The sequence below is a fragment of the Mus caroli genome, unplaced genomic scaffold (assembly GCF_978045245.1).
Source record: "Mus caroli unplaced genomic scaffold, Mus_caroli_1 scaffold_7, whole genome shotgun sequence".
In the NCBI taxonomy this organism is placed as follows: Eukaryota; Metazoa; Chordata; class Mammalia; order Rodentia; family Muridae; genus Mus; species Mus caroli.
The window spans coordinates 32,718,837-32,826,017 of record NW_028227262.1 but is presented as its reverse complement, the minus strand read 5'-3'; the positions used below and the strand labels follow the sequence as shown (position 1 = coordinate 32,826,017).

The window sequence follows — 107,181 nt, the reverse complement described above, 5'->3', positions numbered from 1 at the left end:
CTACATAGAAAGATCCTGTCTCCAAAAAAAAAAAAAAAAAAAAAAAAAATAAAAAGTTTTGTACTGCTGGGCACTGAGCTCTTGGCCTTGTGCATGCCAGGCAAACTCAACTGCTGAACTACACACCTGATTCTAAAACTTTAAACTGTAGGTCACAAAATGAAGATCAACCTTTCAACAAGTTCTCAGTGCTGGAGGCCATCTTCACTAGATTTAGCATCTTCCTGACTCCCTACAACCTGAAGCACTCGCTTCTCCTGGCCCTTCTGAGCCACAGCCTCTGAACACTTACAAAACCATGACAAGGCACCATGGTTTCACTGAGATGCGAGGGAAGGCACGGAGGTCAGGCAAACTTACCTCCTGAAAAGAAAGAGTTGCCCTGGAACCCCAGCAATTGGCCAGACAGAGCTCCCCTTCAAGGCGACCAGGGAGAGGGGGATTAAGTGGCCCTGACCTGCAGCCTTATCTCATCTCATAGCTGACATCTGGGAAATTTGCTCTGCCACCTAACCTTGGCTGTGGCCCAGGCATCCAAAGATTTCTCTGGACTCTGACCTGCTTGTGTCTGGATCTCCATCCTCACTTTGTCTCCTCTGCCATACTGTTAGCACTGTTCTCTTCCTGGGAGGTCTCTACAGAGCCTTCTCATCCTTTTCCCTCCCCAGCACAGAGCTCTGCACTTATGTGAGTTCCTGTGAAAATATTATGGGTTATTGTGAAGTGGGAGGTATGGCCAGCTTTCCTGCCACATCACATCTCTTTACACTTATGTGTCCTTATTATTTCACATGCATGTATACACACTACCTGTGTGCCCAGAGGAGGGCAACAGATCCCCTCCATAGAGATGCTAGGAACTGAACCTGACTACTCTGTCACCAATGATCTCTCCACCTCCAGCATCCCTCTCACAGCTGCCACTTATTCACCAGGGGGAAAATCAATTAGCCTGCAGCATAGCACATCTGCCTATACCCACTCGCTATCCTACGACAAACAGCTTCCTGACAGCTGGTTTACTTTGCCTTCATTCGATTTAATTTTCAAAGCAAACCTTAGAATGACAATTGATCATCGGAACTAGAACCATGATGGTATACCACCTGTCATGGAAATGGCACCAAACATTGGGAGAGATGAGGTTTCACAAAGGATCTGGGTTAAAGGGTGAGTTGCAATGGAGCCATAAGCCACACTCGCACAGGGATATTAAGGGCAAATCTAAAATTCCTCAGAGCCAATGCAAGTGGTCAAGAACACGATGCCAAAGGGACCTTCCTTTTTAATAAAAATATTTTATTAACTACCTAATACAAAGTGAAAGGTTTCATAGTATATTAGGATCTTAAGAATTCCATTATACTCGAGCGGGGCCAGAGCAGGGCCAGAAGCAAGCAGAGGTCCTGAGTTCAATTCCCAACAATCACATTATGGCTCATAACCATCTGTACAGTTACAGTGTACTCATATACATAAAACAAATAAATAAATCTTTAAAAAAAAAAAGAATTCCATTAAACAAGACAGACACTTCTGCAGACATAGCTTATTTAGTCCAACAAACTTGGTTTGTATTTTTTGTACAGGGTTTTGCTGTGTAACCAAAGCTGCCTTCACACTCTCATAAGCCAGGCTGCCTTGAATTCAGAGGTCCTCTTGCATCAGCATCCCAGGTACTGTGTATGTATTTTCATCACATATACATTATAAGGCCCATCTGCTCATTGTCTGTGTATGTGCCACTAGTGGAGCTTTTGGTTTATTTTTTTGCTCTTTTTTTTTTTTTTTTTTGATATAGGGTCTTACCATATAGCCCAGGCTGGCCTTGATCATGATTCTCTCCAGACTCCCAAGTGTTAGGATTATAGTAGTATACCATGATGACTGGCATGGGTGAATATATTTTATTAATGAAAAATATATTTTATTAATGAAAAATGGGGTGGAATATTATGCATTTTGGAGTAATGTTGACTTGAGGAAGAGATATAATTTAATTTTCAAACTACATTTTAAAATAGTGTTAAGTAGCCGGGCAGTGGTGGCGCATGCCTTTAATCCCAGCACTTGGGAGGCAGAGGCAGGCGAATTTCTGAGATCGAGGCCAGCCTGGTCTACAGAGTGAGTGCCAGGACAGCCAGGACTACACAGAGAAACCCTGTCTCAGAAAACCAAAAAGAAAAAAAAAAGTGTTAAGTAATTAGGACTTAATTTTTTTTTTATGTATATCTATATCTATATATGCCACATGTGCTAAGGTACCCAATGAAGCCAAAAGAAGGTGTCAGATCCCCAGGAACTGTTATAAGCAGTTGTGAGCTGCCTGATGTCGGTGCTAAAAAGTGACTTCTATAAAAGCAGCAAGCATATTAAACCACTGAACCATCTCTCTGCAGACCATTTCTGAAAATTTTATGTATTCTGTAACATGTATGTATGAGCTCAAGTGAAGGTAAGAGGCCAACCTTCAGGAGTGGGTTCCAGGGATGGAATTCAGATCACCATGCCTGGCAGCAAGTGACTTCATTTACTGGGCCACTTCACTGGCCCTGCCCTGTTTGTGCTTGAGGCCGAGTCTCTCTCTACACAGTAGAGGCAGGCCCTCAACTTTCCATCCTTCTCCCTCAGTCTCCTGAGTGCTGGGATTACAGGTGTGTGCCACCATGTGTAGGTCAATTCGGTTTTTAGTTAGTGATATCTTTCTAAAGTAAACGCCTCGCTATTTAAGCGATAACACTGGAACACCCATTAAGAACGGCAGGCTTTCCACACATGACAATATCACTTTATACAGAAGGAGAATACAGGTTTAGGCTTTCTTTAGCAGGAGTGCTGGTAACTGGATTTGAGCATTGGCGTGTTGAATTTCAGCATTGGAAAACCTAAACTGAACACTTTTAGGATCATTATCTAACAATTATTTTTTTGGCAGAGGCTTAAGACATACACTGGCTTCTAACAAACTGAAAAAAAAAAAATCCACATGCCGGGAAGGGAGCTCACTGCACACCACAGGGCCCTTAGAAACGGAAGCACAAAGCAACGCATGGGAAACTTCAAACAGGCGGCTTCAAGATAGACTTAATTTTTCATGATTCTCCCAAAGCCAGTCATGGTATTTATTTAACTTGTGGTCTTCAGGGTGCACCTGGAAGAAATGCAACATTCAGCCATAGACATGTTTAAAGGTTTGGTGAGGGGGTTCATCATGATAACATACCTGAGATAAACGGGACATGGAACCCCACAGCATCCAAAACTGTATATAATTATACCTTATACAACAGATATCCTACATGGATTACAAAGTGCTCTCCAGTTCAGAACTAACCCAGACCTGGAGCAGAAGGCAGCGATGATTAGAGACCCTGTGAAGCTAACCAATGGCTCTGGTGGTGAAGGGGTAGGACTGTGGCCCTTCAGTCTGGGTTTCTCTAGACGTCACTGACTTAACGCAGGGCCATACTGTGAGGAGGCAGTGTGCCAAGATACCCTCCAGCTGTCACACTGCCATCAAAATGCACCAGTGCTGGGCAGGAACAAAGGAATGGGTAGTTGTAATAGGACCCAAATGCCACATTCCAGTCTGAGATATGAGGAGAAATCTGACAACTAGACACTCTAAGTCAAATATTTCTTCTTTTATGAGGGATCCTGTTTTGTGGATGTGTGTGTATGTACAGGTACTTGTATATGCTTGGTGCATGTGTATAGCCAGAGGATTCCGGCACCTTCTACTTTCAGAAAATTAAATTTTATTCGTTGTGTATGTGTATATACTGAGGCATGTCTATGAAGTACAATTTTTTGAGTCAGTTCTTTTCTTCCACCTTTTTGTGGGTTCCAGGAATGGAACTTGGGTTACCAGGCTTGCGCAGCAAGCCCCTTTACACCCTGAGCCATCTCTCTGGCTCACAATTCACTTTTTGTTTGAAAAAGCGTTTCTCGGGCTAGAGAGATGGCTCAGTGGTTAAGAGCACTGACTGCTCTTCCAGAGGTCCTTAGGTCAAATCCCAGCAACCACATGGTGGCTCATAACCATCTGTAATGAGATCTGCCCCTCTTCTGGTGTGTCTGAAGACAGCTACAGTGTACTCATATACAATAATAAATAAATCTTAAAAAAAAAAAAAAGAAAGAAAAAGCGTTTCTCACTGGTCTGGAGCTTTACCCACATAGGCTAGGATATCTGGTATACAATCTCAGAGAGGCTATCCAGAAACTTCCAGGCGTCCTGCTGTTCCTGCCCCCACAGTGCTTCTATCTATTCATCAGATAGAAGGTGAATGCTGCCATGTCTGGCTCTTCCGTGAGTTCCAGGGATCTGAATTCAAGTCCTCATGGCAAGCATTTTACAAACTAAGCCATCTCCTCTCAGCACTAGGGGTTCCTTTTTTAACAGGAAGGAACCCTGTCAGTGTTAAACAGAACACAGACAGGTAGGAAGGTCAGGAGCTCAAGTCAGTAGGAGGCCACAGCGCAGGGCCTGGGGCAGTACCTCAAGAGTCCATAACTACAACTCAGCCTCACGCCCCTGCTGCTCTTTGAACAGAGGGCAAATCTGGTTGGGACTACAACAGGACTTCTTTCTCATAGATCCAGGCACACTGGTGGACTTATACGCCAAATATGTTGGCTTATGTTGGATATGGCCAGTGGTGGGCTTACCTGCTTCCATTCATTGACACAAAAGATCCGGTAGGAGTCGTTGCCATATTTACCAATCCCATGAAGCTCAATCGGATACCTCCACTGCTTTGTCAGATATTCATCTGAGGGATACACATCCAACACGTGGTCAGCCTTGAGAAAGTCACCTTCCTTATACCTGTAATGGGGCAAGATGACCCCTCCCTCTGAAGCAGCACTGATTATAGCCTCAATTCCTTATCACCTGCTTCTTCCTCACCACTCCTGTGTGCTTTGTGAAATATAAATAGACAGAGGAAATGCTTCTCTTCTATGTACAGGGCTATTCAGTGTTGGGCAAAGATTTATGGTTTGGGTCAGTAGGAGTCTGTGGTGTGGGGCAAGCGGCCTGTTTTAAATGTCTTTGGTGCTTGAGCTAAATGACCTCAATTAATATAGCATCCCAGGGCATTAAAGTTTAAGGTGTGGCTGCCTTCAATAGGCACAATTTGCTCCTTCCACTGGGCTTGGGGAACATACCTGAGAACTTGATAATGGTTTTTGCACGGAGATCATAGAGACCAAGAGGCTTGAGAAGCTCCGACACGTCCCTCCAGTCAGCAGTTCGGGCCACTTCAGCTGAAGGGTATTTCTCTAGAAACTCCCACAGCACAGGGATGGCCATCTTGCCTGGGGAGCATAAACAATGGCAGACACATGTCTTGGGAAAGGCCAACTTCTTATTTAGGTAGTTTTACATCTATAAACTTCAGGCAGTGGCATTTCTGTTACTGTGTTTGTGGTGCTGGGAATGAAATTAAGGTATTTTGCATGATGGCAAGGACTCCACCACTGAGCTATATCCCTAGCCTTGCTTATTTAACTATTGTCAAGTCACTACCCAAACCAGCAGCCACTTACAGAACCAAATACCAACACTGTTAATCTACTTTTTTTTTTTTTTTTTTTTTTGGTTTTTCGAGACAGGGTTTCTCAGTATAGCCCTGGCTGTCCTGGAACTCACTTTGTAGACCAGGCTGGCCTCGAACTCAGAAATCCGCCTGCCTCTGCCTCCCAAGTGCTGGGATTAAAGGCGTGCGCCACCATGCCCGGCCTGTTAATCTACTTGGTTATTAGTACAAATTATACAGAAACTGGCTAGTTTTCAAATCATCAGCTCACTAGATAACCACTATAAGCATCCAATGAACACAGGGAAGTTCCAAGCAGGATAGAGGGAGAAATATTAACTGCCCCTTCACTGATAACCAAAGCTAACCTGTTAGCAGGAAATCAATGACCACCTGGCCCTCAGTATTAAAAAGAATGGTCGGGCGTGGTGGCGCACGCCTTTAATCCCAGCACTCGGGAGGCAGAGGCAGGCGGATTTCTGAGTTCGAGGCCAGCCTGGTCTACAAAGTGAGTGCCAGGACAGCCAGAGCTACACAGAGAAACCCTGTCTCAAAAAACCAAAAAAAAAAAAAAAAAAAGAATGTTGGCCGTTATCCAGTCTAATGTTTGCGTAAGTAAAGAGTTCTGAGGGCTAAAAGGGAAAGGCCTTGTCTGACATCACAAACTCAAAACGTACCTTGAACTTAGGCTTCTTACCCAGCTTAGGTATCTCCCTTCTAACCAGGACAAGATGACAATGACCCACAAACCTGAGGTCCGATTGAGAAATATAGTCGCGATGAGGAGCTTCCATGGGTCATGGAAAAGTATTTCTTGAACAAGATTAAAAGGTGACCGAGGAGGGGTCCATTTCTTGAAGGATTTGCGCCTTGGGGGGCTAAGAGCTACAAAAATATAGGGTTGTCAAAGTTGTTCTCATAAAAGACTTGGAATGTCCCCCGTGCCCCTGCCCCCGCCCCATTCTGCTTAGGGAAAGGTGGTACCTTCTTTGTTGTACTTGCTGGAAAAATACAGGCTTGTTTTCCTTTTTTCTACTTGTGTCCGTGGGATGCTGTCTTCTGAGAAGCAAACATAGTTTATAGTCTACACCTTAGGGAATGCTGAGGATAGCCTAGGCTACATAAATCACCCTAAGTCCACTAATGTATCCGTTAGGCTTTATTTTATCTCCACTTTATTCATAAGGAAACTGAGGCACAGAGAAGCTAAATGAGTCCCAGGTCATACAGCTAGTGTGAGAGCTGCAGAGGGAATGCAGGCAGGCCAGCTCAGGATCAGGGGTCACTGGTGTCCTATGATTTACATGGCCAGCTCACAGTGTAGAAAACTGCAACAGTCTGAATATTCTAGTATATTTGTACAATGTGGTCATTAAAATGTCGAGACTCTATCATGAATATTTTCTACTGTTATTTACTTCAAATAGGAAAAAAAGAGGCAAGATTCTACATATGATCTCAATTTTATAAACATGAATTTATATGTGTACGTATGCACACACATAGACACTAAGAACAGAATCACGATGGTACAGTGTTTTGTTTTTGTTTTTTTTTTTGGTTTTTCGAGACAGGGTTTCTCTGTGTAGCCCTGGCTGTCCTGGCACTCACTTTGTAGACCAGGCTGGCCTCGAACTCAGAAATCCGCCTGCCTCTGCCTCCCGAGTGCTGGGATTAAAGGCGTGCGCCACCACGCCCGGCAGTACAGTGGTTTTTAGAAGTGGTAATTTTTCTTTTCTTCTGTAATTTCCCCCCCACACTTGAAAGGTTCTCCAGTTGTATTTACCAAAAAGGAGGCACACAGGAGAAGCTGAGGAGGAGCTGTGAGCTCGATGCCAGCCTGGGCTACCCAATAAGCTTCTGGGGAGACTGCTCGGCACCCAGAGTACTGGCTGCTCTTCCAGAGGGCCTGTGTTCAGTTCTCAACACCAATGCTGAGTGCCTCACAACTGCCTGTAACTCCAGCTCTAGGGAATCTAATACCCTTTTCTGCCTTCTGTGGACACCCACACCCACCCAGTCACCCACATATACAAAATCAAAATCTTAACCAATATTATCAAACCTCTCAAGTCAACCTCTCTAGGTGAAATGGTCACAATACTCCCTTTAGCTACACCCTCTGAGTATCAGTTAATATCTTACTTACATTTGTATTTTATAAAACCATCTTTTAGCAGGGCAGTGGTGGCGCACGCCTTTAATCCCTGGAAGGCAGAGGCAGGTGGATCTCTGAGTTTGAGGCCAGCCTGGTCTACAGAGTGAGATCCAGGACAGTCAGGGCTACACAGAGAAACCCTGTCTTGAAAACAAAAAACAGGGGGCTGGTGAGATGGCTCAGTGGGTAAGAGCACCCGACTGCTCTTCCAAAGGTCCAGAGTTCAAATCCCAGCAACCACATGGTGGCTCACAACCATCCGTAACGAGATCTGACTCCCTCTTCTGGAGTGTCTGAAGATAGCTACAGTGTACTTACATATAATACATAAATCTTAAAAAAAAAAAAAAAGAAAACAAAACAAACAAAAAAACCCTCAAACCATCTTTTTTCACTTCTTATTTTTACCTCACAATTATTTTGTTATTGTTCTGAGACAAGGCCTCGGGTAGTCCAGGCTCTCCTCAAAATTACCATGTAGCTGAGGATGGCCTTCAACTCATGATCTTTCTATACCTAACTCCCAAATGTTGGGACTATAGACATGTAACACCATACTCGGCTACCTTATAATAAAATTATTTAATTTTAATTTATGCATTGTTACATGTGATACCTGTGGGGGCCAGCAGAGGGCATTAGATCCCTTGGAGCTGGAGTTACAGGCAGTTATGAGCCACCTGACATGGGTGTGGGGAACTGAATTTCGGTTTTCTGGAAGAGCAGGAAGTGCTCTGAGCTGCTGAGCCATCTCTCTAGCTGCCTTTTGTCTTGATGTGAAAAACAGAACTAATTTGGGGTAAAGCGTTGCCAGAAAATGATACCAGAGTTGACTAAACACTGCAAGAAGTATCCAGGTCTCCACATAATGATGTCGTCAGTGGCTTTTGCTATTCTAGTCTGGGAAGGGAAAGTTCAGAAGAAAGCATGAGACAGAACAAAGGAAAATGATTTTATGGGTACTTGATGTTTTTCATGGCTTCCCACACTAACCAGCCTCCTTTATTACCTGTTGGTTTGATACTTTTTGGCCAAGCAATGGTCATTCTAGTGGGCACCTAGTACCCAACAGCACCTCCCCTCCACTGAGAACTAGATTTCAGACTAGGACGAGCTGGATACTTCCAAAGTGGCCAGAGAAGATGCTTTTAATATTTAACCTACCCATTATAATTGCAGTATATCTATACCATCCAATGCTTTAAGGAGCTCAAAGGACATACATTGAGGAATTCTTATCCATTTCCTAGGTATATGTGGCCATCTGTTAAAGACACTTCAATCCCAGGCACAGAGAAGACGCACAATTATGGATGGGACTGGAGACAGAACTCAAGCGTTACCCTTGTTCCACCAATCTGTGCAGGCTGTGTTCCCAAAGGAATCTAAGTAAAATTAAAATTACCATTCTTCTTTAAGAGTTATTCATTATGCTGTAACAGTATAATGAATAACCCAGGGCTGCTCAGATCTTTTTATCTATTATTTACTGAGGCATTGTATAGACAAATCTGCCAAGCCCAGGACTCTTGTGTGAAGAGCACAGTACAAATAATACATGAACTAAGCGATTATACTTTTGAATTATTGAAAGCTCCAAGGCCTTTTAGAGAAGCATCGGGCTGCAACAGAAGAAAAAAAAAAAGAATGTAATACAGATGAAATTAAATTGGGAGTCACACAGCAGCAGCACAGGAGGGGCAGGAAGATGCGGACTATTCTTGGTCAGTTTATAAAAGGAGTCTTATCTACATTCTTCACAGAAAAATCTTCCTTACAGTCTTAGAACTGCTGCCAAAAGAGAAGATAGCAAGTGTGGAAAGCCCTACCTCTTAGCTGCTGTCCAGGGAGAGGTGGTAGCAGCCGTGACACACCAGTCTTCCAATGCTGAGCATCCTGGCTGTAGCCAGCTGATTACCTCTCTGCCATAATTAAGGGCCTCATGACCAAGCTTAAAGATCAGTTACAGGACGGAGATGTAACTCAGTTGATTAGAGTGCTTAGCTGCCATGCATTAAGCCCTGGGTTCTGCGCCCAGCACCACATAAACTTGCATATTGGCACAGGCCTTTCATTTCAGCACCCAGGAAGCAGAGTCAGAAGGATACAATTTCAAAAGTCTCTTCAGCTATACAGTGAGACCCAGGCTAGCTGGGATACATGAAACCCTGTTCTCAAAAATCACTTAGGGCAGATATTGGGATCAACTGGGAGAATATATCTGACGCTTGACTCTTCTTCCCTATACTTTCTATCTCAACCCCACCCAGGCATGAAATACAAGCTCCGCGAGGGTAGACAGTCCACCACACAGCTAACAGAATTTTCATGCACTGAGTACCTTGAAATGCCTCAGAAGTAAAGTGTTTCTTGGCTTGTGAGCAGCTGGGCATTTCAGAGCCATCCTGTAAAACGCCGGTATGCAAATGTGCCTCCCCCTTTTTGTCTCCCTTCGATCTGATTTCCTCTGATTCTAAAAAAGTCTGCTCACGATTCGCTTCACCTGCTGCTTCAGTTGAATGGAATTTGTTTGTGGTGCCAGAAGTTACTTGTATGAAACCAAGATCAGGTCCTGGGCTTGGTGATTGTTCTTGTCCCAGGCCCTTTTCTTCCCCAGCCAGGCTGGCGATCTCCCTTGCGCAGGCATCTGCAGGGCAGAGGGTTCTGTTGAGCTGACTTTCCTGTGGCACCAGCTCAGTGTCAGCACCCACCTTCTGAACCACAGATGCTCTTTTTCTGTTTCTTCGAGTAGAATCTAAGAGACTCTTCCCGCACTTTTGTTTGGTTTTCTGACTTGCAGTTCCTTTCAAAACAGTCACCTTGCTTTTGGACTGTCTCCTCTTCTCAGAGTCAACATCCTGAATGTCCCTATGTTCTCTCAATAGCAAGCAAGCTGAGTTAGAGTTAGACAGTCCGCTGCTTTCTGGCGACTCTGAAGTACCACTGGGCAGAGGCAACACATCTGTTTTCCACTTGCTTCGTGTCTTGAGGTTCCGCTTTGAAACGTCAGTTTCATTTGGCTGCAGGGAAGTCAGAGCTGCCAAACTTTGGTGTTTATAACCTGGATTGATGCCCCCTTTAGGCAGTACAGTAAAATCAAAATCTTCAGGCTTAAGAAAAGTCTCCCCATTTTTGAGAAGATAATTAGCAAGTGAACGTTTTGATCTGAACTTCAATCCTTGTGGGCTTAAAAGAAAAAAAAAAAGAAAGAGTGACTTTTTAAAAAGAACTGGACCACATTTCAGAATTCCAATTAATAGTTTTTAAATGTCACCAAAGATGTTTGGCATTTTAAAGCAACAAAAAGTAATAAATGGCTTTTCAATAGATTCTTCTATGATAGTATAAAATCAGCATACAAATGTAGCTTAAATCCAAATGTCTCATTACCACTGAGAACAGGATCAGCACTGTGTATATGTGACTGTCCCCAAATCACTTGATACAACCAGTGGCACTGAAGGAACAGTAATGATCTTATAATACAGTTTTTATTTTTTATTTTATTTTTTTGTTTTTTTTCAAGACAGGGTTTCTCTGTGTAGCCCTGGCTGTCCTGGAACTCACTCTGTAGACCAGGCTGGCCTCAAACTCAGAAATCTGCCTGCCTCTGCCTCCCAAGTGCTGGGATTAAAGGCACGTGCCACCACTGCCCAGCTACATTTTTTAAATGTATGTGTGTGGTATATGCATGTATGTGTATATGAGTGTTCTCATGTGTACCTGTGCATGTGGAAGCTTCAAGTTAAAAATCAGGTGTCCTGGGCTGGTGAGATGGCTCAGTGGGTAAGAGCACCCGACTGCTCTTCCAAAGGTCCGGAGTTCAAATCCCAGCAACCACATGGTGGCTCACAACCATCCGTAACGAGATCTGACGCCCTCTTCTGGTGTGTCTTAAGACAGCTACTGTGTACTCACATATAATAAATAAATAAATCTTTAAAAAAAAAAAATCAGGTGTCCTTGTTCACTTAGCTTGAGACAATGTTTTCCACTGAGCCCAGAAGTCACTAAATCCAGCTAGTCTAGCTGCCAGCTTCCCCTGGGGATCCCATCTCAGGCTCCTGAGAGCCAGGGTCACAGGTAGCTGCTGTGCCCACTCAGCTCTGCAGATATTCTGGGGGCCTGAACAATGACAAATGTTTTATTCCCTGAGTCATTTCCTTAGCCTGTCAACCTCAGGTTCTTGCTATCCTTTCCCATTACGGACAAAAATCACTTGGTGGTATTGTTATTTTCCTTCCTAAATGCTTACCTGATAAAGTATACATCAAATTTTCCTGCAGTTTTCCCAGATAACCTTTGCTTCACAACTCTTTCCCATCCACACGGGACAGGCTTGTGGCCTTCTGTCGCTGTAGTACTAGACAGAGTAGAAGCAGTGGGCTCCTGGAGAAGGGAGCTGCACTCACTGCTTATCACCAGGTCCTTTCCATCTTCTCCCACTCCTCCCAGTCCAACAGCAATATCTTCCTTGCTGGAAAAACAAAACCCAAGTGATGAACTTAAAATTGCTTTTACCCTGCTTCCTCAATTTCTGCCCACAGCAGTATGAGACTGCATAAAATACAAATTAAAGTCAGTGAGCTAGTCTTGCGCCATGAGGATTGTCCCAGCTCTAACAACTTCTCGTCCTTCAACATGAGTGTCCTCCTCCACCTTGGTTTTCAAACGGGGTTTCTCTGTGTAGCCCTGGCTGTCCTGGAACTCGCTCCATAGATTAGGTTGGCCTCGAACTCACAGAAATTTGCTTGCCTCTGCCTCCCAGATGTTGGGAAGAAAGGCATATACCATCGCTGCCTGGCTCAACATGGGTTTTTAAATGTTAGGACTCTCCACACAGTATACCTGCTAAACTTTTTCTTAATTCACACTATAGGGATTCAATAAAGGATTCTGATGACAGTTGTTGGAAGTTTGAGATATGAGCCAGTAACTGAACTTTTCATCTGAGATCAGACAAACTGCTCAAGTGAATCACCCCTCTTTCCTGCAGACATGTAAGGGGAACACTTCACACATGTGTGCATTTTTGAGAAACAACAACCACCACTTTCGTAAAATGGTGTGGCCCTCCAAAAGCTACATAATTTCTGGTAAGAACTTCCAGATCTCTTTCAGTCTTGATTCTCATCACTTCGTGAGGTTAAAATGCACTCTCATTGGGTGGTGAAGAGATGGCTTAGCTGTTAAGAACACGAGCTACTCTTGCAGAGGTCCTGAGTTCTAGTCCCAGCAACCACACGATGGCTCACAATCTTCTAACTGTAATCACATGGGACCTGATGCTCTCTTCTGGTATGCAAGACAAAGCACCCACACCCATACCCTATGTATATAAAACATATATATAACATAAATAAATAAATCTCTAAAATTTTTTTTACTCTTATTGACAAATTGTGTGATAACAAAATCAAATCACCTGCAGAGTGGACCCCGACACCTAGGCCCACCTAATACTTCTCCCATACTGTTATGGGGGGAATAGTTCCCATAAAACCTCCAGTGCAGTGGATCTCTTCCCCCTTTAAAGGAATTTATTTATTCTTATTTATGTGCACCATGCAGGTGCTGAGGCCTAAATGGACTTAGATCCCCCCTGGAGTTAAGTTATAGATGGATGTGAGCCTCTGCTGTGGGTGCTGGGAACCAAACCCAGAAGTGCTTTAAACAACTGAACTATCTCTCCAGCGTTTAGCACAGCGTATTTTAATCACTAAACTATACATTTTAAAAGTGAGGGGCTGGAGAGATAGCTCAGTGGTTAGGAGCACATATTCCAGGAGACTCCAGTACCCACATCAGGCAGCTTATAACAGCCTGCCTGCAACTCCAGCCGCCAGTGAACCTGACACCTCCTCTGGTCTCCACCAACACCCACATATATAGACAAACACATACAGAAATAAAAGTGGGTCTCTAAGAGAGACCTTCTAACCCAACCTACTTTCTACAAATAGGGAAATAGGGACACTAAGCAAGACCTAGAGACTAACCACAGTTAGAACCATGGCATTCTTAGATGGAATTTGGCGTTAGGTATCAGCTAGAAGGATCTTATAGGGAGACAAGGTAACTGAAACCAAAGGGAATCCCTACAAACTGTTAGGTTAACAAAATGGGTCAAAACCCCAGCTCGCTATTTATTATTAGCTGAGCTTCCAAAGAGAAAGTCATTTTGAGCTCAAAATCTCCGATCTCTATCTGTAAAAAGGAAGTAGCATTAAAAAAAAAAAAAACTTTGTTGTTTGCTTTTGAGACGGGAGCTTATGCACCACAGGCTAGCTTTGAACCCACGACGTACCAGAGACTCATCTTCAACTTCTGGTCCTCCTGCCTCCACAGGCAGACGCTGCCAAGCCCGGATATTCGGTGCTGCCGCTCGAACCCTCGGCTTTGTGTTTACTACGTAAACACTACCAACTTAGTTAAATGCCCAGCCCTTAAAAGTGTTTGAGCGGCCAAGTTTTGGGACATGCAAATACGTGGATCATTTTAGCCCGGACACAACAGTAGCTTCCTCTGTGACTTGTCATATGTGACTTGTCATCCGGCCCAGGCTAACCTGCTTGCATCACAAAACCTCCCTTGTCCTCCAAGCTCCCCAGTCAGTTCGGCCAAGGAATCGGGTACACCCTCGTCTGTTCCCACAGGGCGACAGCTCTAGGTGCCACCTTGTGTTAAAGGTTAGGAAGACCCACACAAGAGCGACTCCTCCGAGGCCCGAGAGAGGTTTAATAACTTGCCAGCGATCCCAAGGCGGGTCTGGAACTAGGCTCTCTCCAGCGATGTGGGAGGGGACTCTGTTGTCCCCAAGGTTTGGGCTCTCCATCCCTGCTTCTTTGGTCCACTGGGCGCAGCTGCAGCTCCAGGCCGAGAGGTGGAGTAAAACACAACTCAAAACACTGAGCCGAATCTAAACACCGACGTGAAAGTCAATCAACCCACACAGCAGCCTTCCCGCCACCGCTTCAGCTACAGACGCCACAGCCAGGGTCCCGCCAATCAAACCCTCTGTCGTCAAGACTCCCCGCCCCACCGACCTTTGCGGACCAATCGCTCGTGTCATACTTACGCTTCCGTCTCCTGCGTCCCTACGCGCCCGGCACTTCGGCGGAGGAGCCGGGCTCCCTTCTGTACATGCGCACTTGGAGCTTTGGGAAACTCACGCGCGGTTCATTGCGCATGTGCGTTGCTAAGGGTAGCGCAGGTAGCTGAAGTGGTTTGTGGAGAGAAGCCTGTTGCTGCCGAGGCTGGGAGGAGGGGCCCGAAGCGTGAGGGAAACGGCGATGAGGGCCGTGTTGACGTGGAGAGACAAAGCGGAGCAGTGGTGAGGAGCGGGAACCTCGGGGATGGCGGGGAGGCGGCAGGAACCGGCGCGTTGCCATGGCAACGGGCCTGCGGCCTGGGCCGAGGACTCTGATTCCGTGCCTTCAACTTCCCAATGGAAGAGAAGCTGAGATTCCTGGAGGGGTTTAGGGATCATCTGAGGGAGGCTGGAGCAGTTTATACGTCATCATCATCCAGTTTCACTTCTCCTCAAAATTCCTCATCCATCCTGAAAGTGCCCACACTTTTGTTTATCTGACATTCTTTAAATTTCACCTGTTTTTGTTTGTTTGTTTTTGAGATAGAGCCTCACTTTAAAGCTCTGGTTGGCCTGGAATTCACTATGTTGGCCAAGCTGGTGTTGAACTCACAAAGATACATATGCTTCTACCTCCCCAGTGCCTGGATTAAAAACTTTCGAGCAGGAACAAACAAAACGGTGTGAGTAACTTGCATCTAGGTACTGAGCATTTCCACCTGAGCTGAGATCTACTGTGTCTGAAACAGGACATTTCCATGTACGGTCAGAGAAACATGTAAGATGCGACCAAATCAAGACATCTCCTGATTGGGAAGTTTGAGGAGTATTTTCAAAATTAGTACTTAAGAGTGAGCTTAATTTAATGCTTAATTTAAATACTAAGGATTAAGGCTTAGTATTTAAGAGCACTTTGGGTAAGTTCCAGGACAGTCAAGTCTACACAAAGAAACCCTGTCTTAAAAAACAAAAACAAACAAACAAACAAAAAAGAAAAAGAAAAAAATATATAGTAAAAAAAATATTGGGCTGGAGAGATGGCTCAGAGGTTGAGAGAACTGTCTGTTCTTCCAGTGGTTCTGAGTTCAAGTCCCAGCAACCACATTGATGTGGTTGCTAGATGTACTCACAACCATCTAGAATGACATCTGGTGCCCTCTTCTGGCCAGCAGGTGTACATGCAGGAAGAATGCTGTATACATAATAAATCTTTTAAAAAATCAAAAAATGTTTTAAAGAGAGAATGACAATAGAATGACTCTGTCATCTTAATTAATTCGGTATGATTTGATATCCTATTCTATTTTGTCATTAAAATCCACCAGCCAGGAACACATTTCGGGAAATTCTGGCTTGACTAATTCTCAGCTTGACTCAGAGTCTTCTTGGACCGTCTGGTCTGTTCCCCACCACGGTCTGTCCTGAGACTTTTCCTCGTGAAACCTTTCCTGAGATCCTGAAGGTCTCTCAAGGCTGGCTTTGGAGGAACTTGCACAAAGAACAGCTAGTGCTGGCATGATTCCAACACTAGCTAAGACCTTGTGCCCTTTATCTCAGTGTCTCTTCACAGCAGCTCTAGGTAGGTACTGTAATTATCTCCACTTTACAGATGAGAAAACTGACTTATAGAGAGGGCAGATAGGTACACATATCTGGGTGTGATGGAGCCAGCTTGCAAGCTCAGGCCACCCTGTTCCAAAGCCAGTTCTCCCAGGCTCTGATTTCAGTTAGGTGAGTCACGTGAATAGGTGGCCCTTACTTGTATTAAATAGAAGGGGTTTCTGTTACTTGCGGGACATTTTTGTGCACCCTTTTGCTTGGAACATGTCACCTTGCCAGCGCCTTTCATTTTCATAAACACCTTTGTGGAGGTTAGCAGTAGGATGCTCAGCAGTTGAAGGAAACTGCTGCCAAGGATAATGATCTGAGTTCGATCCCTAGGGCTCACATGGTGAAAGGAGAGGACCAAGTTGCCCTCTGACCTCCAAAAGTGCTCCATGGTACACATGCCTCAATAAATGGCTCAGCACTTAAAAAAGGCTTTGATATTACTTTTTTGAGACAGGGTCCCATGTAGCCCAGCTGGCCTTAGGCTTCTGGTTCTCCTGCCTCATCTTCAGCAGTGCTGAGGTAATAACAGAGTTTATTACTTTTCTCTTCACTCTAGTATAAGATTACCCACAGCCAGGGGTGGTAGTCCATGCATGTCTTCAATCCCAGCACCCAGGAGGCAGAGGAAGTTGGAGCTCTTAAGTTTGAGGCCAGCCTGGTCTACATAGTGAGTTTCAGCATAGCCAGGGCTACACAGTGAGACAATCAAACAAACAAAAAGGAGCACCGGTGCACAAGGTGGCAGTAACTGGCAACCAAGCCTTGGCTTCCACGTCAGAGCAATAGGGAGCAACAAGGGACGTGGCAAACTGGAAGGCTCCTACTCTGTACGAAAGGGGCAGCTGCCGCTCTGCTCCTGCCAGTTATCATGGGTAGAAATTTGGCCTGGTGTGTGCAGATCTTCCTATTTTTACCAGAAGCTAGGAATCTGCGTTTGAAGTGTGAAATGTCCTAATTTTTAAATGTTGGCACCTAATTAGAAAAAAAAACATAACAAAACAAAGTAAAACACCATGTGAGCCAAGCAAAACATTTGCTGGTCAAATGCAGCCTGCTCTGCTCTGTTCTCAACCCCTGGCACAGAATTTTGTTCTTTCTGCTCTTGTGCTTAAGAGTCTGTTGGGTGTAAGAGTTATTTTTTAATCTGTTTATCCCAGAAGTCTAGAAACCTTGTAAAAGCAATGGCTGTATTTTGTTTCCAAATGTTTCTGGAGCCTTTTAGTATTTAGTGAGTAGCTGTGTGTGTGTGTGTGTGTGTGTGTTCATGGAGGAATAAGTGAATGAAAGACCAGTAAGGACTGGCTACCTGCTTTTAGGGCTGTTACAGATTTGAAGCAGTCTATTAGAGCAGGAGGTGCACAAATTCTGTAGGCCAGCAGCCTGATGATGGCTACATATGCCAGCTGACGTAATGGAAGGAAACAGAACAAAACTCACACCTAGATAGAATCCAGTCATCCCAGATGCCCTGACTAGCCCTGCCCCGACTCAGTCACAGGCTCCTGCTCTGTGCTTGTGCTTCTGGTCTGTTCTTCACCCAGCAGAAGAACTCACTCGGGTCCTGATACTGTGTTTCTGTTGCTCTGCTCCTCATAAACCCAGAGTGACCCCTTCCGTGTCTTTTGCTGGGTGGTCCCCTGGCATTCTTGCCTCTAGGTTTGCTAACATTTAGATTATGCCTTGGAGCTTAGCCAAAAACTCCATTTTCCTACCCAAAGATCCTTCTTAACTTATTCTTTCCATCTCCTCTCTCCCTCTTACTTCCCCTCCCCCTCTTTTGTTCTTTATTTGTGTGTGTGGAATGTGGATGCATGTATGTATGCAGATGAACTTGACTGTGCATGGGCATGGGTAGGTCAGAGGTTGACATTGGTATCTTCCTCTATTTCTGTCCACCTTATTTTATTACTTATTTTTTATGTTATGTAGGTGGGTGTTCTGCCTGCATGTATGCTGGGCACCACCTGAGTGCCTGGTACCAGCAGATGCCAAAAGAGGCAATCAGATCCCCTGAAACTGGAGTTACAGACAGTTGTGAGCCACCGTGTAGGAGCTGGGAGCCCATGCCCTCTACGAGAGCAAAGAGTACTCTTAAATGCTGTGCTATCTTTCCAGACCCCAACCTTATTTTTTTGAGATAAGGGTTCAACAGTGAAGTTGAATTCACCATTTAAGCTAGACTGGTTAGCCATCAAGCCCCTGGGACCTGCCTGTTTGCACATCTCAGTCGCCGGGGTTAGAGGTTTGACTTGTTGACTCAGGCTTTACTTGGAGTACTGGGGATCTAAACTCAGGTCTCCATGCAGAACAAGCACTTTACCCAGTGAGCCATCTCCTGACCTCTAAATGCTTTCTCTCTTAATCTTTTCTTTCTGAACTTTTATCTTTCTTCCTTCCTTCAATATGCTGCTCTAGGTTCATCTCAACCACAGTGCCTTAGTAGGCTAGCCCACCTTATTCCAGGCAGGCTAGGCCACCTTATTCCAGGCAGGCTAGCTAGAGTTGAGAGATATTGTGATTGATTGAGGAAGCTAGGGGTGTGGCTCAGTGCTAGAGAGCTTGCCCAGCATGTGTGAGGCCCAGAATTCTTAGCACCACATTAAAAATTTAATGAAGTGATATAATTTGTCTGAGATTGCAAATCCCTGTTACTCAGGAGGCTAAGACTAGGAGATCTTCAGCCTAGGAGAGAGCTCGTCTCAGAAAAAGTAGAGAGAAGTCTTGGGCCTCAATATGGGGTTGTCGGGGGAGGACAAAGAGTAAGCAGGGTAGCATGTGTGGCTTGAAGTGGCTTTCAAGGGCACCTTGGGATTTCAGTGTGCAGAGGACAGTTGGCAGGGCTCACCTCTCATCTCTCAGCAGTGAAATCTGAGCATGCAGTTTCTTTTTTTCATATTAGAGGACAAGTTGGGAAAGAGCCTGCCATGGTAGCACAGACTGCCAGAGGGCAGTAAGTCTCCAGCCCTAGAGTATGCTGGCTGAGGCTAGATGGTCATGTGGGGAGAGCATTTGCCCTAGGTGGGGTGTGAGATTCCATGATAAAGTCTGCATCCTTACCAGTTTGGGGGGTCTGTGATGTTGTAATATTATTAAAACCCAGGAGTGGGGTCTAAACGTAAAATCCTGGCAGGTTGCCAGTTATGATCAGTGTGTCAGGCCCCTGGTCTAACAGATAACATAAAACTTGGTTATTGCCCTCAGGTTGAAGACAAGTGTATTAAGGAGGCGTGTTATGAAACAGTCAAATACAGAAGGCTAGGTGCTTGAGAGTGAAACTGAGTTGTTTAGATCCTAAGTACAGCAAGAGTTGACTTGGGCAGCAGACTGCTTGCTGCTTTTCCTTTCAGGGGCTCCAGGTTTGGTTCCCAGCACCCATGTTGGACATTGTATAATCAATCACAAGTTAGATATGTATGTTGTAAGTACTTCAGGACATCCAGAATGTGAACTTTCACATCTGGGAATATTGTTCAGGCTTAGCCCAAATAAAGCAACAAACATGGAGATGGCTTAGTAGGTAAACGTCCTTCCTACCAAGACAGACGACCTGAGTTTGATCCCTGGGACCAACACAATACTCCGGAAAGAACCAACCCCTGCTAGTTGTTCTCTATCACACATGCACCCAGCATGCCTTTGCCCCCTAAAGTAACTCCTAGATAACTGTAAAAGAAGAATGAGCCGAAGCCAAGAGTGGTGGCACATGCCTATCATCCCAGCACTTGAGTAGTGGAGGCAGGGGGCTCAAGGTCATCCTCAGCTACATCAACTACACGGAGAGGCTGGGACCAGACCAGACCATTACACATGAGACTGTGTAAAAAGCAACAACAAAATGCCAGGTGAAGTGGTTTATATCCATAATTTCAGCATTTGGGAGGAATACCATAAGTTCAAGGCCAACCTAGTCTCCAAAAGAGTCCTAGATTAGCCTGGGCCAGAGTAAGAGCCGGCCTCAACAGATATAAGTAGAACTAACTCAGTAACTGTCAACTCTTGGAGAAGAGGTCCGAGAATCATTATGACTGATCCAGATGTGTACAGGCAAGAAGCCACCATACCAAGGACTAGATGAAGATGCAAACCCATTCCGAGCTAATGCCTCAGCATGAAGATTCACAGATGCCAGGCACTTTACACAAGGCTGGCCCATGACCCCTGGCTTTAGGAGGCAGCTCTCTACCTTGTTTTATAGTAAGGGTGAAATTCAGATAGGTCAACTTTCCTGGCCCCAGCTCCCTTCTACCTTTTAGCCTATCACTTGCTGTTTTGAATGTGAAACATGTCAAGGAAGCCCAGGTCTATTACCACAAAACAGTGAAGAAGGACAATGCGGAACTTAGGCCAGGATTTGATACAGAAAGCGGTATGCTGATCTGGAAAGCCAGAGAGGGGACCTTTGTTCAGCCTCTGTCAGCCAGGCTGTGTACCCTTTCTTTTCCTCAGTGGGCCCGCCCCCTCTACTCCATTGTGCTGAGGGAGGTATGTGCAAGTGGGTTAGCATACACTTTCCCTGTCACAGCTCTCAACTGTTTGCAAGTGTGGAGAGTTTTTATTCAAGGAACCTTCTAGGAGTCTTCTCTGCCTCTCCACATGACCAACATACAAAGACACAGGAAGTAAATAACATACTACTAAAACTACAGAAAGGAGGATGGGGGAAGGGAGGTGGTGACCAGAGGGTACTGGGCTTCAGTTAAAGTGGAGGAGGCTCATGAGGGCCACAGTTATATTTTTCAAAATGGCTAATGGATAGATTTTTAATATTTCGTTGCAGTAAATGATGTCTTTGAGGTGATAAACAAGTTAATTAGCTTCCTGCAATATATATTTATATATTATATAAACATCATGTTGTACCCCAGAAATATACACAATTATTATTATTTTTCAGTTACTTTCCAAATTCTACATGGAATGCCTTGAGTATTCCATGTAGATAATGATAGAAATGATAATACTTTTTTTTTGGTGGTGGTGGTTCTGAGAAGGCAAGAAAGCCATTATGAATTACTTCATCAACTGTGACATACACCAGTAGCAATAAGGAGGGCTACACAGCCTGAGGGTTGAAACGTGGGCTTTGGGACCAGGCTGCTGGGACCAGAATCCTGGCATCACCTCTTCTCTGCAGCAGTTTACTTTCAGGCAAGTTGTTTAACTTTGCAGTTTTCTTATCTGCAAGATAGGCTTAGAGTTGTGAGGTTGAGAGAATTTAGACAATAGAGCATTTACACTGTATCCTGTACACAGTAACAAATGTACTCAATAAATGTCAGCCACTGGAAAAGCATTGGGGGGGGGTGCATTTGACAGACCTGGCAATAATCCAAGCGAGTAGAGGCAGTGCAGTAGGGTGGTTAGGATCCCAGGCTTCTGAGGTCCTTCTACTTGCTGGGTGTGTGAGACTTTGTCCCAGCCTGAACCATGCTAATTGTCTATAAAGCAGAGCCCACTTTGCCCTTTCATGACCATGGTGGAGTTGTTTCAGAAACCCCAAAGACACCAAACTGACAGATGTTCAAGTCCTCTGTTTCAGACAGCATGCGACAGTATAGAGACTTGCAGAGAGCCTAGACTTGCCGCTCTGCTATAGATCACCTCAGGATAGCATGGCAGAGCTGCAGAAATCACTTTCATACTCTGCTGTTACAGAATTATGATAAGAGGAAAGTGTGTGTGCTCACTACAGACATGGCTTTCCCTTGAGGGTGCGTGAGTGCATGCTTGTGTACATGCATATATGTATGTGTACTTACATATATGAGTGTGTGTATATATATACACTCACAGGGTCTGATTGTGTAGCTCTGGCTGGCCTGGAACTCACTATGTAGACCAGGTTGTCCTTGAACTCACAGAGATCTGCCTTTGCCTCCTGAGTGCTGGGAATTATTTTTTTTAAGATTTATTTATTTATTTTATGTATATGAATACACTAGCTGTACAGTTGTGAGCCTTCATGTGATTGTTGAGAATTGAATTTAGGACCTCTGCTCACTCCAGTTGGCCCTGCTCGCTCTGGTCAATTCCACTTGCTCAGTCCCTGATCACTCTGTCCCAAAGATTTATTTATTATTATACATAAGTACACTGTAGCTGACTTCAGATGCACCAGAAGAGGGTGTCAGATCTCATTATGGGTGGTTGTGAGCTATCATGTGGTTGCTGGGATTTGAACTCAGGACATTAGGAAGAGCAGTCAGTGCTCTTACCCACTCAGCCATCTCGCAAGCCCTAGTGCTGGGATTTAAAAAAAATATTTAAAATTTAAAAAATATTTTTGATCAACAGTTATTTGAATTTATAGATGTAGAGTCCACTGAACAGAGGGTTGACTTTAATCGTCCTTACCTGATAGGTTTATTGTGAAGATGAAATAAAATTGTGTTTGAAGAACTAAGGGCTATTATAGTATGAAAAGTGTGTGTTTTCAGACTATTGACAAGTCCATGTGGTTTATTCCAGCCATATTTTCACAGTGGACACTTACTGCCTTGTCACTATTCTCTTTAATAGTGCCTCTTCTGGCTGGGACAGCCAAGAATCTCAGTGATGCTGCTTTGGTAGCCCCCACAGCACCACCTTGGACATAGTCTGAGGGTTCAGTTTCAGTATTTACATTCTTTGCTGTCTCCACCACCACCACCACCACCACTACTTCTTCTTCTTTTTTAAAGATTTTATTTATTATATATGTAAGTACACTGTAGTTGTCTTCAGACACTCCAGAAGAGGGAGTCAGATCTCATTACGGATGGTTGTGAGCCACCATGTGGTTGCTGGGAATTGAACTCAGGACCTTCAGAAAAGCAGTCAGTGCCCTTAACCTCTGAGCCATCTCTCCAGCCCCCATGTCTCCACTTCTTGATTCCTTTTCCTAAGAGCTGTGCCTGCCACTCTTCTGCATGGCTGGGAGTTGCCCCTCATTCTGATACTGTGTTGTTCTTCATGGAGCCTCTCCCCTTCCCCAGGTCGGAATGCAGGCCTTCCTTGAACCAAGCAAAGCAGCCCTGTTCCCATGCAGCTCCCTCAGCAGTCTCACAGCATTCCTCCTCATGTCACCCACACTCAGAGGGCCTTGGCCATAAAGACCGTTACGTGCACATCAGTGTGAGAGCAAGCAGGCAAGCAAGCAAGCAAACAAAACACAGCCGTCCTTCACCGACATGTAGAAGAACATCAAAAAACTCAGAGAGATTAAAAGGTGAAAAGGATATTCCTTAAACTTGGTGCCATGGTAGTCCTTGGCCAATGTGTCTGCTTTATAGTTTCCCACTCAAGTGGAAATTCCTAGAGGCAGAGAGAGACTCTGCCAGCCCACGCCCCTACCGTGTCTCTTGGTGCCTCACACCTAACAGGTACTTGGTAAATATCTGTGCAGCTGTCCTGCCTTTCTATGGCATGAGTGGAAGAGCCCGTGCCCTCAGCTGCTGACCCTTTGAATCATTTCTGGCTTCTAGACGAGAGGAAACCAGGGCTGAGCTGACTGCCGAGCAGATCATGATTGAATGGCCTGCCAAGGTGTGGTGCTTGAGTGGAATTTGCAACCAGAGACAATTTTTAGCCATTATTTTTTCCCCAGCACACACATAGCATTTCATAATGGAAATAAAGTTTGCTTTCTTGGCCATTAGCAGACCTCATCATTTCGGTTCCTAATTGTCTTTTTGTCTTGTCTCCTGTTAGTATCTACGACCTCGCATTTAAGCCTGATGGAACACAACTGATTCTGGCTGCAGGAAACAGATTGCTGGTAGGATTTTGTCTGCGTTTCCATTCTGAGTGCTTTTTTCCTCCCTCCCTCCCTCTTGTAAGTACTCTGAAATTTGACCCCCTTTTTTGAGATAAAAAAGGCAAGGGCGGAAAAACCAGCCATTACTTTTTAATAAGGAAGGAAATGGTCTATTTAAAATAGGTAAGTAAACTGTCTGTCAGATAGGAACCCATGAACAATGCCTCCTTTGGAGTCATTTGTCTTTCCCCTTTGAGACACTCATGAAATGGTTGCAGACAATTAATCAAAATGCCTTTGAAACTGAGTGGGTGTCAGTTCATATTTTGTTGGACCAATGTGAATTAAGGCTAGAAGCTATCCTTCCATGAGAAGTCAAAAAGGCTGACCTCCACTTCTGGGCTCTGTTGCCCCTAAACAATTCCATATGAATGCTGTCCTATTCATAGTTTCAAAGGCCACAGGTGCCCTCTGGATCTTGTCTTAGTACATAAGAGTAATCTTCAGAGACACCTTTCTGATTGACCCAAAACCTCTGTGATAGCTCTTCCTCCTCTAAGACATGATCCTCCCCTCTGCTGTATCTAGATACACAGACTGACTGATGTCCATGTTCTCAGTACTAACTGCTTAGTCTTACAGCTGTAGTTGGGCTGTTCTGCAGACTTCTCCCCAGGGTAAACAACTTCGATCCTTTCACTCCCTGTCCTGGTTTCCTTCTCCAGGCTTCTGCCTGTGTGGGAGAGCTCTGTCCTCATTTCTCAGATGCTGTGTTTTTTACATCTCCACATATTTGGCCATGTTGCACAACTATAAACTATTCTAAATGCACATTGCAGCTGGGTTTTATAACACTCCCTCCCACTTGCAAACCCCACGTTTGTTAGATCTGTGACTTTCAGGCCGTGGTAGCAAGTATGACGCATTTGTGTGTGCTGACACTGGTGGCAGTGTTGTCCCTGACAGTTGTCCACCAGCTCTTTGTAGTTGCTGGCTTTGTTGACGAGGACCTGCCTTGATGGGTCATTCATTCAAGCCCATGTAAGAATGAGTGAAATGTACCAGGGCCTGGTCGTGCAGGCTGATAATCTCAGCTACTTGAGAGGTGGAGGCAGGAAGATCAAAGGTTCAAGGCCAGCCTGGGCTGCAGAAGGACTTCAGAGCCAGCCTGAGCAACTTAGTCAAACACTGTTTCAAAATAAAAACTAAAAGAGAAGGCTGGGAACATAGCTCAGAAATCGAGGGCTTGTCTGGCATTGTACAGTGCCCCAGATTCAGTTTCCAGTCCTGGGTGGGGAGGCAAGGAGTGGGGAAAATGGGTGAAGCTTGCAGATCTTCCCCTAGAATGAGACTCAGTGTAGCTGCTGCTTCTCCAGCATTGATGGTATGCTCCTGGCCACACACAGCATAAGCTGGACCTCCACTTCCTGCTTGCCCTGCATTAAGACAGAGTCATTCTTGTTATGCAGTGCTGTCTCTACTTGATACTAATTTAGCAAATCAACAACTGCTGTGTTATAAAAACAAAAATAGCAGCAGTAGCACCCTGCAGGAATTCTGAATAATGGATGTCACACAGATAATCGATATTTTTACCCCTTTTGACAGGTTTATGACACCTCTGATGGCACCTTACTTCAACCCCTGAAGGGACACAAAGACACCGTGTACTGTGTGGCGTATGCAAAGGATGGTAAGAGGCTGCTCTGGGTTCTGATCTCTGATGGCCTTGTAGCTGCTCAGCTTTCCTTAGGAACTCTGTGATCATCTTTAAAATAGAACCTGCATGTTCAGAGGATATGAAATAGCTTAGATTTTAGCTAGTCACGGGAACAAATCTGTTTGTTTCTTGTGGTTCTAGGGACTAAGCCCAGGGCCTTGGGCACACCAGATAAATGTACTGTCACTGAGTCCTCAGGTATCTGTGTGTCAGGCACTGTCTTAAGTGCTTGGTTAGTTCAGAGAACAAAATGAGAGAAGGGCTTGTTGGGCAGCTCGAGGAGGGAGGGAGGGAGGGAGGGAGGGAGGGAGGGAGCAGGCAACAGGTGAGATGAACATAGTCAGTCAGATAGCCAAGCCAAGTACTGGGCTGATAGGCAGGCAGATGGACAGAATTGGGAGTGCTGGGCAGGACAGGTCTGGTGCATTATCAATCTGATTGTGAGATGGGCCCGTTCAGATGGGGCAGCTGAACAAAGACTTGCTGGCCTGAGAGAGAGAGGTTTTTGGCATCAGACATTTGGGAAAAGAGAGTTTCTCAAAGATGGAAGAGCCGTTGCAGAAGCCCTTGGGTGGGAATGTACCTCTTGGGAGCCAGAACAGAAAGAACTGGGGAGAAGTGGGAGAGGAGACAGAAAGAACAGGTCTGGGGTGACCAGATGGTGTTAACATTGTCAGAACAGTGGTTCTGACCCTCAGTGAAAAGAGTGCACTGCTGGTGGGTGTGAGCAGAGCGGGGCTCATCTGGGTCCTATTTATATTTGCCTTGGAAACAGCTTACCATAGCATCCCTTCATGACAGGGATGACAGTGGCCAAAGAAATGGCAAGAAGCAGTCATGTTCTGGGTGTGCTTTGAGTATGGAGCAGACGGGATTTCCTGGCAGTTTGGATGTAGGTGTAAACATTACAGGCAGCCCCAGCTTTTAACCTGAAGGATTGAATGATGGCAGTACCCTTCATTGATGTGGGTGGTGTTGCCAGTGGGGCAGTTGCAGTGGAAGATCCAAAGTTCAGGTGTGCACATTTCTGCTTTGGAAGGTTAATATAGGAAAGAGGGCAGAAAATTGCTGCAGTGCATTGAGTGGCAAGGCTGTGGGACCTAGGACACAGTAGGGCTCTGCTTCAGAAAGGAGCAGTGGCAGGCGGGGCCTGTGAAGGCAGAGCTAAAGGACCTTCTCGCTGCTTCTTCCATAGCTTTAGTGTAATAAGAAGCCGCCGCCAGCACTGAGAGTGACGACTGGGAAGGAAGTGCTTGAGAGTTGGGGAGAAAGGGAAAAAATGGCAGCCTCAGAGAGCAGGAGAATGAATGGACTTGGGGGTGCAGTGAGACCTCCAGGGACCAGATGATGCACTTAAAGCCGGTGGTCGGGAATTATAGGAGACATCATTTTATGGCTTGTTTTCTCCAGCCACTCTGAGCTGCATGGTGGGAGGAGAAGAGGTGGGCTCAGTCCGAGGAGCAGTTTTACAGGCAAGGTGAAGTGAGAGCAGAGCAGAGAGGATGCACAGCCATAAGCAGCGACCTCAGAATGAGTGGAGATGGGCTGTAAGGGAAGAGGGCCAGTAGAGAGGAGGTGGTCCGAGAACTGCTGTGTGAAATTGAGATTGTGACATAAATTCATGTGCACTGGGAATGTAGCTGAGTGGTAAGAATACTTGCCTAGCATTCTCATGCTCAAGGCCCCGAGTTCCTTCCGCAGCGCTGCAATAATTGAAGTAAAATGAAGAAAAACAGATGGTAGGTAGGTAGGTTGGTATATAGACAGACAGACAGACAGATGGAAGTTCTAACCTTAGCCCAACCCAAAAGCCGTCTTTCTTTTGTTAGTTTATTGGAACAGCCTCCAGTTTATTGGAGATGACTCACCAGAGTGAGAAGTGTGCCATGATTCTGATTGGAGTTTGATCCCTGCTAACCACAGGGTGGAAGAGAACCTACTCTTGCAAGTTGTCCTTTAACCTCCAAATATATACTGTGGCGTGCATAAGTCCACACATGTACACATTCATATACAAAATATCTAAATTAGATATTAAGATATCTAAATGTATTATAATTATGTGTGCGCACACATATGGGTATGTTTTTTTGGCACACATGTGGAAGTTAGAGGAAAACTTCATGGAGACTGTTCTCTCTGTCCACCTTTACTTGGTTCTGGGTACTGAGCCCAGGTTATTAAGCTTCTGTGGCAAGTGCCTTTACCTGCTGAGCCAACTTGTAGCCCAAGCCCTGACTTTGAGCTCATTATCGTCTCTGCTACTTCCTGTGTCAGATGTGGGGCTGGAGATGATGCTCTGACTATGGTTGGAGTCCCTGTATCCAAGGGTACAAAGCTCAGAAGAGCCTAAGACACGGGTGTGTAATTCCTTTGGCTGGAGGCCTTCTTTAAGAAGGGCTGCCCTGCAGGTAGATGCATATACTTCATGTATATGCAGTGTCTTCAGCTCTAGCCTGACAGCCTCTTTGATTCACTTTGGGAGAGCGCTTAATGGATAAGTCCTGGGACAAGTTAGTGAGACAGCACCCGTTTCTTGCTTCATGGTCAGGTGTCTGTGCTGTGACAGTTTGAGTTCAAGCTGAGAGTGATGTTCCAAGGAGACCAGTGGCAGGCTGCCTGGGTAGCTGAATTATCTGTACATAGGTGCAGAGCCTGCTGGGTCCTGAGTGTGACAGAAGCCCTGTGGCCTGTAGCCCTGTGAACAGTGGTATTTGTCAGCACTCTGAAGAACTCTGTCACACATGTCATTCCATGGGACCCTTCTTTTAGCCCTTTGAAGCACGTGGCAAGGGCACTCTTACTTCCTCTGGCAGAGGGGCAAACAGGTCTGGAGCAATTACAGAGCCTGACTGATGTCCTCTGACTACTGTGCCTGCGTCTTCCTGGTCTATCATGCTTTTCTGTGACACATAATGATTAGGAAGTCTTAGTTCCTCCAAACTTGTCTACACCCTTAGATTTGAAAATTGAGACCTACAGATTGTGGTTGATTTTACTCTTTAAGCCTGCTTGTTTCTGACTTCTGAAGTTTCCTAAGTAAATTAATGAGCTACCATGATTAAAGGTGTGAAAGATAGAGTCCCTTTGTTCAAGAACAGCATAAGCCAGTAGGAAGAGAGTAACAGTAGCTATGTTTTTTAGTAAAATTCTATTCCAGGCATTGTTCTGAATATTTTATTTGTGTATGTGCATGTGTGTACATGCATGCACTTTCTTTCCATCAACTATGAGGTAAATCCTATTAATGTCCATTTTCACATGCGGAAATGAAACCCTGGAGGTGTCCAGGAACTAGTTCCGGTCACACAGCTGCTCAGTGACATCACTAGGGATTCTGACGCAGAGACTCTGGGCCTGGAGCCGATACTTGTCATCCTTGATGCTCACCAGGTCAGGAAATGGAGAGGGCACACCTAACACTAGTCTCTCTTTGATCAGGTTTTGCTACAGTGCCATGTAGTTTAAGCTGCTACAAAAGGTACTTTGCAGATGTTGTCTTTGCATAGCCTCTGAGTAAGGACTTTTGTTCCCTCTCTGTTTCAAATGGGGGCACTGAGGCTCTAGGAGCAGTGGCTTCTGAAGGCCACCTTCCCCTTGCCCTAAGATTAAAGTCTAAAAATCAACAGGTTGGGCTGTCGAGATGGCTCAGCAGGCCAGGGCCCTTGACTTTGCCCCCAAGCTTGACAGCCTGAGTTTGATCAGTGGAACCCACATGGTGGAAGGAGAGAACTCCCAAAAGTTGTCCCAGTGTGCACCGTGGTGTCTTTGTGCCTCCCGCATATATAGTCACAAATTAATAAAAATGTAACAAAACTTCAGCTGGGTGTGCAAATCCTGTCCTATGCTGGTGTCATGAAGGTTCCTCCGACCTGATGTAGGTTGGTTTCCATGGAGTAAATACCCGATGGCTTGGTTTATGTTGCCTCTTCAGCACATTCGTTCTTAAATTCCAAGCAGTGTGGGAATGGAAGGCACATCTGTCACTCTTTCCTTCAGGCCTCCTCTGGTCCCACTGCTTGTCATCTGCATTGTGGCCCTGATGGTCCTAGAGCTCCTCCACTCATCTGCTACATTCCTTGCTACCTGTTCCACGCTGTGACTCTCTTGGCCTCTCAGCCATGCCAGCCTTTGCTGCCTCAGGGCCTTTGCGCCTATTTCACCCATATATACATCTTGCTCTTCCTTTGTACTTGGTCAGCTCTCTTATCCTTCAGATCTGCCCTGAAGGATCTCACCTACATCCCATCCTCTAGGGCAGTGGTTCTCACCCTTCATAATGCTGTACCTTGTCAGGATGTTTCTCATGTTGTAATGACTCCCCAACCATAAAATTATTTTTATTCTATTTCATAACTTCTACTTTATAACTATAACTTTGGTACTGTTATGAATTGTAATGTAAATATCTGTGTTTTCTGATGGTCTTAGGTGACCCCTGTGCAAGTGTCATTTGACCCCCAAAGTGGTCTCAGCCCACTAGTTGAGAACCACTGCTCTAGGAGATGCTGCCCCAAGAGCAGTTTAAGGCAGGTAGGATGGGTAGGCTTTTGAGATCTGTTGCACAGTATGCTAATCATAACTAACAATAATATGTATTTAAAACTACTAAAAGAACAGACTTTAACATTCTCTGTTAAAAATATAAGTATCTCAGGTGATAAATATGTTAATTTGCTTGATATAATTAGTTGACTAACTATATCAGAACACTGTACTGTACTCCATGAATGTATACAACCCTGGGGGCTGGGGATGGCTCAGAGCCTGCTGCAGAAGCATGAGGGCCTGGGTTTGTATCTCCAGCAGCCATGTAAAAACTGGGGCACAGTGGTGTGTGCCTGCTGTCCCAGCGTTAGGGAGGTGGAGACAGGACGAGCTCTCTGGACAGCTGATTGAGCTAAGTCTGTGAGCTCCAGGGCTTGTGCAGCAGAGGAGAGCAGCAGAGTAAGGTACCTGACATCAGCCTTACCCCACATTCCTATGAACACACATGTGTGTGCTCACACACACCACACAAACACAGGAGTAGATAAATAATACAACTGTAAAGTTAAAAAATAATGAGGAGCTAGAGAAGTGCCACAGCAGTCAAAAGCACTGACTGTCCTTCTGGAGGGTCCAGGTTCAATTCCCAGCACCCACATGGTGGTTCGTAGCCACCTACAACTCTAGTTTCAGGGAATCTGCTTTATCTAGCCTATTCAGGCACCAGGTATGTACATGCTACACAGACATGTAAGCAAACACCCATATACATAAAATAAAAATGAGTAAAATCTTTTAAAAAATACAAATTTTAATGTTAGTTCCCCCAGTTACTCTCTTTCATAGGACTCACCCCCTCCCATATTGCATCTATGTTGGATAAACTTAATGTCTGCTTCTTGGACTAGACACCATGAAATGAAGCTTAAATGTCTGAATCACTGCCTAGCCCTTAAAAGAGCATGGCACACAGACGTAGCTGACCCTCAGTATGTCTGGGCATACTTAGTGCCAGGGAGAGCAGGTTGGAAACTCAGAGTCCAAACTGCAGATTCCTTGTTGCCAGTGTTGATGAGAAGCAGTGGAAGGGCTGGGATGCAGCTTCTTTCTGGGGTATGTACTTAGCATGTGTCGGCCCAACTTCCATCCCTATACACCACATCCAAAAACAGTGCTAGAGGATAAAGGGACACTTACTCCTCTTAATTTTCTTTCATGTATGTGAGTACACTATCGCTGTCTTCAGACACACCAGAAGAGGGCATCAGATCTCATTACAGATGGTTGTGAGCCACCATGTGGTTGCTGGGAGTTGAACTCAGGACCTCTGGAAGAGCAGTCAGCACTCTTAACCACTGAGCCATTTCTCCAGCCCACTTACTCCCCTTTAAAAGTATTTTTCAGACAGGGTCTCTTGTAGTCCAGGCTGGCCTCCAACTCATTCTGTAGCCAAGGATGACTCTAAGCCTCTGCTCTTCTTGCCACCACATGTGATGGGTGATGGGAGTACACCACTGCTCTGTACAGTGCTGGGATTTGAACCTGGGCCTCATACATACTAGACAGCTACTCGGTAAACTGAACCACATTTCTTTTCTTTCTTTCTTCTTCTTCTTTTTTTTTTTTTTGTTTTTGTTTTTTGTTTGTTTGTTTGTTTTTCGAGACAGGGTTTCTTTGTGTAGTCCTGGCTGTCCTGTCCTGGAACTCACTTTGTAGACCAGGCTGGCCTCGAACTCAGAAATTCGCCTGCCTCTGCCTCCGGAGTGCTGGGATTAAAGGAGTGCGCCATCACCACTGCCGGCTCTGAACTGCATTTCTAGCTGAGTATGAAGAATGAGTTTTCTTGGACATTCTACCTGGAAAGTTCTGGTTTAAAATACACATGAGGATTTTCTTTTAAAAAATCCTTTAGGCAAGCGCTTTGCATCTGGATCTGCCGACAAGAGCATCATTATCTGGACCTCAAAACTTGAAGGCATTCTGAAGTACACGTAAGTGCCCCCGTGGGTGACAGCGGTTTGGGTTGCTTGGGACAGATTTCCCTCTATAGGGCAGGCCTTACGCTTATAGCCTTCCTGCTTCAGCCTCAAGTAGCTGGTTTACAAGGGCTGCCCATTGACCACACCCAACTCTGCTTCACTGTAGCCACACCCTTGTAGAAAGAATGCATGGAAGAGCTTTCCTCTCCAGGATGAGCTTGAATAGAGCGTGGACATGGGTCAGGAGGAGATGATGAGCAATCAGCTCGACCAGCATTGAGCTGTGTTTCATGTTATGTATCTCAGCTAATCAGACACCCCAGATTCCTGTTATTCCCCTCACCCAGCCTGTCCCCTTCAGTGTCTCTGCCTCTGTGAATAGCTTTGCATCTACCCAGTGTCAAAAGCTAGACAGGCCAGTGTGCTTTAAGCTTCCTGCTCCTTAGGGGGCCATGCTCACATCTCTCCCTCTATAGCCAGGCCCTCCCCATCTATAGGTCTCTGCTGTAGCTGTCTCTGCTGCCAGCCCACCATCCAGACTCAGGAATGCCTCTCCTGAGCATTTCTTACAGCTGTGGCCTTACGTATTCTGATTGATTAATGTTGCACACTGGCCTGTGGGCTCTGGAAGGTAGACACTATCCCTGTTTTTTTTTTTTAAAGATTTATTTATTATATGTAAGTACACTGTAGCTGTCTTCAGACACTCCAGAAGAGGGCGCCAGATCTCGTTACGGATGGTTGTGAGCCACCATGTGGTTGCTGGGATTTGAACTCTGGACCTTCGGAAGAGCAGTCGGGTGCTCTTACCCACTGAGCCATCTCACCAGCCCTATCCCTGTTTTTACATGCTTATATTTCTGGCACCTAGCAACATACTTGGTCCATAGGAAGTACTTGTTATTTTTAGTTATAGAGAAATACCTTGAATGTAAACTGCTATCACCACCAGGTGTTAGGTACATTAACACGGTGGTGCAGCCAAATTTTGGCAAATAAAGTCTTTAGACCCTTTCATCTTCCTGAAATTTAAACTCCGTGCTTAACATCTTCCATTCTGCCTTGTCTCAGCCCTGGCAACTGTCATTGTCCTTTCTGAGGAGTTTGGCTCCTCTAGGTGTCTCACATAAGTGGGATCATATAGTATTTGGCATTTTGTGATTGAGTTCTGTCTTTGCTGTGAAGAAGCACATGACCAAAGCAGCTGTTAAAAAGGATGACATTTAATTGAAGCTGGCTTACAGGTTTAGAGGTTTAGTCCATTATCATCATGGCAGGAAGCATGGCAGTGTCCAGGCAGTGTCATGGTGCTGAAGGAGCTGAGAGTTCTACTACATCTTGATCAGAAGGCAGCCAGGAGAAGACTGGCTCCCACGTGGCTAGGAGGAGTGTCTCTAAGCCCACCCCCCACAGTGATACACTTCCTCCAACAAGGTCACACCTATTAATAGTGCCAGTCTTTGGGCCACACATATTCAAACCACCACCATTATTTCGTGTAATGTCCTCACGGCTGAGTAATACTCCGCTGTGTATATATTCCATTTGGATGCTCATCAGCTAAAGAACACTGGGTTGTTCCCACCTGTTGCCTACTTTGAACGATGCTGCTTGAACATAAGCAAAGTTTAGATGAACAGTGAATGAGACCATGCATATAGTGTTACCAGGAAGTGAAGGGCTAGACCTGGGCTGAGATGCCGCGCAGTGCACCTCAGCATTTACCATGCTTCCAGACCCTGGCCTGCACTGTGGTGTTCATCATACTCCACTGGATGTTTCTGGACACCAGAAATTGTTAATTGGAGCCACAAGTGAAGCACACTGTCTGCACCTCGCACTAGGCTGCATTCTCTGTCTTTGTCTCTTGACACACACTGGAGGTCTCTCTGGGGAGAGCCCTGGAGGAAGAGTTTGAGCTGGGTGGGATGCTGGGTGGGTGGACACTGTTGTTGAGGGCCCTGTGCTGTTGGTCCCCCAGAGAAGAGCTTGCAGTGTGTCACCAGAGGCTTCAGTCTTAGGTTTGTTCTTTGTTTGTTTTGTTTTTATTTTTAAATTTATTTTTTAAAGTTTATTTTATGTGTATAGGTATTTTGTCTATAGAGGTTAGAAGAGGGCATCAGATCCTTTGGAGCTGGAGATACAGACAGCTGTGAGCTGTCGTTTGGGTGCTGGGATTGAGTTCTGGTCCTCTGGAAGAGTAGTAAGTGCTCTTATCTGGTGAGCCATCTCTCCAGCCCCCATCAAGCCTGCAATCTCCAATTGTAGCTATGGAGACATTTGTGGTTTGTTGTGGACTAATCTTTAGTTCTTCAACTTCCAGGCACAATGACTCTATACAGTGTGTCTCCTACAATCCTGTTACCCACCAGCTGGCATCTTGTTCCTCCAGTGACTTTGGTAAGTTTAAATTTCCAGCCTCTCTAGTGGAGAATGCTGAGAGACACACACACACAAGCTGCTGGTCTGTCCTTAGAAAGTGAGGCCTCAGCTGGGCGTGGTGGTGCACGGCTTTAATCCCAGCACTTGGGAGGCAGAGGCAGGCAGATTTCTGAGTTCGAGGCCAGCCTGGTCTACAAAGTGAGTTCCAGGACAGCCAGGGCTATACAGAGAAACCCTGTCTCGAAAAACAAAAAAAAAAAAAAAAAAAAAAGAAAGAAAGAAAGTTAAGTGAGGCCTCTTCTCCACCTCCAGCATCCAAGGGAGGTTGATCCTTTAAGTTGGCAGAAAGAGCTGGGCAGTGGTGGCACATGCTTTTAATCCTAGAGGTTGGGAGGCAGAGACAGGCAGATCTTTGTGAGTCTGAGGCCAGCCTGGACTCCATAGTTCCAGAACAACTGAAGCTACACAGAGAACCCTTGTCTTAAAAAGACATTGCAGAGAGACAGTGAGAGGTGATGATCTGGAGGGTGGTAAGCCATTTGAGACAAATGAGCAGTAGGGTCCTAGGGAAGAAATGATGTGCTGGATGGGAGAGCACAGAGGACTGGCTCACCCTAGCAGGGACTATTTTTCTCTAGAAACACTGCCATTTGCCTAAAAACCCTAGCATATCTTCTTGTGCTGACCTGTGTGCCTGTTTGTGGGGAATAAAATATTCCTGCTCTCAAGCTTATAACAGAGAAAGGTGGGATTTGTAAAAACATCTTATTAAGTGAAAGTAGTTGAGCTGGGGAAATGGCTCAGTGGGTAAGTGCTTGAGTTCAGATCTCAAGTACCCACGTCCAAGCCTACTGTGATGCTTTGTCTGCAGCTCCAGTGCCAGGTCCCAGGTCCCAGAGCTTGCTGGACAGACAGTCAAGCCAAGATGAAGAGCGCTAGGTTCAATGAGAGACCCTGTCTAAAAAATAGAGAGGGATAGAGGAAGACATCTCACCATCAGCTTCTACTTCCCAGAGCAAGCATCCCCACACACACCACCACCATGCATACACATGCAGCCATACCTACAGCGTTTTAGTGGCACTGTGCTGATAGTTTACAATTAATTTTTCAAAAAGAGAATTCCTATGGCTTGACAGCCATCAAAAAACCAAACAAACATGAGCTCTGTGCCAACTCCTGAATCAGTGTTTCTCTCATTCCTACTCTCCCGGTGAAGGAGAAAACACAGGGGCTCAATATGGTTCCGAGGTCACTGGCTGTCACTTAGCTTGCACCCGAGGAGTAGGGTTGAGGCCCAGGCTGGGCCACTATGTGCAGAGCTTGAGTGCAAATATTCCCGAGGGAGGCTGGGCAGGAGGGCTCCTGTGCTGAAGGCTTCCTGCTCTTGCAGTGGAGCACAGACAGAGTGCATGGGTGGGGTGGAAATGTTTGAAAAACGGGAGGGAGGGAAGACTCTGGCGTTTGTTTCACAGACGTTTCCCTTTTCAACCTTGCTTAGCTACAGGACTCTGGGGACCCATGTGACTGGGACAGCCAGCCGGGAATGGAGAGATAAGACGCAGTTGGGAAAACTGGGATTGTGTGGACCACAACTCTCCGGAAGCCCAGTGTGTTTATTGTATGAAGTTGAATATAGAGGCAGTATTCTTACTTACAGCTGAGTCAAGAAGCTGGATCAAGGAGACAGATTTAGCTAATCTCTGTCCGAGCAGTCTCAGTAGGGCGCAGTCTTCAAGCCATAAACACCTGGGAGGAAAGTTGTCTTGGACATTTTCTGCATGTATTGCCAATATCTACCCATGGGGCAGAAAGGGAAGGCGCTACCATCTCCCCCAGTCTCCCCCGAAGCTGTGGCATCCTTGCTTGACACGAAGCCATGTGAGATTACACACTCACCCAGAACTCCATCCACTCACGGCTTCCTCTGCTCTCTGTGGATGCACTTGGCTGTGTAAAGTTGGATGTGCTCTGTATTTCATGTAGCTGTACTTCACGGCCCAGGCAGGGTAGAATTTGCTTTGTTGTCTGTTGTTGAGGGCACTGGACCACCTCTGAGGATTGGAGGGAGCAATCCTAAACTGATCCAGTGTGCCATGCGCAGTGCACAGCTCACATACAGTCATGTGCAGTGACAGAGGCCTAGAAAGGGGACTCTCCAAAAGCGCACTCATTACTTGTTTTACTTTTGTTAGCTTAACAATGAGTTAGGTTGTTCCATGGTGGCACTGTCAAACAAACCTCTAGACCTCATCCCCACTCCCTTCCTGGTGTCCTCCCACTTTGTGTCTGTTACCCCTCCCCTCCCCCCAAGCCTCTTGTTCCCTCTCATAGTTTCCTACTGATTTCATTGTCTGTACCCACTGTCACACCCTTTATTTACAAACACTAAAGTTTAGGCATGAGGACACTTGGTGTCTGTCTGTCTGTCTGAGATTGGGTCATCAGTGGGAAGCTTTACAGCTTCCCTCCTGCACTTTCCACTTCCTTAACTTATATTTTAATGCTGAGTTGGTCTCTGGCGGCCATGCCCTAGCTATGAGCAGCTATGTTGTCCTTTTCTTTGGGATTTAAGCCCTGAAGAACTTGACTAGAGAACTTCACCATCTACCTTTTTTCTTTAAAAAAACCACACACACACACACAAAAAAACAAAGAACAGTTGTAGATTCTCAGTACATTGCAGAGCAGTACTATGCATTCTTCACCAGTTCTCCTACTGGGTGCCCAGTGGGTACCTAATGGGCAGTACTCCAGTACTCCAGGGAGGTGGGGGGCACAGTATGTTTTAATTCTGTCCTTCAGTCACGTGTGGCAATGTACCACTACTGCAATACAGGATCCCATTCCCATACCAGTGCCTGCCCCTTGATACCCACAATCCCAGTAGCCAAAGATGTGTTCTGCAGGTGTGTGGTTGTCATCCAGTATGTTGTATTCATGGACTTCTATGGTGTCAAGCCTTTGGAAGTTGGCTTTTTCTTTTTCTTAACTCAGCATAAGACCCTGGAGATTTGAGTTTTGTATGAATGGATAGTTTAGTCTTCTCTATTGCTGAATAGTCTTGCTCTCTTTTCTATTGTCTAACACTGCAATACAGGATCCCATTCCCATACCAGTGCCTGCCCCTTGATACCCACAATCCCAGTAGCCAAAGATGTGTTCTGCAGGTGTGTGGTTGTCATCCAGTATGTTGTATTCATGGACTTCTATGGTGTCAAGCCTTTGGAAGTTGGCTTTTTCTTTTTCTTAACTCAGCATAAGACCCTGGAGATTTGAGTTTTGTATGAATGGATAGTTTAGTCTTCTCTATTGCTGAATAGTCTTGCTCTCTTTTCTATTGTCTAACACTGAAGGGTTGTGGTCTCCTGAGCAGAAGTCTGTGTCCAAGCACAAATCCAGCAGCAAGATCACGTGCTGCAGGTAAGTTAGGGAGGCTCTGACAATAGCATTGTGCTCCTTTCTCTCCCCAGCAGACTCCCACAAGCCTCTGATTTCACCCACAGAGAAACTGTGGTGTTGGCCAGCTGGGATAGGCTTCCCGTGTTTCCCTTTTTCCTTCTCTTGTCTCCTTGATGGGAAAGACTGGTGCCTTTGATAACCTTCGTGCGCTGAGAGGGCATGGGCGTCTTCGCTGGGAAAGTCAGACAGGAACCTCTGACGCTGGTGCTAGACTCAGACCAGAATCTGCATCCTGTCACTGATAGGCCGGTGACCTTGGGTGCTTACTAAATCCTGGAGCAATGGTGATAACAATACCATTTCCGGAAACACTCAAAGCACCAGCAGGCCTAGGCACTCTATAACTGAGCAGCCTTTGAAGGCACTCTGAGATTCAACATTTGTTGAATGACACGTCAAGCCCTGTTCGAAGGCTAAAAAGGTACAAGACAGTCTGTTTACTGGGAGCCCTTGGATTGGGAGGGAGTTGAACTGTAAAGCAGAAAATAGGGCCTAGTCTAGAGTGCAGGCTGCCATGGAGATGTGTGCACAGAGTCAGGGGATGGATGCCATCTGGAATAGACGTTCCTGCCTTAAGGTCTCCCTGATTCCAGATGTAAGTGGCAGTCTGAGCTGAGTCTATGTCAGGAATACTCGGGAGCAATGAAACCACAGCCTGGCTGCTGCCTCACAGTCTCTACCCTCTGTGTGCTCCTTCCTACCTCCCATGCCCTCCGTTGGTTGTGTGTGCAGCTGGACAAACGATGGTCAGTACCTGGCTCTGGGCATGGCCAATGGCATCATCAGTATACGGAACAAGAATGGTGAAGAGAAAGTGAAGATCGAGCGCCCTGGGGGCTCCCTCTCCCCAATATGGTCCATCTGCTGGAACCCTTCAAGGTACCCATGGCTGGGTTTCTCCTGGCTGGCACTATTAGAAAGAAGAAGCCTTCTGAGTTCCTTTTCTTTCCCTGACATCTTTGTAGTTTAAAGTCCTCTCTCCCCACTTCCCTGGTCTGTTTGGAACCTGCTTTTTATAAATGAAGTTTTAAAAGAGCCTATATTGAAATTTGGAATGAATCCCAGAGATTTAGCCAAGCAGATGAACTATGTAGGCCAGCAGAGAAAGAGAGAGAGAGAGAGAGAGAGAGAGAGAGAGAGAGAGAGGAAGGAGAGAAGAGAGGAGAGAGATTTCTTCATGAACTAATTGTGCTGATCTCCCTGTGCTTCTCTTCTTGCTTCATCAGCCCTTCCCTCGTGTCCAGGAGCATGTACCCACCCACCCGCCTGTTACACTGTTAACAGAATGGCACTCTCTTGAGTGATTTTTTTTTTTTTAATTTCCCTTGCCAAAAAGTTAAAATTAAGCTCACAAATGCCCCTAAAACCTAAAGGTCTGCAGACATTGGCACTACTTGCTCAAACCTCACACTCACTTTTCTTTTATGCCATGTGACTTTGATGGTGGACTAAAAGCTCTCGCGGCTCTTTGTGTAATTCTATAATATTATTAAACCTATCCCCATGGAGTTCTCTGAGGGTAAATTAAAGGGCCCAATTGTTTACTGTCCTAGTGTTACTTTACAGGTGGGTGCCCACTTGATTGAGGAGGCTGTTTAATTCCGTTGCCTTTCTTACTACAGGTTATTATAATTCTTCCTGAATAATTCTGTCCAGCGGAGGCCCTCCTTATATATAGAATGCCTTCCAAGGCCATTAGCCTACCCCAGAGTTCCTGCTGTTTGATTTTGTGGCCGCAGATGACTTTGTGGCTTCAAGCTACCATTTTTAATTCATGAGAAGCAGGATGCCCAGTGTACCTGGTGGCTGTTCTCTTCCGGGCAGGGTCCAGGGGCTCCTTGGCAGGTTTTGAAATTATAGCTTCAGTGTAGTCCTAGGTGATGTGATTGTGAACATCCCCTTACTGTCTACAGCCGATGGGAGACTATCTGGATGAGCAGAGAGAACGAGGATGCTGAGGATGTCATTGTCAACAAATATGTTCAGGAAATCCCTTCCATTCTGAAGTCAACAGTGTACAATAGTCAGGGTAGTGAGGCAGAGGAGGAAGAGCAAGAGGAAGAGGACGACAGTCCCAGGGACGGCAACTCGTGAGTGTGTCCCACAGAGTGAGGACCCTCGGGAGGGCCCAGGCCCCCACAGACCTGCCGAAGCAAATGCTGCTGAGAAACTCCTTGGCAGCAGGACAGGGGCCGGGGGATTGTTGGTGTGCCCCCACACACGCAAAGGGACACACCCCTGAGAGGCATGTGTGGGTGGCAGATAGAGCAATCCTCTGAGAAAGGAGGAAAAACTGGGTAGCACAGAGGAGGACACACCTCTGTAAACTGCCGTCTCTGGATAGGCCCCTGGCACCTCTGTCCCTCTGATTTCCATAACTGCTTCCTAGGTTAGCATCTGAGCGAGCCCCTTCCAGCTACCTTAGACTTTCTCCGGAGGCTTGATTTACAATGCCCTGTAGGCCCACCATTCGCCTGAAGCCTTTTGTTACTGCATGTGTTTTCTTGGCCTATTCCCGTTCTACTCTGCCTTGTATTGGCTAGGACATATACAAAGGGGAAGCCTGCAACTTCACCCCCTTACACACCCAAGGTCCTGACTGCTGGGCAGTCTCTCTTCTCTCAGTTGATATGATCTGTAAGGGAAATCCTTTCGGTGGCGTGGGAAAAGCTAAGGCAGAGTGTTGTGATTGGGCAATCGTGTTCTAGCTTGGGACCCCTCCTCACTGTACCCCTGACACCTAAGGCTGACTAGAGGAATCCAGGTTTGTGGGGTGGGAAGTGGGGTCAAAGAAAGGAAGAAGGGTGGCCCTCAGGTTCCCATCTGAGCTTCAGCCCTATTTTATCATCAACATGGTGTTTTGGTAAAGCCCACTGCCCACCATTCTGGGCTTGATTGGAAACTCCTGGTATAGTGTCTGGCAGCGTATCCTAACCCAGTGCCACGTGCAGCCTCTCTGCAGGGGCTTCTCTGGTGGCCAGGTTTGGATTTCAGCATCAGTAAGTCCATCTGTAAGCCTTCTGCTAGCATCCTCTTTACCTTCTCCACCTTTTCTGAATTAATGTCTGTGGCATTTTCCTCACTGCTGTCCTGACTGGGTTTTACAGACCATGCTGCACAGAGCATGCTTATATGGCTACTGGTGCTGCCAGGTGACTGTCAGACCCTGGGCTTAGGAAAGCAGGCATTAGTAGAGGCTTAGCCACTTGGGAAGAATTTTGTTCCATCCTTAAGGCTGGGAAACCTCTCTCTGTCTGCATTTTGAATTGTTGGCTTCCATTTTGAGGCCTTTCTCCTAGGTTCTGGTCCTGAAGTCCCATTTCATGGGACAGATCTATAGGCCATGTCCTAACCCAGACCATGCTCAGCTAGGAGTCAGTGCAGTAGCAGATTTCAGGAGGGCCAACCCTGTCTTTGGGCTGATTGATGGTTGGTCTGATTGTAACTCTGGCCCCAGTATGGCTGTGTAGTATTTGGCTCCCTGACAGCCCGGTCAGGGCTTTCTTTTTCCTGTTGTTTGTTGAGCCCCTAGCCACAGTCATCAGCAGGCTGTGCCCCCTTATAACCTCTTTTGTCTTCTGTTGATTAGAGAGGAACATAATGACATCCTGGCTGTAGCTGACTGGGGACAGAAACTTTCCTTCTACCAGCTGAGTGGAAAACAGGTATGTAGCACCCTGCCGGCCCAGCTGCAGGTGTCACCTGTGGTGTCACCAGTGACTACACACAGTCATTGTTAGTGGCTGCATAGTGAGCTTGACTTCAGGTCCTGGGCCCAGTACTTTGTTTTTTCTTCCTCAGCTGTTCAGCACCATGAGAAGAGACTTTAGGGACTTTCAGAAATGGGAGAGCAAGACCCGAGCAGTAAGAACCACAGTTGGAAAATGGTGGAGCATGGGATTGAAGCCCAGATTGGAGCACTAGTTCTTTGAGAATTTCTAATATGCTTTTTTTTTTTTAAAGATTTATTTATTTTATGTATGTGAGGACACACCAGAAGAGGGCATCAGATCCCATTACAGATGGTTGTGAGCCACCATGTGGTTGCTGGGAATTGAACTCAGGACCTCTGGAAGAGCAGTCAGTGCTCTTAACAGGTCTCTCCAGCCCCTGCAATATGCTTTTAAGAGGACATGTCCAGGGACATGTTTCTTTCAACTAGGCCCCACTCCTTAAACTTTATCCTTCTTTCCATCATGCCATTAGCTGGGGACTGAGCCTTTGACAGAGTTTCTGAGAGTCATCTAAAGTCCAAACCATGGTACAGATGGTAACTCCAATTTGTTTGGGACAGTGAAGTTATTTCTTGGTTTTGAAGTATCTTTTCCACTCTGGAGTGATTTGGGGATTAAGTACAGGATAAGGATTGCTAAAACAAAGCCAAAGTTTTTGTCAGGCTTAGGTAACATTTGTGTAATTTTGGCTTTTTAGACATTTGTAGTGTTTGATGAGGCCGTGGCTTAGCAGCCACAGCGGGTGTTCCTTGGTGCAGATACTGTTTTTCTGTGTGCAGGACTCGCTCTTTTAGTCCCCAAATTACTCCGGAGGAACTCTGCCACCATTGCTGAACATGGAAGAAAGTCGAGGTCTTGAGAGGCCACTGGCCTAAGAACGTGGTTTAGTATGTGACCACAGCTAGTTTGGGACCTGACCAGACACATACTAGAAGTCTGTCAAATTAGTCAAGTGATGACTCTTGAAAAGGTAAAACTGAATTAGAAACTGATTTTAGCCAGGCAGTTGTGGCACACAACCTTAATCCCAGCACTCAGGAAGCAGAGGCAGAAGCAAAGGCAGGCAGATCTCTTGAATTCCAGGACAGTCAAGGTCCACAAAGAAACCTTGTCTCCAAAAAACACAGAACAAAACAAAAACAAATGAACAAATAAAAGCCCTGATTTTTATACAAATGATTTTCAATGGAAAGACAAAAATTTTTAATTAGGTGCCTAAGCAATATTAGACTTTAAAGAGATTCATTGTATTTTCCTGCTTGAGATTCATCAGGCTTAAAAAACAGAAAAACATATATATATATATATATATATATATATATATATATTTTTTTTTTTTTTTTTTTTGGTTTTTTGAGGCAAGGTTTCTCTGTGTAGACCAGGCTGGCCTCGAACTCAGAAATCTGCCTGCCTCTGCCTCTGCCTCCCGAGTGCTAGGATTAAAGGCATGTGCCACCACTGCCCAGCATATACATTCTTTTAAAAAGCATGATGAAGGGAAGGGTAAAAAAAATTAAAAGGTGGTAAAACTCTGGCCTTCATCTCTTGAGATACTTTTTCTTCATTCTTTCTATTCCTTCAGCTTCCAGCCACTTCCTTGACTCTCCATAATCTCTCCATGTCTGTTAAGTTCACCCAGTGAGTTATTTTTGTCACTACACTTTCCAGTTCAAGCTGTCTACAGGAGCAGTCCGTGCTTTCAACCACTGAGCCATCTCCAACCCCTTCCTTAGTATTGTGAACCATGTTGTCCCAGAGGGTTTAGAACTTTCATCTGCTTGTTCCAATATCTGGGCCACCATGGGTCTGGCCTTGCCGATTGTCTTTTCTCAAATAAGATTCATATTTTTTTCTATTTAGAAATATTTGATTTTTTATTTTTATAATGTATGGATGCTTTGCCTGCATGCATCTATGCACCTCATGTGTGCAGTGTTCACAGCAGCCAACAGGGGGCACTAGATCCCTGGAACAGGAGTTACAGACTGGACTAAGCTACCATGTAGGTCCTGAGAACTAAACCCAGGTCTTCTGCAAGAGCAGCCAGTGCTCTTAACCTCTGAGCCATCCCTCCAACTCCATATTGCCCTGGTTTTTGAAAAAAAAATGTATTATATTTCGGGAATTGTAAATTGTATACCATAGAAACTAATTTCTCTCAGGATCCCCTAAAGGCAAGTGTGGAGGGTGGGGAAGGGAGAGAAGAAGAGAGGGCGAGAGGTCAGGTGGTTAGCTTTGCTGCGTATTTTCAATGAGCAGCAGCTGAGATCCTAGAACAGGTCTTTGGCTTCACCTGTGAGTCATGTGGGTCATAGCTAAAGGTTTCCAGTGGTAAGCAGAGCTTGGGTGTGAATGGCTTCCTTCTAGCCTTCCTTTCTACAACAGCCCACCTCACCTACAACAGCCCACCTCACCTACAATAGCCCACCTCACTTACAATAACCCATCCCAGACTCTATGCCCATCCAAAAAGGAGCTGTGTTGAGAACCTCTTGCCTGAGGCTGTTCCCCTCGCTCAGTTTCTGCCTGCTTTGGTCACTTGTGCCTTCAGTTGGTCCTTGTAGTTGGTCTAGAGTTGATGGTGGTTACTTGGAAGAGGAGTCCTAAGCCTCAGCCAGTAGCTTCAGCCCTCAGTGTCATGACAGGTGCCAGGGTTCTCTTATTAGACTTTGTAGCATTGGGAGGTAGGAGGGAAGCTTTCGGTTGTTAGGCATTTGAAATTCCTAAAAAGGAAAGAAAAGTGAACATACTAAATTTATAATTGCAGTTTAAATTAGTTGAAGGGAATTAACTAAGTTGAAATTGGAGCTAACTACTTCAGTGGTTTTATGTGTTCAAATTGCATTCATTAAACTGTCAGCATCAATTGACTGCTCACTTTTACTAGATTTATAAATAGGAAAACATTTGTAAATTGACCCTAAACCTTAAAGCAAAAACTAGGTTTTTAGGGTCATTTTTCTTAAGTTGAATAAAGAATAAAGGGCAGTCTTTTCAAGTGAATAAGCTCAGAACATAAACAGAGAAAAGAGGCTGAGGTAGGCTGATGACCATGTGTGGTGGGTGAGTGAGGGAAAGACTCCCTGGCCTCCAGGATGGCTGAGGAGGTCTGGCTAACTTCCCAATAGTTAGGTCAGGCATGGCAGACTTTAGGGGCCAAGGGTTTGGCAGGGTTGAGGGGAAGAGTGGGCTCCAGAGGTGGAGAGGCCTGTGTGGGAAATGGAATAGCTCAGGAGAGGCAGCCCCCCCCCCCTTGCCTTTCTACCATTCTCTCTACCCGGCTAATGTTGGCGAGGAAGCCCTTCCTGATTGTGGTTGTAGACTGGTCTCACTTGCTGTATGTTCTCTTTCCTCAGATTGGGAAGGATCGGCCACTGAACTTTGACCCCTGTTGCATCAGCTACTTCACTAAAGGAGAGTACATTTTGGTGGGGGGTTCAGACAAGCAGGTATCTCTTTTCACCAAGGATGGAGTGCGACTGGGGACCGTTGGGGAGCAGAACTCCTGGGTGTGGACCTGTAGAGTGAAACCTGACTCCAATTATGTGGTGAGTGGAGGAAGTTCACCCTGCAGAGCATTGCTAGAGGAGGCCCCGGGCAGCCAGTGCTCCTAACAGGTGGAAGGGAGATGGCTCCTCCCCTCAGCCTAGATTGACAGCTCTCCTATGCACAGGTGGTCGGCTGCCAGGATGGCACCATCTCCTTCTACCAGCTCATCTTCAGCACAGTCCATGGGCTCTACAAGGATCGGTATGCCTACAGGGACAGCATGACAGACGTCATCGTGCAGCACCTCATCACAGAGCAGAAAGGTAAGAGGCAAGCTTGCCCTTGCTTATAGACACTAGCAAAAGGGGTGAGGACTGGGCTAGGGACAGCACATGCGAAATAATAGGAAATGTCTCCTCTGGCCTTGCTTTAGCTTCTAGCAGTAGAAGGAGGATGAAGATCTCTTTGAGGATCTAGCAAAAGCAATAAAACCTGTTTTGTTTTTAAAAGCACCAACTCTTTACATTTTACAAATAATTCCATGGTGTAAATGGACTCCATGAGACACGGAGGCTGACAAGTCAGAGCTGTGATGGCTAATGTGTATGGGGCTTTGTGGACATTTACCCATATCTTTCAGAGCCACTTTGGCATACTTTCCCCTCAGCCTCTACTCACTTCTTGGTGGTCCTTCTACTAGAATTGTAGAGGCAGTAGATAGGCTCAGGCTTGGTCAGGGGATCTGGGATCCAACCTCGCCCAGTCTAAATCTGACAGTTCCCTTCTGTTCACATAAGTAGCTCTGCAGCTGAAAGAGGTCAAGTTCCACTCAGCGGTATCCATCTCTGGATGTGCTGAGCACATATGCTACTTGTATCCTGCTGACCGGACATGGCCAGGTGGCTTTGCATAGGGGTTCCAGTTGGGGACCACCCTGTAGATTCAGGATGACTTCTTTTGTCCCTGCCAGGGTAGATCTATTTTGGAAATTCCATCTAGGTGGCAGGAATGTAGCCACTGGGACAGCTCAGCACATCCTCCGTGGTGTGTACCCCACTTGATCTGTAGAGAGGCAGAGCTTGCCACATGGAAGTCCCTGTTGGTCAGGAAGGTCGCAGGGGTGTGGTTGGCTATGAGATGTGTCATTTTGGTGGGCTCCCAATCACTAGGGGCCTTCTTTGCTGTGCAGAATGAGTCTAGATGTCCTCAGACATGCAGGACAAGTGTCAGTAGCGTTGACTGCTTGACTGCTCTGTTTCTCCCTGAAATGGTAGCATATGTAGCTCTGCACCCCACTCAGCACAGAGGCCTGCACGTGGCAGGTGTTCTGGGGAGAGCTGTTAGCAGACTGACCTAGTTTTACTCTTAAGTTTATGTCTGAGTACCTGCATATCTGTGTGCCACGTGTGTGCAGTACTTGAGGAGGCCAGAAGAGGGCAACAGATCCCCAGGAACTGGAGTTAAGATAGATACTGGGAATCAAACCCAGGTCTTCAGAGAGCAGCAGTGCTCTTGAACACTGAGCTGTCTCTCCGGCCCCCATTAAAGATTTTTGTAATGAGAGTGTGTCACTTTAATTGTCAGGAGCATTAAATAAATAAATGATGGCTTTTAATTTCTCTGCCTTTCACCTTACTTAACAACCTTTTGCTAGAGTCTCTTTCCCTCCGTTGACAGTTAGGATTAAGTGCAGAGAGCTTGTCAAGAAAATTGCCATCTACAAAAATCGATTAGCTATCCAGCTGCCAGAGAAGATCCTCATCTACGAGCTGTACTCTGAAGACTCGACAGACATGCACTACCGGGTAAAGGAGAAAATTGTCAAGAAGTTTGAGTGCAACCTGCTGGTGGTGTGTGCTGACCACATCATCCTGTGCCAGGTGGGTAGCTCATCCCTCCTCCCCCAGGGCAGGGCTCTACCTCAGGGAAAGAAGATGGTCACGACTCAGTGGCCAGTCCTTGGCATCTAGCTGAATCTTGTCTTTAGAGAGATGAGGTCTGCGGCTGGGATGACTGTGGACATGTGGAGCATGTGGCTACGCTGGCATTAGGTGTGTTGTAAAGTGTCTCACACTGCAGCTTTGTTTGGAGATAGTTGCTCAGGCTGGCCTCAAGCTCACGACCCCCAGCCCAGTTCACCTCCTGAGCCGAGGTGAAGGTGTGTGCCACACCTGTCACTCATCTAGGGTACATTTTCATAAGTGCAGGATTTACCTCCTAAGAGAATTCTTTTCTTCTTTCTTTCTTTCTTCCTTTCTTCTTTTCTTCTTCCTTTCTTCCTTTCTTTCTTCCTTCTTTCTCTTGAGGCACTAGGAATGAACCCAGGCCCTTGCCTACAATAGGACAGTCCTCTGCAGTGGAACCATATCTCCAAGCTTCTCTCTCCACCACCTTTTTTAAGACTAGGTTTTATGAAGTTTACCAGGCTGTCCTTGAACTCATTCTGTAGCCCAGGCAAGCCTTGAACTTGCAATGCTCCTGCCCCAGCCTCCAGAGGACTTGGAACTATAGATCTGTACCACCAAAAAAAAAAAAAAAGTCTCTAAGGCAGTGGTTCTCAACTTTCCTAATGCTGTGACCCTCTGAGACCATTTCTCATGTTGTGGTAACCTCCAACCATAAAATTATTTTTATGCTACTTCATAACTGTAGTTTTACTACTGTGAATATCTGGTATATGCAGGATATGCATACCAAAGGGGTTATGACCCACACATTGAGAACCACTACTCTAAGAGGGGTTTGGTTTGGTTTGGTTTTTCAAAAGAAAAGTTTTCCCCCGGTCATAGATCTCTAAAAGTCCCTAGGTCAGTGCCACAGGAGTTTCGGAAAGACTACTGTGGGTGCACCTGATCTTTCTCAGGCCTGCTAGAAAAGATAAAAAGGAAGAAATTGTTTAGGAGCCATTCTAGTGTAAAACTAGTATCAAAACCTGTGTGAGGGTCCCAAGCCTCTTGCCACTTAGGGCTACCACAATAGAGAAGAGTTGTGGAGGGTTGGTGATGGCAGGGTCGGGGAAGAGCCAGGGTTAGATCACCACTGCTGGTGTAGGATGGTTCCCCCAGGAGGGCTGCAAGCTCTCTTTCTCTGACCCGCCACGCTGAGCTTGGGATGTCTCCTAGGAAAAACGGCTACAGTGCCTGTCCTTCAGTGGAGTGAAGGAAAGGGAATGGCAGATGGAGTCTCTCATCCGCTACATCAAGGTGATCGGTGGCCCTGCTGGAAGAGAAGGTCTGTTGGTAGGCCTGAAAAATGGCCAGGTGAGTCTTCCTGCGCTACCATCGAGCTTTCTGTCCGGGCAGGCATGGGTTTCCTGTCTGGGATGATGTACGATGGGTTGTAGACAGCCTGGAGTTTGCTTTCATAAAGACAGCTCCAGGCCAAAAGGCTGTGGCTCTAGACTCATAGCATGCTCACCCCTGGCAGAGTGGGTGCCATGGCTTTCAAGCTGCACGTAGCAGGGATCAGTGTGCTTAAGGTCAGCCCGAAGGTGGGATTTGTTGGAGACACAGCTTTAGTGGATTGCTGGAGAGGCAGGCGGAGACTGTGCACGAGGTCAGAGCCTTATTAGACAGTGCCTGGATTAATCAGTGTTCCTGTCTGGGGCCTAGATAGTGCTAGTCCTTAGGGTGTTACTAGAACCAAAAAGAACACTGGACAAATCGATTAGGAAATCTAGGCTACAAAAAGTTGAACAGATTCTCTGTGTGTTCATCTACATTCTTTGCTTAAAATAAGAAAGTTCTATGTGGGCTACATAGAAATTTGAAAGTGAAAATATAACTGCATTAGCCTGAGAGCCAAGCTGTGTGGCAGATGGCTGTGGCTGAAGCTTGTCAGGTCTTTGCTGGGGACGGAAGTTGTGGAGCATGAGATCAGTAGGAGCTGACAAGCAGCGGCACCCCAGTGCGGGATAGTCTGCAGCTTCCTCAGTCAGCTGTCAGGTCTCATGGGAGGCTGAGAGTGTGACTTTGGGGTCAGGTTAACCTGGGACCATATTCCTTCTCACGAGCTGTATGGCCCTAGGCAGATAGATGAGTTCGCCTCTCTGAGACTCAAGTTGTCCAAATAAGGACAATACTGTTTCTTCCCAGGACTGTCAGAAGCAGGGATGTCAGTGAATGGCAGCTGTCACCATCAGCACCGTCATTATTACTTTATACCAGCTGTCTCCCCTGTGTTTACAGTAGCCCTTCCTGTGTTAGTGTATGACTCCTCTACTCTGCAGTTTAAGCAGTATCATTAAAAATGTCTCCAGTTCACACAGACATTAGTCAGTTTGGCATGTCTCAGGCCTGTTGTTGCTTCAGTGACCTCCTATGAACCATGCTTTTGGACTCTTAAGGATGGTACCCCCCCCCCCCTTTATTTAATGAGTCTTTTCTCTGCACACAGCTTCTGGAGGAGTTAGTGGGTGTTGTTCTTGTAGAACACATGGGATGCCAAGAGTCTGGCAGTGGTCCAGGGTCTGGTTGCCATGGTAACTCACACTTGTTTCTCTGAAATTTCGCCAGATCCTGAAGATCTTTGTGGACAATCTTTTTGCTATTGTCCTGCTGAAGCAGGCCACAGCCGTGCGCTGCCTGGACATGAGTGCCTCCCGGAACAAGCTGGCTGTGGTGGATGAGAATGACACGTGCCTGGTGTACGACATCCACACGAAGGAGCTGCTATTCCAGGTGGGGTCCTGGCTGGAGACACAGTCCTCAGAACAGGGAGCCGCCTTGAGCTTCCCAGTTGTGCAAGGAGGCACCCAGCCCTGTCTGGGAGGAACAACAAGGGCTTGGGAGCCAGCACAGGAGTAGATTCTGAAAAGTCCCAGGGACAGGGTAGCTGGGCCAGCCTCTTGCTCTGGTTTCCTTCTCAGGAAGATGGGCCAGTAACCTCAGTTTCACGTAGCCATAGCAGTACTTGAGTGGACAGTGACAAGTCTGATGGCCATGTAATGTGTGGTGCTGACTTTTTTGATGAAGTCTGTGAGTCCCTTACCCAGGACTGCTAGTTGCTACCAGTGGCCTAAGGCTACACATGTAGAAGCTCACCTAAGCTTACTCCACAGAACACTACAGCACAAGAGCTGCATGGATCACTGGGAGTGGGCATTGTTTCCACAGTCTTTGGTCCTGTGGCTGAAAGAAGTGTGTCACTGAGCAGTCCAAAGACTGTGTCCATCACCTGGATGGCTTTCTGCCACACTAGGGCTGTTCTTGGCCTGTTTGGGGCATTGTGAGAGGTCAGAGCTAATTTATGTGAAGTGAGGACCCCCTGAGACTGGAGCCTCTGTTCTCTGGCTTCTCCTGCTCGGTTTCCCAACATCATAAATAGACATGGATCCTCTTCCAAGGCCCTCCTTGTCCTTGGCAATAGATCCAGCAGGGTAGAAGTGTCTGGCTTTCCTCAGTCAGTTGGACAGGGCTACCTGGCTACCAGTAGCCCAAAATGACTTCAGTTATTATCATATCATGGCACAGAGGAAGCAGAGGGTTTAGGGGAAAGAACCTGCATTCACAGGCCCCTGTGAGTCTCAATCTGACTAACATGAAACTACCTTTTCCTTCCTTCCTTCCTTCCTTCCTTCCTTCCTTCCTTCCCTCCTCTTCCTTTTCTTCCTCCTCCTCCTCCTTTTTTTTTTTTTCTTTTGAGACAGGATCTTCCCATAGCTCAGGCTAGCCTCCAGGTGAGGATGAACTTTCCATAGCTCAGGCTAGCCTCCAGGTGAGGAGGATCTTTAGGCTGCTCCCTTCTCTCCACTTCCTAAGTGCTGGGGCTAGAGAAGTTATATCATGCTGAGATCAAACCCAGGGCCTGCTGCATGCTAACTAAACCACAGTCCTTCCCCATGCTAACATGAAGCTAGAAGTTACATTCTCATAGACTTGCCCAGGAACAGCCCAGGAGCAAACAAGATGCTACTGTGTGCTCGGTGCTAGGCATAACTAGCCCTAAATGGTGCCCTTCTCCCCAGCCTCAACACTGCACTGCCTGGACCTGGAGCTGGTTAGAAGCCCCTCGGTGTGTCCTGTGTGGAGAGAGGTGGCCCTTACTGCAACTTCTCTGGAGAAGTAGCCAAGGTGGCTCTCAGGACTTACCAGGAGACACAACCTTCCTAGTCTGTCATCCACTGTGTTTGCCCCTTCACATGGGACGTACCAATATTCCTCATTAAAACATAGTCTCTGCTGAGGGTAAAAGACTCAGGGCAGGGAGGACTGAGTCGCTGTTGGTCCCAGGCCTCTAGAGTTGAGCAGAATCCCGGTGGAGAGGGTACCTCCTAGTGTCACTGTGGTTTTAGTGTAAGAGTTATACATGCAGAGACAATGTGTTATTTTCTAATTTTGAAAAGAACTCCCCATTCTTTTGCTTATTATAAAAAACAATGGAAGTTCATGACCAAAGAAACCAGACTAGCAACCAGAAAAAAAAAAAAAAGAAAAGAAAATAGAAATTCGCCGGGCGTGGTGGCACACGCCTTTAATCCCAGCACTCGGGAGGCAGAGGCAGGCGGATTTCTGAGTTCGAGGCCAGCCTGGTCTACAAAGTGAGTGCCAGGACAGCCAGGGCTACAGAGAAACCCTGTCTCGAAAAACCAAATAATAATAATAATAATAATAATAATAATAATAAAAAGAAAATAGAAATTCTTCTTAGTTCTGTTCATCCCAAAGCAGTCACTGGTGATCTTCAGGGCGAGCCCTTTGAGCCTCCTTCCTAGGTAGGTAGCAATGTATGGAAGTGTGTTCACATACACATACACTCTTGCTGGGAAAGGAACCCAGCCTCTTACCACAGAGCAGCACCTCGCCTGCTTCCTTTAACAGAAATGGGATCCTACCACGCTCCATTTCCACATGCTGTGGAGTGATTAAAATATGGAGGGGATAATTTATTTTGAAAATAGCACATATCTAAAAATTCTATCACTCTACCAGTACATAGAGGAGTTTGGCTTGTCCCTTCTTTTCTGACCCCCTTCCCTCTTTCTCTTCATCCTGCTGTCTGTACTTGAGGGCCACCTAGGCTTTAAGAACAGGTCGGGGTGAAAAGTGCGAGTGTTATCAGAGCCTCACAGGCCTTTATCCCTCAGGAACCGAATGCCAACAGCGTGGCCTGGAACACACAGTGTGAGGACATGCTCTGCTTCTCTGGAGGAGGCTACCTCAACATCAAGGCCAGCACCTTCCCAGTGCACCAGCAGAAGCTGCAGGGCTTTGTGGTTGGCTACAACGGCTCCAAGATCTTCTGCCTTCATGTCTTCTCTATGTCTGCCGTGGAGGTGCCACAGGTAATCCTGTGCCTGCCACTCCTCTGCAGCTCCAGGGCACACAAAACAGAATGGTCAGACCCTCAGACTGGCACTAGGAGCAGCAAGGAGGAGGAGGAGGGAAGTATGGAGTCTGTGGTATGGACTTGGGTGTTTGTGTGCAGCCATGTGTTTCTGGAGAAGAAGATCGGCCCCATTGTCTTAGTTAGGGTTTCTGTTGCTGTGATGAAAAACCATGAGCAAAAAAGCCAGCTGGGAGGAGAGGCTTTATTCAGTTTATAGTTCCACATTGTAGTCCATCACTGAAGGAAGTCACGACAGGAACTCAAACCAGGCAGGAACCTGGAGGCAGAAGCTGATGTCAAGGCTGTGGAAGGCTGCTTCTTATAGGCTAGCTCCCCATGGCTTGCTCAGCCTGATTTCTTACAGAACCCAGGACACCAGCCTAGCACTGGCCCCACCCACAATGGGCTATGCCCTTCCCCATCAATTATTAAGTAAGAAAATGCTCTCCAGGTTGGCCTCAGCCTGATTTTATAGAGGCATCTTTTTCAATGGAGGTTCCTCCTCTTAGGTGACTATAGTTTTGTGTCAAGTTGACATAAGCCTAGGCAGCACAGCCCTCTTTTCTTTCTGATCCCCTTGCATTGTGTTAGCAGTGTGCAGTACTGTGTTAGTGGCAAGCCCACAGAGCATCAGTGTGTGAGTGGGAACGCTGTTGGACAGGAGAACAGGTAGAGTGGGCACTGACTGAGGGATGGGACCCAGAGATGGCACATGGGGTCCTGCATAGTCTCCTGAAGAGAGGGGAGACCAGCTAGAAACCACAGGAGACAGATGGGAAAAACAGACAGGAGAACTCAGACAGCACCCCTGCTAGTTATAGCTGCCTGCTTGTCCGTAAAGTGAGAGACATTCTCACCAAGGCAAACACTAAGGAGAAACTTGAACCACAGCATCCTATCTTCAAGAGAATATTTTATTGTTTTAAATGTGTGTGTGCATATATGCATATGTGTGGTGCACATGAGAACAGAAGAGAGCTGGAGTCACAGGGGTTGTGATCCACCTCACATGGGTGCTGAGAGAGAACAGAAGAGAGCTGGAGTCACAGGGGTTGTGATCCACCTCACATGGCTGCTGAGAGAGAACAGAAGAGAGCTGGAGTCACAGGGGTTGTGATCCACCTCACATGGGTGCTGAGAGTGTGATATGGGTCCTCTCTTAGCCACAGAACCATCCCTCCAGACCCCAGCATGTTATTGTACTGACTGTACTGACTATGGACCAAAACAAAAGCAAGAGAATGGAGCTTTTAATCACTTTGTGCCATCATCTGTTGTTTGTGTGAGCACTTATGACCAAAGGTTGCAGGACAACTTTTGGCATTGTTTCTCCCGTTGCTGGTTCTGAAGGTTGGACTCAGGTTGTCACACTTGTGCAGCAAAGTACTTTTACCTTTTCAGCCATCTTGCCAGCTCCTGTGCCATCTTTTAACATGACATTTAGCTATTCCAGGCTCATCCCCTTGACGAATTATTGACGAGCAATCTGACCTAGCAGTGTGGTTGACACCTATCTATAATCTCAGCACTTTGAGGAAGGGGCAAGAGGATTTCAAGTTTAAAGGCAGCCTAGGACACATCACAGTACTTTTTCTTAAAACAAAAAACAAAACAAACCCCACTAACAACAAAGACAATTGCCCAAACCAAGCACCCCACTTACTAATCTGGCATTTTGCTCAGCAGTCAGTCTACTGGAAACGCTGTGCCGTGTCAGTGAATACACTTACCAGGATGTTCAAACAGGAAGACAATTGTAGGCTCACATCTGTGCGTGAGAAGGGACAAGTGATTCCTTATGTATGTTGCTCAATTCCCCTTAGGTAGTAATGTGTAAGACTGTAATGCAGTTTGTTCCTTTGTTCCACCGTGCAGTCTGGAGTACCTTCCTGCTGCAAGCCCCCATGCCCTCCCTGCTGTGTACCCAGCTTTGTTTGTAATGAATGCAGCTCTTCTATCACATGATAGTCCGTAGCTTACTCCACCAGCACCTACATTTATATTACTTACAGCCTTTTTGTTTTTCTTTGTGTGTTTTGGAAACAGGGTCTCAGTATTGGCCCAGGCTGCCCTGGAACTCTGTGTGAACCAGGCTGGTCTCAATATCACAGCAGTCTCCCCTGTCTGCCTCAGAGTGCTGGTATTAAAAGTGTGAGTCACCAGACCTGGCTGCCCATAGCTTTTTACTCTTGCAAATAGTGGATATCTTCCTTGTGTATGTCCTGACATAGTACAAGTTCCAAGAACTGAAATTGCTGGGCCAGAGGCCTTGCCCATAGAAAGATGTTCATATGTTCTAGATTGCCTTTCATCTAGAATGCTGTTAGTCTGCCTGCCTACATACACCTGGCCTGCAGACTCTGTCTTTTTCCTCAGAGCCATGGAAACCCTTGCTACTTGTTGCTGCAGGGCTTTTCTGCAGCAGTGTCCACATCAGCTCCTGCTCCTTACTGAGTATTCAAGCAATGGCAGTGAAGTCTGATGGGAATGAACAGTGGGAAAAGAGAGTGTGAGAGATGGGAACAGGGCGACGTGTGGTGGCAGCTGAGGACAGCCTGCCTATGTGACTCTCCGTGCTGTCCTTATCTGCTCCGCAGTAGCATCCTAAACCCAAGCACCACATCTGCTAGGAGCCCACTCTTCCTCATCTGTGCCAAACAGGCTTTGCTTATTAAAAGGGTTTCTCCCTAGACTGCCATCCTAACCTCAAAAATAAATGCAGTTGCTGCTCCCTGCTTCTAGCCAACCAAGAGGAGCCAGAGGGTCTGCTGGGGCTCCTTCTGCCAGAGCCCCAAGAGTCAGTAGCCAAAGTCTCTGTTGGTTGCAGCAGCCTTCCTGCTGATGCAGCAGGCCAGAGCTGCCAAACATTGGGAAAGGCGATCTGGAGACAAAGGCTGTTTATCTATCGCCTTGCCTCTAGTCTTCTTGTGGCTTGGGCCTCCAGACCAGGCAAAAAGCCCCATTTTTGCCCTTGGGATTTTTGGTTTCCTTTCGAAATTTGTATCATCTTGTGCAAGAACTGGAGTGTCCGAGCTGCCAAGTAGAGCAGTAAACCTGAGTTGTGCTCCATGATGTCATGCTTGGAATACAGCAGCCAGATAAGGGTTTGCTCGGAGGGGACTGGTTCATTAGTAAGTTTTTCAAATCCTCATTCAGGTTGTGCCTCTCTGCTGTACAATCAGCTGATCTTGTGCGACATTTTACTGTTCCCTTGTCACGGGGGAAGTTGGTTGTCACAGGAAGTTCTGCAGTTTGGAGCCCTGGTTTTGGATTCTGGTTCTGTAACCTGATCCAACTGCATCCTGAACACCGTATCTTCCTCTTTGAGGCCTCATTTCTTTTCTGTGCAATAGGATCATTGGTTTTTGGTTTGGTTTTGTTTTGCCATGTTGCTCACACTAGTCTTGAACTCCAGGGCTGAAGTGATCCTCCCCGGAGCAGCCGAGACTCCAGGCTTTGCCACTGTGAAATGGGGTTAATTACACCCGTTTTCAGGTTTTGCCTGCCCCAATTCCTGTTATTATTCCTCCTTATTACAGACAGTCGTGAAATATCAAAAGCCACAAAACAGAGCTAAAGTGGACCAGAGGAGTCTAGAGAAGAGAGCTCATTGTGAGGGCAGAGTAGGTGGGATTTGGGAAAGCTTAAGGAGATGAGGAAGCCTGTGTCCAGGAAGATGAGTACTTTGCCCTTTTCAGAGTGCCACTTCAACCCACAGAAGCCTGGCCTGGGCAGAGTCTCTGAACAGAAGGCACCTAGATAGGATGTGGCTGAGCCAGACCCAGGTGCTAGCTCAGCTGCTCCTAGTCTTGTGGCCCGCTGCCTCCCTACATAAGAGGGGAAGTGTATGGTGTGTTACCGCAGGAAAACAAGCCCCTGGGAATAGCTGTGCCTTGCTGTCAGAGGTAGATCAGCTTGAAAGGAAAAAGGTTTCTTTTAATTCTGAAGCGGGGCAAAAGGACCGGAAATGTCAAAGATAAACGCCCCGAATGGAGAAAACAGCACTTCCGGTTTCACATTTGAGAACCATTAGCACAGGGGTACTGGCTGATTGATCTTTACTGCCCAGGAATCCAGCAGGGAGACAAGGGTCCCTGAAGCGTATTGACTGGCCTCAAATCAAGACAGAGCCTTTATTGCTACAGATGCCAGGCCCAGCTCAGCTCTAGCCTGATGTGTATGCATGTGTTCTCGCACGCGCACACACACACACATGACAAGAAGGAACACAGGACCAAGGATAGCAGGTCACCTGTTGCTTTAACCTCAGGTTCTTAGTTTGATAGGTCTGTGTCCTCCGACAAGTCAGCTCTGCTCCAGGAGTCTCCCTCTCCTGGGGTGTTATCAAAGGTAATAACACTTCCTTACACAGGACTCTTTGGACAACTGCAACAGTCTTTATAGTCTTAAAGAAGTCACTAGGGAATACTTGTAGATATTCTCAGCTAGGCAGCTTGATCTTTAGCACCAGAGACTGGTCCTCAGAGTTTTCTGGGCTGTCTGGAGCAAACTCCATATCTGTGCCCTTTTCAGACATAGCCTTTGAGAAGAGGCCATCCCAGATCTCTCCCTTCTGGTCAGTGAACTTGTTCCTCTGGCCTGGTGGAAGAACTGCTGGGAGTGACTAGAGCCCTGCTGCTGCCACAGGCTGAGCAGGGCTTCACCCCAGAGACCCACATGGAGTACAGCACAAGCTTTATCTACACAGAGGCCAAGGACAGCTGAGACTCCTTCTCTTGGGGCATGAGGAGAGCTTCCAGGAGGGGCCTGTTAAGAGAGCTTTAAAAAGCTAAGTAGGCATTTTCCATGAGGGGTGGGAGAGTGGGCAAGGCAAATCCTTCCCATAGAAGATGATAGATTAGGGCTATGTAGACCTAGGAAAGAGGAAGGCAAATGACAGCCAAAAGTGTGTGAAGAGAGCTCAGCAGGTGGGGTAGCAGAAAAGAAGGTACCCAGGTGGCCAGGGCGAGGCTGCAAAGATGCTGATTGATGGCAGAAGCTTGAGGTAGGTGTTTCTGGTGATGTCACTGTGAACATCTGGTTGTAATCTGACTCGTTGGCTACTCTGAACTATTCTCTTTCTCCCTGAAACCCTGCAGTCTGCTCCAATGTACCAGTACCTCGATAGGAAGATGTTCAAAGAAGCATACCAGATCGCTTGCTTGGGAGTGACAGACGCTGATTGGCGTGAACTGGCCATGGAAGCTCTAGAAGGACTAGAGTTTGAGACGGCAAGGAAGGTATGCACTTAGTAGTGTGAGCCAGAATTTGGTCCTTGAAAGGGTCCCTTGAGGCAGAAGCTGCCAGTAACACCAAAGGGGCAAAAAGTGACTCTAATGGGCTCTGAAGTCTCCTCAGCCACCCCTTTCACAGTGGTGGTAACTACCCTCCCGGGGTTGTTTTTCTGGAGGGCTCTGGCAGACAAGGACCTGTTCTCAGGAAGCTGGGAAGATCTAAGCAGATAATGCCAGTAAAACATCTGGTTGATTCTGGCTGCCAGTCTTGGTAGTAATCATTTATGTAAAGAACCTAGATAAAGCCTGCTCATGGCAGCCATTTATTAATGAGGTAGCTCAGGCTGGGTTAAGCACCAGCCATTTCTCACACAACCATTGTTCTTAGCACTGGCTTAGTGCAGAGGAGATGGTCAGGCTCTCTGATTCCCACAACAGTGTGGCAGTGTCCCCATACCCTCTTGGCATGATTCACAGTGCTACTTCTAGTTTAGCCAAAAAAGCTAAGGAAATGGTCAAAAACATTTAACCTTTCCTAGACTTATGAGTGCCCATCTGATAAATCAAGGGAGAAGAGGGAATGGCTTCCAGCCTCTCCTGTCCTCTTTCCCTGCTTTCTCTCCCATAGCCAAGTGGAGAGTCTCCTCTTGCCCAGGCTACTGATACTGAAGTACCTGCAGACATGTGGTACCTGCCTCTTGTTAAACAGAGCACACTTCAGAGCTGGGGTTTTCCCCAGCCTGTTCTCTCAGCCTGACTTCTCTATCCCTGCTTCTAAAATGCATAGTGCTCTTCCTCTATTCTGTACTCACTTTGAGGCCTCCCCAGGCCTGGTAAAGGAGTTTGGAGTAGCTGTGCAAATGCCAACCATATCACACAGAGTTGGAGGTGTCGCTGCTCAGTGGTAGAGCACTGGCTAGCATGCACAAGACCCTGTCTCAATACACAGTGCATGAAGAAAAGTCAAGCTACCCAATAATTACCTTCATATTTTTAGAGCAGATAAGCATTGGGAAGTATTAGACTAGGGCTTTAGGAATTCAGGAGGCGGGGGGGGGGGGGGAGTTCCTTCTCCTGCCCCACCTAGAAATGCAAGCCTGTAAGGAATACCAATAGGTTTTCAGGGTGTCTTCGGTCTATAGCTAGAAATAAAGTTACATTCTCTAGTCAGTTACCCTTCACACCTAGAGCCTAAGAGCCAGCTCGTGTTATTACTGCCCTGCTATAGAGTACGCGGCCAGATAAAGGGAACAGGAGCTGGGATATAACCTTCTCTTCATTTCACACCCCACCTTGTATCCCAGAACACTCGGGAATAGACACGGTCATATCAGATCGCTGGGTTCTTTGTTAGAATGGTATTTCTTTAGTCATTTTACTTGACAAATGAAAATTATGTGTATATTTCTTGTGGGTAGCATGATATTTTGAAAAGTCGTAGAGCTTTGAACATAGATAGATCTTGACTGATGTTTTGTTTTAATCCTGAATCCTTGGCTTTTCTCTCCCCTGGGTGTCAGTCAGTTTTTCAGGACTCAGACTTGTGGAAGGAGGGGCCTGGCCTAGAAGGGTGCTCCCACTAGATGGCACAGGAGAGCTGCTTAGCTGCCAGCTCATCTGTTCCCTGCTCCCCACTTCCCTCTGTGGAAGTTACTCACAGTCTTGTGACTGACCACTCCGAATAGCACCCTGACTCTGCGGTATATCAAGGCTGAAGGATGTTAGTGACAGACTTATCAAATTCAGAAATCCAGTGCTCAGAACCAGACAGGCCCTTGAAGAGGTGTCACTTGCTTGCCTGACCACAAAGAAGGCTGCTGGATCCCATCCATAGGAAGGAAATAACTCAAGGTCCTGTTGGGCTAAGACCGGAGTCTTTTTTTCCTACTCTGCCCATTACCAGGGACCTGCATCCGTACATGGTTTAAAAAACACAAATCAGTTCGAGGCCAGCCTGGTCTACAAAGTGAGTGCCAGGACAGCCAGGGCTACACAGAGAAACTCTGTCTCGAAAAACCAAAAAACAAACAAACAAACAAAAACCCACAAATCAGGAAGGCAGATTTTACTTTTGTCCACACTGCCTGACTGACCCTTTACCAGTTCCTCGAGGATAGCCAAGTACTGGGTACTGTGCAATGTGCTTGTCACCCCAGCTCTTCAGCAGAAGTTCAAGGTCAGCCTAGGTAACATAGTCAGTCCCTGTTTCAGAAAGAAAGCCACTTGCCAGGCCTCTCCTGGGCAGTGCTTGCCTAATCCTGCCGTCTGCCACTACTCATGCTCAGACAGGAAGAGTCCTCCCTAGGGAATCTGCCTCGTACTTGTGCGGTTGGCTCAGGGAGATTTAGCTCTCTGTTTAATCTGCCAAACTTCTCATTTCCACTGTGAACCCATGAACTAGGGAAGGGGACAGAGGCCAAGTGAAATTCCTGTGCCCCCGGCCTTTGAATAGATCCTGGCCCTGTAGAGTAGAAAGATGAAATCACCCCGTGGCCATCTGTGAGGCAGCCGGAAACGGGATGACATGATCATTTTCCCCCATTCTTCTAGCATAGAGGGTGCCTAGCAGTGGCCAAGGGCTGTTGTGCATCCTAAACCATGATGGCTCAGAAGCTGCTGCTTTGGGCATGGACAACACAGAAAGCACAGCTGGGTATAGATGTTGCCATCAGAGCACACAGAGGTTCAGTTCCCCTCAGTCCCTCGTGGTACCCGAGAGCAGCAAAAGGCATTTCACTGGCACCAGTCTGCCGGACCCTCACAACCTTCTAGAAATCCATGCATCAGAGGTCTCACCCCTACTGGAGTCCAAGCAGGGGATGCACATTCAGGATTAACGTGCAAGTCTACTTTCTAGAGACCAGGAGATTATTCCCTACCGTCCTCCTTCAGAACTGCTCTTTCCCAAGCCTTTTCCTCCTCTCCCTGTGTGCCCTGTGAGTGAGCAGAGCTGTCTACTGCTTCCCATCCAAATCACAGGGAGAAGCGTGCAGGCTCTTGTCTCTGTGTCTTGCCTACTCTGCAGATGCCATTGACTGGAATCAGCCCAGCTTGCCTTTCCGTTATGAGCAGTGTCTGGCAAGGGGTTCCACTGTAGACTATAGGATCATAGTTCTGTTTTACCTAATCCCAAAATGATTGATGCTCCCAGGACTTCTTTACAGTTCTTTGTAAGGACTAATCCTTGAGATGAAGGCAGGATGAGCCTCTCTGGGTGGCACACCTCCCAAGCACACGATGATGAATCGAGCTTCCCTCCTCTGCTTGCTGGCTCTCTTTCTAGAGCTTGGTGTATCCCACCCCCATCAGCCTGTGGAGAACAAGAAGGCAGCTGACTCTATTCTTATTCCTTTCCCATAGGCCTTCACCAGAGTCCAGGACCTTCGATACCTAGAACTGATCAGCAGTATTGAGGTAACTGATGAAAGCATTTTCTGTCACAGGATGCAATGGCCTGTAATACTGAGGACATGAGGACGAAGGCCCTGTAGTCTGTTCTGGGGATAGAGTGGCCCATAGTGGCAACACCTGATTAACCACTTGGTAGTTGAATAAGGCAGAAGGTTTGGGTCTCTCTAAGCTCTGGTTCCTTGTCCTAAGACGGGATCTATACGCTAGGCAATGGTGATACTCACCTTTCATTCTAGCACTCAGGAGGCAGAGGCAGGTGGATCTCTGAGTTCAAGACCAGCCTGGTCTACAGAGTGAGTTCCAGGACAACCAGGCTACACGGGATCTATACGCTAGGCAGTGGTGATACTCACCTTTCATTCTAGCACTCAGGAGGCAGAGGCAGGTGGATCTCTGAGTTCAAGACCAGCCTGGTCTACAGAGTGAGTTCCAGGACAACCAGGCTACACAGAGAAACCTTGTTACAAAAATCTAAGATGGGGGTCTATCCTGTGGTACTGCTGTAAGACAGTCAGACTCTTAGAACCTGGTATACCCCTCTGGAATGAGTAGCTGTTGCCATCCTCCTGGCAGTGAATAAAGCATTTCCCAAATGTTCCCAGCATGGCCTACTAAAGCATCCTCCTGCCCAGAAGGCCTGCGGTAGGCTAAAGAATCTGGTCTGACTGCACCATTTATGGGTGATGGAAGACACTATTTTTAATTTCTGTGTATCTCAGTGCTGTCTGACTGTCTGTAAAAAAGGCATACATATTTCTTTCTCCCGAACAGATTTATTGTGAGGCTAAGGGAATGTGAGACACATTGGAGCTCCCAGATGGAAGCAGTGAAGAAATTGCAAATGTCTTGCCCCTCTAACTCAGTTCAGCAGAGTAAACGCTTATCGTGGGCCTCAGCCCTGTGTGGGGTGGGGGAGGAGAGGGGGCAGTAAGCGGAGCTGAGCTAGGGTAGACTACAATATGGTAGCTGTTGTTCATTGAGTCTGTTCATATGCAACCAAAGTATGAGCGACACATACAAGGTCCTTAGTGTGGTGAGCCAGGTGGTGGTGTCAGCCCTGTTCAGTGGGAGAGAAAGGAGAGGCAAGAGCGGATAGGCTGCATCCTCATGTTCAAAACCCCAGGGGAACTCAGACGCTTCCCTTGCTCTCCCTAAGCTTTGGCACGGTTGCCCTGTGAGCCCTCTCTGTCCCTTCTCCCCACACAGGTGGGCAAGGGCTGCTTGGGTGTCCTTGTCTCATGCTGCTGGCTCTCAGGGACGATGCTCACCAGGGCTTGGTGTTAGCCATTGGGATCTTCTTCAGAGCCAAAAAACATCACCTTTCCCTGCACAGAAGTAACTGGCCAGAGAGGACGCTGACTTTTATCATTTTTCATGTCTTAGTTCAGAAGGTCCACTTTTGCTTAGGATCTGTGAGCTGAGAATTGTGCTTAAGGAACTATCTCTGAGGACAAGCAGAGAACACTCAATTGATGTCTTGTGGCTGTCCTGAGGCCTCAGCTTCTGGATTCTGGGGAGCCAGCATTAACCAGGGAGCTGTGTGCCTCAGTGGGTTCCTGTTGCATACCTGGGATGATAGCATCCTGGTGGCAGAATAATCCTTCCATATTGACAGTCCTTTACAAACATGCGCTTCTATGGCCCACATTCCCCACAACTGACATCTATCTCACTACAAAAGTTCAGTTCACTCACAAGTTTTAGATGTCAGCTTATTTGGTTGATTAGTCTGCACTATGTGAAGGTTTAAAAATGATTTCTGTCACTGGTGAGGCATGTTGTCTCCAGCTGCGGAAACTTGTACCAGCTTGTCGAGAAGTTTGATTCCATGTCTCATCCTCCTCCAGTGTGATGTACTTGATAGAAAACAAGCAAACGGCAACTGCTGGGGCTGAGGGGCTGAGTGCTGGCAAGTGTTTACAAATACTGGAGCTTTAGACTAACACAGGAGGAAGGTGTGGGGGTGCTTCAGTGTGCATGCGCTTGCATGTACACATGTATGTGCACACAAGGTGTGTGTTAGGAACTCTGCGTCACACGTTATCATGGGTTATGAAGAGTGAGCTTTGTGTGACCTTGACTGTACCTGTTGTGCATCTTACCTTCCTTCTCTACAACACTGGTGGTGCTGGGGTCACAAAGCAGTGGAATTCTCCTGTATGAAGTAGACATTAGCACACACAGTGTCTTAGTTAGAGTTTTTATTGCTGTGATAAAATACCCTAACCAAAAGCAACTTGGAAAAAGAAAGGGTTTACTTCAGCTTAAATTTCCACATCACAACCCATCAATGAAGAAAGTCGGGGCAGGAATCTGGAGCTAGGAGCTGGAACAAGGACTGTGAAGGAGAGCTACTCGCTGGCTTGCTCCTTAGGCTTGGGTAGCTTGCTTTCTTATAGCACTCAGGAGTATCAGCCTGGGTTAGCACCACCCACAGTGAGCTGGACCTCCCCACATCAATCAAGAGAGCATGCCACAGGCTTACCCACAGGCCATTCTAGTGGGGTCATTTTCTCAGCTTGTGTCAAGTTGACATAAAACCAGCCAGCGCACAGAATATCTCCACAACTCTTAGAAACAGGAACATAGTCAGATTTGTGATTCTGTTTTATGGCTTCCATCTTGGTTGAAAATCCCTGACTTAGTCCTTGCTTGTTATCACTGTGGGTCATAGCTCTGCCACCCAGGTATCTGGACCTTTTGGAGATATTGAGAATGCAGGGGCTGTCCCCAACTCTGAGAGTGCACAATCCAGTGATTGCCTTGGGCAAGCACACAGGAAAACAGTCCTGTGGAATTTCCACTGAGCAAACAAAGGTTTGCCTCTTGTTTGATCTTCAGTGGTCTGAAAAAAGAACATGTCTGCTTTTGTTGTTGAGCATTCCCAATGGAGACATAGGTGAGAGACATAGCAGCACAGGAGCCAAGTGTAGGCTCCAGTAGGAAGACTCGAAATAGCAGCAGCTAGCCTTTGTAAAGGCTGCTTCCTGCCATGACTGTAGAGGCCATTTCCTGTGCTTCTAATTTTTCCAGGAGAGGAAGAAGAGGGGAGAGACCAACAATGACCTGTTTCTGGCAGATGTGTTTTCCTACCAGGGGAAGTTCCATGAAGCCGCCAAACTGTACAAGAGGAGCGGGCATGAGAGCCTCGCTCTCGACATGTATACTGACCTCTGCATGTTTGAGTACGCCAAGGTAATGTGCCCAACCTGCCACTAGCCGTCAACACTCTGACCTGCAGTGGCTTAATGACACAGACAGAAAATAGGGATGAGTCTGGGTGGTGGTGGTGCACACCTTTAATCCCAGCCTCAGGAGGCAGAGGCAGGTGGATCTCTGTGAGTGTGAGGCCCACCCAGTCTACAGAGTGAGTTCCAGGATAGCTAGGAATACACAAGAAACCCTGTTTGTTTGTTTGTTTGTTTGTTTTTGTTGTTTTGTTTTGTTTTTTTCGAGACAGGGTTTCTCTGTATAGCCCTGGCTGTCCTGGCACTCACTCTGTAGACCAGGCTGGCCTGGAACTCAGAAATCCGCCTGCCTCTGCCTCCCAAGTGCTGGGATTAAAGGCGTGTGCCACCACGCCCGGCAAGAAACCCTGTTTTTAAAACCCAAAAGTAAATAATAAACTAGTTAATAAAATAAAACGGGGATGACCTAGGAAAAGGGTGGGCAGATTAATAAACGGGCCCTAAAGCTGGATGTTAGAGTGACGGCACATTTGGAGTACCTGTCAGCAACAGCTGTGTGGACTTTGAGCATGCCAGCCTGATGCTGTCACCTGGTACTGAGGGCTTAGGGAAGTCTCCACAGATTCTCTCAGACCTGGGTCAGAAGCCACCAAGGTTTAGTATCCTAAGTGATAAGCTGATCCTACAAGGCAGTGCTGTGAGTCACTGAAGCCAGCACTCCCTCGAGAGCCTGCTCTGTGCAGCTTGAGTGCAGAGAGCCTTACTGAGCCTGGCAGGAGGAGAGCCTCACTTATGATGGGTTATTCAGGAAGGTCCCCTTTGTGCATCTGAAAGGTGGCCCCTAGGTTCTCTAGACTTTTGAAGGAGCTTCCTAGACACATGAGCCCTACTAAAGAGCCAGAGTTCTCCAGGTGTCAACAGCTTAGCCTCCAACAATGCTGAAAGCCTAGGTGTGAAACAGTGAGGTTTTTCCTTCCACAAAGGGGCTTGGAAGCCCTCAGAATCCTGTGGAGTCCTCAAGTCCTAGCCACAGCCAATCAGTGGCTGTTACTGCTAATCACCTAGCTCACAAGTCCCAAGTAGGACAGCTTCCCCATTCTTATCTGTGCCTAACCACAGTTAGTCTCTTCCTACCCATCTGTTAGATCCTGTGACTCCTTCATAGAAGGATGAACCCCTGGGCTGCTCCTGGCCCCTCCCCTTCACACCTCAGATCTGGGCTCCAGGCTTCCGAAGCCTCTTCCTCTTCCGCGCTCCCACCCAAACACATCCAGCACTCCATGAGATGTTCTTCCCACTGAGAGGAACAGATCCTAGGGGGAGAATTTGGGCACCACAGCCCCCAGCCCTGGTTGCTCTTTGAGACGAAGCCCTCAGAGCTGCTGGTGGGCCACTGTGGTGTGGTGCAGCCGAAATGCTGCCGGACATCCAGAGTGAAGTATGATTGTGGAACCCACAGTTCACCAGCGTGTGAAGACTAACAGAGCATAGCAGAGCTATAGTTCAGAACAATGCATAAAACCCCAACATGCCATGCTGTAGGGAGGAGTAGCCAGGCATGATGGTGCATGCCTTCAGTCTCAGCACGCAGGAGGCAGAGGCAGGCAGATCTCTGTGAGTTCAAGGACAGCCTAGTCTACAGAGTGAGTTCCAGGACAGCCAGGGGCACATAGACCCTGTCAAATAAAATAAAACAAAATAAAATATGAAAAAAGAAAGATGAGGAGTGTGACTGAATTAAATCCACATCCAAGGATGTGCCTTCCTTTGTAGTAGAACAGGTACTCTGGGCTCAATTCCAGTGCTTCATGCATTGCACACTTGTGCGCGCATACACATACATATACACACACACAGGCACACACACATGCACACACGCACATACTAGGGAAGTGGAGGGCCAGGCATGACTCCAGGGTGGATGCATTTAGACCTCTCTCTGGCCACCCCCATCCCTTGGCTCCTTTCATTGTTCACCTGCACTTCCTGAACCCATGGCCTCCTACCCAGCAGTGCGGCCTGCTCATACACTCCATCTGGTGTGGCTCTCCATGAAGGTAAATACGCTGGGCTTGTTTTGATTTTAATTTTTGATCACAATTCCCAGCATGTTGGTTCCAACTCAAGCCTGCACGCACTCACACACACACACACACACACACACACACACACACACACACATCCCACCTTGGCTTGGTAGTCTGCATTTGGGAAATGTGTGCACACATACACATTATGTTGGGGGTGGGAGATACAGTGCTTATTAACATGGCATGTTTTTGTTTACTTGAAATTGCTTCCCAAGATTCAATCTGGTTTTTGGAAAATTTTTAAATTACATTCCCACGTACAAATAAATTGTATGTTTTCCGGACAAGTGACATGTTTATGTGGTGATAAGGGGATTATAATGCTCTTAACTCTTGCATAGTGCGTCCTTATCAGGAGCTCCGAGCATGAGAACCCTGTTCAGGCTCATTCATCACTCAGCACAGCCTCTTCTGTCCACTCCAGGACAGAGTCTTTGCTGTGGCCCCCAGATAACGTGTAAATTGGCTTTATAAACCAAAACGCCTTTGAAACCCCACTTGGTTGAGCTCTGAAGGAACTGTTCAGACTCAGCTTGAGTTAAGCCACAGCCTCTCCATTGGCTGCTGGGATGGAGGAGGTGTGCCTCCTGTCCCAGTGAGCTGTGTGCCCACATGGTCCACGTGGGGAGGTGCCTCCCATTGTGGCCCCTAGCCTTTGGCCTTTTCCCTTTGTTATCTCACTGAGCACTCATTCGTCCCTTTGAAGGACAGTTCTGTGCTTTTATCATGCCTGTCTTTGTTGCTAACCTCATGCAGCTAGCTGAGCGGGGAAAGCTCTGTGTGCATGAAGAGTTGATGTCATCATAACTGCCAAGAGGGAAGTGTGTTTGTAATAGCCCAAGCTAGGTGTCCTCCATGGCTGCTCCAGCCTCTTCTCTCTCTGCCCCAAGGGGAGGCAGAGGACAGCTGTAGGTGACCCTATCCTTATTTGTTCTGTAACAGGTAAAAGATGCCCTTCCTCCCCTTCCTAAATCATTTGGTTTTCTTAGACCAACCTAATATATGGTTTTAGGGGCTACATAATTACCCTGAAAGCGAACGGAAAAAGAAATGAGCTAATTGTTCAAGTGGGTTTCTGCATGCATTGACTGCACTTTCCTGACAAATGAGTGTTAATCTCAAGGAAAGGAGTGCTTTTTTTATACTTAGTGAGGTTGACACAGAGCACTCTCTGTAGGGTATGTTCTCCTAAGACAAACCACTTCTCACAATGCAGATCTGCGCTTTATCTCTCAGTTCCCCATTTTGAAAAACCCCACCTTGAAAAGTGTCAGCACTGAGGCAGCTTCAACAGTGGCAGCTCTGTCCTGAAAGGAGGTAACATTCTGAGGCTGTTTCTGGTGCACTTTGGTGGGAACTTAGGCAGCTGGTCGTGACCTGAGCAACAACCCTGGCACTGGGGTAAAAGGACTGGCCCTGCCCAGTCTCTGAGTCCCCAGAAAGGACTATTTCCTTCACCTGTGGCTCCTGTCATGGTCATAGTCCTACTTCTGCAAGATCTGATGTCATTCAGTTAAGAATGAACCACTGGGCAGCACTGGGAGGTAGAGGCAGGCAGATCTCTCTGAGTTCCAGGCCAGCTAGAGCAACACAGTGAGACCCTACTTCAAAAAAAAAAAAAAAAAAAAAAAAAGAGGGGGTGGGGATGAGCAAAGGAGTGTTTTGTCAGCTCTGTCATAGATATATCTTAGGGGCAAAGCCAACAGAATAAGCCGAGTTCAGGCCACAGAACATCTGAGAAAAAGAGATGAGAAAAGCACTTCAGTGTGGCAGCAAAGGAAGGCACAAGGGACCAACCGCAGAACTCTGCATCACTGTGTGTGCTTCAGTTTAAACCATGTGCGCAGCACCAGTCTGGGGCATCTGGTGTCATCTCAGTGTGACTAGTGATTATAGGATTAGTATTTGTAATTTCCCAGCCAGTCATGTTTCTACCCAACTGTGTGGAGGGCACAAACTAACCACTCCCAGCCCCCTCCCCGCAGAGTCAGTGAGGTGGTTAGAACAAGTGTGAAGGGAAGGAGACAGGGAGGGCACAGTCCTTGACATGTCCCTGTGCCCTAGAAGCACACTCCCTTCCTGGACACCTGGGACTAACCCACACACAGTCATCACACAGAGCCGGGCTCTCCTGCATCCTGCTCCTTTGCACAGCCAAGTGAAGCCCTCCCTCCTCTACTTGCTGGAGCTGACGTAATGCTGGCACAGGAAGTCCTAATCCGGAATGGTTTTGTTTGTTGTGCTTCCTCAGGATTTCCTTGGGTCTGGAGACCCTAAAGAGACGAAGATGCTCATCACCAAGCAGGCCGACTGGGCCAGAAACATCAATGAGCCCAAAGCTGCAGTGGAGATGTACATCTCAGCAGGGGAGCACGCCAAGGCCATAGAGATCAGCGGCAGCCATGGCTGGGTGGACATGTAGGTTCAGCTCTAGCTGTGGCAGCCATGGCTGGGTGGACATGTAGGTCCAGCCCTTGCCTGGCAACACTCGGCAATGTGGTAACTCTTGAGTTTTTGACTAACAAGAGAAGAATGCTTTCTCTCAATATCTGCACCAAACATGAAAATGACTAGGTTCTCTGGGAGATGAAGAACTTGAACAAGGTATAGCACTGCCTTTGAGGAGTATGAGAAGGGGGTCGTAGGGACCTAGGGAACACACATAGGTGCCCCTCAGGTGCTGTGTTGACCGTACAGGCCTCAGATTATCCCTTGCGCCTCCAGCTCAGTATCTATATTCATCTGGCAAATGAGGAAATCAAGCCTCAAGGGACTAATGTGTCCTCAAGGACCAAGCATCTGGAGAGCTGTAAGCCTTAGGCTGGCAGGGGTGGTTTCAGAGCCCCTAACACAGCGTGAGGGTACCAAGGGAGCACAAGAAGAGCCCTCAGGGGTACCAGCTCTCTGGGCGGAACCATGGCATCTTCTCTTGAGTCCTTCTGTGAAGTGGCTTTGCTGAACCTTCAGGTAGAGACAAGTAGAAGGGGAAAGCGCATAGGCAGGAGACACAGTAGGCCAGCAGGGATAGTGATGACTTGCGGTCGTTCCCAAGGGAGCATAGAGGAGCTGGAACAGAGAGGGAGCTAGATACAAAAGAATGGAGGAGGGGGCAGGCCACATGATGGTTCCATCTTAGGACTTAGCACCCATCCTGCAGGTGAGTCTGATCAAGGGGCACCTGAGGAGAGGGAGCTTATAAAGGCTACTGGTTGTTTCGGAGGCGACAGTGTGGTCCTCAGATACTAGCTCGTGACATAGTCAGGCCCTAGAGAAGAGGAGAGGCAGGAGTGTGGGCCCCTCAACAAGGGACCTGAGTGGCTACCCTGCCCCCAACTTTCCCTTGTATAGGAATCATATCAGAAAGACACAGGCTTAGATCTTAGATTGTGCCCCAAGAATTCTCTTCAAAAAGGGGGTGATGCTAAGGGAGCCAGGCAGGCTCATGGTCTCTACCTTTCCCACTAGTTTTTCATGTCAGTTTCATTTGCAAGTGCTATGTATTGAGTTCCCCTGGGGACACTTAACAAGTTCAAGAAAGAGACATTAAGTCTGTTCTGTCCCTCTTGTGGCAGTTACAGGTACCTCTCCCCTAGGAATGTCGGTTTGGTGGGTAGGGCTCTTAGGCTCTGGAGGGCTGCCTGTGCTACCTTCCCCTAAAAACATGTCCTTTTTCTGCTAAGCAGTGTTATTTTTAGGTGCCATTATTATTCTAAGCGCAGACTGACAGGCCTTCCTGAGCCGCCTGTCTGAGATTCGGATCTGTTACAGCCTCTTCTGTTCTCACATAAAGCAGGCTGGGTAGAGTCCTCACCCTGCGAGGGCTGCTTTACCCCAAATCCTGGGCTGGCTAGACCCACATTGAATCCAGCCATGTACTAGCGAGCAGTAGGAAGGTGATCACTATTGGGAAGTGACTGGACCTTGGGGATGTTCCCTGGAGTGAGGACACTGCCAGGATTTCTGGCCCAGGACAGGCCTCACATTTGTCACTTCTTCCAGTGTGTCAGTTGCTGAGGCAGCCTCATGCCCCAGCCTCTACTTTCCTGTGGGAATTCCTGACAGTGCTGGAACAAGCACCCCGGCCCTTCCTGCTGTGGGGTCTTGGACCACCCTTACATAGATTCAAACTCAAGTCATCTCATTGTTTGGGATGGTGGGAGGGTGAGAAAGATGATACGGAGTCTCATGAATCCACCTCAGTGTCTGGAGTGGACCCCAGGACTTCCTGATAGCTTTATTCCTGGGGTCAGGGATGTGCGGCATGGGCAGTGTCCCCAGTTGCAGTCACTCTTGGCTCTGCCATTGCTTTTAGATGGTGCGTCCATTCTTTCCATATCTGCCTGTGGAGCCCTTCCCAAGGGCCATAGCATATTAGCATTGGACAGAGCAGAATGAACTGGCACAGAGCCTGCCCTTGAGGGTACCAGAGGCCTCACAGCCGTCCTCCCCACCTCTTCAGGTTGATAGACATTGCTCGGAAGCTGGACAAGGCTGAACGGGAGCCCCTGCTCATGTGTGCTTGCTACTTTAAGAAGCTGGACAGTCCTGGCTATGCTGCTGAAACCTACCTGAAGATCGGGGACCTGAAGTCTCTGGTGCAGCTGTATGTGGACACCAAGCGCTGGGATGAGGTGAGAGAGAGCACACTTGCTGGGCAGGTGGGGGTTAAGATGGAGAGAAGCTGTCCACATGATGGAGGTCATTGCCTCAAAGTCTCTGAGCCAGAATATCCTAGGGGGCCTTTTCCACCAAACTTTTTTCACTCATTCATTCATTCATTCATTCATTCATTCAGAAAAACTGATACAGGGTGCCAGCTCTAGGCCAGCCCCACGACAGGCACTAGGGATGTGTCAGCATGACAGCCCCAGCACCTGCTGCTGGTCTGAGCTGCCTCTGCCCAGCACCACAGCCTCAGGCTCACCTCTGAAGAAGGGGCAACCAGTCTGGCATTAAAAGCCTGTGTGGCATTTTGGCAGAAAATACCAACCGTATTTTTCAGATACAAGCTACCAGAGCTATTTCTAGGGCAGCTGCTCCCTGCCTCTGTCCTCTTCCCAGTCTTGACTGCTATGTGAGAGGACCAGAGAGAAGAATCAGCCAGGCAAATCAGAGAGACAGCTGTCCTGGGGCCAAGGCTGGCTAGGCAGCTAGGGCAGAGCCCCTCTGTGCCTGGGTCTGTGCCTGTGCCCATGCCTGTGCCTTGGAGAGAGTGTCACCTGAAGAGAATTAGTGCCATCCACCCGCCATGACAGTCTTCTTACAGAGCTATAGCAAGGCACTACCTAAGTATAAGCAGCCTGGCTCCTGTCTGCCCTCCTGGTGGCTCCACTTCCTGAGGTGACAGGTCACTGACAAGAAAAACAGGCTAGGTTGGAAGCAGTAAGGGCTCCTCAAGGCGCAGGTTATCCAGCTGTGGCAGTTAGCATGTCTTAGACCCTCCCATGCCCTGTCTGCCGCTCTCCTGGCTAGGCAGGTGGGCTGCGGCTTTAATGAAGCAGTCACTGAGTCCCATGCGACATTGTCCTCAGTCCTCTCTGACAGCTAGTGATGATGCTGCTGTCAATCCTGTTTCCTTAGGTGTTGCCTACAATTAAAAGAAATCTGTTTGCCACGCTACAGGAGCCCACGCAAACCCTCAAAATAAAATGTTTCCGATTTTGTGCTGCTTCTGTGGTCCAGAAACAGACTGTGTTGTTATTGAATCCAGTCGGTTGCATATTGCCGTTAATTGCCTTTTGTTTTCAAAGAGCTGGTTTGTTTTTGTGTTGCTGGGGGTGGTTGGAGGGGGAGACGCTCTCCCCCTCTGAGTTGTCAGGCTGGCAAAATATGACATCCCTAACAGATTCAGCCAAGTGCCACATTGTCAGGGGTGGCAGGGGGCCGCTTCATTAAGACTGCCTCTTCCTCCTCCTAGGCCTTTGCATTAGGTGAGAAGCACCCGGAGTTCAAGGATGACGTCTACGTGCCCTACGCGCAGTGGCTGGCGGAGAATGACCGCTTTGAGGAAGCCCAGAAAGGTAGGCCACACAGCACACTGTGAAAGGGCTGGGGAGGCTACTGAGGCATGGTATAGAGGCCACCTGGCCCCTTCCTTCCTCAGCAGGTCCCAGGACAAGTACCTTCATCCTGGCTCATGATGTGTGTCCTGGTGAAAGACTTTAGGACAAGGACAGGAACATTGAGGCCATGCCCCCTGGGGCCATTGCATGACCTGTTCAGGACCCCAGACAGCCCTTGCTCTTTAGCAGGTCCCTGTTAACCTTGCAAAGCACCTGCATCTGTGCCTTCCCTTTGATCTTCGGGATGCTCTCTGGCATGGACACCACGGTTATTTACATTTGCCAGTGAGGAAACTGATGTTGAAGGAGATAAAGGAGTTTGCCTGGAGTCCTCTGGCTGGGAAGCTGCAGAGATGTTACTTGAGCCAAGGTATACATTGTCAGGACAAAGTGAGAGGGCAGCCCTTGCTGTCTAGCAGAGTCTCACCTTCATTTTCCTCTACTGAGAAAGCAATGGGCTTTGTTTCTGACTCAGGCAAGCCAAGCAGCCTCTCTGCCCCTTGGTGTTTCTGTTGGTGAAATGAGCCGTACACAGGGTGTGACGGCATCTGAAATAGAAGCCAAGGCAAGTATGGCACATTAACTGACAACGTTCATCATCAGTTAGCGATGTGACCGCCTTCGTTGTGACAGGTGCTGGCTGGGCACTTAACCTGCATAACCTTGAATCTTGCCAACAGCCCTGCAGAGTTGCAGAGGCTCCATGTGCTGTGTGAAGCTAGCAAGCAGCAGAGCCGGAATTGAATCAGATCTGTCCAACTGGGAGCCTAATTCTTAGGCCTGTTTAGAAAGTCTCCTAATTGAAGTGGGTGGGTCATATTCCATAGCATCTCATTTACACTTGTGTGTGGTAGCAGTTACCACCTCCTGACACACTGCAGAACAAATGTCCCCTGTTGGAGCTCCTTGGTTAAAAGCCCCTGTGAAGGACAGCGCGTTCTCTACCGCCTCAGCATTTACAGAGCACCCAGTTGCTGAAGTGTCTGCATGTTTGGGCAAAACACATCAACCTATCCATCTGTCTGTGTCGCCCTTCCAAGAATCCATCGCCATAGTAACTTGGTACTCAGACAAGAGATAGAAGATGAGAATGAACCAAGGCCAGACCTTTCCTTCTCTGCAGGTTGAAGATGTGGGTCATTCGGATACTCACACATGGTCAGGTGTCAGAGCTCTGACTTAGTCTTCTGGCAGCCCCAGGGTCCCCAGAAATTTACCACATGGTGGTGAGGGGTGCAGGAAATTTCTGCTAGCCATAGGCTTGTTTTTATAAATGTCTGGTTTTGCAAGCTGAGCCAGATCTTTCAAGGTTGGTATCTGAAAGCACTCAGCTTAAGATGGGTTCAGTACTGGGCTGGCTTCTGTTCTTTGACCTTAGGCATGATGTTTGTCTCTACCTGGAGAAGCCCATCATTCTCATGTAAAGGGGGTGGGGTGGGGCTGGTTCTCCATCTTTAGAATTTTGTCCTGAGGATTCAGTGTGTAATTAATAGTGAAGGGATTTTGTGAACCACCAAGCTCCATAGTGGAACCTGCTAGCGCTACCCAGGAGTCAAAAAGTCTCAGTCTGGAGTGGAGTGGAGTGGCGTCCAGTTCCCTGTGTGCAGTGCCAGGCTTCGGTGCTTCAGGTTTTCTCTCTGCTGTGCCTTGCTAAAGTAGGTTGCCATTTCCCAGCCAAAAGGAGTGTATCTCCCCGTGCTTATTTCAGGATGTAGCCTTGGTTATTTATAGCCTGCGGCCTGAGAGGCACATCTCAGCAGCGAGGCATCCCAGATGCTCTGATGAGTGGCCTGCCTCCCATGTGAGCAGTCTCATGTAAGCCCTGCAGCCTCCCTGCTCCATGCTGACTCCCTATGACATGCGTGTGCTTTCATGGCCCTTAGCCTTCCACAAGGCCGGGAGGCAGGGAGAAGCAGTCCGGGTGCTGGAGCAGCTCACGCACAATGCTGTGGTGGAGAGCAGGTTTAACGACGCTGCCTATTATTACTGGATGCTGTCCATGCAGTGCCTCGACATGGCTCAAGGTGAGTGAGCGACAGCCGGCTGGCCTCTTCCCTGGCCCCTCTTTGGCATCAGATAAAATCAGAAGAGCAGAGCTGTTTCATTAAAGCACTGGGCTTGTTTATTGAGTGTTTTGTCCCCAAGCCTGCCTTGCAATGGCACAATCTGGCCTGTCATCTCTTTCAAGTTTGCCTGTAAGTAGGACTTGCTGGCAATCTGTCTTAAGGGTAGGAGGCCCCACCCTGCATTGCTAATGCAGAGCATCTCCCTCTCTTGCTACCTGGGAGCCTGGAGCTGGGCCCAAGTGAGCCCTGGCTTAAAAAAAAATTTTTTTTTAATTAAATGAAAAGATGAAGAGATCACTTTACAATAACTCACTCCAGAATCTCCCTCATCCCAGGCAGGAGGACAGTTTCAGACTTGCTTTCATTCATGTGGCTTCCCATGATCCCCTGGGAAGTTCTGAAGGAGGTAGCTATACCCAAGGCTGTGTGCAGTAGTGGAAGGGCACTGGATGCAGAGTGTGCAGGGCGACAGTGTGCTCCGAGTCACAGCTGCCAGGCCCAGGTGCCAAGTGGGGTTTCTCTGTCCTGGCCATTGATGTGCATCTCAGATAAATGGCTGACAAGCCAAGGTGCAGCGGGAGCACAGAGAGCCAGGGAAGATGCCATCTGCCCATCCCACCAGGATCCTTTGGTGTGTCTGGGCTGTAGGCCTCCTCCACTGCTGGGCATAACAGGTGCTGACCCAGTGGACAGGGCCGGGTGTTTCCTGGCCAGGAGCTCTGCCCAGCTAAGGCCTACTGTCACCCAGGACGGACTACTCCTAAGCAGGACACTTGTCCATCGCTGCCCTCTTGGTCCCTCTGAGCAGCACAGGAGGAAAAGATACCACTTGACACATTTCCCCTCCTTCCCTCCCGTGCTCCTCCCGCACAGCAGATCCTGCCCAGAAGGACGCGATGCTGGACAAGTTTCACCACTTCCAGCACCTGGCTGAGCTGTACCATGGCTATCAAACCATTCACCGATACACGGTAAGGTGACAAGGAGACTGGTGTAGCACCTTCATTGTCACATGCTCCGCAAGGGCCTCAGAGAGATAGGGTATGTGATGAGCTGCCCAGAAGCCCTGCCCTTCTCGGGAGGGGGGTGCTGCTCCCTCACCTGCCATGGGGCTCGGGCTCGGAATTACAGTACAGGGCTGAGCCTTTCCAGTTTCGAGTTCAGTATTTGATGCCTCTCTAGATCAGCAAAAGCTCAAGTTCTGTCTTTGGCCCTCAGTCTCCTCTGTAAAACAAGAGGGCTAGCCTGATCCCAAAGACACACAATTAGTTAAGATCATTCCCTGATGTTTGTTTTGTTTCTGTTTTTGTTGTTGTTGTTATTTGTTTTTTTATTTGTTTTGAGACAGGGTTTTTCTGTGTGACAACCCTAGCTGTTTTAGAACTTGCTTTGTAGACCAGGCTAGCCTCAAACTCATAGAGATCTGTCTGCCTCTGCCTCCCTAGTGCTAAGATTGAAGGTGTGTGCCACTACTATCCAGCCCCATTCCATGATTCCTTTGATAAGGCCTTGTTGGTACCATCTGCCTCATCCTGTGTCTCCACAGCCCTCCAGTCTTGATTAACCCACACTGAACTTATCCTGTGGCAACAAGCTGGGCCCCACCAGGGTCCCCTGGCCCCCATTAGCAAGTTCCTGCTCTGTGTTGTAGGCTTTGTCATATGGACTGATCTCATCCTTCAGCCACACTATGAGATAAGTACCTCTGCAGATGAGGAAGGCCAGGTGCCACACAGAGAAGAGCCATAGTGTCCCCCTGACCCATGGGGCCCATCAGTAAGTGGCAGAGCCTGGGCTTGAGTCTCTGCTGATTGCAGTCTATGCTCTCAGCTTCTAGGATGTGGGTTCACAAGCTATCTCTGGATGCTTGAGTGTCCCACTCTGATGTGTGACTTGGGAAATCCCACACGTCTGTGCTTAGTCTCCATCTCTATGGAATGGAGATGGTAGCTGGGGTAGTTCAGAGGGCCCAGTGCATTCACTTTGGAAATGTGACTCTGGTCCCCTTTATACCTCAGGTTTCAGAGCAGCTTCTATAGGAGACCGCTCACCTCGGTCCAGTGTCAGAGGCCCTGCTTTCCCCAAGTGTCCCACTCCTTGTCTGTGTTCTCTCTGCACTGTCCAAGTCTCAGGGAAACATTAGGTCCCACCTGGCCTATCCTTTGCCCTGGGAACATCTCTTTGCCAGCAGTATCTATGGGCTCAAGCAGACCCGTCTTTCATTTAGGCCCCTTGTCTCAAACAGCTGAGAAGCTATGAAGATGGGTGCTGGTATTGGAGGCAGTCCAGCCTAGGCTGGGTGTGCTGGGCTGCCTTGGGTGGCTAGTCTGATTGCCAGCTCTCGGGCTTCTCCCTGCTCACTGTGTCTGTGCAGGGGTCTCCTCACCTAACAGCTGAGCTCTGTTCTTGATGCACATGGTACTGAGCTTGGGGCCACCCATGGGCCCCAGGCTGGCATCCAGGCCTAAGCTTTGGGCTATTCCCCCAACCAGTGTCTGTGTGTGACAGTCCCTGTGATGAGGCCTGGGACACAGTGATAAGCAAGACATAGTCTCTGCCACAAGGAACCCCACCCCACCCCCTATAGTAAGCAGGGCAGCCCCTCATGGGAAAAACTTTGAGGTAGCTTCTTTGATCCCTCCACCAAAGAGGGGCACAAGTGAAGAAGGGGACAGGAAAGGATTTGTGGCAGGCAGACTGTGGTCTGGCAAAGGCCTGGTGACCAGCACAGTGGAGGAGTTGACATTGGGGCCAAGCAGGAGCCTCTCCTAAGAAGGCAGAGAGGAGGTGCACACGCCTTTAATCCCAGCACTGGGGAGGCAGAGGCAGGCAGATTTCTGAGTTTGAGGCCAGCCTGGTCTACAAAGTGAGTTCCAGGACAGCCAGGGCTACACAGAGAAGCCCTGTCTCGAAAAACCAAAAAAAGAAAAAAAGAAAAAAAAAAAAGAAGGCAGAGAGGGACACAGATCTTTCCTGCGGCTCATTGCTTCTTCCCTAGAGAAGCACTGGTGATCCAGACTATGGCTTCGCTAGTCCTGGACTCTTCTAGCTCACACCCAGGAGAGCATGAGTCTCAGGTTTCTTTCAATTCCTGGAGCCAACAGAAACTGTAGAAATCCAAATGGGTTAAACCAGCACGGTAGCACACACAGGAATCCCAGCACTCAGGAGATGGAGGCAGGAGGGTCATCCTAGCTACCTAAGGGAGATTCAGGCCAACCTAAGATAAAGACCTTTTCTCAAAAACAAAAAGGAGGAAAGGGGAAAAAACAAACAAACAAACAACCCCCGAAAGAAATGTAACTAGGAATTCAGGAGAAGTCACTGTGCTCTGAACCAAAGTAGAAAGTCACTTCTCTCAGCTTTGGGCCTCACGAGGGCCTGTCCTGGTGGCTGTTACGGAGGTCATGACTAAACCTTTACGGAGAGCTTCCAGTGGGCGGGAGCTGGCCAGCCTGTGAACATCTGAGGTTTGTATTTGTAGCTAGATTGCAGTGTCAGGCTCCCTCAAAGCAGGTCTTCATGCACAGGCCTTCCCTGATGGGGTGGGCTGTACCGCAGGCGGCCCCCAGTACAGGTCTGTTCATGGCCAATGGTCATGGAGACCTGTTAGAGCTTGGGCCAGCCTGGGCACTGTGTGCCTTTGGTGGCACATTTTGCTTCGGTAGCTGTTGAAGAATAAAGAAGAGCCTTGCTGTGTCCTGCAGGAAGGAGTTAAGCTGCCCACTAGGTCATGTCCTCATTCCCAGAAAGGCCTTGAGCTCAGGAAGCAGAGCATCCCCAGGGACACCAGAGCTGAGAGAAGCACATTCTTCAGGGTTGAGGGGTCAGCTCTGGGTTCGAATCTCCACTCTGCCCTAGTCTTCGAGTAACATGGGCTGTTCTTTATCAGGACACATTCCTCTCTGGTACAGTGTGACCGAAAGTAATGGCCCACAAGCCTATGTTGAAAGCTAGTGGGGCCAGTTGTGGTGGCCAGCACGCGGTGATGGCTGGCATGTAGTAGGTGGTCAGTGTGCCCTACTCATTCCAGTGGGGATTGTTATACCTGTTCTTTTGCTGCAGGAGGAGCCATTCAGCTTTGACCTCCCCGAAACCCTCTTCAACATCTCCAAGTTCTTGCTGCACAGTCTGACCAAGGCCACCCCCTTGGGCATCTCCAAAGTGTATCCTCCCCCACCTCCCTCCCTGCCCGCTGTCTAATGGCCCCAGTGCTCCACAGAGCACTTTACTGGCAGAAGCTCCTCTCTCAGCAGCCACTGGGGAGTGGGAAGAGGTTCGGCTGGGCAGCTGAGCAGCCAATGCCAAGGGGAGCTTGGCTTTCAGGGTTTCACAGACCTAGCTGTGCCTGGTCTGCAATCCTGACCAGCACCTGTCCCAGGCCTCCCAGAACCCACAAAGGAGGGTGGGACTGAGAACTGGAAGAACTGGAACTCGATCTGGGACCATGTCAGTCAAGGTGACAAAGCTGTCATCTAGTAGGGGTGACAAGAGGCAAGACTGTTTCAGAGATATGTACCCTGTGCCCAAAAGTAAGATGGAGGTAAGGCTGGGTCTAGTCAGGGGCAGCAGGGAAGACTGTCGATAGGGTGGGTGCTATAGCAGGGAAGACTGTAGATAGGGTGGGTGCTATAGCAGGGAAGACTGTAGATAGGGTGGGTGCTATAGCAGGGAAGACTGTAGATAGGGTGGGTGCTATAGCAGGGAAGACTGTAGATAGGGTGGGTGCTATAGCAGGGAAGACTGTAGATAGGGTGGGTTCTATAGCACGGCCCCATGAGGTAGGTGTGGACAAGCCCAGCTCCTGTGTGGGGTACTTCAAATCCTGTGAGTCTACTTCTCCTCTGCTAGTGAGAGCCACAGAGGGGGAGTAGTCCAGCATTTCACAGGCCTGAAAGTAGCTTCATGTCCCTGCTTCACCCAGCTGGCCGACTGCCTCCTGTAGGAGCCTACCCGAGAAAAGCACCCCCAGCTCACCATTAAGAACCCATTTCCTGGATGGTCCATTATTTACTCTTCAGGGGAAACACCCCAAACAAGGGTCTTCACTGTGATAATGCCTTTCACTGGCAGGCCAGGCTCACTAAAGGAGCCATCATAGCTATCCCTGCTACCCTGGGTACCCGAGTCTAACTTGTCCCAGGAGTTCTGTTGATTTACAGGTTGGTTAGCTTGGGTTCTGAGCCTCCCCGGTGCTGTCATAGAAACAGAAGTAACTACTGACACAGATGCTCTCTAGCCCAGGAGTGGGTAGTGCTGGCCCCGGGTCACACCTCTTTTGTCCTTAACCTTGCCAATGGCAGGAATACACTCTTCACACTGGCTAAGCAGAGCAAGGCTCTGGGTGCTTACAAGTTGGCCCGGCATGCCTATGACAAGCTACGGGGACTGCAGATCCCCGCCAGGATCCAGAAGTCCATTGAGCTGGGCACCCTGACCATCCGCTCCAAGCCCTTCCATGACAGTGAGGTAAGGGCCTGCGTGCCTTTGAACCTAGTCTGGTTCTGTTGGGAGATGGCTGCTGTGGCCTTGGCTCCCCTGCACTGGGATAAACTGGGTTCTTCCTGGCTATGCCTTAGGCTTTCAGTGCCTCAGTTTCCTGCTCTGTCAGGTGGGTATGTATAAACCCTTCCCCACAGGTGGTAGGAGGTACTTGTGCAGCATAAGTGATGTACCTGACACAGTGCCTAGACCCTGGCAAGTGGCAGGAGTTGACAGTGGATACAGTTGTTCCTATGAAGATAGCATCCGGCTAAGGCCTGGCTTGGAGCAGGTGTCTGGGCTAGTGAGCCTTAGGTGTAGTCTTAGTTGGCCAGCCTCTCCACAGCATGCCATCTTTGGCCCTGGGAAGAGATGGAGGTGTGCACACTTCTGGTTCAGCCTGGGCAGACGTGACCTTGCTCTATAGGAGCTGGTACCCTTGTGCTACCGCTGTTCTACCAACAACCCGCTGCTGAACAACCTTGGCAACGTCTGCATCAACTGCCGCCAGCCCTTCATCTTCTCCGCCTCTTCCTATGGTGAGCTCCCCACTGCTTTACAGACACGTGGCATTGTGCAGAAGGTGATGCCACCATGCCTCAGATGCAGAATTGCTGTCAGAATCCACAGAGGCAAGGCCCAGCATGTCCCCAGCCAGAAGCCTCACTCTCAGCTGGGGTCTGAGAGGCTGAGGGAGCAGTCCTGGCCCTACCTCTTTTAAAACAGCTACTGTGGGGGAGGGGCTGCTGGAGACCTGGTCCTCCCCACATGCACTGTGTCCTCCCCATATGCACTGTGTCCCTTGCCTGCATAGTAGCTGCTTGGGAAAGGGGACATGCTCTGGCTGTTCTACCTGCTCTCACACTGCCTGGTGTGAGTGACAGCCCCAAAGCTCTCCGGAAGCCATCCCCCAGCCCCTCCCTGTCCTCCCAGAGGTGCTGCACCTGGTGGAATTCTACCTGGAAGAGGGGATCACTGACGAAGAAGCTGTTGCCCTCATCGATCTGGAGGCACCAAGACACAAGAGGGAGGGCAAGTGGCGAGAGACCTCAAGCAACAGTATCCTGTGCTCTTAGCTCTGGCCAGGCAGGGGTAGGTAGGGAGGCAGGGAGGGGACGCAGCATGGACTGTGGCAGCAGGCAGGGACAAAAGGATCAGATCAAGAAAGGCTGGGGAGGTCCCCACATAGTGAGGACCGCAGGCACAGGGAGAGTGGCCCCTTCATCTTCCTGCGAGGATGCCCTGCCCTGCTCCTCAAGGCACTGCTCCTGCTTCTGCCCACAGCTAAGCGGAGCTGTAGGGTATATACTTGGGGGAATCCCTGGGTTTCTCCTCAGGTAGCTTTTTCATGCAGTGGTAACAATCGGTACTCAAGGTGAGAGAATCGAGTGTGAGGCTCCCAGGTGCCCATCCCACTGTCCTAGAGGTCTCTGCACCCCTTGGTTCTGCTTTCCTTGGGTAGTTCATCCCACCTCCATAGCAGTGACAGAGGTGGACACCAGTAATATGGCTGAGGCTCTAGGACAAGTGATAGGTATTTCAACACCTGTGGTCCTCAATGGACAGTTGGCCACACCCACCACATCCCTACGTGAGGCCCTCCTGCCTGTACTTTAGCCAGCTCCAACACCACTGTGCAGAGGGAAGGCTCATAGGATGGGGGCCTGTGATGATTCTTGCCCTTCCCCCCGTGGCTGTGACTGCTGAGTCCCTCAAGTGGCAGCTCTAGGCCTATGGTCTGCACCCACTCAGGACTCCTGGATGGACACTTCCTGTGAGCCATGGTGTGACTGGAGGATAGGACCCCTTCTCTCTTTCCCCTGTTCCATCTGGAGGTCTCTCCCAGCCACTGTACCACTCCCCCCAAGTCTGTGAGAGGCAGTACCTAGCTGAGCTCCTGGGAGTCGCTGTGTGGGCTGGAGGGTGTTGTACCAGTACCTTACTGGGCTTCAGGCTCCACCCTTGACCAGACCCCTCCAGATTCCCAGACGTTGAAGCTGGACGAGACCATGGACTCCATAGGAGAAGATGACCCATTTACAGCCAAGCTGAGCTTTGAGGTGAGACAGTGCCTGGTGCTGAGAGGCCTGGTGGGTGCAGCCAGTGCTTTCCCCAGGCACACAAGGACCCACCCTCAGTTAGTGTGGCGGTGTTAGCCACTACCTCAGACACGGCAGTGAGAAAGAGAATGTGATGGCTTTCTCTAATGACTGTGGTTCTGAGAGCACTCCAGTGCTGGCAGGGAACATGTTACTGTTAGGGGTGGCTGAAGGTAAGACGTGGTAGTGTCCCTTTGGCCACCAAGGATCCTGGGATCAGGCCAAGGGCATAACACCCATGTACACCTCTCCCACCCCCCAGCAAGGTAGCTCTGAGTTTGTGCCTGTGGTGGTGAACCGGTCAGTACTACGCTCCATGAGCCGAAGGGATGTTCTCATCAAGCGCTGGCCCCCGCCGCTGCAATGGCAATATTTCCGCTCGCTGTTGCCTGATGCCTCCATCACCATGTGCCCCTCCTGCTTTCAGGTACCCGGCCTATAGCTCCTCCATTCAGGTTGCCTCTCCTGCCCCTATCTCCCTTGGGAAGCTGGGTGTATAGGGGGAATTGTGAGCTGCCCACAGCCTGCCTTCTCACTTGCATCTGCCCAGCTGGCCGCAGTGGACCTTAGCTGGTTCCTGCTCTGCACTCCCCTGAGTGAGGGATGCTCTACCTGTGAACCTCATTCAGATAAAGAGCCCTCCAAGCCTCAGGGCAGCATGTCCCAGCCCTGCCAGGCTCAGGGCTTGAGCTGGCCCTGCCTCCCTGTGTCACGGGCTGTCTGCCTCTCCTCAGATGTTCCATTCAGAGGACTACGAACTGCTTGTGCTCCAGCACGCCTGCTGCCCTTACTGCCGAAGGCGTATCGATGACACTGGCCCGTGAGCAGCGACAGCCTCTGGGACCACCTGCTCCCATGGTCTCCTTGCTGTCCCCAGACTGTTGAAAGAATTAAACCTTCAGAACACGTCTCCTGCCCAGATGAAGTTTGTATGTTGGGGGGGGGGGGGTCTTGCCTTGTGTAACCACAGATTTCCTATTTATGGCATTCCATTCCTTGTAAATAGCACCAGGAGACGAGGAAGAGAACACACATATATTTTCTAAGAAAAAAAAATCTGTTACTTTTAGAAGGGCTCCTGTGTTCATAGCAGCCTGCTGGAGTCCGTAGATCCGTCAGCCCATTACCGCGCACACGTTGCCAACAGATTGCCTCAATAACGACAAATAAAAGGGCTACTCGTTTTCATCAGTGTCTGCGTTTTAGCAAATCCTCATATTGTCTGCAACTTAATTTCCTTATGCAAAAGTGCACCTGTTTCTAATTTGATCCGAAAGGAACATTGCTTTTGCGTGCTCTTAAAATGAAATCTAATCAAATGGCACCATGGGCAGGGACTGGGGCAGGGGTGTTTTTGTTGTTGTTTATTTTGGTTTAATGAGGATCCATCTTGACAGTCTTGTGCTTGGAGCCCAGGAGCGTTCCCACCGGGTGCTCGGCCTTGTGGCCCCTTTCCTTTTCTCCAGGGCACGAAGCACGGGGGCCTCCAGTTGGGATCCACAGAACACTGTGGGTCTCAGGCAGAATCTGGAAGGAGAACTCACACGCATTGGGAAACTGTTCCGCATACCCCTTTGTTGGTTATGGCTGGGAGAGCAGTGGGTTCCAGGGCCCAGGGGCTTCCAGCCATGAGGGCACCTAGACTCGTAATCCCTAGAGTCCTCCTGATGCCACTGCCCAGGGACAGACAGCACACAGCACCCCTCCCCCATTCTCTTAACAGGCAGAAGCAGGGAGATGGAGGCATGCTGAAGATGCCCATGTGAGGCTGGTGGTAGCATGTCCACTGCTGGGATGCAGAGATGGGGGCAGAGTGAGTGGCAGAGGCCAGGCCAGGTCCAGGCCCTTCCAGGCTTCCTCTGCCACTGTGGAGATGAAAGAGGGAGCCAGGCAAGGTCCAGGCCCTCCCCACCCCCTCTGCCTCTATGGAGATGAAGGGGGAATGAAGAAGGGAGCCAGACAGTTGTGCCAACACAACTCCTCCGTCGAGTGTCTAATTGCTTATGATCATGCATGCTCTCTCTCCCACTAAACATTTATTAATGTGTTAGGATTTCCATTAGCGCGTGCCTTGAACTGAAATCATTTGCATATGGCTGGGAAAAAGTGGGGTGAGGGAGGAAACAGTGCCAGCTCCCCAACAGGCGTCAATCACAGTGACAGATCAGATGGGCTCTGGCTGGAGGCAGGGGGGCTGTCTGAGATGCCGGCATGCATCCTTTCAGCGCATATCACAGAAATTCAGGTGACTCCTGCTGGGAGCCAAGACCCTGAGGCTGAGCCTGGCCACAGCTCCAATAGCTGCTGGATATCATCATGTCTGGGCTGAGCAGCCTCTAGAGGTACCCTTTTACAGATAGTGAAACTGAGGCTCAGTGACTGCACTGTTGAACATGCATGCTGAGCCAAAGTTGGACTCACCCACACTCATTCGCAGACCGCCGTGCACCTTGTTCTGATCTCTTCCCTACCTGGACTCAGCCCAGCGCACTGGGCCCACAAGGCCCTTCTTCAGCTTGCATACAGCGTCCTCAGCTATAGCCAGCATCTATGAATGGAGCTCAGTGACCCTGACTGGAGGAAGTTAGGGATTTTTCTGGAGTTTTGGCAGGAAGAGGCCAGGGTCAGGTGACTGCTGGAGCACACAGCTTGGTAAGACTAGTCAGGACCTGCTTCCTGAGGCTACATGTCATATCCATAGTAAGGAAGTGGAAGATGGGAGATGACTGGCTGGACCACAACCAGTGAGTGGAATGTCCTTGTACGTCTTTGTTTCCTAACCTTCCCCTCTGTAGCTGCTGAAGCTAGGAGACCACACACACACACCATGCTCTGTTATGCCTCTTCCCATGGCTGAGGTGATGGGGTATTGAGGCACCCCCAGGCAAGGCTGTAACCCATCTGCTCCCCCATCCTTCATCAACCTTCAAGCACCTACCTAGAGCACAGGTGCAATTTTGTACCCTCCCTGTCTGGGACCCACAATGGCTCCTCAATGCCTGCCAACAAGACTCATAAGCCTCCCCACAAGGCCCTGGGGCTCTCTGTCTGAGGCCTGGAAGGGGCCCTCCTGGCCTCCTAGGCTCCTGTGAGACTTAGACTTCCATAGATTCTTCCTGAAAGACTACTGAGGCCAGGAGCCCCCAGGCCTCAGGGTTAGCGTTCCTCAGCCCTGCCTCTTTGCTAGCTCCATCTCCACATTGAAGGCAGGGCTGAGCAGGGCAGGCGCAGCAAGGAGCTAACCGCTGCTTCTCTCTCGTTCGTTTGTCTGCTGCCCTGAGACACCACAGCACCTAATAAGAGCATGTTATGTATAGCAAACATTAGGCCTGTAAGGAAGGAAGGGAGTGACGTCCCTTGACGTCCTCAGCAAGGCTGTGGTGACACAAGCAAGAGGACTAAGCCACAAGTGAGGAGAAGGGGGGGGTCTGCTGACCCAGCAACACTCTTTCCTTCTGAGGCTTAAGAGCTATTAGCGTAGGTGACTCAGTCCCTAATCCTCCATTCAATGCCCTGCGACTGCCCCTGCTTCTGAAGGGCCAACATGGCTACAGCTAGCCCCAGAGACAGCTTTTCAGGGTCCCAGCATCCAAGCATCTCACAGTTCTCCACTGACCACTGCTATGGACCAAGAGCTGAACACACAGACAAACAGGCTCAGCTGGCCGGCATTCCGGAACCACAAATGAGTGTGGATGAGCAGGAGGGCAACAAAATGGTCTGGGTGTTATCAAGCAGTCAGTAAACAATGCATGCAGCGGGGCTGGGCCCTGATGTGGAGTGAGGTAGGGTTGGCTCTCCTTGGAGACCTGAAGGAAGAAGGAGAGGGAGCGAGATGATGAGGTTTATCAGCCTGCAGAGGCAGGGGGTCAGGAAGGAGTGCCACTGTACTGGTCCAGGTCCTCTGTGGGACATCAAGCCATGCCAAGGAGCCATAGAGCCTCGATTGCACTGGCAGGGACAGGTTGTGATGCCCCAGAGTCCCCAGACCCAGCAAACAGAGGCCCAGAGTGGGAAGTGGAGCTTTCCAGGGTATCGGGGTGACTCAGAGAGACAGGGTAGAATCCGCCTTGGGTGCTCACTGCCCCATCTGAGTCCACATGGCTCAGTCCCCAGGCCCTGACAGGCAGCCCTCTTCTAAGAACTATGTTTTGATGGGGGACTCAGAGTTGGGGTGGGGTAGCAATGAAATTCTGTAGACTGTGGTTATAACCCTGGCTGTTACTAGCTAGATCTGTGACCTTGGGGACCCACTTCAGACTCTAGGCCTCAGCCTCTATAAGTGCAGATACACAGTGCCAATCAGCCGATGACTTCTAACAATACTCTTAACTCACACAGAGCTTGTCTCACTGAGCCAACACCCTGTACAGACTCCAGTGTCCCCTCAGCTCAGTGACAGCTTTCAACCTATGGGGCTGCCTCTGTTACCCAAGTGAGAGAGGGCCAGTGCTCCCAGAGGTGACCTTGTTTGCCCATTCTCTCCCTGGGTCAGCCAGTGTTTATCTGTTGTATACCCAGTCCACCCTGCAGGCTCACATCAGAGCCTAGGAGATGGCTAGTGTCCCTGCGGAGACCACGATGAAGCTTCCCAGCTGTCTCAAGCACAAGCTGGCTGCAGAGGCTGCTGAGGCACTGCTGAGCTGGGGACGGGGGCAGGGTAGATCTGGGGGTGACCACCAGGGTCATGTCAGAAACACAACCTCCACCTTGACCTCATTAACGCTGGTCTTAATCACCAAGCCAAGCTCCTTAAACTGCTAGTGGCCAACTCCCAGGCCCTGACACACATACCTGCCCTGTGTTCCTGTTCTCAAACAAGACACCTGCATGGAAGGAAGGGGGTTGCTTTTCTAAGCAAACATCTAGGAATTCCCGGGTGCAGTGTGAGGAGACTAGGCGAGGGAGTACTTAAGGGCCTCAAGGCTCAGAGAGGAATACTTCTTCCCTGGTTAGCCTCGTGCCTAGGCTCCAGGGTCTTTGTTCTGCCTGGATACCTATGTGGCAAGGGGCATAGCATTTCCCCCGCCATCAGCTCTTAGCTCAACCTTATCTTCTCGGAAAGGCTGCGCAGTGTAAGGACACAGCAGGGACTTTTCTTTTGTCCCCTGTCTCCCCCTGTAACTGCTACTCAGAAGCATCTTTCTCACAGGGCACTGGCTTCTTGCATCCAGTGTCTTCTTGTCTCCCTCTGGCCCCCAGAATCAAATTCTCCCTCTGGGACTCAGTGGATGTTTCACACACATATCGGCCTGACAGTCATCCTGGAGCATCCTACATAGGGACCATCACAGCTGCATGTCAGAGATGCTGGCCTCACATCCTCAGACACCAGGCCTAGTGCTAGTCTCCCTCAGATTGGCATCCCCAGCAGGCCAGTAGGATCATCTCTCAGCCTACAGAGTTCTGAAGCCTCAGAGCCCCAGGTCCCTGGTCATCTTCTCTGCCCCTGAGATTTACCAGGTTGTATGTCTTCTAGGTAAGGCAGAACTTCTTACGCCCCTCCTCGTGGCCTCCAGGACCACATGCTCACCTGCTCACCTGAATAACCTGGCAGCCTGCTCCCTCATGCAGGGACCACGTCCTGCCGCACCCAGCAGGCCATCACGTCTCCATAGCCCATGGTCATCCCTCCCTGGGCTGGAATGTGTCTCCTCCCCTGGCTGAGTCTTGTTCAAGCTAGAAGCACTCTGAACAGGGTTATGGGCGCCTCCTCCATCTCCCAGGTGGCTGGCTTATCAATGTTTAATGTACATGTGAGTGAACAAATTCCAATTGAACGCAACAAATAGTTATCGAGCCGCTGAGCCGGGAGGGGAGGGGGGTGAGACTGGAAGCTATGGACGGAGCTGACGGCACACAAAGCTCAGATCTGTCAAGTAAGCCATTGTCAGGGCTTGGGGACTGGATAAGTCAGGGGGTCTCCTGGGAAGAGATGGGATAGGTGAGTTCAGGAGGAGACATTGTCAACTGGAACCATGTGGAGAAGTAAATTTAGGGCCCAAAGGTTCCAGCCGCAGCCTGAGGCCACCAGACTGACATGGGGAGGAATTCCCAGAGGACTCTGGGGCAGACAAGATGAGACACCCTTTCCTTTCTTTACCTAAGGGCCTCCACTTGATGTCACCTTGGCCCCTCTGCAAGCCAATTAGGCCCCCAGTGGCAGCAGTGGGATTAGCATTAGTATGATATCTCCCGGATGCTGAATCAGCCTCTGGCTTAGGGAGAGAAGGTCACTTTATAAGGGTCTGGGGGGGGTCAGTGCCTGGAGTTGCGCTGTGAGAGCCGTCGGTGGCTGAGCTCGCCAAGCAGCCTTGGTCTCTGTCTACGAAGAGCCCGTGGGGCAGCCTCGAGGGCCGCAGCCATGAACGGCACAGAAGGCCCCAATTTTTATGTGCCCTTCTCCAACGTCACAGGCGTGGTGCGGAGCCCTTTCGAGCAGCCGCAGTACTACCTGGCGGAACCATGGCAGTTCTCCATGCTGGCAGCGTACATGTTTCTGCTCATCGTGCTGGGTTTCCCCATCAACTTCCTCACGCTCTACGTCACCGTACAGCACAAGAAGCTGCGCACACCCCTCAACTACATCCTACTCAACTTGGCCGTGGCTGACCTCTTCATGGTCTTCGGAGGATTCACCACCACCCTCTACACATCACTCCATGGCTACTTCGTCTTTGGGCCCACAGGCTGCAATCTCGAGGGCTTCTTTGCCACACTTGGAGGTATGAGCAGAGAGACTGGAGCGGGGGGGGGGGGGGGTGTAGCATGGGAGCCAAGGGGGCACGAAAGGGCCTGGGAGGGTCTGCAGCTTACTGAGTTTCTTTAATTGGTCTCATCTAAAGGCCCAGCTTATTCATTGGCAAACACTGTGACCCTGAGCTAGGCTGCAGTTGAGAGCAGGCACGGAATGTTCATCTATCTCATTTTGAGCAATGCAAGAAACATAGGTTCAGAGAGGCCAAGGACTCACCGAGGAGTCACAGAGTGTGGGGGTGTCCTCTGAGGCAGCTGAGCTGGGGCAGACACAGACTGAGCGCCAGGAGTGAGCTCTAGCTTTTTTTTTTTTTTTTTCTATGTGTCTTTTCTTGCTTATCTCCCCGTGTCCAGGGTACTGCCTTGGTAGCACTGTTGGGCATCTCTGTTACCTTCTGTGGTCACACACACACACATCCAGGTTCTGTACAGAAGCTGGGGTACCATGCCGGTGAGCTTGTCTCTGTGGGGTCAGGCCCAGGCCACACCTACCATCCAGGATTCTTGTTGGTAGCACTCCTGTTATTCAGAAGTTTGTTATGTGGTCCTTCCCCATCCTGGGCTTCTGAGGCTGACATCTGGACTAATGTCTGGAGCCCCCTCTTTACCCATCTTCTTCCCCTGCTGAAACACTAGTCAGGGTGTGGTCCTGAGCCCCAGCTCCAGGCACTCTGAGGCAGTCTCTCATGAGCCTAAAGCTCTAACCAAACAGAAGCGCTTCCGTTTTGACACATGGGTTCTTCACCCCATCCCTTTCTCCTCGCCAGCCCAAACTCACTGCAGTCTCTGAGGCTTGGATCACGCCTCAAACCAGAAGCTTGCATCCTAACCTGTTCTCTCTGAGGTGAGGTCAGAGCTGGAGGACTGACGGCTACTAACTGCCTTACAGGTGAAATCGCCCTGTGGTCCCTGGTGGTCCTGGCCATTGAGCGCTACGTGGTGGTCTGCAAGCCGATGAGCAACTTCCGCTTTGGGGAGAATCACGCTATCATGGGTGTGGTCTTCACCTGGATCATGGCATTGGCCTGTGCTGCTCCCCCACTCGTTGGCTGGTCCAGGTAATGGCACTGAGTATTGGGTCTGGCAAGGTCTTTGTAGGATTCTCATTGAGGACACAGAGCCCTCGGATTGGTTCCAGGCATAATGTAACATGGTATTGCCCACCCCCCCCCCCCCGAAAACCATCCGAAAACCATCCTGGTGACTTTCCCAGGCTAAGGTCTAAGGCAGGGGAGAAGAGAGGGACTGTAATGGTCCAATCAGTCTTATTCCGTGTCTGAGATCCATAACAAGGAGAACCCTGGACATTCCAACCCTTCACCTTGGCTGAGTCCCTAATCCTCGGCTAAGCCAAGGCCAAACCACAATCCTCTTTGGTTGAGTTCTGGCCGTGGGCCTCTCTCTCTCTCTCTCTCTCTCTCTCTCACCTTGGACCTTAGCCCCTGGAGAGGCTGAATCTTCCCAACATGCATGGTGACATTGTAACCCCAAGAACTGGGTCCCATCCAGCCTCCAGGCCACCATATCTAAATGAGACAAGAGAAGGTTGGGACAGTGGTTTGGACACCTAGACAGGCTATGAGGTACACAGAGCCTCAGAGACTCTCCATTCTCTGCCCTCATGTCCTCCCCACCCCAGGAGCCCACCCAGCGGCCCTCACTGAGTCAGAGCCCCTCACTCCTCACTGGCCTCTTTCCTCATCCTCACCCACCTGGCTTGGCAGGCCTCTACAGACACACTCAGTGGACACTTGGGTTTCTGAGTGTAGCCCAGTGTCACCGTCCTCAGATATCATCACAACATCCTTGTTTCTAGAAGCTGCACATGGCTCTGATGCTAGCAGCGAGCCCACCCGTACTGTAGAGAGCATTGCCGTTACTAGGAGACCCACATGCACAAAGTGCAGCATTCCCAGGGAAGGCCTCAGAGAATGCTCCCCTCTCCAGCATCCTCTGCCTACTCCCTTAACCACCAAAGGCAGGGCAGAAGGCTAGTGGAGCAGAGCTGTGTGGTCAAGTGGCAGGGAGCTTAAGAATTGTCCAAGGGCGGAGACCAGTAAGTCTCACTAGGTGATAGGGCCAGCAGGTAATAGCCGTTCATGCTTACGTCCGGCTGGGCCTGTGTTCTCTTCCTGTTTTATCATCCCTTGCGCTGACCATCAGGTACATCCCCGAGGGCATGCAATGTTCATGCGGGATCGACTACTACACACTCAAGCCTGAGGTCAACAACGAATCCTTCGTCATCTACATGTTCGTGGTCCACTTCACCATTCCTATGATCGTCATCTTCTTCTGCTATGGGCAGCTGGTCTTCACAGTCAAGGAGGTATGAGCAGGCACCCCAGCCTCGTGCCGGGTGGGTGGGCAGATCCAGGTGGGCAGAGCTGGGTGCCAGGGTTCGTACGGACGCCACGGGCTAGACACAGGTCTGTGTCCCTGCAGGCGGCCGCCCAGCAGCAGGAGTCGGCCACCACTCAGAAGGCAGAGAAGGAAGTCACTCGCATGGTTATCATCATGGTCATCTTCTTTCTGATCTGCTGGCTTCCCTACGCCAGTGTAGCCTTCTACATCTTCACCCACCAGGGCTCCAACTTCGGCCCCATCTTCATGACCCTGCCAGCTTTCTTTGCTAAGAGCTCTTCCATCTATAACCCGGTCATCTACATCATGTTGAACAAGCAGGTGCCTGGGCTGAGGCAGGGCGTGTGGAGAGTGAGGGAGAGAAGGGGAGGGGGAGAATGGGGCAGGGGAGGCATTGCACTCAGACTGCTGGGAGCCCATGAGCTCTCAGGCTGGCGAACCCCCAACCTCTTGGAGTAAGGCTTTCGGGTGACCTGCCGTCCGCTCCTGTGAGATCCGGCCGACCAAATGGTTCTGGAAGTCTGTTTTAGAGGTAGGCTAGGAGTCAGGTGCAATAGCGAGCGCAGGTTTGTAATCTTAATTCTGAGGCAGGAGGATTCTGAGCTCCAGGTCAGCCTGGGCTAAACAGTGGATGTGTGCCCCCCCACTCCCCAAAGCAGGCTGTGTAGTGCACTGCTATATCCCAGCATTCAGGAGACTGAAGTGGGTCGATTAGAAATTCAAAGCTATCTTTGGCCATACAGTGATTTGGGAGCCAACCTGGGCTACAATGAGAATCTGTCTCAAGAAGCAACCAGAAATATCAAGTAGTTCCAAGGCTGGGAATAGAATGGTCTCACTGTAAAGCTGAAGAAATTGCTAGAAATGCTACTTGTAGGAAGTCAGGGATTACACCACTGTCAAACGCCACAGTTTCTCTGCAGAAAAGGATGTGGTCTCTGGACCTAGACTCTGTGTTCAAGTACTAGTTCTGACCCATTTAAGCTGTGTGACCTTGGGTGAGTCAGATATCTCTCCATCTGGACTTCGGTTTTCCTATTTATAGGAAGGGCCAAATCATAAACTCTCAAATCAATTGAGATCACTCACAGAAGGCCCTACGCATCCACAGGACACATGGAATGTCATTTGACAATACCCCGTGTGCTATCTGTGTACCTGGCGTCTCTGGTTGAAGGGCAACATACATTTAGCAAGCTCCCCCAGGGAGCCAGGCTTAGTACGGGGACATGCTGGAGGTAAGGCTGAAGCTGGGCAAGTGGTAGGGCCTGTCCTGACTGGAGCCTCTTGTCTTCCAGTTCCGGAACTGTATGCTCACCACACTGTGCTGCGGCAAGAATCCACTGGGAGATGACGACGCCTCTGCCACCGCTTCCAAGACGGAGACTAGCCAGGTGGCTCCAGCCTAAGCCTGGCCAGAGACTGTGGCTGACAGTAGGAGTCTCCTGTCCCCACACACCCCAGCCACAGCCCCCACCAGGAGCAGCACCCGTTGGGATGAGGTCATGCAGGCTCCCTCAGTGTTCTTTTCTTTGTTTTTAATGAATTCATGAAAGCAAAATGAGGCTCCCCACTCAATGGGGACAGCTTGACAAAGGACATCCATCCACCAAGACCACCTCCAACCTGGAGTCCCCAATTCCCGGGGGGCCAGCAGGATCTGTACTCCTCCCTCAGCTTGTCTATCAGGAACATAACAAGTGTCCTGGCTTAGGGCTAAATGTCTAGGACAGAATGGAACACATAGTAGCTGATTAATAAATGCTAGCTGGATGAAGGGAGGAATGAGTGACTGACTGAGTGGATATATGAATGAACGGATTAATGGAAGGGAACATGGATGTCCTCAGGTGCCCAACCTGGCAGATCCAGTCATGTCTGGCTGGAATCTATAAGAAGTTTTACATACCTGCCCTGGTTTTCTCTGCCCCCACCCCCACCCCAGATGGATCTCCCAAATCTGGGGCCCTGATAGAATATGGCTGCTTCAAAGACAGAGAGATGAGGGGAGGGAGGGGGAGGGAGAGAGGGAGGGAGGGAGGGAGACACAGAGAGAGAATGTGTGTGGTGTGTGTGTGTGTGTGTGTAAACACTTTGTATATAAAGAGTACAGCTGGTAGTTATGTTACAAGTAACACCGACTAATATAATTAATTAACCATCCTAATGGTCTCTGCTTGTTAGTGACTGCTTGGGAATTGGGCAGGGCCCAAGCATTCAGATAAGGTATTTCCCTCAGCCTCAGTAGGCTTTTGCAAATGACCCAGGCCTTCAGGCCTGTACAGGGCTAGAGCTGGATTACCGAGATAAATGACAGAGACAGCAATGTGAGTTGCAGCCCTTAGGACTGAGGAAAGCATTGAGACCAGGGGTCTCCGGCAAAGCCTAGGTCCTCCCTTCAGTATGGAAACCTTGCCTCATGTCTCTCAGCCTCCTTGGCCTGTGGAGATCCAGCCCTTCCTCTTGGCTTCTGGATACATTTGCTCTTCTACACCAGCAACCAAGTGGCAACAGTTCCAGGCCAGTATGGAGTTTTAGAAGCCATGCCAATATGCCCACCTTCAGGGAGCAGCTGAGTCCTTGATGCCACCCTTGTTCTGAAGAGCTCAGAAACACAGTGCAAGACCTGACCAGGCCTCATCCTTAGGATGCTTATGGATCCAGTTCTTAGCTCCCTTGTTGGATATGCTGTTTTCCTTGGCCTTTGGTCTTTTCTTTATCCCAGAGAGTTTTGGCTTTAAGGCCAACAGGAACTATGGGGTGCCAGAATTGAGCAGCCTCAGTCTGCATCCCTCCTCTATAGAACCACAGCTGGGCCCTCAGCAGGCCCAACTCTGCAGAGGGACAGAGGCATTAAAAGCTCAGCTCCTACACTTGGTGGCAGTGGTGGTCTGTTGCTCTCAAGCTCTTTCAAAATGGATGGAAACTGGGATGCTTCCCTGACCCCTGGTTATGGAAGACTAGACTGTGTGGGGACAAACAGTCCAGAGTCCCTGGAGAATGTGATAGAGCAGCTCCATCATTTTTAGAAACCCAATTTGAGGCAGTATAGAGAGATGGTGACCTCTATAAGCCTCTGTATCTGCAAAGAGGAGCTTAGACCTGCCCTTGAGGGGATTATATGAGATTTAAGGGACTTATATAGCCAGCCTACTTCCTGGCATGCTGAAGACATTGGCACACTCTGGTATTCTAGACCTTGGCTCAGAGCTGCCCTTACTAGGATACTGTCACTTAGCAAAAGAATGGGATGGAGCCTCAGATGTGGAGTGACACCATCTTCCAAGAAGGAAAGGGTGCCAGGGTCTGGGATGAAAGCCCTCTGGTGCTATGTTGAGCAAGGGCGAGTGCCAGCAAGGGGTTATTTGCTTGCTCTCTCCATCAGTGATGAGGTTCCATTTGGTCACAAGAAATTCACCCCAATTGCTGAAACAGAGGCTGACTATTGGCTTATAGGCATGAAACCCCACTCCCCTCCACTTCAGGCTGGCTAGATTAGAAGCTCAGACCTGTGATCCTTTGTGTCTCTCTTCTGTGTTGACTTCACTCATAGGCCTAACCTCAGAGGTGGCAGAGTTGTCTGCAGCAGTCCCAGAGCCAGAAATCCCTCCAGAAAGGAGCTTTCCTTCCCTTTATAATCATGGTGACAAGTCAGATTCTTATTGGGCAGACCTAAGTTACCTGATTATCCTTAAGCCAATCATCATGTCTAAGACAGAGATTCATTTGATTGGCCAGGGCTGAGTCACTTGTTTACCTCTAAGTCAATCAACAGGCCTGAGATGGAGAGTCATCTTCTGATTAGCTAGACCTGGGTCACCTGATCACCTCTAAGCCAACCACTATGTCTGATATAGGGCTCCCTCATTTGTAATGCGTTCCCATACTACAAGATAAAGTTGACTCCACATAGTTAAGGAGCCTGTAGGATGTGTTCCCCAAAAGCAACCAGGGGAACAGGATCAGGACCAGCCCTGAGGGGTGGGGACTGGGATGTGCTAGACAAGGCTCTGGGGTGTCATGGATGAAGGGGATCCCATGGCTGCCACACCTCTGGTTGTCTCTCATGCTTTATGGGCCAGGAGTGCCTGTTGGAAGGCTACTTTAGCTGCCTGGCCTTGACCTACCTCACTCCTCCATGCCCAGTTCACTTGTCCTGTGGGATGTCATCTTTACTCCTGCCTTCTCCTGCCCGGGAAAAATAACCCTTTAGAACCAGAATGCTCTTGTCAGCCTCCCTTGACAGTCACTGTGAGTGTAGACAGAAGAGCTCCTGCCGTGAGCTGGGACCTAGAGTCCCCACAGGGTCACCTGCCAGGCTCCAAGCAAGCAGCCTTTGTGGAACATACAACACACTCAGCCAATCACAGGTCAGACAGGGCTGTCACCCCAATAAAGAGACACCTGGGTTACCAGGTAACCTGAGGTGCCCCAGAGAAACACAGTGCCAGTCCCAGGGTAAGTCCTTAGACTACACAGGCCATGGCTCTGAGCTGAAAGTGAGAGACATCTTAGCTGGTGGAGGCTTTATTTCTGTGCTTGTTTCCACCCACGGTCACTTTACCTCTGAGAACATTGAGGGTGACCCCAGATATATAGGGAATTAAATAGGAACACAAGTCAAACACCTACTGATAATCATAAAGAAACCTAATGTGAAGTAAGTCTTTGATATATATGCAATTTTACAATTGATTAAAGATGAAAATAAATTTGCATTCTAATGAGATGGATCTGCTTGCTTTTTCACAAGGAATGATCTTAGCTGAATATTTAATGATGTAGGACACAGCATATACGATGTTCTTTAGAGCTGATATTTTGATTTTATAATCATCGATGCTGAGAATGCCTCTTCGCATAAATACATAGTATAACATTAAGAAGTATGTCTAGGCCATTTCAGAAATTTTTGGAAATTGTTTCACTATCCTAATCCAAAATTCACTGAACAGTGTGTGTGTGTGTGTGGTATGTGTGTATGCATGCATGTGTGCATATGCCTGTGTGTCCAGGTATATATAGAGGTGTTACCGCCTGTGTATATGAGAGTGGAGAAGTTGAGGTCACAGATGGGGTCACACCCAGCTTTTCCATGGGTGCTGGGGCCCCAGACTCAGGTCCTCATCCTCGCACAGCAAGTGATCCTAATTAAGAGATCACGCCAGCTCCGAAGCAAATGACTTCCATCTGAAACTCAAGTCAGCCATTCAAACAGCAATTTTAAAGATCAAACATTCGAACACAATGCAACCTCAAAATACACTAATGTAATCCTTACATGCTGAGGAGTGATGGTAAGAAAATGTTGAAAGTCTTTGTTTTCTACAACTCAACTCTTAATTGTTCCAATAACACAGAAAACTTTGTATGCACAACCAAATCAGCCAATCAAACCAAATACTGTAGTTTCCAACATCCAACAGTCTGGAATCTGAGCTGTCATTCAGTTCGTTGACACTGTGTGCTAAGAAGGCATGGGCAGTCCAAAGTGCACAAGGATGCGCAGAACCAAGGCTTTGTGGAGTCACATGATTCAACGCCGCTGAGCACTGCCCCAAACACCTTAGATTCATTGTTTGATTTTGAGTTGATGTAAAAAAAAAACAAAAAACAAAGTATATTACATTTTGTTTATTGCGCCTACCAGAGGAGAGGAACACAGGCATGCCACAGTGTGAGTGTGGACATCAGAGGGCAGCTTTTGGAAGTCAGCTCCCTTCTGCCACACGGGTCCTGGGGATGGAACTTGGGGCATCCGGTTGCCAGCAAATGCCTTTCCCCACTGAGCCATCTTGCTTACCCTTGAAGTACTTCTTGATCTTTGTATGTTCAGAAACTTTTACTGTTCCCAAAGTTTCTATCACCTCTCCCCCCCGCCCCCCATTTCAGGGGTAGTGCCCTGTGTGGACCTGTGACCTAGAACCTAAGAAATAGTGTCTGAAGGATCGAGATGACATCAGTATGGATGGCACTTCAGGCAGCAGCTGTTCAAGGCATGAGGCTTCCCTGCCCAGGGATGAGGCCAGGGTTCAGCAGCAGCCCGGGTGGGGCAGGTGTGGGGAGGGGCGGGTGCAGAGATGAGCTTGATGAGGACCCAGGAAAGGAGGAAGAGGGGCCCGAGCGAGCAGGGGTGGGGGTGGGGTTAGGTGGGGTTGGAGGCGGGGCTGGGGCGGGGCGGAGGAAGTTCTAAACTGAGCGCCTGACCACATGCCTTCTCCTCCATGATGGCTCGGAAGCCTAAAACTCTGGGCTGTGAAATTCAGAGACCAGAAGGGCCCAGCACTTTCCTCTGCTTTCCTTGTTGGCTGGAACGTGATCGTAGTGACTGGCGCTGCAGCAGTCTTGTTGGATCATGAAATGGGCCCTAAGTCAAAGAAGAGACAGGGTCTGGCTCCACCAGGGCGACTTAAAGAAGTTCTGAAGGGAAGGGCTGGCGACAAGAGGGAATGGCTGTTTGGGGATTACCACACTTATCCTTAGTACAGAGGGCTTCCAGGATGATAGGGTCTGAGTGTGGGGTGAACAGCGCTTCTGGACTTCAGCCTCTTCATGTGTCAAGTGACGAAGATGCTGATCTATACAATTGTATAATGTCAACTATACAGTTTATACAGACATGCCAGTGGCTGCAGTTTCACTCCACCCTGATGCACTGATTAGGAAATCAATGTCCCAATGTCCTGATGGCACAGGATCCTCTGACCATCTCAGAGTTTGAGACATTTATCTCTGAAAATGGAGCATGTCCTAGGGTGGAAGGAGAAGGTTCCAGAAGGAAGGCAGCATCCCCCCCCCACCCCCGTCTTGTCCTACAGAGAAGTCAGGAGGCTGGCAGAGGGCACGCTTCTGCCAGCACCTCCCTAACTTGCTATCATCTCCCTGTCAAGTGGCAAACTCCTTGGAGAATTTTTAGATCTCTGAGTTTTTCCCAAACTCCCTTCCCAACACAAAACTCCATCCTGGCACAGCCTGGGAGCAGGGTTTCAGCAAAGCTCGTGGGAATGTTTACACCACAGAGTCTCTGCGTTTCTCAGTTCTTGGAAATGCCCCACAAATGGATCAAAATTGCGGCCCCCGTGTGTGCCAGCTCCCGTTTGCCTCTTTGCCTCCCGGAGCGCCTTCTCCGTCTAGCACTGGGCATTTGCAGGTCTCTGGTCACTCCTTGGAGCCATAGCACCGCAATAAGCCTGGAAGGCCTACTGTGTGCTAGTGTTGGGCTGGGTGCCAGAGACAGCCTTGATCCACCACACAGCGCAAGACTTAGGGACCTGTAAGGCAGTGCTGTGGCATTCCTGAGCAAACCTTACCTACGTGAGAGAGGTAGGAACAGAAGTCTTTCTAAGCCTGATGTAGTAGCAATCTTGTGCTGTGTGACAAACATTCCTAGAATTTACAGTTTAAAACAACAAGCCACATGTCATTTCTCCTAGCTCCAGGGATGTTGGATGGTCTTCTAGCTAGGGGATGCTGCTGACTGGGATCCAGCCTGGACCATCTCTGCTAGGCTGCTTCAAGCATCCATAGTCAAGTGAAGGACTAGCTGATGACCAGTTGGTTGGCTGGATGTTGGCTGGGTAATGAGTGACTGGACCATGGGTCTCAGCATCCAACACACTAGCCAGGGCTTGCTCCCATGACAATGGGATCACGATAGCACCCTTCCTGTGGTAGCTCACAGCACAGGGCTACCACAGATATAAGACTGAGATCAACAAAGCCTCATTGAATGTATGTATAGATATGGGCAGAGATGGGAACTCTGGACCATTGCACATTAATTTGACACAGAAGCACAAAAGGGTGACATCCTGGTTTTAGCTATAGTTCATTCAAAGGTCACATGGTGTGAGTTTTTTTTTTTTTAAAGTTTAGTACTGAAATTTGAACCCAGAATCTCAGAGATGCTAAGCCCTCATTCAACCACTGAGCCCCAACCCCGAGTCCTACCTGCAGTGTGGTTGAATTGTGAAATTCAAGGGAGAGGAAAGCGCCATGAGCCTGATGGAAAATCTCAAACTTTTCCTCAAAGGAAGTAGGAACCCATGGGAGATTCTAGAAATGGAGTGAGGTCTGTTTCACTGCAAAGAACCTTGAGGGCCACAGCCTTGCTCAAACCAGACCTATGATGGATGGTGAGTTCTCTGGGAAAATTCCAGAAAATAGAGGGATCACACACACAGACGGGAGAAGCTTGTAAGTCTCCTGTAAGGCATCCTCAACCTCCACCTTTCCCAAAGCAGTCGCTGCTACCACACTGGTGTGAGTCCTGGTAGACCTGAGCTTGAGTCAGGGCCCTGCAAGGCTGTGCATTACAGCAATGAGCAGACCTTATCTACAGGAGGGAGCTGAAGGCCTTCTTCAGCGCTGGCCTCCCCATTCTCGCAGCTGTGTCCTATCTCCCTGTCAACGGGCAACAATTGACTGAGCCTGTTCCTATCCTGACAAGTTTTTAGTTTGCCTTGAATTTCTGCTGATACTGGAGCAAAGTTCGCGTTTGTTAGTCTCCCTGTTTCTCCCCAGGGAGGGATGGCTGAGCCATGGAGCAAGTTCATCTTTGCTCCATAAAATGTTGAGTTGCCTCTAAGGTGGCTGGCCTGTCAGCTCTCCCAGCCTCTATGTGATTGCCATACAGTCACTATGAGAAATGCTCATCTCATATTTCATAAGCAATATTGACATTCAGTCAGGAGAGAGATTCAGCTTGTTGTAGTCCATCCTGGTTTTGTTTCCTTTTGGTTTGACTCTTTCTTTGAGTCAGAGGTTTGCAGTCTAGGCTAGCCCCAAACGCCCTAGCCTCCTGCCTCAGTTTCCCCAGTGTGGGAACAAGAACAAGCCACTGGGTCTTTATCAGACCCAGTCATATATGCTGTAGCATGTTTTATTTTACAGCGATGGAGTAATTTACTCATGCCCATGTGGCTTCACTGAGAAGTCACTTCTGTCTTTCATCTTGATGACTCAACCCTTCCTAGGAAACAGGCAGAATGGCCAGGCTCGGGAGATCCCTTCCCAAGTCATAGCCCTGTTGTGGGGGAGGAGGCAGCTGGCTGGTTCTCTCACCCTAGCCAGTTCCAGTGTTGGGTAGTGTGATGGAAAACAGTGACTTAGGTTTGTCCCAGTGTGTCTTGGAATGCCAAGGACACTGAAGACAGTGACCTACAGCCAAGGCCATATTAAGACCCTGACACACCTTCCCCTGCATCTCAAACTGCAGTAAAATCTAAAACATCAAAATAACACAGAAGGAAGAGATCTGAGAGCCAGCCTCCCTTGGGCACAATTGATACTTTTCGGAAAACTGAGGCTAGCAGTAGTCTGGAACAGGGGAGACAAATTCCTACCGTTGTGTGATTAGGGGGCCTTTGTGAGCATTCCCCCAACTCACAGTGTTAGATGTCAGCTCGTCAGCTAGGTAGGACACAGTGACACTGTCTCCTTACTTCTCCCGTGGCCTCAGGTCCCACAGGGTTAAGGTGGGTGCTGTGTTCAGAGTGAGTCTTGCCCTCGAGGCCTGATTGGCAGCTTTCGGCTGCTCAGGTGCTAGGCCTGTTGGTCATTGGTTAAGTTCCGTTGGGAGGTATTTAAGGCAGGAGGTCTGGAGGCTGCCACCTGAGTGAGCACTGGCCTGGCCTGCTGCCGCCTGTGCCATGGCTCCTGGGAGTGTCTCTAGTGTTTCTTCCTCTTCCTCCTCTTTTCCCTCCAGGAACACATCCCCTTCTGGATCATGTGGGCTCCCTGGGGCTGACAAGCCAGGTAAGCAAGGGAGTGGAATTCTGAGTTTAGGCCAAGGTCCCTGGAAACCGGGAGACAGCCAGGAGACAGCCTCTGAGAAGATGCATGCAGCTTAAGCCTAGTTCTCACCGCTTGCTCAGATTGGAAGAGGAGACCTAGTCCTGGCGGGGAATGAAACTGAATGGTCCCATTTCATGGTCTGGGACTCACAGTGAAGACTTCAGTTAGGTACAGGCTGCCGCGGTCCTGCTACAAGACTCGCTTAGGCTTGTGGCCTGTTGTTTCCATATGTTTCTTTCTTTTTTCTTTTACACGCATTGGTGTTTTGCCTGCACGTATGTCTGTGTCGGGGTGTTGGACCCAATGGAACTAGAATTTCAGAGAACTGGAGTTCAGACAGCTGTGAACTGCCATGGGAATTGAACCCTGGTCCTCTGGAAAAGCACCCAGTGCTCTTAACCACTGAGCCATCTCTCCAGCCGATGGCTTTTTCTTTCTACTTCTAAACTTAACTTTTGAGTCTGAATTTTGCAAATAATTCTGACAGCATCACCCTGAGTTTAAGTCACGCTGACAGGTTCTCCCATTTCTCTCCCCCAAATCCTCCTTTTTCTTGCTGCTTTTTAAAAGTAACAGCCCATCTCAAAATACCCCATTGCTCCCCCAAGTTCAGCATGCAGTGACCTTTAGTATGTTATCATGTGTGCCCAGCGCCACAATCTCTTTCAGAATTGAGTCATTTCCTGAGAAGAAAAGCTGACTTGTGCTATTAACAGTCACTCTCCAGCTTCACTCCACCTGTGTCTGTGGGGCCTCGCCATTTCATACAAGGCGTTGTGACTGGCTGCTGCTTCTTTTTTTTTTTTTCCTGCTTATACTTAGAAGCACTCCGTGTGGTAGCTCTCGCATCTCAGTCCTTTATGGCCAAGTAGTATTCCATTGTGTGAGTGGTCACAGGCATTTGGGCTGTTGGGAAGAACCGCTCAGGCACACAGATGGTGAGGCTAGGGATGGAGCCCAGGGCCTCAGTCAGGCACGCTGAACCCAGGCTTCTTCACCCCCTCGCGTCTTTGCTTCTGTTCTCACTTCTGGGGGGCCTGTCTCTAGGAATGTGACTGTTCTTTCTTTTGCTTTTCCCCAAATAAGTTTCTTTTAAACATGTTGGGCTCACACTTGAGAGGTAGAGACAGGGAGGTCTCTTGAGTTCAGGGTCAACCTGGTCTACAGAGTGAATTCCAGGCTAGTGAGAGCTACGTAGTAAGGCTCCCTTTATTTTCACTTCTATCACTCTGCACATGAGGCCTTTTTCAAGCAAGCATATAATGTCATGTGAGTGTGAGCATCTCCCTCCCCCTCCCCTCCCCCTCCTCACTCCTTTGCTCCCCAGAGAGCTTCACGTCTTCTTTCTTTCCAGCTGTGGACACAGACTTCATATGGACAAAGTCTAGGACCCACAGGTGATGCTAATATCTTGTTAGGAAACCTTCTGAGACTGAGAGGAAATCGGGCTGGGAGCAGCTGAGTCCCTCCCCTGTGCCCGTCCGGCACAGCCATCCTCAGCTGTGGCTGCTTACCCACTGGCTTATCTCAGACACGTGCCAGGCCCAGCATCTCAGCTGGAAATAGTCCAGGGTTGATTTCCAAAGAGCTGAACCTTTAAGAAAGGGCTGTCAGGCCTGGGGTACAGCTCAGTGCTAGAACACTTGCCTGGCATGCATGCACCAAGCCTTGGGTTGGGTCATGAGCCGTACAAAGAACAAACAAACAAGACTTCAGTGTTAGCTCTTCCTCTCAGTGTCTGTGAAGATTTGGTTATTTCTTTGTCCAGTTGGATTTTGAGTTTGTGTATATCCTATTTTTTGAGGTACCACCTCGTTCTGTAGCCCCAGGCTGGTCTGGAAATAAGTCTTTCCACCACCGTGTGTGGAGTCCTGGGGTAACAGGGATGTCTCCACCATGCCTGGATTTCCAGGGTGGTGGTTTCAAGTCCTTCTGAGTCTGAACAGGGCCCTGTGGCATTTGGCAGAGATGTTGCTTTCTCAGTGTTTTTGTCCCCAGGGTCTTTGGTGCCTTCTTCAAGGTGACGTGTATGTAAGAGAAGCCAACATGGGTCCCACTATGCTTTCTGATTTACTTCTTCCAGTACAATACAGTTACAGCTGTAGATACCCTTGGGCAGCTCACCTACCCGGGATTGCCTCTCCAAGAGAATATTAGCACACGCCTTTAATCCCAGCACTCGGGAGGCAGAGGCAGGTGGATTTCTGAGTTCGAGGCCAGCCTGGTCTACAGAGTGAGTTCCAGGACAGCCAGGGCTACAGAGAAACCCTGTCTTGATTTAAAAAAAAAAAAAAAAGGGGGAGAGAGAGAGGGAGAGAATATTCTTCAAAAGGAGGGACCCTGATGAGCCCTGTAGGGACAGTGGTCTGTGTAAGGCTTGCAGCCTAGCAGCTAGTGATGTCACCGGTTCTCAGTGTGTGTGCTCTGCCCCACCAAAGCAGGCCTTGACAGGGGCAAAGGGCAGTCTGGGTGATGCCCCTCTGTCTATCCCACAGGTCCAAGTTGCCGCAGAATCCAAGCAGGCCAACGGAACCCAACAATGCTACGCATGGTGTTAGAGGCTTTAAAGGCCAGGGAGGCACGCCAGGGCACATCAGTTGTAGCCATCAAGGTCTATATCCAACACAAGTACCCGACAGTGGACACCAGCCGTTTCAAGTACCTGTTGAAACAAGCTCTGGAAACTGGCGTTCGTCGAGGCCTCCTCACCAGGCCTGCTCACTCCAAGGCCAAGGGTGCCACTGGCAGCTTCAAAGTGAGCTACGGAGAAGGAGGGGGGAGGCCTCGGTGCAAGGTTCAGATGTCAGACCCTTAGTACACGTTGCTTCTTGCCACAGCCCACATCTCCCTCCACAGCCCTCTGCTGACCCTTATTGTGCACTGTGGGGAGCCCACACAGTATCAGGGTCTGTGTGTGTAGCTTCTTGCCTGTGTCCACCACATAGCCACAGACCCACAGCTTCTGGGGGAGGGGCACTGTGGGGCAGTCTCTACTAACCTCATGTGGTGCCCATGGTTACTGGTGTGCCCATCTCAAGAAGTCCCAATACTAGGGAGCTCTGCTAGGGCCTAGGGGACACTACTGGGTCCTAGTTACAGTGTGTGTGGGTGTGGGGGGGGACAAGTGGCTCAATAGAGCCTCAAATTACAGGCCTAAGGGAAGCTGGGAAAGCAGTCATCTCTCAGTCTGTATTCTTAGAGATATTGAAAGAGGTGGGACTTCAGGGAGCAGGGGCAGAGTGAGGCTTGAGGCTAAGTGGGTGATAGGCAGAGGGCAGATACAGATCCTTAGAAGTGAGCAGCAGGGCACTTCAGGGAGACAAGAGACTAACACCAGGTGAAATGCAATGAGGACCACAGGGGTGGATGTGTCTCCTCTCTCCTCTCCTCTCCTTAACCCTGGTGTTGGGAGCATGGCCCCTTTGGTGTCCTGTGTGGGGTATAGGGATATCCAGAGCTTCTGTTCTCACCCCAACCCCGTACTCTGTCTTTAGCTAGTTCCAAAGCCCAAGACAAAGAAAGCCTGTGCCCCAGAAGCCAGCAGGGGAGCTGCAGGTGCCAAGGAGACAGGCTCCAAGAAATCTGGATTGCTGAAGAAAGACCAAGTTGGCAAAGCCACAATGGAGAAAGGGCAAAAAAGGAGGGCTTACCCTTGCAAGGCAGCCACACTGGAGATGGCACCTAAGAAAGCCAAGGCGAAACCAAAAGAGGTCAGAAAGGCTCCCCTAAAACAAGACAAAGCAGCAGGGGCCCCTCTGACTGCCAATGGAGGCCAGAAGGTCAAACACAGTGGGAGCAGGCAAGGTAGGTGTGTGCAGGGGTGGCAGGGACAGGAGGTCCCCAGCAGCCACCAGGGCAGGATGGGAGGGGATTCCCTCCGTAGGAAGTGGGCCTTTAGTGCTAGACCTGGATAAAGGAATGAAGAGCCTGTAGCAGCCTTGAGACAGGGTCAGGAAAGGCTTCTTGGAGTAGGCATCTCCGCTGCATCTGAGCAGAAAGGCTGAAGAGCTGCCAGGGGGTGTGTCTCTCTCTGTATGGGAGGTCAGAAGAAATCCAAGGGGGTTTTGCAATGAGGAGTCTGGGCTCATCCTAGGGCAGTGAGTAGCCATGAGAGGGCTCTGGCAGGGAGCCGTGAGTGATGGTTTTAAGACAATCAAGGACGCTGGTGCATACCCATAATCCTAAGCACTTGGGGGTGAGAGGCAGGAAGACCAGAAGTTCAAGGCAACATCTTTACATTTATATAGAGCTTGAGATCAGCCTGGGTCATGGGAGACTCCGTTTCAAACAACTCTACCCTCCTGAAAAAAAAGTGTGTGTGTATATATACACATATACGCACACACTCACATATTAAACAAAGTACTACCATTGGCAGGTAGGCAACTAAGCCGATGGTCCCACATTGTGTAAAGAGAGATCTTGTCTGATTTGCAGGGGCCTGAGACTTGGGGGTAAAACAGCTGACCCAGGTCACATGGCCTTCAGGTGCCCGTCCAGGTGACAACTTGGGATCTAGGCAGACTAGAGCCTGTAGACCCTTTGCCCCTTACTACTCCCTCCATCTTACAGAAGCAGATGCCCATGGGAAAGCCAAAGATGAGAAATCGAAGCCCTTGGCCAGCAAGGTAGGTAGGTGTCTGTTGCCCACTGTGTCTCAAGTCCTTCCAGGCTTGTGTGGGGGCTCTGGGAAGGAAGCCTGTGCCTTTGTGCTTGTGAGGTGAGTGCTCTGCTGGCTTGAGTTAACTCCCCACTGCTTTTCTTTTTGCTTTTTTACAGGTCCAGAATAGTGTTGCTTCCCTTGCCAAAAGGAAGATGGCAGACATGGCCCACACTGCAGCAGTTGTTCAGGGGGCTGAGACAGTACAGGAGACCAAAGTGCCCACTCCTTCCCAGGACATAGGACACAAAGTACAACCCATACCTAGGGTCAGGAAGGCAAAGACCCCTGAGAACACTCAGGCCTGAGTTACCCCCCAAGACCTCCTCCAAGGCTCCCAGCAAGAAGGCCGAGGCCAGTAGCGAGGGCCAGGGTTGGGGAGACGGCGATTCTGAGCTTTTATTGTCTAATAAACTGTCACAATGTTTAATCATAATTTATCAATAAAGACTGTATTCACACACTGGTACATTGGACACTGGACTGTGAGACAGGAAGGCAGAGGCGGGTTTTGAGCAGTTGGGAGCCAGGGAAGCAGTGCAGGCTGTGGTTTAGTTGATGTCTTTACAAAGAGCCTCCTGCCTGCAGGAGGGATGGAGGGCGTGAGGGGCCAGAGAGGGTAAGCTTCCTGAGCCTAACCTGAGCCCAGCCTCAGCCCAGAGAGGCAGATGGACTACGGCTTGGGGGAGCAGCATATTGCCTGCCAAGGAACACAGTGCTGGCTGCAACTGTAGTTTAGTATGTATACGTGTACCTGTGTCATGGTGTATGTATGGAGGTCAGACGACAATTTGAAGGGATCCTCTCCTTCCACTTTGTGAATCCCGATAGAATTTGGGGCATCAAGTTTGGCAGCAAGCACCTTTGTGCAGGGAACCATCTTGCCAGCCCTTGGTGCAATTTTTGATAGGAGAGGGCCGCTGAGCAGGGACCCCAAGTCTGGATGGAATCGTATTCAGCAAGAGAAGGGGAGGGCACAAAGGCCCTGTATTGGTTACTGTTCATGTTGCTGTGATAAAATCCCGGACAGGAGTTAAGCATGGGAAGGGTTTACTTTAGCTCGTGGTCCATCACAGCAGAAAAGGCCTAGCAGTGGGAGTGCAAGCTGCTGGCTGACTTTAGTCAGGTAGCAGAGAGATGAATGGGTGGTGGCACTTGGCTCAACTCTTGCTCCTCTTGACTCCATGTGGGACTCCAGCCCACAAGATGGTTCCACCAAAATTCTGGTCTTCCCACATAAACATCTCTGGAAGCAAAT

At 48.7% G+C, this 107,181-nt stretch overlaps 4 protein-coding genes across 8 annotated transcripts; 3 read left to right on the top strand and 1 right to left on the bottom strand.

Moving 5' to 3' along the window:
• Window positions 1-1,672: 1,672 nt before the first annotated feature.
• Mbd4 (methyl-CpG binding domain 4, DNA glycosylase) lies at window positions 1,673-14,541 on the bottom strand. 2 transcript variants are annotated; one of them, XM_085840143.1, is made up of 8 exons: window positions 14,447-14,541; window positions 11,957-12,174; window positions 10,043-10,887; window positions 6,528-6,602; window positions 6,294-6,428; window positions 5,173-5,322; window positions 4,672-4,775; window positions 1,673-3,151 (listed from the first exon to the last, which is right to left on the bottom strand). In XM_085840143.1, exons 1-8 carry the CDS (start codon window positions 14,534-14,536, stop codon window positions 3,074-3,076), a joined length of 1,695 nt encoding a protein of 564 aa, XP_085696269.1. In that variant the 5' UTR covers window positions 14,537-14,541; the 3' UTR covers window positions 1,673-3,073. The 2 variants fall into 2 exon arrangements, with proteins under 2 accessions (XP_085696269.1, XP_085696268.1); XM_085840142.1 differs by lacking the exon at window positions 14,447-14,541 and adding an exon at window positions 14,009-14,095 and having other exon boundaries at window positions 11,957-12,178.
• A 321-nt stretch (window positions 14,542-14,862) lies between these two features.
• On the top strand, window positions 14,863-83,536 carry Ift122 (intraflagellar transport 122). 4 transcript variants are annotated; one of them, XM_021164718.3, is made up of 30 exons: window positions 14,863-15,034; window positions 24,092-24,158; window positions 25,746-25,830; window positions 32,258-32,336; window positions 34,648-34,724; window positions 38,063-38,129; window positions 38,901-39,047; window positions 40,082-40,258; window positions 41,758-41,833; window positions 45,259-45,450; window positions 45,576-45,714; window positions 47,069-47,271; window positions 48,514-48,651; window positions 49,906-50,070; window positions 52,476-52,673; window positions 57,817-57,957; window positions 61,312-61,365; window positions 64,396-64,557; window positions 68,892-69,058; window positions 71,100-71,271; window positions 72,558-72,660; window positions 74,586-74,726; window positions 75,645-75,739; window positions 78,834-78,934; window positions 80,072-80,237; window positions 80,677-80,788; window positions 81,183-81,308; window positions 82,230-82,309; window positions 82,611-82,775; window positions 83,083-83,536. In XM_021164718.3, the coding sequence occupies exons 1-30, from the start codon at window positions 14,994-14,996 to the stop codon at window positions 83,170-83,172; spliced, it is 3,726 nt and encodes a 1,241-aa protein (XP_021020377.1). In that variant the 5' UTR covers window positions 14,863-14,993; the 3' UTR covers window positions 83,173-83,536. The 4 variants fall into 4 exon arrangements, with proteins under 4 accessions (XP_021020377.1, XP_021020376.1, XP_021020379.1 ...); XM_021164717.3 differs by having other exon boundaries at window positions 75,642-75,739; XM_021164720.3 differs by lacking the exon at window positions 40,082-40,258.
• Window positions 83,537-88,712: 5,176 nt separating this feature from the next.
• On the top strand, window positions 88,713-92,877 carry Rho (rhodopsin). Its single transcript, XM_021165399.2, has 5 exons — window positions 88,713-89,073; window positions 89,994-90,162; window positions 91,268-91,433; window positions 91,550-91,789; window positions 92,767-92,877. Exons 1-5 carry the CDS (start codon window positions 88,713-88,715, stop codon window positions 92,875-92,877), a joined length of 1,047 nt encoding a protein of 348 aa, XP_021021058.1.
• Window positions 92,878-101,118: 8,241 nt separating this feature from the next.
• Window positions 101,119-106,231, top strand: H1-8 (H1.8 linker histone). The gene is made up of 5 exons (XM_021165753.2): window positions 101,119-101,224; window positions 103,759-104,018; window positions 104,758-105,067; window positions 105,836-105,891; window positions 106,043-106,231. The coding sequence occupies exons 1-5, from the start codon at window positions 101,119-101,121 to the stop codon at window positions 106,229-106,231; spliced, it is 921 nt and encodes a 306-aa protein (XP_021021412.1).
• Window positions 106,232-107,181: the final 950 nt, after the last annotated feature.

Excerpts from the sequence above, each read along its gene's own strand:
- Mbd4 (XM_085840143.1), bottom strand. The coding sequence starts at position 14,536 with ATGGAGAGCCCAAACCTTGGGGACAACAGAGTCCCCTCCCACATCGCT. Across the intron at positions 12,175-14,446 it reads CGCCTTGGGATCGCTGGCAA|GAAGATATTGCTGTTGGACT; the intron begins GTTATTAAACCT and ends TTTTCCAGCAAG. Across the intron at positions 5,323-6,293 it reads ATTTCTCAATCGGACCTCAG|GCAAGATGGCCATCCCTGTG; the intron begins GTTTGTGGGTCA and ends TATGCTCCCCAG.
- Ift122 (XM_021164717.3), top strand. The coding sequence starts at position 14,994 with ATGAGGGCCGTGTTGACGTGGAGAGACAAAGCGGAGCAGTG. Across the intron at positions 15,035-24,091 it reads AGAGACAAAGCGGAGCAGTG|TATCTACGACCTCGCATTTA; the intron begins GTGAGGAGCGGG and ends GTCTCCTGTTAG. Across the intron at positions 80,789-81,182 it reads CTTCTCCGCCTCTTCCTATG|AGGTGCTGCACCTGGTGGAA; the intron begins GTGAGCTCCCCA and ends CTGTCCTCCCAG.
- Rho (XM_021165399.2), top strand. The coding sequence starts at position 88,713 with ATGAACGGCACAGAAGGCCCCAATTTTTATGTGCCCTTCTCCAACGTC. Across the intron at positions 91,434-91,549 it reads TGGTCTTCACAGTCAAGGAG|GCGGCCGCCCAGCAGCAGGA; the intron begins GTATGAGCAGGC and ends GTGTCCCTGCAG. Across the intron at positions 91,790-92,766 it reads ACATCATGTTGAACAAGCAG|TTCCGGAACTGTATGCTCAC; the intron begins GTGCCTGGGCTG and ends CTTGTCTTCCAG.
- H1-8 (XM_021165753.2), top strand. The coding sequence starts at position 101,119 with ATGGCTCCTGGGAGTGTCTCTAGTGTTTCTTCCTCTTCCTCCTCTTTT. Across the intron at positions 105,068-105,835 it reads ACACAGTGGGAGCAGGCAAG|AAGCAGATGCCCATGGGAAA; the intron begins GTAGGTGTGTGC and ends TCCATCTTACAG. Across the intron at positions 105,892-106,042 it reads CGAAGCCCTTGGCCAGCAAG|GTCCAGAATAGTGTTGCTTC; the intron begins GTAGGTAGGTGT and ends GCTTTTTTACAG.